Source organism: Eschscholzia californica, unplaced genomic scaffold (assembly GCF_041429995.1).
Source record: "Eschscholzia californica isolate CP2 unplaced genomic scaffold, dmEscCali1.0.p SCAF_4, whole genome shotgun sequence".
NCBI classification, from domain to species: domain Eukaryota; kingdom Viridiplantae; phylum Streptophyta; class Magnoliopsida; order Ranunculales; family Papaveraceae; genus Eschscholzia; species Eschscholzia californica.
Genome location: NW_028238461.1, coordinates 4548564 through 4686093, shown reverse-complemented (window position 1 = coordinate 4686093; position 137530 = coordinate 4548564). Strand labels below are relative to the sequence as shown.

The 137530-nt window shown below is 36.5% G+C and overlaps 19 protein-coding genes, 1 long non-coding RNA gene and 1 pseudogene across 26 annotated transcripts; 10 read left to right on the top strand and 11 right to left on the bottom strand.

Annotated features, from left to right (window-relative positions):
- Positions 1 to 5124: 5124 nt before the first annotated feature.
- Positions 5125 to 9546, bottom strand: LOC147541836 (uncharacterized). Its single transcript, XM_086632500.1, has 3 exons — positions 8466 to 9546; positions 5643 to 7058; positions 5125 to 5525 (listed from the first exon to the last, which is right to left on the bottom strand). The coding sequence occupies exons 1-3, from the start codon at positions 9544 to 9546 to the stop codon at positions 5125 to 5127; spliced, it is 2898 nt and encodes a 965-aa protein (XP_086488626.1).
- Positions 9547 to 21765: 12219 nt separating this feature from the next.
- On the top strand, positions 21766 to 22209 carry LOC147541835 (uncharacterized). The gene has a single exon (XM_086632499.1). The coding sequence runs from the start codon at positions 21766 to 21768 to the stop codon at positions 22207 to 22209; it is 444 nt and encodes a 147-aa protein (XP_086488625.1).
- Positions 22210 to 23362: 1153 nt separating this feature from the next.
- On the bottom strand, positions 23363 to 26599 carry LOC147541834 (uncharacterized). 2 transcript variants are annotated; one of them, XR_015239662.1, is made up of 4 exons: positions 26355 to 26549; positions 25752 to 25853; positions 24126 to 24536; positions 23363 to 24044 (listed from the first exon to the last, which is right to left on the bottom strand). XR_015239662.1 is itself a non-coding variant. In XM_086672952.1 (4 exons), exons 1-4 carry the CDS (start codon positions 26449 to 26451, stop codon positions 23566 to 23568), a joined length of 468 nt encoding a protein of 155 aa, XP_086529078.1. In that variant the 5' UTR covers positions 26452 to 26599; the 3' UTR covers positions 23363 to 23565. The 2 variants fall into 2 exon arrangements, 1 of the variants encoding a protein (XP_086529078.1); XM_086672952.1 differs by having other exon boundaries at positions 23363 to 23673; positions 24376 to 24536; positions 26355 to 26599.
- Positions 26600 to 29290: 2691 nt separating this feature from the next.
- Positions 29291 to 32120, bottom strand: LOC147541833 (uncharacterized). Its single transcript, XR_015239661.1, has 2 exons — positions 32030 to 32120; positions 29291 to 30613 (listed from the first exon to the last, which is right to left on the bottom strand). It is a non-coding gene; the product is annotated as an uncharacterized LOC147541833 (long non-coding RNA).
- LOC147541832 (glycosyltransferase BC10-like) lies at positions 29590 to 33338 on the top strand. Its single transcript, XM_086672947.1, has 3 exons — positions 29590 to 30613; positions 32030 to 32146; positions 32989 to 33338. The coding sequence occupies exons 1-2, from the start codon at positions 29590 to 29592 to the stop codon at positions 32116 to 32118; spliced, it is 1113 nt and encodes a 370-aa protein (XP_086529073.1). The 3' UTR covers positions 32119 to 32146; positions 32989 to 33338.
- Positions 33339 to 38912: 5574 nt separating this feature from the next.
- LOC147541831 (nuclear transcription factor Y subunit A-10-like) lies at positions 38913 to 41875 on the top strand. Of its 2 annotated transcripts, XM_086672949.1 has the most exons (6): positions 38913 to 39003; positions 39525 to 39657; positions 39947 to 40065; positions 40148 to 40216; positions 40407 to 40547; positions 40998 to 41875. In XM_086672949.1, the coding sequence occupies exons 2-6, from the start codon at positions 39537 to 39539 to the stop codon at positions 41292 to 41294; spliced, it is 747 nt and encodes a 248-aa protein (XP_086529075.1). In that variant the 5' UTR covers positions 38913 to 39003; positions 39525 to 39536; the 3' UTR covers positions 41295 to 41875. The 2 variants fall into 2 exon arrangements, with proteins under 2 accessions (XP_086529075.1, XP_086529076.1); XM_086672950.1 differs by lacking the exon at positions 40148 to 40216.
- Positions 41876 to 42361: 486 nt separating this feature from the next.
- LOC147541830 (syntaxin-121-like) lies at positions 42362 to 43853 on the bottom strand. The gene has a single exon (XM_086672948.1). It carries the CDS (start codon positions 43592 to 43594, stop codon positions 42632 to 42634), a length of 963 nt encoding a protein of 320 aa, XP_086529074.1. The 5' UTR covers positions 43595 to 43853; the 3' UTR covers positions 42362 to 42631.
- Positions 43854 to 52522: 8669 nt separating this feature from the next.
- LOC147541829 (uncharacterized) lies at positions 52523 to 53497 on the top strand. The gene has a single exon (XM_086632498.1). It carries the CDS (start codon positions 52523 to 52525, stop codon positions 53495 to 53497), a length of 975 nt encoding a protein of 324 aa, XP_086488624.1.
- Positions 53498 to 58306: 4809 nt separating this feature from the next.
- On the bottom strand, positions 58307 to 59609 carry LOC147541828 (syntaxin-121 pseudogene; annotated as a pseudogene).
- Positions 59610 to 64117: 4508 nt separating this feature from the next.
- On the top strand, positions 64118 to 70681 carry LOC147541827 (leucine-rich repeat receptor protein kinase HPCA1-like). Its single transcript, XM_086672946.1, has 19 exons — positions 64118 to 64745; positions 65280 to 65397; positions 65522 to 65593; positions 66010 to 66084; positions 66186 to 66257; positions 66357 to 66518; positions 66596 to 66670; positions 66757 to 66828; positions 66939 to 67010; positions 67102 to 67170; positions 67285 to 67362; positions 67457 to 67528; positions 67656 to 67790; positions 68316 to 68794; positions 68876 to 69025; positions 69133 to 69272; positions 69355 to 69574; positions 69671 to 69906; positions 69989 to 70681. The coding sequence occupies exons 1-19, from the start codon at positions 64649 to 64651 to the stop codon at positions 70496 to 70498; spliced, it is 2904 nt and encodes a 967-aa protein (XP_086529072.1). The 5' UTR covers positions 64118 to 64648; the 3' UTR covers positions 70499 to 70681.
- Positions 70682 to 71423: 742 nt separating this feature from the next.
- Positions 71424 to 73392, top strand: LOC147541826 (L-ascorbate oxidase homolog). The gene has a single exon (XM_086636259.1). The coding sequence runs from the start codon at positions 71542 to 71544 to the stop codon at positions 73198 to 73200; it is 1659 nt and encodes a 552-aa protein (XP_086492385.1). The 5' UTR covers positions 71424 to 71541; the 3' UTR covers positions 73201 to 73392.
- A 2256-nt stretch (positions 73393 to 75648) lies between these two features.
- LOC147541825 (L-ascorbate oxidase homolog) lies at positions 75649 to 77574 on the bottom strand. The gene has a single exon (XM_086635262.1). It carries the CDS (start codon positions 77500 to 77502, stop codon positions 75835 to 75837), a length of 1668 nt encoding a protein of 555 aa, XP_086491388.1. The 5' UTR covers positions 77503 to 77574; the 3' UTR covers positions 75649 to 75834.
- Positions 77575 to 78161: 587 nt separating this feature from the next.
- On the bottom strand, positions 78162 to 80290 carry LOC147541824 (calcium uniporter protein 1, mitochondrial-like). The gene is made up of 2 exons (XM_086635263.1): positions 79610 to 80290; positions 78162 to 78940 (listed from the first exon to the last, which is right to left on the bottom strand). Exons 1-2 carry the CDS (start codon positions 80015 to 80017, stop codon positions 78458 to 78460), a joined length of 891 nt encoding a protein of 296 aa, XP_086491389.1. The 5' UTR covers positions 80018 to 80290; the 3' UTR covers positions 78162 to 78457.
- A 3473-nt stretch (positions 80291 to 83763) lies between these two features.
- Positions 83764 to 86731, top strand: LOC147541823 (vacuolar protein sorting-associated protein 32 homolog 1-like). Its single transcript, XM_086635261.1, has 5 exons — positions 83764 to 84912; positions 85107 to 85206; positions 85362 to 85447; positions 85553 to 85629; positions 86466 to 86731. Exons 1-4 carry the CDS (start codon positions 84778 to 84780, stop codon positions 85592 to 85594), a joined length of 363 nt encoding a protein of 120 aa, XP_086491387.1. The 5' UTR covers positions 83764 to 84777; the 3' UTR covers positions 85595 to 85629; positions 86466 to 86731.
- A 1508-nt stretch (positions 86732 to 88239) lies between these two features.
- LOC147541822 (uncharacterized) lies at positions 88240 to 97115 on the bottom strand. Of its 2 annotated transcripts, none has more exons than XM_086632825.1 (15): positions 96601 to 97115; positions 95757 to 95884; positions 95445 to 95577; positions 94537 to 94693; positions 94364 to 94442; positions 92815 to 92855; positions 92621 to 92737; positions 92400 to 92480; positions 91604 to 91666; positions 91416 to 91464; positions 90817 to 90891; positions 89935 to 89982; positions 89613 to 89648; positions 89450 to 89524; positions 88240 to 88587 (listed from the first exon to the last, which is right to left on the bottom strand). In XM_086632825.1, exons 1-15 carry the CDS (start codon positions 96758 to 96760, stop codon positions 88519 to 88521), a joined length of 1311 nt encoding a protein of 436 aa, XP_086488951.1. In that variant the 5' UTR covers positions 96761 to 97115; the 3' UTR covers positions 88240 to 88518. The 2 variants fall into 2 exon arrangements, with proteins under 2 accessions (XP_086488951.1, XP_086488952.1); XM_086632826.1 differs by having other exon boundaries at positions 95757 to 95945; positions 96160 to 96991.
- Positions 97116 to 98391: 1276 nt separating this feature from the next.
- On the top strand, positions 98392 to 103989 carry LOC147541821 (ethanolamine-phosphate cytidylyltransferase-like). Its single transcript, XM_086634429.1, has 9 exons — positions 98392 to 99374; positions 99584 to 99819; positions 100109 to 100290; positions 100583 to 100654; positions 101679 to 101746; positions 102176 to 102296; positions 102407 to 102472; positions 102570 to 102689; positions 103254 to 103989. Exons 1-9 carry the CDS (start codon positions 99061 to 99063, stop codon positions 103323 to 103325), a joined length of 1251 nt encoding a protein of 416 aa, XP_086490555.1. The 5' UTR covers positions 98392 to 99060; the 3' UTR covers positions 103326 to 103989.
- Positions 103990 to 109718: 5729 nt separating this feature from the next.
- On the top strand, positions 109719 to 112903 carry LOC147541820 (putative serine/threonine-protein kinase PBL8). The gene is made up of 6 exons (XM_086636514.1): positions 109719 to 110306; positions 110421 to 110755; positions 110863 to 110998; positions 111533 to 111669; positions 111776 to 111899; positions 112269 to 112903. The coding sequence occupies exons 1-6, from the start codon at positions 110255 to 110257 to the stop codon at positions 112718 to 112720; spliced, it is 1236 nt and encodes a 411-aa protein (XP_086492640.1). The 5' UTR covers positions 109719 to 110254; the 3' UTR covers positions 112721 to 112903.
- Positions 112904 to 113621: 718 nt separating this feature from the next.
- Positions 113622 to 118127, bottom strand: LOC147541819 (bifunctional bis(5'-adenosyl)-triphosphatase/adenylylsulfatase FHIT-like). Its single transcript, XM_086636517.1, has 5 exons — positions 117910 to 118127; positions 117684 to 117806; positions 114861 to 115007; positions 114032 to 114130; positions 113622 to 113932 (listed from the first exon to the last, which is right to left on the bottom strand). The coding sequence occupies exons 1-5, from the start codon at positions 118042 to 118044 to the stop codon at positions 113816 to 113818; spliced, it is 621 nt and encodes a 206-aa protein (XP_086492643.1). The 5' UTR covers positions 118045 to 118127; the 3' UTR covers positions 113622 to 113815.
- Positions 118128 to 119555: 1428 nt separating this feature from the next.
- Positions 119556 to 122071, top strand: LOC147541818 (serine/threonine-protein phosphatase PP1-like). The gene is made up of 3 exons (XM_086636515.1): positions 119556 to 119996; positions 120259 to 120818; positions 121725 to 122071. The coding sequence occupies exons 1-3, from the start codon at positions 119822 to 119824 to the stop codon at positions 121899 to 121901; spliced, it is 912 nt and encodes a 303-aa protein (XP_086492641.1). The 5' UTR covers positions 119556 to 119821; the 3' UTR covers positions 121902 to 122071.
- A 1486-nt stretch (positions 122072 to 123557) lies between these two features.
- Positions 123558 to 127830, bottom strand: LOC147541817 (uncharacterized). Of its 3 annotated transcripts, XM_086636512.1 has the most exons (9): positions 127324 to 127599; positions 127007 to 127211; positions 126221 to 126368; positions 125955 to 126105; positions 125691 to 125816; positions 125518 to 125598; positions 124787 to 124979; positions 124430 to 124697; positions 123558 to 124198 (listed from the first exon to the last, which is right to left on the bottom strand). In XM_086636512.1, the coding sequence occupies exons 2-9, from the start codon at positions 127199 to 127201 to the stop codon at positions 123924 to 123926; spliced, it is 1437 nt and encodes a 478-aa protein (XP_086492638.1). In that variant the 5' UTR covers positions 127202 to 127211; positions 127324 to 127599; the 3' UTR covers positions 123558 to 123923. The 3 variants fall into 3 exon arrangements, with proteins under 3 accessions (XP_086492638.1, XP_086492637.1, XP_086492639.1); XM_086636511.1 differs by having other exon boundaries at positions 127007 to 127830; XM_086636513.1 differs by having other exon boundaries at positions 126221 to 126424; positions 126812 to 127769.
- Positions 127831 to 128363: 533 nt separating this feature from the next.
- LOC147541816 (mediator of RNA polymerase II transcription subunit 33A-like) lies at positions 128364 to 136251 on the bottom strand. Of its 2 annotated transcripts, none has more exons than XM_086636509.1 (12): positions 135738 to 136251; positions 135230 to 135340; positions 133870 to 134214; positions 133346 to 133662; positions 133082 to 133173; positions 132592 to 132982; positions 132236 to 132449; positions 132040 to 132154; positions 131775 to 131936; positions 130731 to 131400; positions 129981 to 130187; positions 128364 to 129653 (listed from the first exon to the last, which is right to left on the bottom strand). In XM_086636509.1, exons 1-12 carry the CDS (start codon positions 136007 to 136009, stop codon positions 128569 to 128571), a joined length of 3981 nt encoding a protein of 1326 aa, XP_086492635.1. In that variant the 5' UTR covers positions 136010 to 136251; the 3' UTR covers positions 128364 to 128568. The 2 variants fall into 2 exon arrangements, with proteins under 2 accessions (XP_086492635.1, XP_086492636.1); XM_086636510.1 differs by having other exon boundaries at positions 132607 to 132982.
- Between the last annotated feature and the right edge of the window lie 1279 nt (positions 136252 to 137530).

The following is a 137530-nucleotide window of genomic DNA, read 5'->3' as shown; positions in this document are numbered from 1 at the left end:
CCACCACAAACACATTTTTTTATTCCCAATTTTTTATTATCTCGTCACGTCGACGAAGATCTTCTCTAAGGTCAAAAATCTCTTTCTTAAGTAGTTCGGTTTCGCTTCGTGGCCTCTCTAACTTTGAAGTCTCTTCTCTATCTTCTCCACCTTCTCTACTATAAGGTGTCACTTCCACCTAAAATCATATTGGAAGATGAACATGTTAGTATAAGTAATTATAGGGTTACAAAAAATACGTGAGTTATAAGAGTATTTGAGACAAACATCTTACATTTGGATCTACAAATATTTTTCTTAATGATTCAAAAGTGACAGCTTTGCCTTTGGAATTCCACTTAACGATGGGAGGATCGTCATTCCCTCCGGCTTTTCTGTTTGCGCATTCTGTTGCAACTGTGGGTAGGCATTCGTATGCCCATACCTGCAATCAATTACAACAAAGACAGTTTCGCAAAGCTATTTTTTAAATTTAAAAAGATATTAAATTTGAACTTATTGTGCAAAACTAATAAAAATTAGAAAATAAAATCAAATAACATTACCTGAAATCCAAATGGGCAGCCACTCAAATAATAAGTTATTCCACTTTCCTTCTTCTCTTTCTTTGATTCCATTGCACGAGGCAATGCCTTCTTTAGGCAAGATAAAGTGTGTTGGAAAACCTTAGGACCCCATATTGAATTTCTCTATATTATCCACCAACTCTATATGTCATGTATCTACACTCGTCCTACGAGCATCTTTACCTAACAAAAAATAGTTTAACCACAACAATAAACAAAGTTTAACCTTATCTACATCAACTTCACAGTCTTGAATACATCTCTTTAAGACTTCCTTGTTGATGTTTGACTCTTCTGAAAAGTATTTCTCTCTGAATGATACCTCGTCAAGATCTTCCTCCATGTCTTCTACAAGCGTGTCTTCTTCATCTACTTCCACATATATCAACCCCATAATCTCAGAGAAGTCAACAATTGAAAACTCCAATTCCTTCTTACCTACAAAAAACTTCATCGAACCATCATCCATATCCGATGATTTAGTTTCACGCAGCAACATGTTATGCACAAGTACATAACAAAATTTAAGGTCATTTACCTCTAAAAGATGTCCAAAACAACTTTCTTTGAACATTTACTTTTGTCTATCATTTTTCAAGTTATCTTTAACAAAAATCATATCCTCGATCCTTGAAATGCATGTCACTTTCACACGACGTGTTTCTTTTGTCTTTAATGGTAGGTTACGTGTCATCCTGCATAACAAATAAGAAATCATAATGTCAACCTCCAATTTTAGTACTAAATATAACTTACCCAAAACTAAATTTAAACAAACACCATTTTACAATCAGATATTTATGTGCATTCCAACATAACAGATTCCTATGAAGAAACATGTCTAAGTGAACAATATAATAAACATGTGAAGAAGCATATATAACACAGTTTCATAATTCAGCAATCTTAATGGGAGTTATCCACACTTTTCTTAAGAACAACTATGAACATTATCGACACTTTGCTTAAGATCAGACCATATAGCTTTATATATTTATATGAGTTAGTTAAGACAATACGATAACAACAATATATAATGAATGTTAATAATGAGCTCATATATAGTTACCGAAAGTCTAAGGAAGTAGATCACAAATAAATGAATACAACAAACTCAGTAAAGAAGAAAAATCAAGTACCCATGAATGAATAGAACAATTTAATCATAATTAGCATATTATAGAGAGCAAGAATCCCCCCTTAACAGCTCGTCCGGTGTTTATGAAAGGGATTTCCAACGATACGTTATGTCATCTATTTCCTTTTGCTAATTTTAGCACCTATTTTTGGTAGAATCACACATGTATAGAGTTACATGAATATATTTAACAACTTCAATGATCTCATCTAAATTATATCTAGCTCTACCAAGAAAAAGAATTCTAGCTCCAAACGAAAATGTCAATTTCATTTTTCAAGTCTTATTTGATTATAGAGGGTAACAACAAACTTTTTCTGCATAATTTGGAGGTTTCTACATCAAGGGACCTCAAAGACTTTTAGTAACAAACAATAAAATGAATCTTGTAACCTAATGTTTACTATTTTATTTTCTAACTAATTCAACAATCCAAATAATCAAAACTTCTTGTTTGGTACTACTACTAATATAGTAACATATTTCCCACTAGCTATTATCTTCACTCTGGCATTTCTACAAACAGGTTATGTGTTATATTTATTATGTGGGTATTATTTCCCTAAACCCTAAATATACTACTAATAAAATATGGGTTGTCATGAACTCAAAGCAGTAAGAACCCTAGTTAGCCTCCATTAAAACCCTAATTAGAAGCTTAACCTCCATTAAAATCCTAATTAGAAGCCTTCATTAAAACCCTATTAGAGTTCGCTCCAAAAAAAATCTAGGGATTTAGGATTTCAATTTGGAGGTTAGGGTTCCCAATTTTTAAGAGAGAGATAAGGATACCTGAATCAGAGAGAGTGATCGATTGAGAGTGTGCGTGAGAGATATTGATCGATTCAGAGAGAGTGCCCGAGAATGAGAAAGATGAAAGAGCTGCTTCCCTTTTTCGTTCTACTAGAGAGAGAGAGAGAGTTTACTCTGATATTTTGGCCAAATTAGGTTGTCTAAATTATCTAGACATCCTTTTATAATGAGGGGCAAATATGGAAGTTTATGGCCAAATTAGGGTCATTTGACCAATGGATTTTTGAGTGAAAGGTCCAATTTTTGGGGGGTAAAATCAAAATAAATTCATCCTTGCCAAAAAATGAGTTTTCAGTCCAAATGTCAGGACAACTCATTGTTTCCTGATTTTTTTTTATCCCCCTCTTGCCCTTGGACGGGACATGCTGACGTTTCCTCACAAAAAAAAACTGGATGGTAAATAAAATAATTTCCCGTACACAAAAAAATTCAAATTTTTTTTTAAAATTTGAAATTTTCAAACGAAATTTCAGATTTCCGGTACAAAAGTGTCTAGTACAAAAGAAAATTTCCGGTAAATAAAATAATTTCCTGGTCACAAGAAAATTCCCGGTACAAAAGTGTCTAGTACAGAAGAAAATTTCCAGTAAATAAAATAATTTCCCGGTGCGTCAGACAATTTTTCAAAAAAATTCGTTTCCCGAGAATTTTTCGGTGGCAATTCCGTAAATTTCTGAACAGTACAGATTCTGATGGACGGGTTGTCAGATTCTTTTTCAGAAAAAAAATCGTTTCCCGAGAAAATTTCGATGGCAATTTTGTAATTTTCGATGGCATGGACCGTAAATACTTTATTTTCCAAGGGTCATTTCGTCATTTTTTTCCCAACCCGACTCTTTGGACCTGCCTTTCATTTTTTGGCTACCTAGGATGGAAAACCTATTTCCTCCCTCTTTTTGGATGGTTCACCCAATCCCCCTTTGACCAATATGATGAGTCATGAAATTACCTCATCTGGATCTCTTAATTTGGACTAGTTATTCCATTTCGAGCAGTTACTCTCATGAATTACTTGTTTCTCTTGTCCAGGTGTCTTCTATGGAATTGAGAGCGAAAAACTGTTAAAATCGGGAGAAAGTCACACAAAAGGGCAGTTTGGTCATTTGAGAATTCTGGTAATTTGGCCAATATTGATGCTCGAATGAAAAGAAGAGTCCAAGACGAACCCAACGACGAAAACGGGAGTCCAATCGGAGTTCGGATGAGAGAATTATGGCTAGTCAAAGTTTGGGTCAATATCTATTAACAATATTCTAGAGGACACGTGGCAATGTTCCAGTTCGATGATATTGTTCAATCTGACGGTACGAGAAATATTCGGTATAACGTCGGGTAATGAAGGACGGTACTTTAGGTTTTCCTGGAAACATGATTTGGTGCATTACTTTTCTACCTTCGGTACTCCCCACGGAAATCCAACGGAGGTCGAAATGTAGCGTTCAGATCGGACGACTGTTTTATCTGGTCTCGATACCCCAACTGCGCAGCAAATTTTGTCCTCTAACAACTGTCAATAAAATCACGGGACCTCTTGACTTTTGATCCCGTGTGTTGCTTTGCAAGATGGCTCGGTGGTCCCACAAATCCAATGACCAATACACTAGGCCGCAAGTTATCTAGTAGCTCGCGAAGTATGTGATTATTTCTATTGCCAATCTAGGATTCACGTGTGGACCCGTGACCAAGTTTTAGCTGTCTTTCCTTTGGGTGCTTCTAAAGGCACCGGGGCAAAAGGCTGTTAGCATCCAGATATTTTGTTAACTCGAGTCAATGATCTTTGACCTGAGTTCTCTATAAGCACCCGTTTTTAATATGGGTGACGTTCGCCTACATTTGCTTCTTCCATCTTCTTATTCCAAAACAAAAGTAATTCCATTTCATCTTCTTGTTAAACTAGAGGAATTAATTATTGGTAAAGTTCATAATCGATGAAAGGTACAAAACTTGGTTCAACAAGATAAATAATTCAATGAAATTTGAGGAACAAGCCAATACAAAATCCAAGCCCTGATCAAAGTAAAAACGAAATGCTCCTTGCATTTAACCATACTAAATGATCAAAATCTAAAATTGATTGAAAGTTTTGATTATGATCCCAGCTAAACCAGTTGGTGATATCTCTCTCTCTCTCTCTCTCTCTCTCTCTCTATATATATATATATATATATATATATATATATAGAGAGAGAGAGAGAGAGAGATGAACCTGGGACTGAGTCCAAGCATTGGAGATAGATTGAGATCGAACTTACCGTATAAAAATGATCTTATATGTTTAATTTGGAGGGGAAGATGAAGAAGCAGACTGGCTGTTATGAAGTTGAGTTAACAGAGGGAGATAGAGAAAGAGAGAAGTCGAGATAGAGAGAGGAAGAGATGAATGAGAATAAGTATTCTCTGTATATTTCATAAGTGTTAGGTACATGAGTATATATAGGTTTGCTAACAAGATAAATAACAACAAAGATTACATGAAATCATATCTAGGAGAATCTAAACTATCATTTGACCGAGTCTACCATGATGTGTTGCTCTCGGTTGTGGGTCATCCGTGGGTATGAGACGCGGGTCAGGTCGTGATCCATGCTTGATCCGTGATACTCCCCCTCAAGTTGGAGCAGGAGGAGAAAAAATGCCCAACTTGCTAAGAATTCGTTGAAAAGCATCAGCTCCTAATGGCTTTGTAAATATGTCGGCAAGCTGTTGTGTGGTTGGTGTGAAGTGAGGAGCAATTAGTTTGGACTTTATCTTTTCACGAACCAAATGACAATCGATCTCGATGTGTTTTGTTCGTTCATGGAAAACAGGATTTTCAGCAATATGTAAAGCAGCTCGATTGTCACAATATACGGACATGGGAGTGGAGTGGTTAATTCCAAGATCTTTGAGAAGGTATTTGAGCCATTGAAGCTCACAAGTGAGTGAAGCCAAGGCTCGATATTCAGCTTCAGCTGAAGATCTGGCAATCGTAGATTGTTTCTTAGATTTCCAGGATAGAGGACTGGATCCTAACATTGTTATATAACCGGTTGTGGATCGACGTGAGGAGGGGCATCCAGCCTAGTCAGAGTCACTGTAGCCGGAAATATGTAGTGGACTAGAGGAAGACAAAAAAATTCCATTACCAATGGAGCCTTTGAGATATCGAAGTACTCGATGAGCAGCATCGAGATGTGTCGATCGAGGAGATTGCATGAACTGACTGAGATTGTTAACAGCGTATGTAATGTCAGGTCTAGTGACCGTAAGGTAGATGAGACGGCCGATTAGGCGACGAAAAATGGACGGATCAGGAAGAAGAGTTCCATCCTCATTATTAAGGCGCAGTTTTTGGTCCATCGGAAACGAAGAAGGACGAGAAGCCGTGAGGCCAGAATCTTCAAGAATGTTTAATGTGTAGCGGCGTTGACATAGAAAGATTCCATTAGAAGAGCGAGACACCTCGATTCCAAGAAAATATTGGAGTCGGCCAAGGTCTTTGAGAGAAAACGTTGTATCAAGGAATTGTTTTAACTTGGAGATGGCAATATCGTTTGTGCCAGTGATGATTATGTCATCGACATAAACTAGGACATAGATAGAAAGGGAATCTTTATTGTAGGAAAATAGAGAATAGTCTGAAAGTGACTGAACAAAACCCCGAGATATTAAGACAGAAGAGAATTTGGAGAACCATTGACGAGAGGCTTGTTTGAGACCGTAGATAGATTTGTGAAGTTTACAAACTCGAGTCTCCCCCTTAGTGAAAATTCCAGGTGGTGGTTTCATATATACCTCTTCATCAAGGTCTCCTTGAAGAAAAGCATTGTTCACATCGAGTTGATGGAGGGACCATCCTTTAATAGCAGCAATAGAGAGAAGCATGCGAACTGTAACAAGTTTGGCAACCGGAGCAAAAGTGTCAGTATAATCCAAACCTTGAATTTGAGTGTAGCCTTTGGCTACCAGGCGGGCTTTATATCGCTCAATTGAACCGTCAGATCGATGTTTAATCTTGTAAACCCATTTACAACCAATTGGGTGTTTGCCTGGAGGTAAGTCAACAAGTGACCAAGTATGATTTGATTCTAGCGCGGAAATTTCTTTAGTCATGGCATCTTGCCAATGAGTAGAAGTGACAGCCTCATTATAATTTCGAGGTTCAACATTGGATAAAACCGAGGCCAAAAATATGCGATGGGAAGGCGAAAATGAGTCGAAAGAGATGTAATTGGTGAGAGGATAAGAAATGTTTTTATCAAGTGAAAGAGTGGACTGTTGTAAAGCCGAACATATATAATCACCCAAATGTGTTGGTGGTCGATGTGGTCGTTGAGAACGACGAACAGGAGGAGGTGAAGGATTGGCGTCAATGGGAGAACTCAATAAGTCCCCTGTGGGTGCCGATAGAGAAGATTCGGAAGTGGGCTGAACAGAATCTATAAGAGACGGGTCAGGTGTGTCTATAACGTTGGGAGTGCCTCGATCCATTTCTTGATGGGCGGAAGGAGAAGCCAGATGGGGGGTGCCTGTAGAGGAACGGACAGGAGTGTCAATGAAGTCTGACCGTGGCATAGTGAATGAGCCATTATCAGGAATAGTGATAAATGGTGAAGGAGTTGGAGGAGTTATGGAAGTTTTAGTGTTTGTATGCATTGGAAACGTGGATTCATGAAAAACAACGTCACGTGAGATAATTATTTTCTTTGTGTGAAGACAAAAGATTTTATATCCTTTCTGGCCGTGAGGGTATCCTATAAATATACCCGGAATGGCTCGAGGGTCAAGTTTAGTTTTTGGGTGTGGATTGCAAGCAAAACACAAACAACCAAAAACTCGGAAATGTGAAAAGGAAGGAGGCGAACCAAGAAGCTTCTCATGAGGAGATTTTCCATCTAGCAATGGAGTTGGTAATTTATTGATAATATAAACGGCGGTGAGAACGCACTCACCCCAAAATGAAAGCGGTAGATTCGCTTGAAGTCGGAGAGAACGAGCAACCTCCAAAATATGGCGGTGTTTTCTCTCTGCCACCCCATTCTGTTGTGGGGTGTATGGACAAGATCGTTGGTGGACAATACCGTTGTCTTTCAACCAAGCTTGAACATCATGGTTCATAAATTCGGAACCATTGTCCGAACGAAAGGTTTGTAATTGTGGAAAAAGAATATCACCTTTTCCGGATTGTAATGTGGATAAGTTAGTACGAAATTGTGTTTTAACATAATTATAAAAATTTGATAAGAATGTTTTAGTGTCCGATTTGCAACTAAGTAGAAAGACCCATGTACATCGAGAGTAGTCATCGACTAGGGTTAGGAAATATCTACAACCGGAAGTAGATAGGGTAGAGAAGGGACCCCATATATCCGCGTGAAGTAATTCGAAAGGGCGAGAAGTAGATGACGTACTAATAGGGAATTTTAAACGTGTTTGTTTAGATAACGGACAAACTTCGCACGATGTTTTATTAATAGAATTAAAAGAAATACATGGAAATTGACTAGCTAAAAACTTCAAACGGGAAATACTTGGATGACCTAATCGAAAATGCCACAAATCGGAAATTAAATTACATCTAGAAGAAATTGAAAAAATTCTAGGATCCGTGCGAAGGAAATATAAGTCTTCGTTAAGGTCACCATGTCCAATCTTCTTTCCCGTCGCTCGGTCCTGAAAGACACACGAAGAAGAATTGAATGAGATATCACAATTAAGGGATTTAGAAGTTTGAGAGACGGATAATAAATGGAATTTGAAAGATGGGATATGGAGAACTTCATGTAAATAGAGAGAGTTAGAAAAAATAATCGATCCAATATGTAAAACTCGAACTCTTGAATCGTCCGGTAAACGTACAAAGTAATTGGGAGGTGCTGGAAAATAATTAGTGAACAACGAAAGTGAAGAACAAATATTTTTAGAAGCCCCTGAATCAATGATCCAGGGGGTGCCTGCAGAAAACGTACCTGTTAGGTTTACTGTTGGTTCAGCCGAGGAAGGATTGGTAGATTGCACGTAGGTGCCTCCAGAAACCGAAGAAGCTGCTGGGCGTTGATGGGCCAGGTAATTACAAATGTTTGTGTACTGTTCAGGTGTCATCGATGTTGCTAAGGGCGCCACAGAAGATGATGGTTGAACCGAGGCAGTCAATGGGGCACTTTGACGACGAGCCGGGTAACCATGAAGCTTAAAACAGGTTGATTGAAGATGACCATGGGAACGACAGTAGTCACAAAAGGGCCTAGGCCGTTTGGGTCGTGGATTATCTGTTCGATCATATTTGTCGGGTCGTGAAGAATGGTTGGAACCCGAACGAGGAACGGCTAGGACAGCAGCTTCGGGACCTATTGGTGAGTCAGCCATGAGGTTCTGTTGAACCTCTTCTTGCTTCACCAAGCTATGAATCCGAAGAATAGACGGAAGCGGGTCCATTAGCAAAATCTGGCTACGAATAGCCGAGAACCGATCGTGGAGGCCTTGAAGGAACTCCATCGCACGATCTTGGTTATAACGATCTAAAACGGACTTACCATGGCCACAAATACATGGTTCAATCGAAGTGAGGGATTGGAGCTCATCCTGAATAGATTTGAGAAGAGTAAAGTAGGCGGAAACATCCAAGCCCTCTTGTTTCAACAAGGATATGGCTCGCTTCAATTGAAAAATCTTGGGAGCGTTAGTTTGATAAAAACGCTCATGAAGGTTTTTCCAAATAGCTGCAGCACTTTCGTCATATAATATGGATTGACGAATATCCGGATCAACCGAGTTAAGTAACCAACTCGTTACAAGATCGTTACAACGATCCCAAGAGTGTAACTCAAATGGGTCGGTTGGTCGAGGAATGGAACCATCGACGAAAGCAAACTTATCTTTGGCTCTAAGAGCCATTTTCATTGCACGAGACCATGCGGGGTAGTTGTCACCTGATAAGAGAGGTGTGATGAGGATCGTGGTTGGAGAGTCGGAATGGTGGACGTCAAACAATGGAGATGATTGAGAACCAATAGCAGGGTTAGAACTCGAGAGGTCAGTTGAAGAAGCCATTGAAAAAAAATTCAAATATGCTCTAATACCATATGAAGTTGAGTTAACAGAGGGAGATAGAGAAAGAGAGAAGTCGAGATAGAGAGAGGAAGAGATGAATGAGAATAAGTATTCTCTGTATATTTCATAAGTGTTAGGTACATGAGTATATATAGGTTTGCTAACAAGATAAATAACAACAAAGATTACATGAAATCATATCTAGGAGAATCTAAACTATCATTTGACCGAGTCTACCATGATGTGTTGCTCTCGGTTGTGGGTCATCCGTGGGTATGAGACGCGGGTCAGGTCGTGATCCATGCTTGATCCGTGATAGCTGTGTTATTGAAGAAGCAATCTAAATGGAGGAATGTGAGATTGACATTTAAGACTTTGACATCTCTGTTTTCTGTGGATTGAAATACTCACGGATTAATCAATCCGTGAGTATGTGAAGAGAAACGGATTAACCAATCCGTGAGTACGTGAAGAGTAATGGATTGGCTAATCCGTCATCATCATCTTCAAAGACAGGTTTGAATTTTTTTTAATCGAACATCAAACGCTTCAATTTCATTGTTTTCATTTCTCTCTCTCTCTTTCTCTCTCTAGTTTTTGCCTTCTGCTAGTTTAAAGATTTCATAAATTAGGGATTTAGGTTCAAGTAACTGAATTCAACTTCATTCTGATGATGATGATGATGATGATGAATCTCTTCATCATTCTGGAAATTCATCACCTTTACATAATCAACAAGAAATTGAAACCCAAACTGGTAGATTTATGTCAATGAAGAATCAAACAACCCAATCTGTAGTTTATCAGCAACGTCCAATGAGTCCAGATATAAGATATTGTACATATGACTCAAGCTTCTTCTTCATCTACTTATTATCCTTATGCTTACCCTAACCAGGAAACCCTACTCCTTATTCTTACTATGACAATAATAGTAGTAGTAATTATCCTCCATTTTATTCCAATTATGGGTCCGTGCCGCTGGCTTATGGGTCCTCTCCTCCCTTGGCCGTGCAAGCTGGGTCGTCTTCAAAACCCCCTCCGCCACCGCCCTCTCCACCTAGGGAATCACCTTAAGGTTCTAAACCCTCTTGAGACAGTTGAGAAGTATTATCTACCTGCTACACCTAATCGTAATTTGAAGGACGTGAGGGAAGAAGATGGGATACCTAATTTGGAAGATGAGTATTACCTTGATGATGAGGTAGTGAAGGAAGTTCATGGTCATCAGAAATTCAGTGATGGAGGTGGTCATAATCACTCTAAAATGGTGGGTGACGAAATAAAGAAAAAAAAACTTGGGGGAGGCGTTTTAGGTGCCTACATAGTTTGGTTGGTGCTAATAGAGAAAAGAACGGTTGAGCCTGGTGCTAACAGAGATGGATGCTAACAGCCATTTGGTCCGGTGCTTTTAGAAGCACCCCTTTCCTTTTCTTTCTCTTATCCCCTCAAATTAGTTTGGAAAGTATTAACCAGGTTAATACTAATAAGAGGGAATGGGCTAACAGTCCAAAATGGGCTATTAAATGTGAGCCCAATCCTAGGAAGGCTGAAAATGGAATGCAGGTCCACATAGTCAGACATGGGCTAAAAAGGACGGAAACCCCCTTGGGAAGGTAAAGTATTCACTGCTCATGCCATTGAAATAGGAGCGGGAAATCGCGAAAAAATCTGAAAATTTTGGCAATTTCTGACGTGAGTGAAAGCTGGGAAATGACTGTTGAACAAGATGTCCCATCTGCAATTAATTTCTCTACCACGCCTTCTTACAAAGCCAGGTTAGTTTATCTTCTCAAGAACAGTTCTCTCTCCCAAATTGAATTTACTCATCAAAACCAACTGCCATTATGAAGAAGGCAAAAAATCATCTGATTTCACCTACAAAACACCGGATTTCACATTAAAATCACCGGAAGCATCGTTATCCATTAAAGCAGGCAGTTCGACAAAGAAGAAAAGTAAGAAATCTCCAGATTGAAGGATTTTTGTTAATCAAAAGGTAGGTTTACTCTCTCTCTCTCTGTATATATATATATCCTCAACATAACCTAAATCACCATAACTTTCTGTTTTTGAAAACCCTAAAAATGGTAAAATAACTTTTGTTATTGAAAAACCCTAATATTCCTGGTATTTTTTCCTTTAAAAAACCCTAAATTGTTGAGGTATGTAATTAAGTATTTTTCAGCCTAAATTCCTGTAAAATAACTTTTGTTATTGGAAAACCCTAAGGTAGATTTACTCTCTCTATCCTAAACATAACCAAAATCACCATAACTTTCTGTTTTTGAAAATCTCTAAAATGGTAAAAATAACTTTTGTTATTGAAAAACCCTAATGTTCTTGGTATTTTTTCCTTTAAAAAATCCTAAATTGTTGAGGTATGTAACTTAATATTTTTCAGTCTAAATTCCTGGTAAAATAACTTTTGTTATTGAAAACCCCTAAGGTATGTTTACTCTCTCTCTCTCTCTATTAAGAACCCTAAGCCCAAGAAAGAAGAAGATATATATGCAATTTAATATTATTTCTTTTGAAGTAAATGTTTTTAGAATGGTACATAATCTTCTGTCCAGTAAATTGCTTGATTCCTAGTAAAAAATCGAGTGTAAGAACCCTAAAGGGGTTTGTACTGATTTTGTACAATAAATTGTTTTGTTCCTGGTAAATAATTTTGTTTACTGTAAAATGTTTTGTTCCTGGTAAATATAAATTTTTCCTGAATTTTTTTTTCCTGGTAAAGATGACCATGCACTTAAAGTATTTGTTGTAATGTGTGACACAACTAAATTCCTGGTTGGTAAATTTTTTACTAGTCGAACCTGCTGAGAGCAGTGAAGTAAAAGATCATGCAAAGGAGAAGAGAAAAGCTCCAGTAGAAAGAGAAAGAGGAGAAAGAGAAAGAGGAGAAAGATGAGGGGGAGGAAAAGGAGGATGATCAGACTAATAAGGATGAGGAAAAAGACAGTGAGTCTGAAGAAAATAAATTGTTGTTGGTCCACAAGCATCAGACGAGGTAAAATTGAAAAAAAACAACAACAACGTCATTAGGTACTGGACATTTTGGTATTGGAAACTTTCTTGTATCCAGGAAATTGTTCTGTTTCCAAGAAATTGTTCTGTTTACTAGCCATTTTTGTACTGAAAATTTTCTTGTTTTCTGGAAATTGTTCTGTGTACTGGCTATTAGGTTAATCTACTAGACATATGTGTATAGGGAACATCTTTGTGTACAGGGAATAAAGTTGTGTACATGGAATATACTAAACACCATTAAATCTACAGTTTTACTCTATCGTATCCGATCGGAATGAATCCTTCTTGTTTTTTTTTTATGAAAGATGAATCCTTCTTGTTGTTGGTCCACAAGCATCAGACGAGGTAAAATTGAAAAAAACAACGACAACGTTATTAGATACTGGACATTTTGGTACCGGAAACTTTCTTGTTTCCAGGAAATTACTCAGTTTCCTGGAAATTGTTCTGTTTACTAGCCAATTTTGTAATATAAATTGTCTTGTTTCCCGAAAATTGTTCTGTGTACTGGTCATTAGGTTAATATACTAGACATTTGTGTACAAGAAACTTCTTTGTGTACAGGGAATAAAGTTGTGTACATGGAAGATACTAAACACCATTAAAGCTACAGTTTTACTCTATCGAATCCGATCGGAATGAATCCTTCTTGTTTTTCATTTTTTACTGATGAAAGATGAATCCTTCTTGTTGTTGGTCCACAAGCATCAGACGAGGTAAAATTGAAAAAAAAACAACGACAACGTCATTAGGTACTGGACATTTTGGTATTGGAAACTTTCTTGTTTCCAGGAAATTGTTCTGTTTCCTGGAAATTTTTCTCTTTACTAGCCATTTTTGTATTGGAAATTTTTTTTGTTTCCTGGAAATTGTTCTGTGTACTGTCCATTAGGACAATGTACTAGACATTTGTATACAGGGAATAAAGTTGTGTACATGGAATATACTAAACACCATTAAAGCTACAGTTTTACTCTATCGATTCCGATCGGAATGAATCCTTCTTGTTTTTTTTTATGAAAGATGAATTCTTCTTGTTGCTAGTCCACAAGCATCAGACGAGGTAAAATTGAAAAAAACAACGACTACGTCATTATGTACTAGACATTTTTGTATTGGAAATTTTCTTGTTTCTAGGAAATTGTTCTGTTTCCTCGAAATTATTCTGTTTACCAACCATTTTTGTACTGGAAATTTTCTTGTTTCAAGGAAATTGTTATGTTTACTGGCCATTAGGTTAATGTACTAGACATTTTTGTACTGGAAATTTTCTTGTGTACCAGAAATTGTTTTGTGTACTAGCCATTTGGTTATGTAATACACACTTTTGGACTGGGAATTGTTTTATGTACTGCCCATTTCGTTATGTAATAGACACTTTACGAATTTCTCTATAGATTTTTTCTATTTCCGCTCTCTCTAAATTTTATTCCTTTTTCATATTTTTCCTCAAGATTTTTCTCTCTCCAATCTTACTACTTTCTTTTTCTCAAACATTCTTGCCTTAGATGTTGGTAGATTTTTCAAAAGATTTCCATATTTCCTATTTTTATTCTTTTTATTTTAGAAGTCGATAATCTTTCAAAAAAAAAATCCAGTACAAGAATATAATCGATTTCGGAATAATTTACAGAAAATTGGAAAATGTTCAGTACAACATTCTATGCACTCAACATTAGAATATTCTCAAAACAAATATGTGAAGTGAAATAAGCAAAAATAGTCCAATTCTGTAACACATGTTAAGCTCTGTTTCCGAAGACAATATTCAGAAAATTGATTTGTGTACAGGAAATAAATTTGTGTATAAGAAACATATTTGTGTACAAGGACCAAAGTTGTGTACATTGAAGAAAGTTGAGTACATGAAAGAATGTTGGGTACAGGAAAGAAAGTTGTGTACAAGAAACATGTTTGCGGTCGGAGAGATAGAGAGGGAAATTTTACCCAAAATTTATAGAGAGAAAGAGAGAGTTTTCTGCTTCATCAATCTTTTAGGGACAGAGAGAGAGAAATTGTGGGAGAGAGAAGAAGATGATAATCAAAGGAAATTTTACCCTAAACCCTCTGATTTCACCCTAAACCCCTAAACCCTAAACCCTTAAACTCTAAACCCTAAACACCGAAACTCATTTGGACCTAGATCTTATTTTAGGGACAAGTTGGAGTGGGTTTCTTTTTGGAAAGATTTCGCTGGAGATTTTGATTTAAAGAGAGATTGATTGAGTTTTTCAGAGATTGAGTGAAATTATATTTCTTTCTCTTTTAACCAGAGAATGAAGATGGTGATTAAAAGAAAGAGATGATTGGGTTATTATAAACAAAGAGAGAGGAACTGGCTGGCTTTGATTTTCTTCCTTTCTGATTTAGAAAGTACGGTTGGAAATTTCTCTTATTCTAAAAGATGATGGAAGGTGCTAATTAAAGAAAGATTACAGATTATAGACAGAGAGGGACAACTGCAACTAAGGGATGCTCTTACATATATATTGAAGAACAGAGAAAAGGGATTTTTATCTCGGTTTTGGGGGATCTCCTTTAGCTGGACAGTGAGGTCTCTAGGATTAATTTGGGGAGTTGTTCTTCGTCTTCTCTGGGCATCAATGAAATTATTTTAGAGAGAGAAGGGAAGAACAACAAGAATTCTAACATAGTGTTTAGAGAGAGAGAGAGTTCAGAGGGAGGAAAGCTTGATATCTTTTCATCTTCTTAATCATCTCTGTTCTTTTGTTTTGGTAAGAGAAACAGGGAGTGAGAGTTTGAATGAAAACCAGAGAGTGATTCTTGTATTGAGAGAAAGAGAGAAAACAGAAACCTTGAGTCCATTCATTTTGGCTTGTTTTTAATCAAGATTGATTTATATTCATATCATCTTCTTTCTGTTATTATAGTAGTGAGAGAGATAAAACAGAGCAAGAAGAAGAGAGATATTAAAACAATAGAAAGAGAAAGAGGAGTTTTGGAGAAGATGAAAAATGTGTTGGAAAATAATTTTCCCAGAGAGAAAGTATTTCCGAGAAGATGAGAAAATTATTTTCCTGAAGGGTGCGTTTGGCTGCCAGTAGAAAATCAGCGAGAAAAGTTAAATTCTTTTTCCTCTTTTATCTTAATTCTTCATACTTATTTTAATTTCATGAATAGTTAACTCTCGCTACCTAGGGTTGATGATGAAACCATGTTCAATATTTTAATCGGGGTTTTAACATTTTCCGGAATTCGGGTAGTTCATTACCTTGAATTTTGAGTTATAAAAAGAGATTTAAATCATTTAATTATTGGTTCTTAAACTAATTGTATATGGTGAATTCAGAAATCCTAGGTCTCTCCCCCATTTGAGTTCATCTCTTTTATTCGTTTTAATGTTTTAGTATTTTACTATTTTATTTCAAAAACTCAATTTTAAAAAGAAAAACCGTGATACTTCCAAGACTTAGAATAGGTTTAACTAGTCTCTGAGGAACGAACCGGTCTTACCGGAATTTATTACAACTTGACACCCGTGCACTTGCGGGTGTAGACCTATTTAGGGTAACCTTTCTAGGCCCATCACAATACTTGGAAATAAGGGTCATTCCAACAAAGTCCACCCAGTCAAAGGTCAATCTGCCCAAATTCCCGACTAAGGGCAAAGCCAACGTGCATGGGTTGGGGCTCCCAATTTGAATTTTGGGAGCCCCAGCCCGTTGGCTACCCAACCCGGGAGCCCGGGCTGGGGGGCTCCCAGCCCCAAAACTTTACCGTTGGGAATCCCCAACGGCTGTATTGGGGTGGATCCCCTGTTAAAGGGGATCCACCCTAGGGGTGGGAATCGGACCGGACGAGCAGTCCGCGGACAACTACTCTTACGGTCCGGGCGGAACGGACACATGCTATGATGTGACATGAAAATGTCACATTTGGAGAGCCTAACTTAGACTAATTATTCCTTTTCGAGTGTTATCAATAATATTTTATGTGTTTTTCATGTTAGGTACCATATTTGGAATAAAGAACTTAATTCGGAATAAAGGGAGCGAATTATCACTATCATTTCATGTACCCAAAATGAGAGAAAAAGACTTCAAACAAATCAAATGAGAAGAAGAGTCAAAGACGAGTCCAACGGTGAAAACGGAAGTCCATTCTGAGTTCGGACGGAGAAGTTGTGAAAGAAAGAAGTCAAGGTTCGGTCTTAAAACAAAGATTCTATGAAGGCACCCCCCTTGATTTCCAAGTGTAGATTAAAGCCTAAGTCTAAAACCCAAGAGCCTAGATATGAAGGAATAAAACCCAAGCCCAAAGAAGATGAAAGAAGGAAGAGATTTTGGAGGCACCCAATGGACCCAAGTTTGAGTCAAAGTCAAGGTTGACTAAGTCTAGGGTTGGAGTCAAGTACACTATTCATCTTCTTCCTCATTCATCATTCAACAACCAAGAAAGGAGAGAGAGAAAGAGGCAAGAGGCTAGGGTTTGGTGTTCTTCAAGTGCAAGAGTTTGGTTAAAGAGAGCAAGAGAGAAGAAGAGGGAGCCGGCCAAGCTTGGCCGGCCATCACCTAGGCCGGCCTAAGCTTGGCCGGAACAAGAGTAGCACGGGAGCTGCTACACGGGAGCTGCTACACGGGACAGAGCTGCTGCTCGGGAAGCTTCCCGAGCTCGGGAGGAAGCTTCCAGCAGCAGCAGCACGCGCGGACAGCAAGGAAGCAGCTGCAAATCGCGATGCTCGGGCTGCAACTCGGACTTTACTCACGGACGCGGCTGCAGCTCGGACAAGCTCGGAACAGCAGCTACCGGCTCGGGTATAGCACGGGACGGCCTAGGGACAGTAGCTATTGGCCCGGATCTAAGTGTGTTGGCCGGATTTCATGGTTTTTGGCCGAATTTCATGTCTTTCTTTGGCCGGATTTTCATGGTGTTCCGGCAACTTTCTTGGCCGGAAACCTTGGGGCTTTTACTCCCCATGTCCTTGGCTAACTTCCCATGTGATTTGATTTGATTTTGGGTAAGAAATCTTTAGAGAGAGAAAGCTTGATGAAGCTTTAATGGAGTTTGTGTTCTAAATGGAGAAGATGATGGTGGGTGCTATGGGGAATCTGATTTTTACTCGGGGACACCCAAAGTTCACTATTAAAGGGAAATACAGAAAATTGCTACGGGGAGATCGACTACACTTAGAGACTCATTTTTCTCGACGAACCTAGCCTCGAGCCACATCGAAAAAGGGGGATTTCTCATCATCTTCTTTTCATTTATTATTCATTCAATATGTTTAGCTAAATCAAGTGTGTCGAATATATGGGATGAAATGTGATGAATTCGTGATTATGTTTAATATGATTTCATTTTCGATTATGAATTGATGTTCATTTGATTCGATTATCGTTTTGATCGTATTTCATGTGTCTTGTCAAGCACTTCGCATAGTTAGGCGACTAGACGACATTTTCGACGACTCGGGATTAACCGATTTAGGACGTTTGTTTGACTAAGTATGACCTTCGGATATACGTAGTCCTTATAGACACCACCTTAGGAGTCGAACATCGATTGTATTTGACACATTAAATCGGACAATACATAGTTGTAGATTATCATTATAGATTCCCGGACTTCGATACATGAACTCTCGTATTCGGATACTCTTGAAGCATGATTTGAATGTGATGATTGACTTATTATTTGTTTACATGTGAGTTTAATTGTCTTCGTCTAGTTTTATAAACTAGAAGCCTTGATCGTAATCGTCTATTGACACGAACTTTGATAATGCGTACTTAGTTTGATATCGATGCTTAGTGACGTTTGATCGATTATACTTAGTTTGACGTATTATGCTTATTAGTGTCATACTTGTTCATTCTCAATTCATTAGATGGTGTGTGTAAGTTTGATAGTCGATGCTTAGTGACGTTTGATCGGTTATGCTTAGTTAGACACATGATGCTTAGGATTGTCAATGTGGGTGAAGTTAATTACACTTTCATGTGAATAGATACATAGTATTTGTCACTGTCGATCTTGTGGATCGAAGTAACCGTCTCAATTAACTTTTACCCGAATCAACTCTTACCGTCTCCCGACTCTTGTTCCTCCGAACTCTTCTCTCGAATCTCTCTCGCCCGTTTACTTTTATCGTTTAATTAGTTTATTTCTTCTCTTATTACTTATTCAATCTAAAACCCCCATTTATCTTTGTTTCCTTTCCTTTTTAGTTTAAGTTAGCTTTTAATATCTAGACCGAGGGATAAGACCCTTCGATATCCAAATTGCCTTCCTATCCTTGGATCGATCCCGGCTTTGCCGGATTACTACTTGATACCTCCGCTTGGGTGTGTAACCTTTTCGGGTGCATCATGCTACCATTGACCACTCGGACAATCGGACTAAACGGTCGGACTAAACGGAAATTACTTGGTGAAAAAGCCCGTCCATGACCGTTTTTTTTGCCGGACTTGCCGGACATCGGTCGGACGGAACCGGGCATAAAGCCCAAAAAATAACAAAAATTGATTAATGTATTAAAAATTCTTCTTCACTTTAAAGTTTAAACTATAATAATGAAGTCATGAAGATCCAAATCTGAAGTTGGATCTCCATTTTACAAAAACAAAAGATTACACAATGTCATTGATACAGTTTAATATCCATAATTCTACACAAGAAAACATCATCAAGTAGCAACATTGAGTAGCAACAGCAAGGAGCAACACTGCAACTACACATAGGCAAGAATTCGAAGAAGAAGATGAAAAAAACAAAAATTATAATAAAAGAAAAGTAATAGACTAAGAAGAACAAGAAGATACTTACACAGATTTCAAGTTCAAGGGGTCGAATCCTCGCACAGAAAAAGATAATCAAAAGTACTAGGGATAGAGAACAAAAACTAGGGTTTAGGAAATAGTTATTTAGTCGAGATTCGAGAACAAGAACAGATGGATTCGCCGATTAGAATGAAAATAATAAAAGAAAGTAATAGACTAAGAAGAATATGAATATACTTACAGAGATTCAAAGATGAAAGGGGTCGAAATCTCGAAGAGATCAAGTCCGTGAAGATCTTCGACTAAGAGATTCGATCAGTCGACTAGAATGAGATGTTTAGGCTTTAGGAACTAAAGATCTTCGACTGAAGAAGAAGAAGAAGAGTTGAGGAAGAAACGAAAAGAGGCAACAGAGAGAGAGAGGGGGTTCGGCTGATTAGAATGTGTTGGTTAGGGTTACATGTTTATATATGACCCTAGGTATTAATCTAACCATTCATATTAAACCCTAGTTAATCTAAGGGATGAAATCTATTCGGACTAACGGGCGGTCTCTCGGTCGGGCGGACGCGGGCGGACTGCCGGATAAGGGTTGTTGCCCGCGTCCGTCCACTTTACCCTTCCCGGACGGTCGGGCTTTGTCCGAGCCGGTTACCGGGAGTCCACGGACTCGGGCGTCCGTGGGCGGATCCGGGCCACGGGCCAAAATCCCACCCCAATACAAAATCTCACCTCTCTCTCATTTTTTCTTCTTTCTCTCTCATTTTTTCATCTTTCTCTCTCAATTTCTTCCAAGTTAAACTCCAAATTTTCATCTTTCTCTCTCAATTTCTTCAATGGATAGTCCAAATCCCGATTTCAATAATTTTGGCTATGTAGAAATGTTAAACTCCGATTTTAATTATGATGAAGTTAATTTATCTAATGATGTGGTCGAAGAAAATTTTGATTGTAATGAAACGCCAACGTCGTCAGTAAAGCGTTATACTCAAGTGGATGATAGTGTGTTCGTTAATGCTTATTTACATATTGCCACCGATGCGATTATTGGCAATTATCAAAGAGCGGGTACTTTTTGGAACAAGATTACCAAACACTTCAACGAGCGTACAAATCAAAATCGTGTAGCAAAGGGTCTTAAATGTCGTTGGAGCGAAATTAACAAGCAATGCGCGAAGTTTTGTGGGTATTTGTCATTGTTCCAAAGGAACCCAAAAAGCGGAGAAAATGATGATGATCGGGTAATTACTATTATTACATTTTGACAACATTAAGATTTTTTTTTACACAAATTTGAAATTAAAATTTTTATTTTTGCAGTTAAACTCTGCAAAACTATTGTTTAAACAAAACAATGGGAACAAAGATTTTAAGTTCGAACATTGTTATAAAATTTTGAAAGACCATCCCAAATGGTCATCAAACTTATCTCAAGCTTCGTCAAACAAAAGAAAAACTTTTTTGGACCAAGACGAAGGATCTCTCTCCACAATCCAACAAAGACCACTTGGAAGAAAAGCAAGCAAGGAGACTAGAGATAAATCCAGAAGTACTGAAACTTCTACAACGATTGAGTTTTGGAAAGAGAGAAATGCGAATCAGGAGAGTAGAGATAAACTTCTCAATGACGCCATTAATTCGGAAAAAGAAAGTCGACTACTTCAAAACAAATAATTAGAAATGAAAGAAAAAAAATTAGTCATGGAAGAAAAAAAATTAAACACTAAAGTGATGCAAATGGGGATAGACTTGGTGGGCAAAGATACTTCGAACATGACTCCCGAACAACTTGCTCTTCATAGGATATTGATCTCAAATTGGAAAAAGGAGAATGGGGGTGCATTTTAGTTATTCTAATTAGATCCTTTTAATTATGTATGAATTTTAATTATTTATTAAATTTTAATGATTTTAATTATAATAATGTAATGGGTGAAAATTAAAACACAAATCCCACGCACGTACACCACACATGCACATTTTTTGGATTTGGGAGCCCCCACGTTAGAATTGAGACAAAGCCCCGGGGCTCCCAAAATTCAGGGGTTCCCAAAATTGGGAGCCCGAGCCCCACACTGGCTTTGCCCTAATGCAGATCGTTTTCACTAATAATAATAATTATTATTATTATTATTATTATTATTATAATGTTCACTTAATTATATATTCTTATCTATTTATATATTCATTTTGCAGTCTCTCTCATTGTCATGAAACTGACTAACCATCTAACAAATGGCTCTTAATAAATCCTTCTGATTTCTAAAGAGAAAAAGGAAAAGGAACAAATCATTAGAAGATCATAAAAAATTCCATTAATATTGGTTCTGTTTTTGGATTTTTCTTTCTCCAGTTATAATCTTTGAGTTTGAACCGATTCAAATACCCAATTAATTTCCTCTTTTTCTATACATATCTTCCTTGTTTAGTTTCATATTCAATTATGACTCAAAAAACAGAAAATCTATCTTCAAATTCAGATAAAAATCAGTCACTAATTCCGAAACAATCTCCAAGAAAAACCCAAAAGATCAAATTCGGGGAAATAGCAGGAGGAACAACAGCAGAATGTGCAGCAATTTGGTGTTGTTGTCCATGGGGAATCATGAACTTGTTAATTCTAATCATGTATAGATTACCATGTGGGATTTTCAGAAAAGCTTTGAAGATCAGAAAAAAGAGAAAGAATAAGATGAAGAAGATAAAGAATTTAGGGTGTGATAATAATTGCTATGGAGATGATATAGATTTACAAAATAATGTTTGTTCTATACTTAGTGATGAAGATTGGTCAAGTACTAAAGAAGCACTTGATTTGGAAGAAGAAATGTTGTATAAATTGCTTGGTGATGGATTTTGGAGAACAAGTCCTTCTCAAGTTCCATAGACTTAAAATTTAGGGAATATTTTTTTTTCAAATTTAGATAAGAAACCTTCCTCGAGATCTGAATCCGTGTAAGTCAGACTTTCACTATATTTGTTTTTGTCTGATTTGTGTAGTTGACTCACGAGAATGAGTGACTCAAGTTAATTGTGAATCTCCTCAACAACAAAAAAAAGTTAATTGTGAATCTATTTTAGTCAGATATAAATAAAGTCTGAATTGGAACAACATTTTAATAACTTGAAATGACAAAATAATGCTAATAATGTTTTATCTATTGTCAGTTAACATACTTTCTCCTCGACTTATCTTCGACATCCAGATTAAATAGATGGTGAAACTGAGGAGAACCGTAAAGACCTAAATGAAATTTTATTTTAGTTAACTTTGGTAATTTGTTTTTTCCCCTTAAATACGACTATCCATCCAAAATTGCCATCCAATAATGACGAGCTTTCCAGGATAGCGGAGAGTCTGGGCCAAAAGCCCCTTTTAGATCCAGAAATCAGTTAGACATCCTATCTCGGCAAAAAATAGGCAAGAGATTAACGGACTGGAGATGACGATTTCTCCGTCCACTTTTCATATGTGATGCACATGAAAATAGTGTACATCATATATCGGCAAAAAATAGGCAAGAGGTCCACGCTAAATGACGTTTTCTCCACCATCTTCTGTATGTGACGGACATGAATGACGTATTGAAAATAGCATACATCCTGTCTCGGCAAAAAATAGGCAAAAGGTCGGCAGACTGGAAATGTTTCTCCCTCCACCTTTTCTATGTGACTCGAATGAAAATGACGAATTAGAAAATAGCGTACTATGAAAATACTTAGGCAATATAGTAGTTCATAATGTCTGATGAGAATTCGAGAAATACAGAATTTCTAAAGAGAAAGAACCCTGAAAAAGAACTGACCATCCTTGTTCATAACGTATTATGAACACCTATATTGTATTGTAATTGTTGATAGCGAATTAGTTGTGGTCATGACGTTCTATACGAGGAAACAAGAAATAGTTTAGGAAAAAAAATGATTTTGTATTCAAGTTGAAGAACATATTTGAATAACGTATTATGGACAACAAACCTTGGAGCTTACAATATCCAAAATGAAGAGAAACACAACAGTGAGAGAGAGAGAGAGAGCTCTGAACCAAAATAAATTAACTTGATAGCACAATTCAACTGATAGTTTCACCAACACATTAATAAAAAGCTGCAGATTCAATACTTTCTTAGAAGAAAGAGTTACACAATTAAAACCCTAACAAGAGTCTTTATTGTATTCTTTTTCATTTACATGCCGATTTCACTTGATATACGTATGATGGAAGAACTTGTCTTATAGGCATTCAAATTTCAGCTACTGATGATCCCCTCTTTATTTGGAAATCAAAGCCAATGCATGTCAATTGCTGGTTGTTTTTGCCAAATAACTTCATCTTCAAACTGTATTTTCCCTGCATCATATTAATACATTTCTAGTCATCATGATTAGCAAAAGTATAATCTCTGAGAAGATTGTTAGGTTTAACACAAACAAATTTACACATGAATCTACCGTTTAAAGAACATCTTTAGTTAAGAACTACACAGTTTGATCTTTCTAGACAGAAACAAAGATATATTCAAACCTCGTCGCTGACAGCAACGTGCTTTGTGAACAGTTTTCGAAGATAGATTATCAAGAGAACTCGTCCTGATCGGGATTAGGACGTTCATTGGTAAATTTGACAAGGCTGAGAATTTCAAAGCCCGGTGCAGAACACTGTATGAGGTTTTTTTAACAATAATGTAAAACGTAACAACATTTTTTTACATCGTACCGTTCCTTGAAATAATTCAGAACTTCAAGGGTTTATGTAGAGCCCCCCGACTGTTCGAAGGGTCCTACGTCAGAGTCCAGATGCACCCCAGCGAGGCTGCACGTATCGCACCCCCTCAAACGCGTTTAACGCTTTATTGATGAACCAGACACAAAACAAATGGTATATCATGAAAAGTTATCACAACAGAACATGGGTAGCTTATAATCTTATTTGTGTGCCGAGTAGTCAAAATGGTCTGTTAGTTCTTTCTACGAATGCATTACAAAATCTGCAAATTTAATAAGCGAGACACTTAAAATAAATCAAAAGAATCAAGAAGGAATGATGACTTACTGCTGGAGTGAATCCAGGTAAGGCCTGGGAGTGGGAGATCACAAAGTTCCCTTTCGAGGTAGGACAAGTTGTCTCACTGCAAAGATCATGGGTCTCAGTATGAATGTGCAATCCGAAGTACGAAACCTCTATGACCAATTGCCCTTCTTCGAGCGCTTGTGCTGCAAGAAAAAACAATGTGATTCATAGCCAAAAACTCAAGATAAACAAGCCATGCCGATAGTCAGCATTCACATTTCCCTATCCTCGTTCCAGCATAAATTATCTGGGAATTTGTTGATGAATTGAGATGTTTAGGGATGTAATACACTATTTAGTCCTCAAATACATCATAAGTACCCAATGATAAACTAGCCTTTACGGAGAACTTTTGGGTAAATCCAGGAAGATTTTGACTCTCTTTATCTTGTTCATGCATGCCTTGAAGCTGAACTATTTGTGTGAGTACAAAAGGAAAGGAGTATTCACGCGTGGGGAGCATTTTTTTAAGTGTTTCTCGGAATATTCGCAACCTCATTAAGAAAAGTTGTGAGGTGAACTGAACATTCATAGCCCTCATTATGTAAGATAAAAAATACGAACGGATACAAATCAAATTTACAGCAACAGCAATAAGTTTCAAAAATGTCAAATTTCTTAAGTGTTTAACCGACAGAAGATGAAACTTTGAAGTTTTCCAATCTATGCTTTAAAAAGCGGCGCCTAGGCGCCGCTTACACACTAATCGGCTAGCTGCCGATCGACTAGCACCCGGTCAGCTAATCGATTTCAGCAGCCGAGTTAGCCGGCGCCCAGGAGCCGACTAGAGCCGACTACCCGGCTGGCTAGGCGCCGACTAACTCGGCTCGGGCAGCAGCTTTTTTTCTTTTTTTTTCAAAACCCCAACTTAAAGTTAGGGTTTTAATGTTCTTTCCTTATGCAACCGTCCCCCTCTCTCTCTCTACTACTTCTTGCCCTAATAGGCTATAGCAGCAACCATTGAAGATAAAAGAAGAAACGTTAGAGAGAGAATTAGAGGAGAAGAGTAAGAAGTTCAGCAACAGTCTCCGTCACCTTCGATTTCCTTCTCAATCCTTTCATCTCTTTTCTTCCTTATACACTGATTTGTTTCTCTCTCTATCTTTCTCTCATGTTTAGTGTTTACTACCTGCCTCATCTTTCTCTCTCTATGTCTGTCAAAAGTAGGTGAAAAGATACCACGTGATTATCTCTCCCTTCTTTCTCTCTCTTGGCTGCTGTCACTATATGAAAGAAGTTCTTCCTTCAATCTTTTCTTTTAGCTAGGCCCGGGTCTGCCGACTAGTCCCGATTTCCGATTTTTCGAAAACAGAATGCTGAAAATCCTCAAATTTGACATTGGAAGTTAGAAGTATTACCAGTAGATGCAGAAATGCTAAAGGTGGCTTCTTTGCCCCTGATAACTGGATCTGGAGATATCTTCACACCAGAGACCTTAACATCATAATTTCCTTTGTTATCTGCCACATTTAATTGAAATTATACATTTAGCTGGCCGACTAGTTCTCAGTAGTCAACAAATAAGCCAAAGAAAACCCTAGATTCAGGAAATTTTGTTTAGGGTTATCCCCTTCTTCATGAACCACCAACCCTAATATCAGGAAATTCTCACATTCACTAAAATCAGACAAATTTATATGCAAAAGATCCATCCAACCACCATCAACTACGGAAAAGGATCTTAATTGTCAAACTAAAGTCATCAAGTCACGGAATAAAAAACCTAATTTTCTAAAAGACCAAAATATGAAGTTAATGATTTAAGTCCAATATCAGAAATATAATCGAACAAATATCAAGCATAAGGAACTTAAATCATCAGTTTCCACCAAATTAGTAGTCAATAAAAGCATCTAACCTCTAATTTTCCCTAATCAAACTATAAGGTACCAATTTAAGTACAAATATTCAACTATCGGATCTCAACACAAACAAAAGTAGAAATTAGATGAATAAATTACCGCAGTAATGAACAGATGTGGCTTCAATTGAAGGTACTATTAGAAGAGCAATAACGACAACGATCGGAAGAAGAAGCTTGAACGAAACTGTCGCCATAAATTCAGAAGATTAATTAGTATAGAAGATGAGAAATTAGGTTTTAGATTTTGGATATTTGAAGGAACCGCTCCAACGGAGAATCTTTTTTTGGTGTTGTTTGACCTTATCTGTTTATTTCCCTTAAGAGAGAGGGTTAGGTGGAACCAGAATAAAAATAACAAACAAGGGCTGAAAATACCGTTATTTCGCGATAAGTCCCTAAAGTGTGACCAATTTCTGCTTAGCCCTCTCTCTAGGTTAGGAGAAATACTGAAATGATCTCTTTTGTGTTTTTGGTATATTGACTAAACTTTTGTTAACTTCAAATATTTGTCTTCGCTCTCTATCTTTATGAGGTCCTCTAATAGATATTTATGGGTCTACAAATATGTTTCTACAGTGGGGGATTTGAAAAATTTTGAGGTCTCTCAACGTTTAAGATTTCTAAACATACGGGTGATGGAGGTAACTTACTCAGTTAAAGAGCATCCTAATCTGTTATTTTCATTGTTACCAATTGTTGCACCATCAGAGTCTACGGGAGTTCCTTCCGTTTCTTCATGCTTTAAATCAGATCAGGAAGCAATGGTGCTTTGCGACCTTCTTTCTCTGCAGATGAGGCTACTTTTCAGTAGTTTTCCTATGTTTTTTTCTTTTTCTCCCTCTTCTTCTTTGTTGTTTCTATCGGAGCTTCTCTATGACTTCCAAACCTCTAGAGAAATCGGGGCATCGGGTTAGCTGGAGGGAGTGTCTATAGGCGCCTCCCTAAATATCTCTTCGGCCATCCGTCTGTAGGCACCCCTATATGGATTCAAAACGCGCCCTAATCGCACCCTTTGACTCTTCTTGTTTACGCTGCACTAAAACTAACTGATCAAAATTGCTCCCTTACTTTTCTTCCCTCTGATTTTTGTTTCAAAATCCATTTTCGTTCTAAGCTTCTTATCTTATCTTTTCTTAGGTTTCCTTCTCTTCTTAGTTTCCTTGTGACAAAGGTAGTGAAAGAAGAAACCATTGCTTGCAGTGACGCCATCTATTTTGAGGTAAGATCTTACAATGTTTTTGTTGATTTATTATTTTAATGTGGTCAGAAATAGGTCGAGTTATTTTTCTAAGTCAAACTATTAATCACCCTCTAAAGAATACAATCTTTTCTTTATTTAAATACTTTAACAAATTTATCTGAATTTTATTTTATTAAGAAAAACATGATTTATAGAAAATGATATGAAATGTCAAACATGAAAAGAAGATCTAGATCTACATTGAAGTTGTGTCTGTATTTATGTGGTGAAGCTATCCAAATCGATAGACCTGTCAAGGCCTCTCAAATGGGCAGCATGTGCTTTTTGCAAAAGTATGTATGAAGAAGGGTTAGGATAGTATAAAACAGCTTAAATTTTATTTTGGCCCTCTAAATTTTTTTAAGTTGGGTTCTCTTTGTGTCTTCCGGACAACTGATTTTAATAGTTAACTGTTGTGTTTTACTTTTTTTGTTTTTTCTCTGATGTTTTGCAGAGAACTCGTTAGCAGATAGCGGGCTGGTTGACCCACTAGCAACCCTTGTGTTTCTACATTGTAGACAAAGAGAGAAAAAAGAGTGTAGATAGCTCTATTAAGAAAGAGAGAGATGAAGGAAAAAGAATAGTAAGACGAAAAAAGCTGATGGTGACAGAGAAGATGTGGTAGTCGCCGACGGGATTTCAAGGAAGGAGGAGGAGAAAAAAAAGAGAAAAAAGTAAGTATCGCGGGCGGTAAGTCGACAGGCCAATCGTCTGACCTCAAACAAAAAAGAAGGAAAAAATTACTGTAAATGAGAAAGTCAAACTCTTAAAGTCGACATGCGAAAAAAAATACAAAAAAATATAAAAATTGGTCATCTTTAGGGAATCATTTCACTGAATTAGTAATGTTTAGAAAGCCAAAATATATTTGCCAATGGGGGCTGGAAATAGACATTCTAGAAGTGAATTTTTTGGTACAATTTGCATATTATGATAACATTATGAGAAACTAATTTACTACCAGAACTTTTAACTCCCACTTCATGGCCAACAAATAAAGAATAGACAGATGGGGGGCTATATCTAAATAAGCAAGTACATAAGAGTAAGCAAGCAACTACATTTATTAATACTCAAATGAGCAAAAGGATAAATAAATTTATAAACTTCACATAAGGATTCCCCTTCACCCAAAACAAGATGAAAAATAACCCTCCTACTTTTTTTTTTTTTTGTTGAAATAATAACCATCCTACTTCCATCAATAAAAGCCTTTTCAAACTTGATATGACATAAGAAACAAAATTGGTGAAATTCTTGCTCTTAAAATTCTAATTTTTTTTTGTTGAAGAATTAAAAGAAAGAGGGGACACACAAAAGAAGAATATAGATTTATCATTTAGTCCTAGTTAGATGGGAATTAACATTGTTAATTTGTCGTCACAATATATTAAATTGACTTGTAGTCTTATTGACGTATACTTTTAAACAGTCAAATAAGTCGAACATTATAAGAGAAATTTCAAATGGGCTCTTAATTTTTATTAAAAGAGTCATTCCTTGTGAATTTGGTACAAGTCAACCACATCCACAAAAGAAATATTCGTTACGAGCCCTTTGAATTCGCAAGAGACCTATTTGGTATAAACCCACTGAAATTCGCTATAGTACCATATTTTTGTGAATTTCGTGGATTCATACCGAATTCAGAAGAGGGACCCCTTTAACAAGAATGGAGACCCTATAAAACTTACCCCAATTTTAAGTTAGAATATGGACCAAAACCAAAAATCTCCCAAATATTTGGAGTTCAACTCGGAATGAAGAAAATCTAGAAAGTCGAAGCAGATTAATTATCTAACACTTGAGAATACAGAATCATATTAGTCATTTTTTCGTTTACCATCTTCTTCTTTCCTTTCTTCTTCACCCCAACAACTTTCACTTTCCTCTCTCTCTAGATTCCTCTCATCAGATAAATTCCTTTCTTGTTGTTAAAAACCCTAATTTAGTTTTCTAATTAAACTTATCTCCTGATCTAACAAAAAGAAACCCGCGATACCCTTTTCTAATCTCAATCAAAAAACCTGTAAAAAAAAAAAAAAACATATCTCAATCTCGTTTATCTCTCTAAAAACTCCCATCTTCAGTCATGTTTTCGACGCCATTTGTGTTATCATTTGCTCTATTATTATCATTACCTCTGTTATTTCTTCTCGCTCCTCGAATCCTTCCACCAAAACATCTCCCAATTTCTCTCCCTGATGAACTCGACGATCTTGCCCTTTTTCGAAGAGCTTCTTTAGCAGATCTTCATCAATCATCATCATCATCAAGATCTTCAATTTCTCATCTTGGAACAACAAATCCACCACCAAAGATTGCTTTTCTATTCTTAACAAATTCTGACCTAATTTTTGCCCCACTTTGGGAAAAATTCTTCATAGGAAATGAACGTTTTTATAATATCTATATTCACGCAGATCCAACTGTTAAATTGAATCCTCCTGGTGGTGTTTTTAATGGTAGATTCATCGCCGGTAAGAAAACTCAACGATCTTCTCCAACCCTAATTTCTGCTGCTAGAAGACTTCTAGCTACCGCTCTCCTTGATGATCAATCTAATACATTTTTCTCTCTCATCTCTCAACATTGTATTCCTCTTCATTCGTTTCGATTCGTTTATCATTCATTATTAGCATCTCCTAATACCGATTCATCTTCTTCATCATCTTGGACTGAGTCATTAACTCGGTGGAATCGACATAAACAAGTCAAATACAGAAGCTTCATCGAAATGAGAACAAATGAAGATTTTTTAATCGATCGGTATAATGCTAGAGGTGAAAATGTTATGATGCCTGAAGTTCCGTTTGAAAAATTCAAAATTGGATCTCAATTTTTCATATTGAATCGTCGTCATTCGTTATTGGTGATTCGAGATCGAAAGCTATGGAGGAAATTTAAATTACCTTGTTTGAAAAAATACAAACAATCTTGTTATCCTGAAGAACATTATTTTCCTACTTTATTATCAATGGAAGATCCAAATGGTTGTACTCAATTTACCCTAACTAGAGTGAATTGGACAGATAGTGTTGATGGGCATCCTCATACATATCAAGCCCTAGAAGTGAATCCTGAACTTATTTATAGGCTTAGGGTTTCCAATTCAACTTAGGTGCTGTTTGTTTTTTTTTTGTGCATCTGAATCTGAATTGGCTGAATCTGAATTGGTTGAGCTGAATTGGTTGAATCTGAATTGGGTGAATTATTTTAGAACTAAGATGTTTGTTTCCAACATCTGAAACATTAGGTCTGAATTGCTCTTTTTACATTTATGCCCTCATTGATATTTGTAAGGGAAAATAGAAGAAAACCCTAGCTTTTAACTTTTTTACTTTCTCTCTTTCTCCTTCTCTCTCCTGCCCTCTTTTTCTCCAAACGGCCGGTGGCTGGTTTTCCTCTTTTTTAGGGTATGAGTTTACCTATGTTCTTCCTCTGTCCATGCTATTCCCTTTCGCCTCTCTTGATCCAACCTTGATGATGACTTCCCTCTTTGATTAGAATCGCCCTGAAAATCTTCATCCTTTTTATTACTATCTCCAGCTTCAGTTCCATGATCAGCAGCTGAACTCTCTGGAGAAGAAAAATAACTAGGTATAGGGATGAATCCAGAATCAATCCCATTAATATCTTCAACTAATATTTCATAATGGTTTTTTATATCTTCTGAAGTTTTTCCTGGTACTTGTGATGCAATTTTCTCCCACCTATCAATAGATTCATCAGGATGGAGAGCTAGGGCATTCTCAAAAGCTTTATCTTGTTCTCTCTTTTTCACTCTTTTCAGCCATGTCCATTTACCCCTCTTATCAAATTGTTTCAATACCTTTTGATTGATTGATTGATTGATTTCAAGAGTACCCAAAAGGGGAAGGGGGGAACCAAAAAAGATAGTGAAAAGAGAAACCTTGAGAATTCTAGTAATGGCTATTGAATTGAGATCTGGTTTAGGGTTTTACTGGAATGAGAGAAGATAAAAATAGGACAGACTTTGAAAGACAAACTCAAGATCAGAAAGAAATTACTTGATTTGGAGAAGAAACAGATAAATGATTTGGAAGTGGTTATACCTGTACTCGTGGTGGTGGTGTACTGTTGCTGTAGTGGTGGTGGTGGTGTAATGTTTGTGATTTGTGGTGGTGGTGGTGGTGGTGATGGCGGGGCTTGACTTGTGGTGGTTGTGGCGTGACTTGTGGTGGCGGTGTACTGGTTTGTGGTGGGCGGTGTACTGGTTTGTGGTGGGCGGTGTACTGGTTTGTGGTGGGCGGTAGTGGTAAAATGCCTAGAATCGGACAGAAGATTTTCTTAGGGGGTATAAACGTCATTTCATAGCAATTCAGAAGTTGGATATTTTTTCAGACTTGTTTTGAAGTCTGAAATTAGTGGGCTATTTTTCAGCCCATTCAGACAAAGTTCCAGTTCAGCTCAATTTTCAGATTTTCTTAAATTTAAAAACAAACATCTGAAATCTGAATTGGATTCCAATTCAGATTTCAGATCTGAAAAAATGAAAAAACAAACAGCACCTTATTCTTACGTTTTCGCAAGGAAATTCTCTCCTGATTGTTTGAATCCGTTAATGGAAATCGCCGATACTGTCATTTTCCGGGACTGAATTTTCATCATCATCATCATCATCTCAGGTAATTCTCACTCTCTCTCTTTAGTACTAATTTCTTCATTTCTCAGTTTGGGGGCAAAAAGCAGGAGCTTCTGAGTTAACTCAGTGATTCCGAGTTTACTAATTTATTTATTAGGGTTAGAAATAGAAACCGTTAAAAACGAACTTTTTGTTAAATTTGGTCTCTCTGAATGTTTATCGCCGTTAAGCTCGTGTTCAATTGGTTAACTAATTTTCCTGACCTAGTAACTTGTTGAACCGGTAATTTGCTTACAGCTGTTTAGTTGATTGTTGTTGTACTTTCAGTCATTATGACTGACAATGACTAGTTTCTGATTTTTTGTGTACGTGAATTTCCAAAATAAATAATTGGACTTTCCATTAGTCATCGTTTTCTAGACTGTGGAGCCACATTGATTAGGTACAAGTGTACAACTTCATTCCAAGTTGGGTACGTCTGGAGGCACCCTTGCCAGTTATCTCTTTTCGCCCCCTCACCGACTACGTAAAGTTCGTGGACACTTGGACTGGGTCTAATCCGTGAGCTAGACTGAAGTCAGTTCAAGACCCACGATAAGTCTCAGTAGTGAAGGCATGAGTAAAAAAGGAGGGGCGCCTCTAGAGGCATCCTCTTTCAACTTTTCAACCCCGGAGTCTTCGTAATGGGCGGTAGGGGGATAACAGTAAACCTAGTTGACCATCATGGGCCAAAAAAATCTACTGTAAATGAGATGCGGCTTAGATTGGACATGTTAGGTCGAGCTCATTAGTTTGAGATGTTTTAGTGATCTTGTGAAATTGTGTTGGGGTATGCATTATGTGAAATTGGTTGCAAGTTACTAAAGAAGACTTACTTTTGTGCAGGTTGGTGAAATTGGGTTGTTTCTATAATTATGTAGAGTGAGTCGACTCGATGAATGAGTAAACAAGTTAGAGGCGGTAATAAGTGATAAAGGGTAATGCCGAATCAGAAAATTAAGCTTTCAAAGGAAAGTATCATTTTTCAGTCGAAGGAAGGAAAGAAGATGATAATGGGAATGTAAAGTAAGATCCGAAGCCCAAGTCCACTACAAAGTTAAGGAGCAACCCAACTTGGCTCGAGAAAGTTCCCAACTTATTCCAAGTGTTTACTCTAAGCTAAGGTTTGCGTCTAGCTTCTTTGTGTAAATATATGATAAAAGTTATGAATGAAAATGGTGGTTAATTACTTGGAAGTTGGTTGGTTAGTTCGAAATGTACTTCCAAATGCTCTAAGAATCTTTGTCGCCAGAAGAGGGTGACACAATCTGTCTTTCGTTATTTTTATGCGCTCTTTGAATTAGTTGTGGTGCGGTCGATGGGTCAAAAGTGACCATGGTCTTAAAGAAGAATTACAAATGTACTTATCCTTTTTGTTGTGTTTAATAAGGTCCATGAAAGAAAGGAAATGTGAATGGTGGGAAGGGTAGGGGAGAGAAAGAAGTTTTAAGAAAGAAATTGTGCTTATTCTTTGGAGTGGCCTTTTGTGGAAAAACAAATACCCGGAAAGTCTTGGATTCTTATGAATCAAATCTTTCTATCTCTTGCTCTTTTTTTTTGTATTGACTAAATTGCAGACACACCTTTTGCTTTTCTTCTTTTTCTTGCACTTGATCTTATTGAGATATTTCTTTCGGCTCTATAGTTTTCTTTTGGCCAGCGCTTTGGGGAAAGCTAAAAAGTTTCCGGGGTGTGAAGACTTGGTCAAAAATTGGTCAAATTTGTTTGACAATTTTATTTAGGGGAAAGCCCTCACCTCTCTCTCTCTCCACCTCACTTCTCTCTCTCCACCTCACCTCTATCTTCTCCGATTAGGTCGCCGGCCGGAAATTTTCCCGCCGGCGACCATTAAAAAAAAAAAAAAAAAGATTTTTTTTCACTCTCTCTCTCTAGAAACTCCGGCGAAGGGGTTTCCCTTCGCCGGAGTTCCGGTCTGTTGAAGAACAGACCGGAACGGGTCTGTTCTTCAACAGACCAGATCTGGCTTGTTGAAGAACAGACCAGATCGGTCTGTTCTTCAACAGACCGGACTGGTCTGTTCTTCAACAGACCCGATCTGGTCTGTTCTTCAACAGACCAGATCTGGTCTGTTCTTCAACAGACCAGATCTGGTCTGTTCTTCAACAGACCAGATCTGGTCTGTTGACTCCGGCGAAGGGAAACCCCTTCGCCGGAGTTTAGAGAGAGAGAGAGAGTGAAATTTTTTTTTTTTTTTTAATGGTCGCCGGCCGGAAAATTTTCCGGCCGGCGACCAAATCGGAGAAGACAAAGAGGTGAGGTGGAGAGAGAGTGAGGTGAGGTGAGGTGGAGAGAGAGTGAGGTGAGGTGGAGATAGAGTGAGGTGAGGTGGAGATAGATTGAGGTGAGGTGGAGTGTTTTTTTTTTATTTCCCCTTAAAATTTATTTCCCCGGAAAATCTCTAAAATTATACATATTCCCTTTAAAATTTTACACCCCGGAAACTATTTAGCTTTCCCCAAAGCGCTGGCCTTTCTTTTTGGGACTATTTAAGGTTCTTCTCATTAGGCATATTTCTTTTGATGTGTTTATAATTCTGTGGGAAATCGTATATTCCCATACTATGGATTTACTTTGTAACTGCTCTACTTGTTCCAACCAATGCCCAACCTAGTTGGTAAGCAAGTCTAGGAGTATTGGTAAAGATTGAGGGACTTGTTATCATCTTCTAAGAGCATCTCCAATAGGACACTCTACCAAACACTCTAAAAGTCCTAGTTGTCAAGTGTCAATAGAAATTCTCTTTCTTAAATGTCAATATAGAAACACTCTAAGTTTTGTTGGTCTCCAATGGAGATCTGTAAAGTCTCTATACTTTATTGCACATGCCCCTCTTCAATCCAATAGATAAAAAGTAGTTGAAAAACAAAGTTTTTTATTGGTTGGAATTAAAAAGTAACACTTAGAGACTCTCAAGTAGACACTCTCATTTTAGAGCATCTCCAATGGGACACTCAATTTCTAACACTTAGAGTGCCACATAGATTTTTTGGAGTTTTTGTTAAAAAATCATCTTCAATGGAACACTTTATTAGACACTCTAATATGAGGTGGACACATTTATTATAGAGTGTCTAGAGAGAGAAACTCTAAAATGAGAGTGTCTACTTGAGACTCTCTAAGTGTTAGAGCATCTCCAATGCAAAACTCAAAAAAATCTCTATTCATCCTATGTGTCAAGTTTCAATTGAGATTCTCACTCCTAGGTGGCGTTAATAGAGATTCTTAATTTTTTTTATGTCTCCAATGCAAAACTCTAAACTTATCTTATTTACTTATGTGGCATAGTTATTTTTGTAAATAAATAACTAGTTATTTTAGAAAATATAGAAGACTCGATTTCTATTGGTTGAAAATCAAATAATGGTGAGTTGGACAATTAGAGATATCTCAAGAGGGCACTCTAGAAATAGAGTGTCCTCTTGAGATATCTCTATTCCACCCTCGACACGTCATCTTAGAGATCCAAATAGAGTGTTGCACTGGAGAGGATTTTTAATCAAAAACTCAAAAAATCCTAGGTGGCACTCGGAGTTTCTAAGATTGAGTGTTGCATTGGAGATGCTCTTACTTTTAAATTTCAACTAATAGAAAATCTTGCTTCTCAACAACTAATTATCTATTGAATTGAAAAAAAACATGTGTATTAAGCATAGACACTTTAGAGATCTCCATTGGAGACCAACAAAAATTAGAGTGTCTCTATATTGACATTTAGGAAAGAGAATCTCTAGTGGCCCTTGACAACTAGGACTTTTAGAGTGTTTGTTAGAGTGTCCCATTGGAGATGCTAATGAGAGATATAGTTAGGATCATCTGTAATACAAAATTGTGATTTGAGTCGCGGTTAGTTTTTTTTACAAGATTATACGAGTACAGTAGGCAATCATACATTATATGTTGTTTGACTAAGATACATGAATAAAGATGAAACATACTCGTAATCGCCATAATTTGTCTTGAAGACCCCCATACACCCTACTCTATCGAGGATCGGTCTTGTGAATTTCAAGTTTTTGAGTGGATACATTACCGTGGGGCAAGATCCCAAGTCCAACAAATCGTTAGTTAACTGTCGTTTTAGTCGATAGAGTTAGACTGCAACCTTGTTGTGATAAGTCCCACTTAAGTAGTGTTGAAGTTGGACTATATGTAAATTATTATTAATTTTTCGAGCCTAAAACTAGCCCGAGAATTTTAGTTTTCTTAGTATTTTAGAGTCTAAAATGCCAGACCTGACCCCACCCTTGAAGGGTGTAGAACATAGTTTGTGTAATGGAATATAAAGATTTGTATCCGATTTATATGAAACCAACTAATACCCAAAGGATAACTCATATTTGATAAGCTTATTAGATATTCGATAAACTAATTAAAGACTATAAATTGATATTTTTCTTTTAGATTTCGATAACAAAACCAGTGAAATTAATCTAACATTTTGACGGCTAACTGGAAATTTGGCAAAAACTCCCTAAAAAATTTGGACTTTGGTTAAAAAGGATCAGTCAAGTTTTTTCAGTTTTCAACTCCTTGAGTATTTTTTTTTAATTTGCAACACCTTGCTACAGCTTTGCAGTTCTTTGCGACTGCTTTGCAGCGTCTTGCGACAACTTTGCGACGCCTTGCGACAACTTTACAACTGCTTTGCAGCAGTTGGAGCACGTTGCAACACCTTGCAACAACTTTACAACGCTTGGAACACCTCACAACAACTTTACAACGCTTGGAACACCTCACAACAACTTTGTAACGCCTTGTAACATCTTGTGGCACTGTTGTAAGAGATATTAGGTTTTTAACCAAATACCACTAATATTTAGATTTTTAACAAATAAAAATACAAAATCCGAATTTTAACAAAAAAAAATGGCCAGCGCTTTGGGGAAAGCTAAATAGTTTCCGGGGTGTGAAATTTTAAAGGGAATATGTAGAATTTTGAAAATTTTCCGGAAAAACTAATTTTATGGGGAATATTTTCTAACACCTCATGTATTAGCCACCTCATCGTCTTCACCGGTGAAGGTCGCCGGCCGGCCAATTTCCGGCCGGCGACCTTCAACCATAATTTTTTTTTTTCCTTCTCCTCTCTCTTTAGATCTGATCTAGAGAGAGGAGACCTCCATTGGAGGTCCGCGCAGACCTTCAATGGGTCTGTTCGGACCTCAATGGAGGTCTGGAACAGACCCTTTGAAGGTCTTTTCGGACCTCCATTGAAGGTCTGTTCGGACCTCCATTGAAGGTCTGTTCGGACCTCCATTGAAGGTCTGTTCGGACCTCCAATGGGTCTGTTCCAGACCTCCATTGGAGGTCCGAACAGACCCATTGAAGGTCTGCTCGGACCTCCAATGGAGGTCTCCTCTCTCTCTAGATCAGATCTAGAGAGAGAGGAGAAGGAAAAAAAATAATAATTTATGGTTGAAGGTCGCCGGCCGGAAATTGGCCAGCCGGCGACCTTCACCGGTGAAGACGATGAGGTGGCTAATACATGAGGTGGCAGAGAGAGAGAAGTGAGGTGGAGAGAGAGAGATCTAGAGAGAGAGGAGAAGGAAAAAAAAATAATAATTTATGGTTGAAGGTCGCCGGCCGGAAATTGGCCAGCCGGCGACCTTCACCGGTGAAGACGATGAGGTGGCTAATACATGAGGTGGCAGAGAGAGAGAAGTGAGGTGGAGAGAGAGAGAGCTGAGGTGGAGAAACTATTTTGCTTTCCCCCTAAATAAAATTGTCAAACAAAATTGACCAATTTTTGACCAAGTCTTCACACCCCGGAAACTATTTTGCTTTCCCCAAAGCGCTGGCCAAAAAAATGGGTAGGGTTATTTCCTAAATAGCCCCCAACTTTGTGACCAACTTCCTGCCTAGCCCCCTACTTTAAAAATATCCAGATGGCCCCCTTTTTCAGTTACCGTTATAACACCGTTAATTAGTCATCACCTCTCTCTCCTCCATCTCACCATCTCTCTCTGCCACCTCATCTTCTCGCCACCTCATCATCTTCACCGGCGAAGGTCGTCGACCGACAACCTTCAAACATTAAAAAAAAAAAATCCTCTCTCATCTCCTCTTTCTCAAAATATTTTTTTCTCTCCTTACTCTCTCTCTCTAAACCCTCCGGCGAAGGGGTTTCCCTTCGCCGGATGTGGCCTGTTCTTAAACAGCTTCAACGAACAGAAAAGACCTTCAAACGAAGGTCTGTTCGTTGAACAGATCGAACCTCCGGCAAAGGGGAAACCCCTCCGCCGGACGGTTTAGAGAGAGAGAGAGAGTAAGGAGAGCAATTTTTTTTTAGATAGAGAGGAGAAAGGATTTTTTATGTGTGAAGGTCGCCGACCGGAAAATTAGTCGGTCGACGACATTCGTCGGTGAAGATGATGAGGTGGCGAGAAGATGAGGTGGTGAGATGGAAGAGAGAGGGTGATGACAAATTAACGATGTTATAACAGTAACTGAAAAAAAAGGTCATCTGGGTATTTTTGATAAAGTAAGGGGCCTTATAAAACTTTCCCCCACCACTTTATTGGCATGAGAGCTCCCTCTTAGAAAAAAAAAATCATTTTCAGTTGGGAAACATGTTCAACAAAAAAAAAAAAGTTGGGAAACATGGACCTTGATGAATTTAAACACCTCTTAAGAAATGCAATTTCTTTCAACAAAAAAAAAGAAAAAAAATAGAAATGCAATTTCATTCACTATACAAAAGTGGCATACCATTCCTTTCTATCTCTCCAATGAAATGTGGAGCCTCCTAGTTCCCCTCCTCCTATTAGATCTCTTGAATCAAACATTCCTTTGGTTTGAGTATCTGGGTTTCATTTCTTTTACCTAGCTAGTGGAAGGAAGGTATGCTTTGGTTCTTAAAGTTATAAAATGAAGTAGGGTTTTAGAACACAATTTGGTTAGATTTTTTTTTTCTTAATTGTGGTGGGTTTGTATTATATAGAGGGAATTGAAGTGGGTTTTTTGTGTTGGCATAAATAAGTTGATCTAGGGTTTGTACTGTCTCTTCTTTCTTTCTTTGTGACCTCATCATGTGAAATACAACTAAGCTTCCACAAAATCAACTAGAGTTGATCTTCCACTTCTTGCAAGAGATGATTTAGATTTTCTTAAATTATTTTTTAATTTAATAAAGAAAATGAAAAAGTCATTTCTTTCTAAAACCTAATAAATTTATCTTAGTTTATGTTTTTATTATGTCTCTAATCATCCATTATTGATCACTAAACTTACATCATTGATGCTTAAATGCAATAAGATCATTTAATTTAGTATTCAAAAATATCCCCTTACTTTTCCTTATAATTGGGGGTTCAAGTCAATTTTCAAATTTGAAGTTAGACTTAAATTTGGATATTCTTCAGAGGGTACTTATAATGCAAAGAGTTTGCTTCAATGAACATGGAGAGAATGTTAATAACCCCATCACACCGTCTTCATCACTTCCTTGTCGGTGGGCTATGCTTCGGTCTCAACAAGTTTATAATGAATCAAGTGGTAAAATGGAGTCTTATTCTATTTTTCTTAGTAATTTTAATACCTTATTTTGCGATATTTCCGTCTTTTCCTTTTATCCGTTTAAGGTTTGTTTGTCACCATGGTTATTTTGTGATAATTCTTCTCGTAATTTATGCTTTTCCTTCTCAAGTTTTCATGTCAGTGTTTTAACCACTAGATGTATGAAGAAGACAAATATTGGTGTATAGCGAGATTTCATTTGTTGGTTCGAACATTAAGGCCATCGACTCCTTGATTTTAATCAACTGCAGAAATTTCATTCGTTCAGGTATCACCAAGGGTTCTAGGAAGGAGCAGAGTTTCGACCGACTTTCCCCCACCATGTCTCTAGAATCACCTTCCTCGCAATTACGTCCTCGTTTCGAACTAGGACATGGTCAACCTATGGTAGATTTGCTCTTTATATGATTTGACCGTTCCATTTATCTTTTTTTTTTCTGCTCAAATGCAACTATGAGTCTATGACTAGGTTTTTGCAAACTACCCCTATATGGATCATAACTACGGCCTAGGTGCAAGTTATGGAGTTCCTGCCACGGTTGGTTTTCCTACGATGCTTGAATTCCTTTTGTGAATTCAAGATTCATTTCATATTTCTTTCCTACGCTTATACATGTTACTAGAGTGGACATTCATATGTACATCTCCCCAACTTTTGTTTTTTCGCCGTCTAGATTTTAAATGGTTACCCTAATTTTGACCTGATGTAATTCTTCACACTGGAACAGGGTTGGGTAATGCTGCCATTTGATGCCCAGAAAAAAGATGGTGCTATATATGTAAATGCTAAGCAGTACAATGGAATCATGCGGCGTCGTCAATCTCGTGCGAGAGCAGAACTCGAGAATAAAACCAGCAAAGTCAGGAAGGTATGTTCTGTTTTGAAGAATTTAAAAAGAATTACGGGTCTTCATCAGGTTGAAACCATCGAGTCTGTTCCTAGTACCAACCGGCCAAAGATAGGGTTGACCGCTAAAAATCCCATCCTAATCCAATTCGATGTATCAAAAAGTTGCTTTCATCGATCACCTCCAAACCTTCAAAATGTGACTGCATTCATCAGTTTGAATGGGTATCAAACTTAATTGGGCCTGTTAATTTTATGAACACCTCTAATTCTCGAGGAAAGAACTCGAAATTTGTAGTGGGGACTGATTGTCTGATCCTATTTGAATCGACAGACTGACCCACACATAAGCCGTAAAATTTGAACCTGCTCCTATAAAAGAAACGTTATTAGGCTAGCCTAGTGCACTGCCCTGGTTATGTAGTTATATAGTTCACGTGAATAAATCTAGTTATATGATATCTTTGCACAGCCATATCTGCATGAATCGCGACATCTCCACGCAAAGCAACGAGCGAGAGGATGCGGAGGCCGTTTCTTGGCAAAGAGCTCGTATAACAGAAAAGGCGGAACTCATACAAACAAGGCACCAGATATACATCTTTCTCATCCGATTCAGTCTCCAAGTTTAGAAGTTCTGCAATCAGTAACTAGACATACAAACTCATCAGAGTTCACTAGCATGTACGCTAATGGACATTATAATCACTTTCAGACTGATCATCTTCATTCCGTCGCCTTTTCTCAGTCTCTCAAACATGGCAGCTAATGGGCAGAATGTTGGTAAACAGCGAATCGCGTGGGTTATAGCAGCTGATGGCTGCTTTAAGAACCTCCTAAAGGTCTAACTCAAAAGGATAAAAATGGGGTTCTTGGAAGCTAGAAGCATAGTATTATAAAGATTCTTCAAAGATTTACTCTGAGAAGTTTAGAAATCCCTTTGCTATTAACAACCCCATTCTAGTTCAACAAAAAAAAAACCCATTCTTGCTGTGACTGAATTGTTCTTCGTCGAAGGCAAATCATCCTTGGCTTGTTCACATTAAGGTATTTACAGAATCTGAAAACAGTTCCGGGTTTGGAAGTTTCAGGTATAAATAGCTCAGAGATCTATTTGGGTGTTGTTAAAAATCAAAACAGTTCATGGGTTTTTTTCTTTTTTAAGAAATCTTGTTAATAGTGTAAACTTCTAAAAGTTGGATTGAATTTGGTATATGTTTTATGAGCTTGAAATTGTTTGTTAAATAGATGTAATTTGGGTTCTTGTTGAAAGTTTGATCATGTTTGTTGGATTTCAACTATGTAATTTGTGAGTTGTGAAACTAGTTGGATTTTATGTCATTTGAAAAATACCTTACTTGTTAGCAACTTATCTTCATAAACTTGGGTGGATAACCACTCTTACTTGTATAATATAATTAAGAGATGATTAGCTTCTTGTGGTAGGTTCTCCAGTTGGTCAATATGTGCCATTAGAGATAAAATGAGGAAGAAGTTAGTCATCTTGAATATCATCCTCACTGAAAATCTACACTACCGAAAAAAAAAAACATTTAACTAATGTCCGAAATGGAATAAAACATGTTCATATATGTTAGAGTTATTATTACCCTTAATCGCACAAATCAATAAATGATGTATTTTCACCCCACTAGAAATCGATCTAATGATCTCTGGGTTTTTGGAAGGGTTCAACCATTGCTCGAGCACGACCTCAAGTGTAGTTTTCATATTGATATGTAAGAAAATATTACATTCAGGCGCACTTCTATAACAACTATGCTAATTACCTGTGTCATTTACATAGTCGATGAAGGTCTAATAAATCAATACACATAAGCAAATGTGGAAATTGAAATTCATAATCATTCATAACAAAATAAAACAAAAAACAAGAAATACACAAGGAAAAAAATAGCAAATCAAGAACCAAAACACAAAAATCGAAATTATCTTCAACCAGAACATGAATATTAAATCTACTTTACCGACTATTATTTTTCAAGAGGGCCAATAACCAAATATGATTTCTCTAGTAACAAGACGACTTACAGATATGTTTCTTTTTTAGAACGAAGATATGTTACCATTCAATCAAAGTGAATTTCATTGTTTTCCGCCGTTGTTGTTGTTATTGTTGTTGTTAGTGTTCTTGAGGACAATGGGAAGAACAATTACCAAAACGATAACAAGAAGAATAATAATAGCAATACAAGTCCATTTCCTACTATTCCTTTGAAGTTTCTTAGCCGTTCCCAATTGTTCAGTACCACCACGCACGAACGAATTCGCACGTGCCACTTGACTTTCAATATCATTCAATTGTTCACCTTGAACTGTTACTAAAACAGCCATATCCATAAATATTTGATTCAAATCCATCAATCCTTTTTCCATCTCTTTAACAGCATCGTGTCTTTCTTGAATCTCACTGATCGTATCCAAAACCCTACCTCTTCCTTGTTCTTGTATCGCTTTCTGTAAGAAATTTTCACTCTCACCTGTTGAAATTAGGGTTTCTAATGTATGATCATCTGGATTTTCACCTGTTACTGTATAATACCTTCTTTGAATAGTTTCTTTGTATTCAGATGAGATTTGTTGACGAAGAATTGAGAAATTTTCCATTAAATCTTTGAGTTTTTTACGAAGTCCATTAACAACTGATGTTCTTGTTCGATCTGATGAACTACCTGGTCCACAACCTGAAATACTTCGATTAGCTGCGTTTGATCGATCTAATGCTTCTAATCTAACTTTAATAACTTTAGCCTTTTTTAGGGCTTGAGTTATATCTGAATCCATTTTAGATCTAAGTGATTTGATTGATTTTGCATTGTGAATTGTTTTGCTTTCTTCATGTGAATTTTGTAGATTTGTATGTAATCTTTCTACTTCTTTCAATTCTTCTTTAACACTTTCAACATCTTCAAAGAATTTGTCTAGGTTTACACCAACTCCTGTTGTTGTTCCCATTTGAACATTTCCACCACCACCACCAATACCTCCTTGATTATCTTGTTCGTAACCTCTGAATCTAGAGAACGATCCTGCTAATAGATCGTTCATCTTCTTGATCAAAATTACTACTTGTTTCAAATCGATCTAGATCGATCTAGAGAGAGAGAGAGAGAAAAAGAAGAGGAGAGAAGAATGACCCTTTGAAGTTGGTGCTAGGTCAACTAGAGAGAGAAAGTGGTGAGAAGAAGCAGGCAATGAATTTCCTTTATGGATTGCAGTTGTATAGAGAGAGAGAGAGAGAAGTTGACAGGGGAAAACGCGGGATGGATGGCGCCGGCTGCCTAAACTAGTCAAAGGTCAAGCTGAGTCTTCCTTCTTAGAGCAAGTCCAATGGGGAGCGGTCCCAGGGCCCTTAATTCACCTTTTCATTCAAATTTAAGGGTCCGGGTTCAGACCCTCAAAATCAGCTCCAATGGGGAGCGGTCCCGAGCCCTTAAATTTGAAATTTCTTTAAATTTTTTTATTTAAGTTTTTTAAGTTTAAGTTTTTTTATTCAAGTTTTTTAAGTTTAAGTTTTTTTGTTTAAATTTTTTTATTTAAGTTTTTTATGTTTTTAAATTAATGAGTTATTTTATTTATTTTTATTTTGTTTTTACAAAAAAAAAGAAAAATAAATAAATAATCCCACCGTTGGATGTAATCCAACGGTGGGATTTGCTCCCCAATGTGACCGTTGGGGAGCCCCAACGGTCCCTTGGGGAGCTAGGGGCCGGCCCCTAATAAGGGGCCGCCCCTTATTTGGCTCAGCCCTCCGCCCGGGACCGGTTGGAGTCCAATGGGGAGGATGGGGTGTCTCGGGCCCTAAATTTGAATTAAGGGCCCGGACCCCTCCCCATTGGATTTGCTCTTACTACTTCTTACCTTTTTTTTTCTCTTCTCCTGCCCTAATCTTCAATTTTAATTCACCTAATTTTCTAAGATTTCATGGTTAAGATTTTATTTTTTGTTAAAGTGTATATAAATTAGAAGTAAATCAATTTATGAAAATTGAGTCATGTGAAATGAAGTAAATCAATTTATGAAAATTGAGTCATGTGAAATGCCAAACCATTGAACACTCTAACAGATATTTGTGTTAGTTGGAGTGACTTTTCATAAAAACACAAGACCTTTACTAATTTTCACTTTCCAAGTCAACCAATCAAACAAGAACTAGTTGGATATAATTTCTCTTGATGTAAAAGGGTGAAATCTGTATCACACAAAAAGGCCAGCTCTTTGGGGAAAGCTAAATAGTTTCCGAGGTGTGAAGACTTGGTCAAAAATTGGTCAATTTTGTTTGACAATTTTATTTAGGGGGAAAGCAAAATACTTCTCCACCTCAGCTCTCTCTCTCCACCTCACCTCACTCTCTCTCCACCTCACCTCTATCTTCTCCGACTAGGTCGTCGGCCGGAAAATTAAATTGGTCAATTTTGTTTGACAATTTTATTTAGGGGGAAAGCAAAATACTTCTCCACCTCAGCTCTCTCTCTCCACCTCACCTCACTCTCTCTCCACCTCACCTCTATCTTCTCCGATTAGGTCGCCGGCCGGAAAATTAAATTGGTCAATTTTGTTTGACAATTTTATTTAGGGGGAAAGCAAAATACTTCTCCACCTCAGCTCTCTCTCTCCACCTCACCTCACTCTCTCTCCACCTCACCTCTATCTTCTCCGATTAGGTCGCTGACCGGAAAATTTTCCGGCCGGCGACCATTAAAAAAAATATATATATATTTCACTCTCTTAATCTCTCTCTCTAGAAACTCCGGCGAAGGAAAACCCCTTCGCCGGAGTTTCTAGAGAGAGAGAGTGAAAATTTTTTTTTTTCTTCATGGTCGCCGGCCGGAAAATTTTCCGGCCGGCGACCAAATCGGAGAAGACAAAGAGGTGAGGTGGAGAGAGAGTGAGTGAGGTGGAGATAGAGTGAGGTGGAGATAGATTGAGGTGAGGTGGAATGTTTTTTTGTTATTTCCCCTTAAAATTTATTTCCCCGGAAAATCTCTAAAATTCTACATATTCCCTTTAAAATTTCACACCCTGGAAACTATTTAGCTTTCCCCAAAGCGCTGGCCCACAAAAAAGAGGGAAGTTAGTCTTACTCTTGATGATTTTTTTTTGTTGAAAAGTCTTACTCTTGAGTTGTGACCTAGTATTTATTTTGGTGAAATTGATTCGTTAGGTGGAAACTCCGTCTGAGCATGTATTGAACCGGAACTAGAGAAAGAAAGTGAATCGACCATATACTTTGGTCTGGGTCGGTTACAATAGTGGTCAAACAGAGCAAAATAGCTGAAAATAATATTCTATGCGAGGCCAGGTTGGGATTTTGGATTCTGGTAGAGAAAACGTGGAGGAAAACAAGTAACATCGATTCGATCTTTAAGAAGGGCAAAAGGGAAGTTTCCTACCCATAAATGGCCACGATTTAGAGAAAAAAAAGATTATTTGACAATCTAACTCTGGACTCTCTACGTCATAACTATTGATACAATGTTAACAAGACAAGAGGTCAGACTACTGTTTTTGCAAATTTTACAGTTTTGTTTACTTAAAAATATAATAATTTAGTAATTATTCTTGAAATTTCACACCATTTACAAAGAAATCAAACAATGATAAATACATTTAACAAAAGAAAGACAATGGGTCGGGATTTTAGGTTTTGAGAAGAAAGGGTTTCAATTCGTTTTTGGTTTTAGAGAGAAAAAGAAGGAATCAAAAATTAATTTGTTTCGGTCGGAAGGTTATTTTAGTTATTTTAGTCACCTTAAGGAGCGGACCAGACAGACAAACATTAAAGAATCCTTTCTAACAAAATAAATTTTTCTTAGGGAGTTTTACACAAATTCCCAATTTAAAATTAGGGCCTCATCTCTCTCTTCATTTTCTCTCAATCTCTACTCTTTTCTCATCCCTCGCTTTCCTTTCTCTATTCCTCTTCTTCTCTCACACCACCATCACCACAAAGAATCAACACCACCACCACTACTAAAGGGAATTAAGTTTGTATTATTCTCCTGTTTTAACCGATTAAATCGACTAGAATTTCTCACATCATCGTTGCTTTCATCTATTTTTTTCCATTATATAATATAATCTCGACCCATTCTTGGTCTGAACTTAATCTAAAAAAAGTTTTAAATCAATAACTCTAAATTTTGAAGTTCTTAAAAAAAGATCTGAACCAATAATGCAAAACTTTAAAGTTTTAAATAAAAGTCTGAACGAATAACACAAAACTTCGAAGTTCTTAAAAAAAGTCGAAACTAATAATGCTAAACTTCAAAGGTCTTAAGAACTTTGAAGATTTGATAAAAGTTTTGAACGAATAACCCCCACCAAAATCTCTTAAAAGTCGATGAAATTGAGAGAGAAAAAATATATCCTAATGGGAAATGGATCAAAAGTCATAATTAGAATTAAATTTAAGATTTCATGGTCAAGATTTTTTTTTTTGTTGAAAGAAGATTTAATTTTTGTGAAGTTTATATAAATTAAAAGTAAATGAATTTATTATAATTGAGCCATGTAAAACACCAAACCGTTGAAAACTCTAAAGATATTTGTTTTAGTTGAAGTGACTTTTCTTAAAACTAGAATATGTTTACTAATTTTCACTTTGAAAGTCAAGCAATCAAACAAGAACTAGTTAGGAGTTCTTTCTAAAAAGTCAGGACAAATTTTCACTATGACGTAGTTGACCCATATATGGGCCACTTCATTCTTCCGTTCCTAGCTCCGATTGGACCAAATTATCAAAGATGAACCTATTGGGAAGTTATACAGGCACCAAGAGCTTTACAATGGTTGGTTATATATGTTTTTGCTAAAAGCACTTCCTCTCATTATGAACCCTGTTGTTTCGAGGATTGTTGTTATATAAAAGCTGGTCGTGCCCCAATAACCTTTTCTTTGCAAGAAGTAAAGGTCAAATAAACGGAGTATTGTTGGAGGATAGTAGGAAACCAGACCTAATTTGGAATAATAATTGAAAAGAAATTCATTTCTATACAACTTTATTCCCGAAGTTAACGTGAATAACATTTTTGAAATTTCTGAACATATCTTAGTTTGCTCTTCAAAATTATGTAAATTTCTTAACAAAATTGTTTTTGCTCAAAAATTGTGTTTGCAAAAATGTTGTGTCTTTTGCATTTGGCAAGCACAGACTAGCACTAACATTTTGACTCAAACATTTTTCAATTTGTCTTGTGAAGAAAGAAACGATTTTCACATTTTTTTTATTTGTTTTCTGCATAAACATTTAGACTAATGCATATTAGTTTTTGTATTTGACAAGATCATTAGCAGATAATAATATTTTGGTTAATGTATTATATACGTTATTAACAACATAATTATATTTGTTGTCAACATTTTATAATAAGTCAGGACAATTATATATGTGGTCAACACTTTATGACAAGTCACGACCTTATTACGTATGTTGCTAACAGTTTATAATAACACAATATATACGTGGGAAGTTTTATAAGGCCTCCCCAATTTTGTTAAAAGGCCTCCCCATGAACCATTTTACTTGCTAAATTATCACTGAGGGGAGGCCTTTTAACAAAAATGAGGGGGCCCTATAAAATCTCCCTATATACGTTTTCAATGGAAAAGGATAAAAATTGATTATAAAAAATAAGACTGTGTTGTTAACAACATAATTATATATATGTTATCAACAAGTCTACACAACCCGCCTCTAGGGACTCCCACTTGAACCGCATGTGAGTTTCTCTCTCATCTCACATGTTTAGTCACGTAGACACACGCGGTTCAAGTGGGAGTCCCTAGAGGCGGGTTGAGTATACTTTTTGATATGCTTTCAAATTTTTTTTTTTTTGGAAACCGATTACATTGTCGTACAATTGCCATTGAATACATCAAAAATGTGATAAGCTTGCTACCCACCCACTCAAACTCTAACATGACCTGACTTATAGCCCAACTAGATAATGGCCTAAAGCCCAACTACACTACCTTACTTATACCCTTATAATCCCAATTCAAATAACCAAAGATTCCACCTTCTCTGGGATTCGAACCTGGGACCTCCTGCGATTTCTGGAGTTTTCAAAACTATTTTAAAAATGAATTTTCTTACATTAATTTTTTCGAGTAGTTTTTTTGCTATTTGGACGCATATTTGAGCTTTTCATACATTAAGTTATTATATGATTGATAAGGAGCAACTTACTATAATTTTATATGTTCAATAGGTTGACCAAGAAATGTCGAACCATTTCCTATTGAATATGGTTTAAAGCTAATGAACTGAATTTCTTTACAAAATTGATGTTCTTGAGATAATATACATTAAGTACAAAACGCCTTTGTACCAGGTCGCCAGATTTGTGATAATATTATAGTGGCGCAGGAAATATTTCATTCTATTGCTCATAGTTCAGCCAAAGATGGGTCATTCGCACTTAAAGTTGACATGGCAAAAGCCTATGATAGGGTAGACTGGCATTTTCTTAGTGAGGTACTTAAGAGGTATGGGATTATTGCGAATACACACTTGCTTATTATGAACTGTGTGTCTACGGCATCTTTCTCGCTATTATTAAACGGGCGTCCGAAAGGCTACTTTTTCAGTAAAAGGGGACTCAGACAAGGTTGCCCACTTAGTCCGTACTTGTTCATTTTGTGTTCAGAAACTCTTACAAAACTTGTTGTCCAGGCAGAGCGTAGTGGGCTTTACAATGGTCTTAAAATAAATCGGTATGCACCAAGTGTGAGTCATCTTATGTTTGCAGATGATCTATTTTTCTTCGGGAAAGCCTCGGATTTCAATGTGGCTCAACTGAAAGTTATATTGGATACATATGAGAAGTGTTCAGGACAACTAATTAACTTTCAAAAATCATCTATCCAATTTAGCACAAATTGTGACTCGACTTGAAGAAACAAAATTCTAAGCATCTTAGGAGTCAAGGAGATGAAAAAAGATGATGTCTACTTGGGAAATTACTTATTAAAGCCGAAGCATAAAATAACCTCTTATGATTTTATTGTGAACAAAATAGAGAAGAAATTAATGGGATGGAAGCGTAGTTCATTATCTCATGCCGGTCGAACAGTGTTACTCAAAAGTGAACTAGCATCGATACCTATATATTTTCTATCAACAAATATTGTGCCTAAGGGCGTTATTGAAAAAATTGAGCAATGTCAGAGAAACTTTTGGTGGGGACATAGTATGGAAAAATCAAAGATGCATTATTTGAGTTGGAAGAGGATGCAAGCAAGTAAGAAAGAAGGTGGTTTGGGTATAAGAGATATGGGCGTGGTCAATCAATCAATGATAGGAAAATTGGCGTGGCGGTTTCTACAAGAACCAAATTCACTGTGGGTTCAGTTGTTGAAGGCAAAATATCTCAAAAGTGGAAACTTTTGGACCCATAAAGCTAAACCAACTAGCACCTGCACTTGGAGAAGCATATTAGATATGAAGAAATTCTTAGAAGGTGGAGTTTGCTACTCGGTTGGGGATGGTTCTGCAATTCGTATTTGGGATGACCCGTGGGTGCCGAATCTAAGAGGGTTCAAGCCGAGTAAAAGAGTGGTAGATCAAGAGATACCGAACCTATTTCTTGTACACGACCTTATTGATCTTGAAGGAGAGTGGAATAAAAGACTCATTGAAGATATTTTCGATGAACTATCGGCTAGAGCAATCCTACAAATACCATTAAATAAACAAGGGATGGTTGATAAACTGATTTGGGTACACACAACAAAAGGAAAGTTTACTTCAAAGTCTCTTTATAAATCTATCATTCAGGAAAAACCGACATCTTCTTATACAAGTGATGAGACATGAAAATGTCCCATCTGAATCTCTTAACTCGGGTTAGTTAGTGCAGTTCGAGCGGTTACTGTGATGATTTGTTTGATTTTCTTTCTCAGGTCTCATTTACGGAGTTCGATGCGAAAACATCGTGATAAAGACATTCTTGAGGGGCAATTTGGTCATTTTAATGAAAAGAGTATTCTAGTCAATATTAGTGCTCAGGTGAAAGTGGAGTTCATGACGAGTCCGTAGGTGAAAACGGAAGTGAAATCGAAACTCGAATGAGGAAACTAGAGCGGGTCAAAGTTTGAATCAAATTAGTTGACTAAAAGTCAACATATATTGTGTGACATGTGGACGCACAAATCAGCAAGTATTAGATGGTCTCCAATACTCTTTTTGATGCACCTAGCTACAACAAAGTTTTGCCACATTAAAGGATTAGCACCCACCAATCCTGTAGCCAGCTCACCACACGTGATTGATTCCCAAATTTTGGGTTGTTTCATTCCATCCCTATAAGGTATTTGGCTGTTTAGTATTAAAAGGTTGGGAATATATTCTTTCCTTTTTTTCATCTCATCTACAACCCACACCCATGATATCTTCTCTCTATAATTTTAAACCGAACCTTAAACAAAGAAAAAAGAAAACTGTGTGAATGAAACAGAGAAGGAAATAGGGATTCGATGAAGAAGGAAATTTGATTGAATCTTTGACAGAGATGTGATTAAGGAGATAAAATCTTTGATAGAGAAGATTGAAGAGGGGTAGCTGGATATTTCATGTTTGAGAGAGAGCTTAATGGAAAGAAAGATAACAGAGAGCTCTTGGCTGGATATTTTTAGAGAGAGAGATGATTTCAAAATATTTTTTCTAAGAGAGAAATCAATAGAAATCAGAGGAGCTTGATTTGAAACTTTCAATATAAAAACAGGGAGACAACAGAGCAGAAAATCATCTCGGCTGGGACTAAAAATCATCTCGGTTTGGGGTCGAAAACAATCACCATCTCGACTGGAGAGTCTTCCTCTGGTAGCTCAACCAAAACCGACTATATTAGAGAGAGAGAGAGTGATGTAAAGAGCATCTCGGCTGGGATCATCTCGGTTGGGGGGATCAACCTCTCGAGCTCAACTAAACAAGAATTACAGAGAGAGATAGAGAGAGAGAGAGAAATCATCATCATCTCTAGCTTGTTTCGATTATTTGTTTTCTTTTCAATTTTTCTTGTATTCTTTTTATTTCTGTTTCTTAGTGAGAGAGAAAGAGATTACAAAGAACAGAGAGAGATTGATGTTACAAAGTTAGAGAGAGAGAGATGTAAAGATTTAGTTTTGAAATAAAAACAGAGAGTATCTTCATTCTTTCATACTTTTGATTTTTGTATCTCTTTTAAGTGAGAAAGAGAGAGATTAACAGAGATTATAGTGAGAGAAAGAGGTTAAGAGAAAAGAAACAGAAAGCTAGAGAGAGAAAGAGAGTTGGAGAAGGTGAGAAAATAATTTTCCCACAGGGAATCCGTTTCCGGGAAGACGAGAAAATCGTTTTCCCTAAGGGTCTGTTTGGCAGAAAACAAGAAAAACAGAAGGAAATCACTTCCTAAGGCTCTGTTTGGCTACAAAATCAGTAAGAAATCCAACTTTTCTACTTTTCTTTCCTTTTTCCATATATTTAAGCTTCCATCCTTTATCATGAAGAACTAATTTTCTATCTAGGGTTTAGATGAAGTCGTAATAATCATTTTCTCGTTAATTTATTAAAGTTTTTACCATTTTAACGATAAAATCTTCCGGGTTTTTAGACCGTTCATGGACTAAAAACCTGAGTTATATAAAGAACTATCTAATCAGACCAAAATTAATTTGTCGTTAGAATTGTTAGGAAGACGGATTCAGAAAACCCTAGGCTCTCCCCCATTTGAGTTCCTTGTATCATTTGTAATTATTTTCTTTTCGTAAATTTATTTTTAATATTTTATTCATTTCAAAACCAAAACCAAATCATTTTAAAATCCTATTACTTCCTAGTTTTAGAATAGATTCAACTAGTCTCTGAGGAACGAACCGGTCTTACCGGAAATTATTACAACTTGACACCCGTGCACTTGCGGGTGTAGACCTATTTAGGGTAACCTTCTAGGCCCATCAACAAGGGAGTTACCTTACAAGCTATCTTGGAATGTAATGTGGAATAAAATCCATTTGGCTCCAAGGGTTAAAATGTTTGTATGGAGGGTTTTGCATGATGCATTACCAACCAAGACGAGGGCTCTGAAGTTTAATCAACAAGCATTGAAAACTTGTGAGATGTGTAAAGAAGAAGATGAGGACTTGGATCACTTATTTAGAAAATGTAGAGTGGCTAGAGAGACTTGGTTATGCTCTCCGTTGAATTTGAGAGTAGAAGGTGACGAAAGTTTCCCGAACTTAGTATGTCGATGGATAACAAGTGATGAAGATGAGGAGGTCGTAGCTCTTAGAATATATGTAGCTTGGTTCTTATGGAAAGCTCGCAACAAGTGTGTGTTCGAAAGCATAAACCCAAACCCTTATAGAATTATTCAAGAGGCTCAAACAATGTCTACTGACTTTAGATGTTCAATACCACCTCTAGAAGCACATGGTGAAACGAGTTCCAACGAACATGCACCATGTTGGGTACCACCAGATCAAGAAAGGATCAAAATTAATTTCGACGCAGCCTTTATGGATGGAAGAGCAGCGTTGGCTGCAGTCTGCAGGAATGGAGAAGGAATTTTTGTAATGGCAACTACCGCACTTACGTCAGCATCGTCGGCAATGGAAGCAGAGGCTAAGGCGGCTAAGTTGGCAATAACATTGGCATTGAATATTCCTGAATATGGAAGTATTATTGAGGGTGATGCATTGACAGTCATAAATGCGTGCTCGGACGATATAGAAGAGGTGCCATGGAGAATCAGACCTATAATTATGGAGATCAAAAGTGAATACTCTAAGCTTCAAAATTGTTCATTTTCTTATAGCCCTCGCAAGGCAAACTATGTTGCTCACTTACTAGCGCAATATGCTTTAAATTTGAATTTATATCAAACTACGGAGATCTTCCAGACTCCTAGTTGCATTGTAAGTCAGTTGGCGACAGATATAACCAACATTTCTTTGAGCTCAAGTAGCTAATAAATCGTGGCATTTGCCACCTTTCATCAAAAAAAAAAATACACCCCATACGTTTAGACAATAATTTTTGAGTCTATAGACCAAAAATAGGGTCCTAATAGGAGATTTAATCCTCTATAATCCTAAAAAGGATTTAAAAACCAAATTAATCATCATAAAAGAGATCTAGTCCATTTGTATTCATCTCGAGAGAAATATCAAATCTCTATAATATTTAATCCTTATTAATACCTATTATAACCTTTCCATATATTTTGTAACCGTTTTTGCCAAAATAATCATGTATATATCATTTCCTTAATTGTCTCCATCTTTCTCTCTCCAATCAGAATTATAATGAAAGAAATATTAACAAATCTAATATGTAACCGTAATATAGTATATCTCATTTTCAAGAACATTAACCTAGTTGTTTAACTACTATTAACATCAGAACTCTACATTCATCTCCATTAAACTTATCGAAGATCAATTCTTGAAGGTAATTATTTTTGCTAAAATCATAATGAGAACATTCATTTGTAAGATTTCGTTTTTGTTTTCATGTATTTGATATTACTGTTTTGTATTTAGATTCATTTTTAAGATCTAATAATTAATTTTTTAAACCGTATCAAATTGTTATGTATTATTTCTGAAAAAACGATTCAATTGTAGATCTTTCTCATAATATATATTTCCATCTTTGATAGATCTGAAATGGAAGTCTAAACTTCTCTCTCTCTCTCTAAAATTTTAATATCAATAATGAAATTTTTGATCTTTATATCATATTTAATGTTTTATTGAATCTAGGTATGTTCTATATCTTTCAATTTTCGTGGTATGTATCTTAAGATTTTCGTTTAATCATTACTGAAGTTTTTTTCAGATCAGATTCATCTTCACTGACGGACTCAGATTTGCGGTATATTCAGATTCATTGTTTTCTCTGGATATAAAGTACATGTACTTTACGCGTACTTTTTTCACAAAACAGTTGCCGTTTATAGTACAATAAATGTTCCAAAAATTATATGTAATTTATTGCACATTATACATATTTTTTCACATAACAGTGACCTTGTGATTCGAACTAACGTTATGTTTGTCTTCTAACACATTATGAAGTTTAACAAACAGTATGCATAATTTATTCCATTATACATGTCGTTTCTAGTAAATTGTTTGTTTTGTTAACAAATGTATATGTTTTCTTTTTGCAGTTTTGTTGTTACTTATGGAATTTTCTACTGAAGTTGGTCATTTGTTTCCTGGTGGTGCAAAATCATTTGGATATGCTCTTCGACAATATAGTGTAAATGTTGTTTGTCCTGCTCAAGACTACATATGCTCTTCGACAATATAGTGTAAACGATTTTTTGGTAACAGAATGTAAACGATGTGTAATGGAAAAGAAATTATGTGTTATGTAATAGAAAGTATGTGTAATTTACTGAACAAGACCCAAATACATTTGATAAATTACGTTGTATACTTGACTAATGATGGTTTATTCGTCATAAATAATACATAATTTACGTATTTGTTTCATAATTTGTATTCGATTTGTATTTATGTATGAGTAAAAACGAAAACAAATGCTGTTTTAATGTTCCCAGAAAAATATATTATTTCCAAAACTGAAAGTTAAGTGAGAGAAAGTGATATATATGTTTTGTATATTAACCCCCAAATCACGCTAAATTGATCCTAGATTGATTCAGATAATAGGAAAGAGAAAATTTGATTTCCAAATCTGTTTAGAGGAGAGAGAAATTATGATTTGTTTCTATCTTTTTTTTTCTAATAAATCTCCATATTTTTGGCTAATAAATCTCCATATTAAATCTGTAAAGAAGAGAGAGAAAATTGATTTGGGAAAGTTTAGATTTTGTTTCTAAACAGATTATAGAAGAGAGAAATTTTCGTGAGAATCTAACCGTTTTTTCCTAAATTTATCCTAAAATCAAGGTACATTAAACCGATTGAAATCCCAAATGAAGTAGGTTTAGAGAGAGAAAGTGTCTTTATGAAGATTGGTATCCAATCTGTTTCGGCTGAATAAAGATCCCCCACAAATCACGCCCACGGGTTTTGAGAAAGTTTCCTAAAACCCTCGTAAATTCAAAAAACCCGGGGTTTTTTTATTTGGGATACATTTGGTATTACCCAATAAATTAGCCATACTTTATACCCTTCTTGTAAAAGGACCAAAAATCCATAATCTAAGAAGAATGGTCTATAGACCTATTATCAAATTAATTTTGGTCTATATACCCATGGACTGTTTAGACAAATACATGTAAGATGAAATTTCTTGTGTGATAAATTTTTTTCTAGAGTTCCTTAATATTTTTATGTGTTGTCCATGTCTATGTGTTTGATTCTTTATATTTTAACCAAAAACTATTTTATTTAGAAAACAATATGAACTCCTTATTCTTTTAAGGTATTTACAGAATCCGAAAACAATTCCGGGTAGTTGAAGTTTCAGGTATTAATAGTTCTGAGGATCTATTTAGGTGTTGTTAAAAATCAAAACAGTTCATGTTTTTTTTTTTCCTTATAAGAATTCTTGTTAATAGTAAACTTTTAAAAGTTGGATTGGATTTGTGTTTTATGAGCTTGAAACTAGTTGGATTTTGTGTCATTTAAAAATTACCTTAGTTGTTGGCAACTTATCTTCATAAACTTGGGTGGATAACCACTATGAGAGCATCTCCAATGCAAAACTCAAAAAAATTTCGATTCATCTTATGTGTCAAGTTCCATTTGAGATTCTCATTCTTCGGGTGACGTTAATAGAGATCCTCAATTTTTTTGTCTCCAATGCAAAACTCTAAACTTTCTTATTTACTTATGTGGCATAGTTATTTTTGTAAATAAATAATAAGTTATTTTAGAAAATATAGAAGACTCGATTTCTATTGATTGAAAATCAAATATTGATGAGTTGGACAATTAGAGATATCTCAAGAGGACACTCTAGAAAAAACTATTAATTCTAAGAGTTAATTCCTATATGGGCCCCTACTTTGTGACCAGCTTCCTTTATGGCCCCTTTTTTTTCGTAAATTCAAATATGACCCCCTATTTTCAGACAAATGTCATAACTACCCCTCTTATTAATGTATTTTCAAAATAAAATAAAAAACAAAACCTAAATTCCACCTCACTTCCTTCTCCACCACTCATCTCTCTCCACGTCACCTCTTTCTCTCTACATCTCACCTCTCTCTCTCTCCAACAACTCATATCTCTCTCTAACTCACCTCTCTCTCCCTCTCCAAGTCACTCCTTCTCCGACGAAGGTCGTCGGACGGAAAATTTTCCGGCCGGCGACCTTAAAAAAAAAAAATTACCCTCATCTCTCTCTCTCTCTCTAGAAACTCCGGCGGAGGGGTTTCCCCTTCGCCGGAGAACAGACCTTCGTGGTCTGCTCACGAACAGATCTTCATGGCCTGTTCACGAACAGACCTACCAGATCTGTTCACGAACAGACCTTCTCCGGCGAAGGAGAAACCTCTTCGCCGGAGTTTCTAGAGAGAAGAGGTAAAAAATTTTTTCTTTTGTAAGGTCGCCGGCCTTCGTCGGAGAAGGAGTGACTTGGAGAGAGAGGTGAGTTAGAGAGAGATGAGTTGGAGAGAGAGAGGTGAGTTGGAGAGAGAGGCGAGTTGGAGAGAGAGGTGAGAGAGAGAGAGAGAGGTGAGAGAGAGAGAGAGAGGTGAGAGAGAGAGAGAGAGATGATGTAGAGAGATATGTGTGGGGGAGTAGGAAGTGAGGTGGAATTCAAGTTGTTTTTTTTTATGTTGAAAAAATATTAATAAGAAGGGTAATTAGGACATTTACCTCAAAAAAGGGGGTCATATTTGAATTTACGAAAAAAAAGGGAGCCATAAAGGAAGCTGGTCACAAAGTAGGGGGCCATATAGGAATTAACTCAAATTCTAAGTGGCACTCGTAATTTCTAAGATTGAGTGTTGCATTGGAGATGCTCTTACTTCTATACTATAGAGAGATGATTAGCTTCTTGTGGTAGGTTCTCTGGTTGGTCAATATGTGGCCATTAGAGATAAAATGAGGAAGAAGTTTACCATCCTCACTCAAAATCTACACTATCCCAAAAACACATTTAACCAATGTTTGAATAGCCGTAAAATGGGATAAAACATGTTCATATATGTATGGCGCTGTTATTATTACCCTTAATCACACAAATCAATAAATGATGTATTTTCACCCCACTAGACATCTATCTCAAGTGTTCAACCACCACTTGAGCACGACCTCAAGTATAGTTTTCATAATGATTTGTAAGAAATTATAACACTTAGACGAACTTCCAACAATAACACCTATGTTAATTACTCTGGCATTTACACACATGGTGAAGGTCTAATAAAAAAATAAATAGACACATAAATATATGTAAAAATTGAAATTCATAATCATTCATAACAAATAAAACAAAAAACAAGAAATACACCAAAAACATAGCAAATCAAGAATCAAACCCAAATGTCCAAAATTATCTTCCACCACAACATCAATCGTTAAATCTACTTGCCAACTTTATTTTTCAAGGGGGCCAATATCTGAAGGTACCATATTTGAATCTGATTTTATCTTGTTTTTCTAGTAGCATGACAACGTACATATTTTTTTTGTTTTTTGAGAAATCGACTAAGTACAATAACCGCCTAAGTTAAACCATGAAAGAGGCCTAAAGCCTAACAAGATGAAAGAGGTCTAAAACCTACTAACCAACTGGTCTACCAGTTGTTGGTTATATGTATACGTATTATCATTCAACCAAAGTGAATTTCACTATTTTCCGCTGTTGTTCTTGAGGACAATGGAAAGAACAATTACCAAAATGATAATAAGAAGTATAATAATAGCAATACAAGTCCATTTCCTACTACTTGCAACAACAACAACAAAATAAGAAAGACCATTTCCTACTATTCCTTTGATGTTTCGTAGCCGTTTCCAGTTGTTCAGTACCACCAAGCACGAACGACTTTGCACGTCCCACTTGACTTTCAATATCATGTAAATGTTCACCTTGAACTGTTACTAAGAGCATCTCCAATGCAAAACTTAAAAAAAACTCTATTTGGCTTATGTGTTGAGTCTCAATTGAGATTCTCTTTCCTATGTGGCTAACTTGAGTGTCTCTAATTCAAGTCCTTCTCCAATGCAACACTCTAAAAAACTCTAATAGATACACATGTCACATACATTTAATAGGAAAAAGTGGTTGAGAAAGAAAGATTTTCTATTGGTCCAAAAATTAAATTTGATGACTAGGACACTTAAGACTCTCAAAAGAGATCTCAAAAATAGAGTTTCTAGTTGAAACATCTTAAAACTTAATGCTTCCACATCATCTTAAGATCTCAATTGAGTTTTGCATTGGAGAGGTTTTTTCTCAAAAAAAACTCTAAAGTCCTAGGTGGCATTTAAGATTTTAAGATTGAGTCTTGCATTGGAGATGCTCTAAAACAGCCATATCCATAAATATTTGATTCAAATCCATTAACCCTTTTTCCATTTCTTTAACAGCATCGTGTCTTTCTTGAATCTCACTAATCGTATCTAAAACCCTACCTCTTCCTTGTTCTTGAATCGCTTTTTGTAAAAATTCTTCACTTTCACCTCTTGAAATTAGGTTTTCGATTGTTTGGTCATCTGAATTTTCACCTGTTATTGTATAATACCTTCTTTGAATAGTTTCTTTGTATTCAGTTGAGATTTGTTGACGAAGAATTGAGAAATTTTCCATTAAATCTTTGAGTTTTTTACGAAGTCCATCAACGACTGATGTTCTTGTTCGATCTGATGAACTACCTGGTCCACAACCTGAAATACTTAGATTAGCTGCGTTTGATCGATCTAATGCTTCTAATCTAACTTTAATAACTTTAGCCTTTTTTAGGGCTTGAGATATCTCTGAATCCATTTTAGATCTAAGTGATTTGATTGATTTTGCATTGTGAATTGGTTTGCTTTCTTCACGTGAATTTTGTAGATTTGTATGTAATCTTTCAATTTCTTTCAATTCTTCTTTAACACTTTCGACATCTTCAAAGAATTTGTCTAGGTTTACACCTACTGTTGTTCCCATTTGATTACCTCACTTAATTTAATTTAATTGAAAATAAACTACAAAGAATTGCAATTTATAGACCAAAATTTAATTGACTAACGGTATAGTCAGGGTGGGGCATTCTCTTGCTGCAGCCAAGGGTAAATTTTTGTATTTATAGATTATAGTCTTTTCTTTTTTTTGGAATTTGACTTCGAAGTTCGATAATCATTTCAATGGCGATGATACATTAAATATGTGATAAGCTAAGTGATTAAACAAGAACATGCCTAAAGTCCAACTAAACTATGACCTAACGTCCAACTAATTATGGCCTAAAACCCATCTACATTATTTATGCTCTAATAATCTCAAATTCAATAATCCAGAAATTCCACCTCCTCTGGAGGATAGGACCCGGGACCTCCAGGGACCTTTGGAGTATATGTCTAACACTTTAACCGCTTCGGCAACCAAGTGTTAACTATAGATTATAGTTGGAATGTTAAGGTATTGGCGTTCTGTTTTCGAATGCCACATTCGGTCATTTGTGACTTTTTCATCTTTAAATTTTCAGTTAATTGCGTATTAGCTCCTTGGATTACGTATACTTTCACTTTTGGTCTCAATTTTTGGATTAAATTCATTCTTACCCTTTTTTTTACCGTTTTTCGTTAAGTCAGGTTTTACGCTTTTTGTCGGGTTCGATGCAGACTATGTTCTTGTTATTTCTTTACCCCCGAATTACCAATGATCACATACATTATAAACTCTTAATGCTAAGTTTTAACTTCTTGATATTTGAACTATTAACTAAATGTTTACGTAAATCTTATTTATTCTAGTTGGAAGTTCTACAATCACTTGTTTTGAATTGAAAAGTTGAGATATATACGACAATAATGATCTAAAATATCATATTTGACAAAAACTTACTTCTACAACGAAGGGTATCTAGACAATATCCATAACTAAAAAAGGATCTGCACAAATCCCTTATGTTTTATTATGTAGATGATCATTATAGGATTGATAAGGGTCAATTTACTATAATTTAATAAAGAGCTTTAATAAATTCAACAGGTTGACCTAGAAATGTCAACCATTTCCTTTTGGATATGGTTGAGAGCTAATGAATTGAATTTCTTCTTTACAAAATTGATCTACTTTTTTTTTTTTGTTAAGATACAAAATTGATCTACTTCTTGAGATAATTATATAGGAATTTGATGATGATGATGACCCATTTGATTTAATGATAAATTAAATCCACCGCATACGTTTAGATCAAAGACAATGGAGTGGAAAAAGTAAGATGAACTTTCTCCTTTTATAAAAATAAGGGTCCGTGGGTATATAGCCCAAAATAATGTTCAAAAAGAATTTAGGGTCCAATCTTCCCAAAAAATGGATTTTTAGTCCTTTTGCTCTTGGGACTAAAAACCCTTAATATATATTACATAATTCCTTCCATGTCCCAGTCGTTTTTCGGGGGATTTTAATATGTGGGGCCGGACAAAAATTTCAAACGGTTTAATGTACCTTGATTTTAGGATAAATTTAGGAAAAAACGGATAGATTCTCACGAAATTTTCTCTCTCTTCTATAATCTGTTTAGAAACAAAATCCAAACTTTTGCAAATCAATTTTCTCTCTCTTCTTACAGATTTAATATGAAGATTTATTAGCCAAAAATATGAAGATTTATTAGAAACAAATGGATAGAAACAAATCATAATTTCTCTCTCCTCTAAACAGATTTGGAAATCAAATTTTCTCTTTCCTATTATCCGAATTAATCAGAAACCAAAATCCTAACCAAAACCAAAACGCCATCACCACGGATATTTCCAAATCAATTTTCTCTCTCTTCTTTACAGATTTGGAAACCAAATCAATTTTCTCTATCTTACTATGTAAATTTTTCTTCGATTCAAAACAATTTTCTCTCACTTACCTTTCAGATTTGGAAATAGTATATAATCTAGGATCAATTTAGCGTGATTTGGGGGCTAATATACAAAACATATATGTCACTTTTTCTCACTTAACTTTTAGTTTTGGAAATAGTATATTTTTCTGGGAACATTAAAGCAGCATTTGTTTTCGTTTTTACTCATACATAAATACTCATCGAATACAAATTATGAAATAAATACGTAAATTATGTATTATTTATGACGAATAAACCATCATTTGTCAAGTATACAACGTGATTTATCAAATGTATTTGGGTCTTGTTCAGTAAATTACACATAATTTCTTTTACATTACACATAATTTCTTTTACATAACACATCGTTTACATTCTGTTACAAAAAAAACGTACAAAATCTTCTCTGGTTCAATAATGGTGTCCATCCATGTTGCCCTATTGCTTGGAATGCTAATGGAGGGGGCCGAATATGAGGCTTTTCCAAGGAATCATGATCAAGATCCATTCAAGTGTGCATTTGTTATGAAATATTTCGAGGAGCCAATCAAAAAGTCAAGTAACAAGAACAAGGGCATTTCAAGTTTGATTTGCTTATTTTGATTTGATGATTCTGCCTGGAACTCTATCTGTGATAACAAATGGAGAGAGATTAATACATATAAATTATATAAAAAAGTATATTATTTACAATAAATTACATGAACATTTACGTAAATTATATGTAATTTATTTCAAAGTACACGGGATTTACATATATAAGCGAAGTTGTTCTAATAATGAAACGAGTACTGTTTTTGAGATTAAAGCATAATTAATGTTCCATATAATATTCGTGATAAAGTATATATAATTTGTCAGAAAATACATATATGATGTTCTCATTTTGAAAAACATTGTACGGGAGATGTTTGCATAATTTACTATAAATTATGGTAATTTATGATAAAGTACATGTACTGTTAATTCTGTTATGAGGAACCCTACGAAAAAACCACGTTTCATAAATCCGTACGGATTGAAAACCAGATCTGAAGAAAAAGTACGAATATCATTAGGTTTAAATTACATATCTAAAGATATCTGATATGATGATTGATTGCAACAATAAGTATACTCAATTTTTAGGAATTAGTAATGAAGGATTATCTCATCAATATCGAAATCATTAAAGAAACTTTTAGAGAGAGAAATACAATAATAACATACTCGATTTGAAACAGAATCATTAAAGAAGAATTTTGTTTACCTGATTAACAATTAAGAAACTGATTTTGAAAAACTCTAATGAATGTGAAACAATTTCTTTGTTTTAATGGAAGATTTTCAGTAGATTAAGATGTAGAGAGAGAGAATCAACTACTATAAACTGAAATAGAATCACAAAAACTTATATTGATTTATGTTTTACCTGATTAACTTGATATGAAGAGACATAAATGGAAATGAAGTTCTGAGCTTGTGTATTGGATTAGAAGACGAATGTTTGAAAAACAATCTAATGAAGATGAAACAAGATTTCTGAGTTTAATGGAGGTTTTGTTATGTGAATCGGATTTAGAGAGAGAATAAAGAGATTTCGGTTACTGAAAATAATGAATCACGTTTCTTTGTTTAGAAACGTGATTGGAGAGGGAATGTGGGAGATAAAAATGGAAGAAGATCTTTATGGATTTTGAAGATAAATCAGTTATAATATATATTTCTTTGTTTAAAAACGTGATTGGAGAGAGAATGTGGGAGATAAAAATGGAAGAAGATCTTTATGGATTTTGAAGATAAATCAGTTATAATATATGAGGAAGGTTAGATTAGGAATTATGATTTATTTGGTATTATAGGGATTTGTATTTTTTCTCTAGATGACACCAAACGGACTAGATATCCATTTATATTATTTTTTTGGTTTTGAAACCCTTTATAGGGTTAGAGAGGACTAAATGTTTTATTAGGGCCCGTTTTTTGGACTATAAACCCAAAAATTCTAAAAATAAAGACCATGGGAATAGAAAGTAGGAACTCTTCTTTCTATCCCCCTTTATACTTTTCAAGAATTCTTTACATTTTATGTGTTTTAGTCCCATCTATTTGTTTTAGATATCTACTTATATGTTAATGAAAACTACATTATTTAGAAAACCCAACATGAACTTATTTTTTTAAATATTTTTTTTAAAAGAATGGTTTGAATGGATCGCTTCTTCATGTAAGTTGTTAGTATTCTATGATTTCTTACTTTTATAAAGTTGATTAACGACAACTTACTATTTCTCAATAGGATTATGATATCGAGATGAAAATATCAACGGCCACCAATTCAAAACGGTTTAAAAGATTCCCATTTGAGCATATTTTAGTCTGCAAATTACTAATATACCGACTGGTTAAGGTCGTCGGGCAATAGGTTTCGTTGAAAGGATCACTACTCATAAAGAAAGTTGCAAGGCTAAATACTCTTTGGTGATCCAAGCTTTAAAAGAACCCTCACTAGATAATGATTTCTTTTACTTGGTAAGCCTAATGTGAAAGCAGCAACCTGGTATGACACCATAACCAACAACCTCATCATATTGTCAAATGTTATGAGATACAGAGATAGCCTCTCTTACCAAATAGCAATTGCAGACATTAAAATACATCTTAAAACATTCAACATATATCGTATGAAAATTCGACTAAGTCTCTCTCTTTTTTCTCAACATGGTACACATATATATATATATATATATATATATATATATATATATATATATATATATCAATTGAATCGGTCGTGGGTGGACCGAATGCAAGTGGTAAACACAACCAAACCAATTTTAAAATGAAAAGAAACAGAGACTGATAAAGAAAAGAATGACAGATTCAACTTCTAAATTCATTTTATTACATGTTTGATTGTCTTCTATCAACAATTTAGAACACGTAAACTTATATTCTTACCTGCCTGTTTCCAACAGGTTCCTGATCATCATCACCAATCAACATTTTTCCCAATCCAGAGAGATAAATTAAGTAGTTATTTTGTTGATGAGGAATGGTGGGTTGATTTGAATTGAAGGAGTTACAGAGTAGTAGTAATAGGAGTTAGAAGAAGAAGAAGCGCGATTGAGTTGAACTGGTGGTTTAATCTCCTAATCATCCATTAATGGAAGTGGTTAAGATGCTACATATAATCTTGTTACTGGTATTCTGTAATTCTCTTGGACTACTTCAAGTAAACTCCACCACAGACAGTGGAGATGGTAAATTGCTCTGTTTATTCATTTGAATAGTACTAGTTAGTTTTATCGAAATATAATCTTTTCAAACATGGGGTCTGAGGCTATCTATTATGATTGATGATGTATTTTTTAAGTTGAAAAGTTTAATCAGAACTGACTCAAATCATTGTAATTTTGTTAATGTTCTTTCTATTAACAACTTCCTTATGTGATTCATTTGAGTTCAAACGATTCAAATGTTCAAAATTACATTGAATTGGAACGGAATCAATCCTCATAACTAGTGAATAGATCAACAAGTCATTGAAACAATAATTATCTCACTTACCCACATAAGAAGATCGTATACTATGAAACTTCTTGGCTTTATATAGGGGTTTTTTCGCCATTTAGTGTCGAAGAAAAAAGCTTCTATTTGAGCTTGTATAACTTGCAAAATCTTCAAGAAATAAGAAAGAACATCAAAATATAGCTATATCTGTTTTTATCAATTAGACGAAACGAAATCATGTAGGATAAAGAGTAAATACAAGTCATATTATGTTGGTGATACAGCTGCAGCGCTTAAATCGTTAAAGAATCAATGGCAGAACACACCACCAAGTTGGAACTTGAATGATCCTTGTGGACAGTGGGACGGAGTCAACTGCACCAACTCTAGGGTTACTTCATTGTGAGATACATTCTCCTTCATGTTCTATATATACAAGTTCACCATAATAAAATCATTTTTGCATGTGTATTATCTTTTCTACCTTCAATAATCTTTTTACGTTCCGTTCATTGGCATTTCTTAGGACATTATCGAGCATGAATATTGGAGGTACACTAAGTGGTGATATCGGGGTACTCTCTGAATTGATATCTTTGTAAGTTCTATCATTTCTTCTTATAGCAAAGTTAAACAAATAAAAGTATAAAAAATCCTAAAGTGTAATGCTAAATGGGGCTCTGTGTCGGAATTATCCCATATCGCTTAGGCACGTCGCACTCCGCATTTGGAAAGTGCAGTGCTAAATACGTCTATCTACAAGCCCAATTGGCGATGACTAGAGACGCCCTATGTATTATTAACCTGGTCACAAGTTCGCTTGTCGTCCATGTTGAACTATTCTCACATGACCTGTGTCATTCTTTGAACCTAGCACACGTCTTTATGTTGGGCACGATTAACTGTCTGACTTATCGTAGAACCTCATTCTGAAATACCGAAAAGATAAATCTCACCATCTTTAGAAACCTCGTTCACTACTTTAACTAATTGCATGAGTAAATATTGCTGCAGGGACCTGTCGTACAACCGTAATCTGAATGGTACTCTCACTGCACGGCTAGGAGATCTGAAAAAGCTAAAAATTCTGTAAGATTCATCATTAAGTATCTCAAAGAGAAGAAAAAGTGCAGTATTCACTTAATACTGCCTTAACTTTTGACGATTTATTCGCTTTTTTCCAATTTCAGGATTTTAGCTGGTTGTGGCTTCACTGGTAGCATACCCAAAGAATTAGGCAATCTAGCAAATATATCCTACTTGTAAGATCCAACTATAAATATAAAACAATCCACCTTTTGATTGTGTTGTTGAATGTGCACGTCTGCACGAATAAAACATCTGATACTTGTCTTTTTTAGTGCTCTCAACTCAAACATGTTTAGCGGTAGTATACCTCCGACCTTGGGTCGCCTTTCCGAAGTTTATTGGCTGGATATATCAGACAATCAGCTCACTGGATCTATCCCCGTGTCAACAAATACGGATCCGGGTTTAGACCTTCTCCTTAAGGCAAAGCACTTGTAAGTACTACAATTCTTCATTAACCTAATTTGTCATATAATATAGTTAATGTATGTACGTAACTACTCATTTGCAGTCATTTCAACAAGAACAAGCTGTCAGGTACGATTCCTTCGAAGCTTTTTAGCTCCGGCATGGTGCTAATACACATGTAAGATATTAACAAGAACTCAAGTTAATTATAAGCTTTTAATCCTCTTGATTTTATGTTTTGAGTGGTTCTTCTTTTTCCGACAGACTATTTGATGGAAACCAGTTCACTGGATCCATTCCAGACACAATTGGACTCATTCGAACTCTTGAGGCTGTGTGAGTACTCATCTATAGTAACACTTGCTAATGTCCTTGTATATCGTAAGAGTCTATTATAATTTCTCTTGTTTGGGTTGGTTCTTATGTAAATTTCTTTTCTTGAAAAGGCGACTTGATAGGAACCTTCTGAGCGGATCTATTCCGTCCAATATTAACAATCTCACGAGCCTCAATGAACTGTGAGCTTCTCCTTTTTAACTCTTCGAAATCGTAAGGATATCACAACAAGTTGAAATTCAATAACAAATATTTTTTGTACATTCTTTCTAGGCATCTGGCGAACAATAATCTAGTAGGTGCTGTACCTGATCTAACTGGAATGAATTCGCTCAACTACGTGTAAGAAGAAACACACAAGAGTTCTGAATTGCCGGCTCGAATTTAGCTTATTTTTCTTGCTATAACTAATGTTAATCCAAACTGACGAAAAGTCTGGTTTGTTTGAATCACAAGGGACTTGAGCAACAACTCATTCACTTTGTCATCCGATGCCCCGAAATGGTTCACAACTATACAAACTCTCAATACCCTGTGAGTTTTCTAAATAACCCACTTGAGATATTACACTCTGAGCATTTCCTTGAACTTGTCCTGATTAACTTCACTTGTTGTTGTGATGGAACAGAGCAATTCAAAGGGGAAGCCTTCAGGGAACTGTACCACAAAAGCTCTTCAGCCTTCCACAGCTACAAACAGTGTAAGTTAAGCCATAGTGGATGAAATGAATTATTTTATAATGATTCCAAAGCTAAGAAGAAAAGGCGAAGAAGATTATTTTCGGTAAAAAATAGAAGTATATTTTAATTTTTGCGTACCTGCATCAGGAATCTGAAGGACAACCGGTTTAATGGTACTCTAGACATGGGCACCGGCATAAGTCAACAACTGCAGCTTGTCAATTTGCAGAACAATAGTATTGGCACTGTGAATTTGGGTTCGGGTTACTCAAACCAGTTAATGTGAGTGTTAACAAACATTTGTTTATTATTGTTGTCTTTCTGGAAAGAGTCCAACGCCGATAAAGGGAAGTCTCGTGATCAACATTATAATATTTGACGGTCTCTTGACTCATTACGATTTGGTTTTGAGTTGAATGCCCACAAACTTAACATAGTAGTAGAACATGACCCACATGTAATAGGCCAAGTGGTCGCATGTACTCCACATCACTCGTCAAAAGACACGTATTAGGCTAAGGCGTCGTGTTAGAATAGGGCCTCTACACTCATTGTCAATAGGTTTTGAGTTGAATGTCTAGAAACATAGCATGATATCAGAGCTAGACCCCAAGGTCACACGTTCTCCACGTCATCCACCAAAAGACACGTGTTAGGCTTAAATAATGTCACACGTGGAGAGCGTGTGAGAATGGGGTCTCTCCACTCATTCCCAATCGGTTTTAAGTTGGATATCGGAAAACGTAACAGACTCCAATGTATTGTTGTTAGCTAACCATTTACTTCTCCTGAATCAATCTACTGCAGACTTGTGGGAAACCCGGTGTGTGATGGTACTCTCGCAAACACCAACTTCTGCAAGGATCAGCAAACGAACAAAAAGCCATATTCGACAAGTCTGGAACAATGTGGGACTAAATCTTGCCCCAGTGATCAAAAGCTCAGCCCTGTTTGCACGTGCGCTTATCCATACGAAGGGACTATATTTTTTAGAGCACCCTTCTTTAGTGATATTAGCAATGCCACTCTGTTTCGCTCACTTGAAACGAGCATGCCAAATTCTCTTGGCTTACCTTTTGGTTCCATTTACCTTGATAACCCTTTCTTCAATATGGATAACTACCTTCAGATTCACTTGAGTATCTTTCCATCTGGTAATAATAAGTATTTTACCAGACTGGAAATTACGTTGATTGGGAATTCTCTGAGTAAAAATACTTTTAAGCCTCCTCCTTTGTTTGGTCCATACTACTTCATTGCATCACAAATACCTTATGTTTTCGCAGGTAAGAATCAAATCTTTACTAGTTAAGAGATTTTGACTTATTTCCCGAAATTGGATTGACGAAAGATCAAAATTTTTTCAGGGGTACCTGGACATGGAATGAAGAAAGGTGTGATTATCGGAATATCGATTGGCTCTGCTATTCTGATCCTTGTACTAGTAGCCGTTGCAGTCTATGCCATACGACAAAAGAAGCGTGCAGAAAAAGCAGTTCTAATGAGTAAACCATTTGGTAATGTGTAACCATTCATAAGAATACGATTGAGATACATCAATTCAAAAGAATTGAAAATTTTTCTACATCAATTGGCTAATTTAACTTTGTTATCTACTTTCCAGCATCTTGGGTTCCAAGTGGAACAGATAGTGGTGGAGCACCACAACTAAAAGGAGCTAGATGGTTTCCTTTCGATGATTTAAAAAAATGTACCAACAACTTCTCGGATAACAACGAACTTGGAGTCGGGGGATATGGGAAAGTGAGCATCTATTTCTTAAAATTTCTCTCAGCTGTTGTTGAAATCTCTATACCTTTATTGAACATCTTCATATTCTCTACAGGTTTATAAAGGAATACTTCAAGATGGGCAAGTAGTAGCAATAAAAAGAGCACAACGAGGATCTATGCAAGGAGCGAATGAGTTCAAGACCGAAATTGAGCTACTTTCGAGAGTTCATCACAAGAATCTTGTTGCTCTCGTCGGTTTTTGTTTTGAACAAGGAGAACAAATGTTGGTCTATGAATTTATGCCGAAAGGAACTCTAAGAGAAGCCTTGACCGGTATGCTCTTCAACCACATATTTTTTAGCTAAACCTCTCCACTTCTGCTTATTTTGTTTTGATGGGATTTTGAATATGTGATCTGAATAATTGTAGGGAGATCCGGCATTTTTCTGGATTGGAAGAAGAGACTTCAAGTTGCACTAGGATCGGCTAGCGGGCTGGCATATCTTCATGAGCTTGCTGACCCACCCATTATACACAGAGATATTAAGTCTGCCAATATTCTATTAGATGAAAAACTGACAGCAAAGGTTGCAGATTTTGGCTTGTCTAAGCTAGTAGACGATACCGAAAAGGGGCATGTCTCTACTCAAGTTAAAGGCACACTTGTGAGTATTTTTCTCATTATGAATACCTATCCAGCACGCCGAGACGAGACATGTCTAAATATGCTCTATCTTGTTGTTACAGGGTTATATGGATCCAGAATATTTCATGACTAACCAATTAACAGAGAAGAGTGATACTTATAGCTTTGGTGTTGTAATGCTTGAACTAATAACAGCTAGACAACCAATAGAGAAGGGCAAGTACATCGTTCGGGAGGTAAAGTTGTTAATGGATGAGAATGACGAATATTACGGCATAATGGAGCTAATGGATCCAAATATCCGAAATGTTGGAAATCTTATTGGTTTTAGAAGGTTTTTAGAGTTGTCGATGAAATGTGTTGAAGAATTAGCGGTGAACCGTCCAACTATGAAAGATATGGTCAAAGAGTTTGAAGCTATACTACAAAATGATGGATTAAACACAAACTCAACTTCACCATCAACATCAGGTACAGATTTCGGAAATGCAAGTGGAGTCTCAGTACATCCATATAAAAATATGTCGAGAAAGGAAATAACATTTAACAGCGATTTCTTCAATTCGAGTGATAGCTATGGATTCTCATCAACCAAAGTGGAACCCAAGTAAAAGAAAACATTCTTCTTCTTATTTACCTTTTCGTGTCATAGATAATTTTTGCGCTTATGATATTGGTTTTCATGTAAGAGAAAAATGTTTGCTATTGTGATTTTTTTTTTTTTTCGAAAAACAGCATAGGAAATGAACTTGTATCAAAATCCTACATGTTTAATTTTGTTGATTTCTCTCTCACTCTCACATGAAGCTAACTCATTTTAATTTGCCCTCTTCTAATTAACTCAGTCGTTCCGTCACCAAGGAATAGACTAAACCTATGTAAGATGAACATTGGTATACATTGACCTAAAGATACAACAACTAAAACAATATCAAAACTATTTTAGGATGGTCCAGACCAACCTTCTGGACTGCTAGTGATATTGTCCGCTTCGGCACTTATGGGCCTCACCGATGTAAAGGCCTCATTAGGGAAGTGTGATTAATCTCTTAAGAGGAGCACCACACTCCGTCTCACCACCGATGTGGATTGATATACAACACACCCTCCCAAGACCAAATCATAGTAGAGTGAATCGTGTTGATAACGTGTTGTAGGATGGTGCAGACCAGCTTTCTAAACTACTAGTGATACTGTCTACTTTGACACTTCTAGACCTCACTGTTTTAAAAAGGTCACACTAGGGAAGGGTGTTTAACCTCTTAAGAGGAGCACCACGCTCCGTCACACCACCTATGTGGGACTGATTTACAGCAAAAACAGGGATATTGTACTATATATATTTGACCACAAACTTACACATGGGTGTTTTTCAAATGTGTGGTTTGTTAGACATAACTTTTGACCACATTTATAATCATAAAAACTATTTGACCTATTCCAACGGGGGGAGAGAGAAACAAGGACAATGACTAGTTTTTAGGCAAACTTACTGTAATAACAAATTTTCATGAAGGTATAAAAGATGATCAAATTACAAACATTCAATTCACAACCTTCAGAGTTATCAATATAACTCTTCAAGGTAGTCTTGTTTACCAAATAAGTATATACATCTAGGAAGGGGGTGAGGAGCCATAGCTAGATATTAATTATGGCTGCAAGAATTTCAATTCTTGCATTGATCTTGTGCCTATTAGGTACTGTTAGGGTTTGGGCTGAAGACCCATACCTGTTTTTCACATGGAATATCACCTATGGTACTATCTCTCCTCTTGGGGTGCCCCAACAAGCCATTCTCATAAACAACCAATTCCCTGGACCTAACATCAACTCCACCACCAACAACAATATCGTCATTAACGTCTTCAACAACCTTGACGAGCCGTTCCTCCTTACCTGGAACGGTATCCAGCACAGGAAGAATTCATGGCAAGATGGTTTGCCAGGCACCAACTGCCCTATTCCACCAGGAAGCAACTTCACCTATCATTTTCAGGTGAAGGATCAAATTGGTAGCTACATTTATTTTCCTAGCATGGGTATGCATAGAGCTGTTGGTGGTTTTGGTGGTCTTAGGGTCAATAGCCGGCTCCTCATCCCCGTTCCTTTCGCTGATCCTGAAGACGATTATACCGTCCTCATTGGTGATTGGTACACTAGTAGCCACACCACTCTCAAGAAGATTTTGGACAGCGGTCGATCTATCAATAGGCCCGATGGTGTTCTCATTAATGGTAAGTCCGGTAATGGTACTGACAAGAATGAACCTCAATTCACCATGAAAGCAGGCAAGACTTACAGGTACAGGATTTGCAATGTTGGAATCAAGACCTCTTTGAATTTTAGGATTCAAGGTCATACCATGAAGTTGGTTGAGATGGATGGTTCTCACACTGTTCAGAATGAGTATAAGTCCCTCGACATTCATGTCGGTCAGTGCTTATCTGTGTTGGTTACAGCTGACCAAGAGCCAAAAGATTATTATATGGTGGCATCAACCAGATTCATCAAGCAAGTCCTTACCGCCACCGGCATTATCCGATACGAAAATGCCAAAGCTCCCCCATCTCCTGAGCTTCCTGAGCCACCCACTGGCATCTTATTCTCACTCAACCAGTTCCGTTCCTTCAGGTGGAACCTTACAGCTAGCGCTGCCCGTCCTAACCCGCAAGGTTCTTATCATTATGGTGGAATCAACATTACCCGCACCATTAAGATCGTAAACTCAGCTTCCACCGTTGATGGGAAGCTCCGTTACGCCATTAATGGTGTCTCGCACACTAACCCAGACACTCCTCTCAAGCTTGCTGAATACTATGAAGCCCCTGATAAGGTATTCAAGTACAATCTCATTTCGGACGATCCCACACCAGAGAGTGCTGATAAGATAACCATTGCACCAAATGTTCTCAACGCAACATTCCGTGACTTCGTGGAGATAATATTCCAAAACAACGAGAAGTCAATCCAATCATGGCATTTGGATGGGTACTCATTCTTTGCCGTAGCCATTGAAGCTGGGAAGTGGACACCGGAGAAGAGAAAGAACTACAACTTGCTTGATGCAGTGAGCAGGCATTCCATTCAGGTCTACCCAGGTTGTTGGGCAGCCATAATGCTTACCTTTGACAACTCTGGAATGTGGAATTTAAGGTCTAACCTTTGGGAAAGGAACTACTTAGGACAACAAATGTACTTCAGTGTACTCTCACCGGCTCGGTCACTCAGAGACGAATACAATGTTCCCGACAACGTCGAACTTTGTGGTGTTGTTAAGAATCTGCCTAAGCCCGCTCCTTACACCATCTAAAAAGAATAAAATCAAAGAGGTGTAAGATTATATTTTGAACTTAAATGGTGAATATAGAGTTTGTATAAGAGAGAAAAATGAGAGACATGCATTAAGAAGGTTGTAAGGGTTGGAGGAAGGAAGAAAATGAGAAAGTTGTACCAATTAAACACATGAAATAAATGTAATAGAAGGACTTGGTAATTTCATAAATGCTTTTTTCTATTAAGATAATTTTTCTCCTTTTAAACCTAATGTTGCTTACTGTTTAGGTCATCTCTGTTGGTAGCTTGCTAGGTTCTTAGCCATAACTGTTGGTGGTGAAGAAGATAATTGAAAGAGATTATATATTTCTATCGATGGATATTGCCGTAAACATGAGATATATTACCAATTAATACAGGTTGTGCCTCACAAAGCAATTCGAGTGGATACATCCTGAAGCCATTACCCAACACAAGGAACCTCGAGCACTCCAGAAGTCCAAGCATATACAGAGGAAGTACCACGTGATTAGATAAATCACATAAAGGAAGGATGTGGAAGTTTGCAAAGTACACACGGATGGAAATGTGACAAATCCGTTGACTTAACCATTACCCTAACGGACCCAATCATGAAAGTCATACCAATGGTATAGGTATAAAGCGCATTGGAGAATGGCTTTAAAGTGTAATTTAAATTCATCAAGAAAGTTTATTCATTTCAATTACTAGCATTTGTTATCAGAAATAAAATTATTTCGGCGTTTCACTTTGGTTCGCAATTGAATGACAGTCCAAAATAATGGATAAGTTCCAAAAAGGATCGTCGAATACGTGATTTGATTAATGAAACTCTATTGAGTGAACTTGGAGTTATACGTTATTCCTTTCCTTAGCCTACGTTATTAATATTGACAATAATGACTTACAAATACTAGCATGTGAGATTGAGTGATGGCGCAGTTTCATGGGCTATATGAGTAGGAGTTTTCAAGTCAAGTAAAAGGGTGTATGATTGGACAATATACACTAGATAATCCTCCATGAGTTATCCAAGAACTGAATGTCATTAGGACTCTCATTGTCAATTTGAGTCGATTCATAAAGAGGTTGGCTATTCCGCCTATCTTATGTAAGGAATGTCACACTTTGGGTCCGTAAAATGTCGCGCTGTAAAAGGAGGCAATAAAGTCGAATACCAGTTACGGCATAAGAGACATGAAGGTAAACTGGAGTACAAGAATAGATTATATCCTGTAATTTAAAAATAGGGTTAATATTTTCAGGCCTCTTGAAAATTAGCGACTGGAAATGGATGGTCATGCTCAAATGGACTAAAGAGTTAATCATTTGTTTTGACAATTGAACTCAAATTCAAGGAAAATCTGGAAGGAAGATGACGATGTATCATCTTGCCTGATTTTTAAGATGAGATACTAAGCGACAAGTGAATCGAGCATTTCACTTGTTTTGGGACAAGTGGGAGATTGAAGGAGGTACAGTAGAAGACCGACTGAATATTGCACAAGGGTCTGGCAAACAAGCAAAGTGTTGGGCCTAAGGGGGCTTGCGTGGCCAAATATTAGTGTTGAGCCAAATATTGGTCAGCCTTGACCAACCGACTGGTTGACTTCGATGACATGTGTCGTATCCCTGAATACGTATGAGTGAGACCTTGACGAAACCAACAGAGAGATGGACCCGAAAGAACTTCGTTATATGAGCTCTAACATGGGAGGTTGGTACATTTCTTAGGCACTTTGAGCTCTTTTATGAATTAAAGACCAGCAAAAGGGTGGATCCGAGTCAACACTGCAACCTTAGTCCTGGAAAAGGAAGGGTGTGCAGAAGTATGCTCGGCACTTGAGCTCCACTGTGTCTGAAAGAAATGCCAGTTAAGTGGGAAGCTAAATAATGTCGAGTATTCGCTGGCCTTATCTCAATGTACGATATATCCGCTATGATAAAATAGACCTCAAAGTGCCCTGCAACTGACCTCCTTTAAACCATTGATTCACCATCGTCGTGCAAGCCTATATAAACAACACAGGTTTACTCTGAAAATTGATCTCACCTTTTACCCTTCGACTATTGACTTACAACCTACAACACTGAACTGACCTGAGCGTCTTTACAGGTACCCCGGCCCACTATCTTCTCACCGATGTGAGGAAAAAACAATATCTTAAAAGTACAAAGACGGTTTCAGAGAAGCCACTTTCCGACATTATCAGAACCAATCTAAGGTTGGCTGCTATTACAACATCTTTTAAGAGTTCTTTGATGTAAGGCACTTGTTCGTGCTCGTTGGTGCAGCCTCCCTTGTCAATATATTACCACTTAAAAAAAAGTGAGCTAATTAAAATTTTCAAGAAGTAATATATATGAGTGAAATCAATATAAAAAAGTAATAAAGTCATGAGCTGATTAAAAAAAGCTAATTAGTTTTGAATGAGGAACAACTGTAACAAATAGAAGCAGTTCCTTAGTGACACAACCCTCCTGTTACATTTCTTCCATGCCTGATTATTACAAGTTTAAGTTCCTTCCCTCCCTCTTACAAATCACAACCCTCTCAATGTCTCTCTTATTCAAACTCTCTCTATTCACCTTAAAATTACAAAATATGAGCATAGAAAAATTACATCATTATAAAAAAACAACCTTTTACTTAGATGGTGTAAGGAGCTGGTTTAGGCAGACCCTTCACAACACCGCAAATTTCGACGTTATCGGGAACGTTATATTCGTCTCTGAGTGACCGAGCCGGTGAGAGTACGCTGAAGTACATTTGTTGCCCTAAGTAGTTCCTTTCCCAAAGGTTAGACCTTAAATTCCACATTCCAGAGTTGTCAAAGGTAAGCATTATGGCTGCCCAACAACCAGGGTAGACCTGAATGGAGTGCCTACTCACTGCATCAAGCAAGTTGTAGTTCTTTCTCTTCTCTGGTGTCCACTTCCCGGCTTCAATGGCTACGGCGAAGAACGAGTACCCATCTAAGTGCCATGACTGGATTGACTTTTCGTCATTTTGGAATATTATCTCCACGAAGTCACGGAATGTTGCGTTCAGTACATTTGGTGCAATGGTTATCTTATCAGCACTCTCTGGTGTGGGATCGTCCGAAATGAGATTGTACTTAAATACCTTTTCGGGGACTTCATAGTATTCAGCAAGTTTGAGAGGGGTGTCGGGGTTAGTGTGTGAGACACCATTGATGGCGTAGCGAAGCTTACCATCGACAGTGGAAGCAGAGTTCACAAGCTTAATGGTGCGGGTAATGTTGATACTACCATAATGGTAAGAGCCTTGTGGGTTAGGACGAGCAGCGCTGGCTGTAAGGTTCCACCGGAAGGAACGGAACTGGTTGAGTGAGAATAAGATGCCAGTGGGTGGCTCAGGAAGCTCAGGAGATGGGGGAGCTTTGGCATTTTCGTATCGGATAATGCCGGTGGCAGTAATGACTTGCTTGATGAATCTGGTAGAGGCCACCATATAATAATCTTTTGGCTCCTGGTCAGCTGTAACCAACACAGATAAACACTGACCTACGTGAATGTCGAGGGACTTGTAGTCGTTCTGAACAGTGTGAGAACCATCCATCTCAACCAACTTCATGGTGTGGCCTTGTATCCTAAAGTTCAAAGATGTCTTTATCCCAACATTGCAAATCCTGTACCTGTAAGTCTTGCCTGCCTTCATGGTGAATTGAGGTTCATTCTTGTCGGTACCATTACCAGACTTACCGTTAATGAGAACACCATCGGGCCTATTGATGGACCGACCGCTATCCAAAGTCTTCTTGAGGGTGGTATGGCTACTAGTGTACCAATCACCAATGAGGACAGTATAATCGTCTTCAGGATCAGCGAAGGGAACGGGGATGAGGAGCCGGCTATTAACCCTAAGACCACCGAAACCACCGACAGCTCTATGCATACCCATGCTGGGAAAATAAATGTAGCTACCAATTTGATCCTTCACCTGAAAATGATAGGTAAAGTTGCTTCCTGGTGGAATAGGGCAGTTGGTGCCTGGCATACCGTCTTGCCATGAATTCTTCCTGTGCTGGATACCGTTCCAGGTAAGGAGGAACGGCTCGTCAAGGTTGTTAAAGACGTTAATGACGATATTGTTGTTGGTGGTGGAGTTGATGTTAGGGCCAGGGAATTGGTTGTTTATGAGAATAGCTTGTTGGGGTACCCCAAGAGGAGAGATGGTACCATATGTGATATTCCATGTGAAAAACAGGTATGGATCTTCAGCCCAAACCCTAACAGTACCTGATAAACAGCATGAGAAGAAGAAAAAGATGAGAAATCTTACAGGGACAGTCATCTCCTTTTCTGTCTCTTCTTGATGGAAGGAATTCTTGTAATGAAGAAACCTCTTGAATTTGACTAACTTTTATATCATGAGAGTTTGTTAAACAAGAAGATCCATTAAAATGCATGAACTTCTCAATGGTTGTCCTTGCTTTTCTCTCCATGTTTCTCTCATTTTGACTCCTTCTCCTCTCTCTTCTGTCTTGTCAATTTTGGGAAAAAGATCAAGAACTATGAACCATAAAGAAACTATGTCATAACTGAAATGTTTAATTGTCACTAACTATGTCATAACTGATTTATTTATTGATGTGATCATAGTTCCTTATTCAATTTATGATCTTTATAAGATACTACACTTAATATTTGTGTATGTATCTGATTTCATCTCAAAAACCTGAAAATATGAAGACAAGTGACTCGAAAAATCCGCAATTTCTAAGGGAATAAGGGTTCGCTAAGTTGGCTATACTCACAGACCTTGGTATATTATTTCACGAGAAATGCTAAAGGGCCCGAAATATTGGGGCTGGTCACGGGCCGAAAGGTGACGTGGCCGGCCCAAGTTGGTCAGACCATGAGGAGAGAGATACAGTCTGTTGATCAAACCTAATAGGCCTATATGCTAATAGGTTGACGGCCTTTTTGTTCAATTTAGATTATAGAAAGATATACAATTTTTTCAATTCATATAAATAAGGAAAACAGTATTCATTACAAAATTGAAGTACAAGAAACTGGACTTCTGTTGATTCAAACTATGAGAAGAAAAAAGAGATCAAACTATCAAGAACTCTGTTAGCATCTTTATCATGAACGTACTTCTTAATTACCTAAAATTCCTTCGAATTTCAGTTCCTGCCTGTCCAAATGATGAACGGTTTATCAAATTAACAGTCTGATGAGAACCCCAATCTGCATTATATAAAATGCTAACCGTTGATGAGAGAGACAGAGGATACCCGTTTTCAACCATAGAGAATGTCTTCAGGTTCTAACTTCAACTTAGCTCGAATTTTGGCAGAGTTGGTGCTTTCAAGAGGTGATTTGCAGTGATTCTGCAACTCCAAGAATCGATTAATGTTGAAATTCTGTTTCTTAAAGAGTTTTCTTTGCCTCGATAAGAAAAGTCTCTTCATGAAATCTTGGTAGGTCGGATCTCTTGATGTGAATAAGAAGTAAGCATAACCGACAACCAGACCAGTAGCGGTGGTGAAAAAGGCAATTGGTTCCATGACATCCCATGAGAACTCCCAAAATGTAAGTCGAAAGAATAGTCCAACTTGTAAAAGAGAGAAACCTAATCCACACCATAGTATTCGTCGGACCTGCTTATGTGCAAGTTCATCTATCTCTTCTTTCTCCTTTTGTAGATTCTTTAGTTCATCCCTCCTTGGATCATCTTCTGGTGCTAGAGCAAGAGGAACTGCCTTCATTACCAAATCCACCACCTTCCACGCAAAAAAAACATATTTAATATTGAAAGACGATTTAATGAGTTCGAGCTCAACTATTACACATTCACGCTCTAGCTAATAGTCGTAGACTCGTAAATCTTCACGTGATAAAGCTAGAAAGTGAGAACATTCAGTATAGCGAAAATCAATGGCAGATTAGCTGCTTGGGCTCAGACTATGAAGTTTGAGCTTGATCTCAATGGCTCTTTTAGTTTAATGAAAATTAACAGAAGTTTGGACTAAAGAAGGTAAAAGTGGTGACAAGAACAGAGAAATTTAACAAACCCATATTCATTCAAATCTTCAAAAAAAAAAAAGTTCCATAAACCCTCAAGTTTCCAATGTTTCCTGGGTTAGTTTGCAATTTACATTAACAAATAAATTTTTGACCTAATTTGAACTAATTTGCATACTCAAAGTTAGAACTACTCCTAAAAGCTCTCAATGATCATTGGTTCCTAGGCTTACCCCCTTTAAAGATCATCATCAAAACCCTAACTTTCAGGCATAAATTTGTAGCTTAGGAGTTCTATCTACTGGGTTCAGAGAGATGGTATCTGATTTAGGTGTGAGCCCTAAACAATCAACAAAGAAAAAAGGGGGAAAATACAGAGATCACCCAAAAATTCCTAATTTAGAGAGAGAAGAGGAAGATGAAAGCACCTTATCAGGATGAAGATAAACTTTATCTCTAAAGAGAAGAATAACACCAGCTTCATCAAGTACTTTAGCAAAAGAAGCAGCTTCATCATAAGATCTAGTAACACCAATAGTTTCACAAGCTTTAAGAAGATCAGAATACCCAATCACTTCTTCTTCTTCCATTCCTAGTTTCTTCTTTAAAGCTTCAACATTAACCAATCTCAGCAATTTCTTTGCTTCTATATATGAAATCGTTTCTCCCATACTTTTTCCAACTCCTCCTCCTTCATTACCCACCACCTCCATGGAAGATGAGGAGGAGGAGAAAAGGGTTACTGAAGCTGGACGAGTACATCTTAACTCCATTGGAAGAACTGAAGTTGATTTTAAGCTTCTCTTTAACAACATCAAACCTGATGATCTCCACATTTTTTTCAAACCAATTTCTTCTTCTTCTTCTTCTTCTTCTTCTTCGATTATACTGACAAATCAAAATCTGTAATACCCACTATACGATTGAAGTTATAGCCCATTTTAGAGAGAGAAAGTGTTTAGTTTCTGATTCTAGTTATTGCTTGGAATTGGAAGGAAAAAGGAAGTTGCTGGTTATCTCGTTTCTATTTCGTGGGTTTTAGTTTTTTTTCTTGAGGAGAGAGAGAGAGAGGTTTATGTTTATTGGTGGTTTCTAATTCCAAGGGAAACTGCCGTTATTTATCTTTAACGGTCACGGAAACGCTACGTTAGATTAGAAGTAATATCCTTCATATAGGAAAATTTTCATTCTTTTTTAATTATTATTATATAGAATCTTGATATTGAGAAAAAAAACTACTAAAATTACCTTTTTAATACATTATAATTAGAGTATATACTAAAACTACCCTTAAGAAGAAATTATTGTTCTTCAAAAAATAGTCCTTATTAAAGCTTTCTTTTTGTTGAAATAATCCTTATTGATGTTTAAAAGTTTTCTTGTACAAATGTTCAATTGCACTTAATGGTAACGTTTAATAATTCGTTATTAAATCATATAATTATTAGGGTTAATTTCATTTTGACTCCATAAGTGTTCGGCAGTTTGATTTGGTCTCGGACTCTAAAGAAATATAAAATATTTTTTTTTTCAAAAGTACTCTTAGTGGCCAAAATAAAATTGATCTAAAAAAATGTTAAAATATTACAATCCATCTAATCTCTTCTCCACTTCGTCTATTCTCCACTTCGTCTATCCTAGTCTCCACCTTCCTCTTCTTCTCTTGTAGAAGGTCGTTGGTCACAAATTGGGAGCCAAAATGAAATTAACTCTAATTATTACTCCAAATTTTAGAGCTAATACACAATTTGATCGTTCATGATTTTTAAAAAAGAGTTTTTTCTAGTTTACACCACTCACTAATCTAAGCCTAGAAACCTCGTCATTACTAATTATAACTAAGTTCCTTACTCCAACTTTTGGTTAGTTCACCATTAATATAATTATTTTGTAACAAAAAATGGTGATTATGTCTTTTCTCAATGCTCTTGGTGATTATGTCTTTTTATATGACAAGAAATTACAAACAAATGAGAAGACTTTCTTCTCTGCCTCTCCAAACAAAAAAAAAATTGGCGTAAAGCCTCTCCAAATTTCACTTTTGTTTTCTTTGTTTTTTTTCTAAACCACGCGGACCATTTTCATTCATAAGTGATTAAATCACGATGTTACATAGATGATAATTTATAATTTCTCTCCTCTGAAAACTTCATGAGAGTTACATACCTTTAAATGCAAAGTACCTCATGAAGGGAAAAAAATTGGACTAGACACAGACACAAAGGATCCTTAAAGATCCGTGAAGAGAGACCCTAAAGGTTTGACAAAAGGATCCTAAAGATCCGTGAAAGGAGACCCTAAAGGTCTGACAAAAAAAGAAAAAACTAAACAAACGAAACACCGCCATTGTCGCCGGAGAACTGCCATTGTTGTCGGAGAACTGCCATTGTCGTCAGAAAACCGCCATTGTCGCCGGATAACCGCCTCCATCACTCCACCATATCCATCATTGTGAAGAAGATAAAGTCGAACGAAACACCGATTATAGCCTTCTCCATTTCCATGAAGCGAATAATCTTATGTTTGAATTGATTATGAGTGTGTCGATCATCTTCATCATTATTTCTTAGACCCCGAAGTCGATTGAGTGTCATCCACCAAAGACCTCTTTAGGGTTCACCTTCTAGTGAAATATCAACATGTGATGGTGATATTCAATGTCCAATGCCACCAATCACCCTCTCTACTTAATATGGACGCCTCACATAACAATCACTGATGTTGAAGATGAAAACGGGATGAACTTTGGCAGACAAATTGGTCGTCGATGGAAAGAATTGTGAGATTAGCTGAGTCGCCTGACATTGTTGATGGTGTTAGAACTTTATTATAAACAAACAAAGGAATCCGGCGAAGGGAAGACCCTTCGCCGGAGAGGCAAAATAACTCCCTGGAAGGTTTTGAAGCAAGTGGTTATAAAACAAGAATTCATCAAATCTTTTCTCAACTTCGTATCCCCCAATAATTTTCATATTCAGTTTGTTTCGGAAGTTGGGGATGTATTTGGAAAGACCTACGTTTCGGGGAAAGCGAAATAGTTTCTGGGGTGTGAAATTTTAAAGGGAATATGTGAAATTTTAGAAATTTTCCGGAGAAATAAATTTTAAAGAAAAATAAAACATTGCTTCTTCCTCTTCTTCATCATCTTCAACTCCGGACACCATTTCCGACCGCCACCACCTCCGATAATACCAATATAGCAAACATGATAACCCTATAAATGAACCAAATATACCTTCACAAGTAGGGCTGGGAAAACGGTCTGAAACCCCGCGATCCGGCCCGCTCGGCCCGAACCGTGAGAGACCGATGACCGAATCCAACCCGAGCCGGGCTTACCCGGCCCGATGGCTCGGGCTTATTGGGCCGGGCTCGGACAGGATCTCAAATCCCGAGTCCCGGCCCATAAAGCCCGTCCGAGTCCGAGCCCGATAGATGTGCCCGATAGGTAGCCCGAAAGAGAGCCCGAACCTGACACCAAGCTATAAATACTCCCTTTTTTTCAGAGTAAACCAAACCCTAAACCTAAACACTACCTCTCTTTCTCTTTCTCTTTCTCTTTCTGCCTCTCTCTCTCTCTCTCTTTCCGCCTCTCTCTCTCTTCCAAAAATACTAACCTAAACCTAAATACTCCATTATCTTCTTATGCTGTAATTTTTTTCTTTTTATGTGGTTGATCTAAATGTTGTTTCAAAAACAACACTATGCTGTAATTTTTTCTTTTAGATGAAGTTGATGGATATGGAGTTGAAGGTTTTCGAGAATGAGCAGCACAAAGGGTAGCAAGAATGGCCATTGTAGCAATAATTCCTGCAGCAACTAACGATAACGAAACTGTTGGATTTATCGAAGAAATAGTAGTTGATGGTATTATTCTTCCCATACTAGAGAAAGAGGTTATATAAGTCTTGGTCTAAGATAAACTCTCTCTCTCTCTTCCCTGATTTGAGATCTGTGAATATTTTTCTAACATGCTTTTGATAGGTATAAAAGGGAAATGAGGTTTAATTTCAAAATGGATTTTGTATATTTTGTTTGTGTAACATCAACTCTCTCCTTCTCTATCTCTGTTTGAAGATCAATGAAAGGTTTTGAAAAGGGGAAATGAGGATTCAATTCAAAATGTTTTTTTGTTTGTTTGTGTTGAATGTTAATAAGAAACACATTGCTTGTTTTGGGGAGAAGAAGGCAGGATTGTATGAAGAATTAGAAATGGTTGGTATTTAATTAATTTTTGTTTTTTTATTAAATAATTTTTTTTAAAATTTTTTTTAATTCTCAAAAACCCGAGCCCGTTGGAACCCGCTCGGGCAGCCGGGCTCGGACGGGCTACGGGCACTTAGATGGTGTGTTTCGTCCGGCCCGATCCGCCCGACTCCCTACCTCGGGCTCGGCTTATCCGAGCCCGATCCGCCCGAGCCCGGCAGTTTGTAGCCCGAGCCCGTCCGCGCCCGCCCGATTCCCACCCCTATAATCACAAGCATCAAAAAATTCCCGAATTGGTGTTGTCATCTTGAAAGAACGATCACCCCCGAAATTGTCTTCCCCATCTGTATAGCTAGCAATACTCAATGAATCATTAGGATCAGAAAATCTTCACAAACACTTTTTCTCTCTAAATCTATTCCAACAGACATGGATGAATAGTTTGCCCTATTTTCATCCAACCCATCATTTAAATCACTAATCTCAACCTCCCCACCATCAAAACCATTCTTAATAACCACCTCCTCCCCAATTTCAGGAAGTTTCTTCATCAAACTTACATCTTGATTAAATCCTGAAACTACCTCAGAATAGCTTCTTCCATTATCATCAACCTTCTCCCCTTTCTCCATCTCCATGTTGGCGGAAACATTACTCTGCGAAAGACTCTTTTGGAGATTTGGCCCTCTACGCTTATAAAATACATAAGGTGAATGAGTAACTGAAAAGGGGAATCAGGTAATGGAGTTGTATAAAGAGACGAAGGTATAACCTTAGGTTTATTTTCTCTCGATGGTTGAGAGAGAAAGATGCAAATGATGATGGTGGTGGTCGATTTTGGTGAAGATGGTAGTGGTCGGGTTTTGGTGAAGATGGTGGTGACCGGATTTGGTGATGATGGTGGCGGTCGTATTCCGACAACCCTTACGGAAATGGAGAAGAAATGGTCAAAAAATTTGCTTTCCCCCTAACAATTACAAAATATATTGGTCAATTAAAGTTGACTATTTTTTTACAAAGTCTTCACACCCCGGAAATTATTTTGATTTCCCCCACGGCGCTGGCCATTTGAAAATCTATGTATTTATATTGATAATAGCTAGAAATAGATTATTGACTTTTTATCAACAGTTATTGACTAACAGAGAAACGTTACACTTTTGTAAAGATCCCACACTATCCTTCTCTCTCTCTCTACCCACTGGGAAAGTTACCATTTTTTCATTTTTTGTTGAAGGAGTTGCCATTTTTTGTTAAGTGAGGAAAAAAAAGAAAGTTCCCGATTTCGTTTTCTTTTTTATAGGCAAGTACTGTAGTTGATTCTCATCGACCCATAGAAGAATTTTCAGTCACCATCTTCATCTTTAGTAGTAATTAGTAGAGAGAGAAAATGTTGAAGTTGAAGAGATGGTTCAGTAGCAGTAGTAATAGTAGTAGTAGTAGTAGTAGTAGTAGTAGTAGTAGAGAGAGAAACAAGGCCAAAATCAGATCTTCATCTCTCCCCATTATAAAAAAGCTCAATGAGGTATTTTCCTTTACTACTGTACTTATTTTTCTAATCAAATCAAAACCCTAATCTTTGAAGACTGAAACTCAGTTTAATCTTTGTCAAGATGTTTTATGTGATTGCTATTAGGAAAAACCCTAGAAAATCTCAAAATTTTCTATCTTTTATTAAGATTTGAAGTTTTAATGACTCTATTTGTTTTGTTTCACTAGACACTGGAGAAATTCGAAGGAAAGGAGCGAATTCTAATGGAGAAAATTTCAATTGAAACTGAAAGAGCAAATAATTTCACAAAGTCTAAGAACAAACAAGGTATGAAGAAAATCCTTCTTAATAAACAATGTATAAATTGATTCTTTCTTATAAATAAGATTTGGGGTTTGATTAGAAGTAACTAGAAGCAGTTTGATTGAATTAGAAAACCCTAATTTCTCCATGATTCAATTTTGAATTGTGCATTATCACAGCTGTAGTACAATGTATGAAGAGAAAAACATATTATGAAGCTCAGTTAGATCAACTTGGAACACTTCAATTACAACTTCATGAACAGGTGAATTTGTTTCTACAAGATTCAGAATTATATTTTTATCATTAAATTCGATTAGTTGGGTATAAATTGTGATTACTCATTTGTTTTTATCACTTAATTCTGTAGATGAGAATGGTGGAAGATGCAGTCGATATGAGCGAACGTTAATGTTAGGGATCAATCATCTGGTGGGGCAATATAAGGTGCAAATACTTTGAAACTTAAACATACCCATCGATAAACTAATGTCTTCTTTCGGGTATATGTGATTTGTTAGAACTTAGAAACAATTAAGACGTATGTAGTGAGAGACTGCATTCAAGTAATTTTCATGTGAAAGAGTGAAGTGATTGAGTATTTGGGTCGATACCTTTAATTCTAAAGTGGATGGCTAAAGATTGAGAGACCTCGAGATATCATGAAACTACACGCATTAACATGGACTATAATGCATACTTCTCGAGAAGAATTAACTAACCCTTTAACTTACTTGTTACTTATAGCAGAATCCCACTACTTACAATTCCTTCCTTTCTAGTACCTCCTTTGAAATAATATGTAGAATACGTTGGAACTGCTCTTAGGGTGGATCCCGTGAATTTGTGCAGTGAGTTTAATGCATCATACTTCTGTATGTCTCTCTTGTTCAATTATTGATCGAAACTCAGAAGTTACATGATTGTTTAAATTCTAATCATTCATCAGAAATTCAACTCTCATGAAAGGGAGTTCAATTTCGGTCCTTAATTCAATACCCGCATACCATTTAAATCTGAAAATGGCAAATTGTAGTACTGTACTGTTAACTTCTGACTGCACGATAAGAACAACTAGTTGTATAGTCATAGAATATCACCACACTCGAAACCTAAGATAATATCTGTTTTCTTGATATTATTTCTGGACAAGAATATACTTCATCTTGTTTATTCCAATTCATGCTAACAATTGCAGACATTTTATTGTTAATTTACATATATGTACTCTGAAAACCGCATTTCGGCTTTGAAGCAGCATCTCATTTATGCCAGTTATGCAGGGAACAAAGCGCATTAGAAAATTATGGATGTCAACTATGAGGCGAGGGCAATTTCGAAGGATCTAGAAGATATACAGAGTCATAGGTCGAAATGTACAAAAGTCGGGCTTTTGCTCGAGTTCTTTTTTTTGGGTATTTTTTAGGTAATCTTTTTGGTAGAGTAACATTATTTTTCTTGTACATATTCTTATATGTACTTTGCTAGTGGCTATAAATAGTTGTTTTTTCCTACATCTTTCTAATAGAGCTTACCGTTGCCAAACAAAGTGTACTTTACCGACATCCCATCTTTCGATCAAAATGACACAAGTATTTCCTTTTCCGTGCCTAACAAAATTTCTACCAGACGCCAAAATATACTCCCTCCGTCCCATTTTGTTTGTAGTTTTGGGGAACCCAACTTATTAAGAAGACCTTATTTATTTTGACAAAAAAAATGCAATTTCCTAAACTACCCTCATTTAATATAGAGTATTTCATTAAATATTTCATTGGTAGAAGTGTAGAACCAATTAGAACCTTTTATTGGTATTCAAAACAAAGGGTAGTTTTGGAAGTCCCGTGATTTTATTATTTGAATGAATGTTATAAAAGGAAAGTTAACAAACATTTTGGGACATCCATAAAAGGAATAACAACCAAACAAAATGGGACGGAGGGAGTAATTACTTTCTCTTATCTAATTGAGGAATTAAATCTCAAAATATTTCAGCGGAAATGGACGGAGTATTTCTATTTTCATGCCAAACGAAGTGCGATGGTTGGTTTTTCACGGGCTAGTTATACCTATGGTTTTTGGGTCAATATCAACAATGCTGTTCATCCAAACAATAAACCTAATCAGATTTGAATTATAGAGCTATGACACAATCAAACCCGAACGAACAAAATGTTGAAATGAATCGTACCACTCTGCACTGGGGGTTATTACTCATTGTGTACTTGTTGTTTTATTTTCCAATTATTTCTTCAATTAAGAGAAAGAAAAAGAACAGTAGGAATTCTCTTATCCATTTGGACGGATCTCATCTTGTTTATCGAGGGTTCGAACCCCTCTCTTTCCGTACCTCCACCTAATTCACGAACGTTATTGACCGCAATGATTCAAATAATTGAATACCACTATTCGAGCAGGTAGACATTTCTTTGATATAGATTCTCTGTTCTTAATTGTTGTGGTATGATATTGGAAAGAGTAGCCAAGCCATTAGAATAGCCCCACCGACCCATTTATGATACATGAAGAGAAAAAAAAAATCCCAATCAAACCCCTTAGCTTAGGTCGATTTACTTTGGCGAAAAAGGGGGGTCACAATTTAAAATTATCTTAATCCTGGCTGAAAGGGGGTCAAAATTCAAAATTATCTTAATCCTTCTTGTTTTAGTTAGGTTCAAATCTGGCAGGAATAATATTCTACCACTACCAACTCATTTATTTGCAAACCGACCCACAAACTATCTATTATTTGATTGACTAATCCTACACAGAAACTGAAATTTCATTCCTTGCCTAACAGTATTTGAGGAAGTCCAACTAAAACAACATTACTCATAAATTCATTTTCAGATATAGCTAGTCAGATTGCACAGCCGACAAAATTGATAAACTTCAATATTGTTAACACCTAACCACCGGTATACCTCACCAGTATATAAATTCTGCAGGGTTTTGCAAAAAACAGAACAAGGGCGAATAAGAAAGGGGAGTTTTAATCATCGAGATTTTTAAAGAACAGTAGATAGAAATACATTTTGAGATTGATGTCACATCAAATTTGAAGTTGTTCCCAAGCGAAAGAAGCATTTTTTTTTTTACGATAAACAAATATCTTGTTCGGAACAAAGTGAGGATACAGTTGTACACTAACTTCCAAGAATAAAAAAAAACTATATGATACAAGCCAAGCGTCGTCACGAAACAGAGTCAAAGAGAAACTAATAAATTATAATACATTTGAATTCGACTCAAACCAATAAAATGATGACTATGAATCTGATTCTGTTTTTTTTTTTTCTGGTTGCTCAGTCAAGATGAATCTTTTAACTTCTCGGTTCATCCTTCAACTTCGTTCCCTGATGATTCTGTAACTGGAGGTATAGAATCCACTTTGTATCGTAGCGTCTGTTGCAGAATCAACACAAAAGATGGTTAGAGCAATTCTTCTCCTTCCAGTTTCCATTACTCTAAATTACATGAGCTCTACTAGCTCCCTAGTTCCTATCTTACATCATTATAAGGTAGATCCTGCTTTTTTGTTCACTCACTAATCTGAATTAGATAGGTCTATAACATGAGGTTTTGTATATGGTTGTATCTCGTCTGTATCTGAATCAACTGACTGAAACGAATCCTAATCACCACAAATCAGTCAATTCAGACAAGTCGGGCATCATGAGCCAGACAAAAAGAAACGTTCTAAAATCTGAATCAAGTCAAGTCAGACCTCGAGTCCAATATCAAAAAATAAAAACACTACCTCAGTAATCAGTTACATCTCAAACAAGCTTAACAGCTATATAATAAGTCAAGGAATCTGAGAAAAAGACTTGGAGCATCTCCAATGCAACACTTAGAAAATCTCTAAAAATCCTAGGTGTCTAGTGTGAAAAGTGGATCTCTAAATTGTCTCTTTCCTATTTGACCATTTAATTTAGAGTGTCCTCTTGACGATCTGTCGATCTCTAAAATAAATGATGCCACATCATTTTAAAATTTCAAGTTGAGTTCTGCATTGGAGATGGTTTTCATGGAAAAACTCTAAAAATTCCTATATGCCACTCTAAGTTTTAGAGTTCCAGCGTTGCATCGGAGATGCTCTTAGCCTTCAGATCTAATTATACTCCGAGATGATATTCATACAGGAAACTCATGCTAAACAAACAATTAGTTATTAATATATTCAGATATTCAAAATCAGGGAAAAGAAAATTGTCGTAAAGATAAGTGTCAGATTTGCAGTCCAAACAACTAGTGCTCGCCATACCTTCTTGAAGAAGGTTGAATACGTATTATCCCATATGAGTTTGTAGCATCCAGCCATCAGCGTGCTAAAGTTCCCCTGTATGAAAGAAAAACGAATTATATTATACTCAGAGAAGGAAAAAAAGACGAATTTGATGACTATCAACAGAAAAACCTCCACCTACTTGATCAGAACTGTAGCGCCGGTAGGGTAAGATCATCTGAACAACCATAATAAACGAGAAAATTAGAAACCAAGATGAAAATTTAATACGAGAAACAAAAATGTACTACTGGTGGACCGGAAGTAGTTGCTACATCCTTCAGATACTGCAGAATCTAAGACCATTTTGACAACAAAAATGATGCTTGACCAAAAAAGCAGCTCGACGGCTGGACATGGGCGGCTAAGCTTTTTCGGGCCAAACATCAGGGTTGTTTCGACAAACCTACCATTTTTTAAAGTGGATGTACTGTATATCACAACTGCACAAGCAGATTACTTACTATTTTTTCTCCTGATGGGCTAATATACTCCACACTGAAGCCAATATCCTGTACAAGAATAGAGCACAAACCAAAAGTTAAAACGTTCAAATATAAAATTAATGAGAATAATGTTACACTACAAATATGAATGGGGAAATGCATGCAAAAATCCGACTTCCTTTTCCTGTCAAATCAGAGAGAGAGTATAAGATATAAGAAGTTCTCTTTCCTAATTTCTCTACTCCTTTCCACTGGTCGTCAAATTCAGAGTGAGAAAATGTGATGTAAAAAAAAACTAGATCCATCTGACCAAAAATTGAGGCAACCAATATTTTATATACTAAAGGTCACTAGAAAGAGATACATTAAGTAGTAATACTTGACTCATCTTCCATAGCAAGTACCAAATTCCTTACAGAGCATCTTAAAGGTGAAGATGCGTTCTACAAGATGTCACCAAATAACTATCCCAGGAAACTAAAGAAACAACATTTAGAGAGATAACTAAGAACAAGTCATGCTTGTGTTGCATCATGCACTTGTACTTTTAGATTTAGTGATCAACTAGAGTTTCTAAACTAAGGAAAAACAAGAACAAATTTGAGTACATGAAACAAGGAGAGTGCACATATTGAACAACGTTTATTACTACGACTTTTTTTCTCTAGAAGTTCATACTGCAAACTAAAATATCCGCATGTAAGAATTAATCTTACTTTATAAACCTATCCCTGTTTATGTTTAATCTCCACTCACATTCTACAAAGCAACTATTTAAATACTTGACTGGTGTTCATTAAACAATTGTGGTCAACCTAAAAGTTGAAGCAATAATGAAAAGTGCCAGGTAAAGAGAAAATATGACAAAATATTAGAAGTGGGAGTTTTATACGAAATTACAATGTTCATTTTGCCTTGTAATAATGAGAAATCCCAAGCGATATATGAGTTCACAGCGTCCACTTCCAAAGATACCTAAAAAGGAAAGACAAAATTGAGAGATGTCACAAAAACAAGATAAGACTCATCAAGGACTACATATGTTGTACAAAAAAATATCATTCAAGTTTCTGTGACATAATAAAAGCCTGGTTTAAGGTTGAGTCAACAGGGATTCAGTAACTTCCAAATAGATGTAATCCTCATATCAACCAATTTTGAAGCTCAAGCTTTTCTCGTATTTTTGGAGACTCTGCTTACTCTATTACAAGCCTTTTGGTGGTAATCACCGAACTACCTAGGGATGGGTTAAGGAGTAGTTGTGGACCCACTAGGATCCGTAAAAGTGAAGGATTCACTGGTTATGTATATGAAGAGCCTTACGGACCTGAATGTTCATGCAAAGATGAACCAATCAATAAAGCTACTGAAATTGGGAAGTAACATGCTCATACGAAAATTTTAAGGATGTGTATCATATCTCCTTAATAGAGTCTGCGAGTAGGAAAATGCACATCATAGTAATCAGAGAAGGCAAGATTTTTGCAAGTAAAACAAACCTCATGAGTTTTTCCTGCGAGAATGACTGTTTCTTTGTAATCGTCAGATCTGTGTATAAATAAGAAGAGATAAAGAGAACAGTGACTAGAAAATATAGTAGTGAATGAGATTTTTATACATGTCTACTTTCTTTATTAACTCAGTCAAGTTAAGAGTGAAACCGTGGAAACAGTGGCATATTACTCACCCTATTTCTGAGGCGCCGACGTCCTTGGCTTTGATAAAAAAAGGAGAGTTTGCAATTAACTCACTGCAAGAAATATTAGTAAAAGGCATCAACACTTGAGAGAAAAACTTCTGGTTTTAGTGCTCTACAACCCATTAAGTAGCGACTGATAGTACACATGCGCACACATAACATATTTGTTTCCTAAGAAAATGGCATCAAATAGACAAAGTCTGGATGGTAAATCCGGAAAGAACAGCAAGGGATTTAAACAAATTCACTTATCAAGCAAAAGATTTGAAAGGGTCCTTTAACAGCAGTATAGAAAGCATTTAAGATGTGAGTCTGCAGCGATCTGCAGATGGTACCAAGAAACTGTATAATCTATTCTAGACCTATGAATAAGTGGAACATGTACCACTATGGTCATATCTTTCAGGGAAGAAATCCAAGGTTTCCACCCAATAAACCTTAAGCTATAATAGCTCGATACAGCATAACAAGCAGGAACTAATATAAATTAGATACTCTCAGAAGGCACTTCAGAAAAAACATATATTTGCTGTCCAAGTCTCCTTGAACGGTATCCCATCAGGTTACACAAAAATTATATCTCAATCAGTAAAAGATTATGCTAGGTACTCCTACAAAAAGTTAACACCATAAAGTAGAACAAGTTCCTAACAGGTGCAATAGTATATGTTCCCACTATGAAATACCAAGCCTGGCAATAAATTATGAACTGTGACGATTATAACTGCAGTAAGATTAATATAATAAAGAAGTTTCTTAAGTAATCAGAGTTTACTAAAATTACCCCATAAACTTGACATATCTGTCCATCTCAGATGTATAAATATGCACTGCTTCTACCAAGACAGAAATTTCATCATTTTGCCTGTGAATGCAAAATAGTTATACGTAAATAAATAAATAAATAAATAGATAGATATTAATAATTAATAATAATAATAACAACTAGTAAACGAGTAAATAACCTCCAACTAATAAATTGAATAAGCAAATAATATAACTCACAATTTTCTGGCATCGTACCGCCCCCAAGAGAGAACAATAAACAGTCGAATAGAAAACACTATGTTCGTCAGGCTGTATAAAGATGGTCCATAACGTTGCCGTTGTTCTTCCATGGGCCTAAGAATAGAGATTATTAGATGCAATTAATTAAGGAACGAAGGAATGTAAATTCTGAAAAGAAGAGAAACACATACCCTTGATCATCATTTATTTGTCTAATAAATTCCAGTAAAACCTGTGACATATCGAGGTAGTAAGAGAAGGTTTAATACAATTCAGATCAATAAAAATCATGCAACACCTAGAGCCACAAGATTATCATTAGGTAGAATCTTAACAGATGTAACTTGGTAACCTCGTTAGCTGCGACTACCAAGACATAAAAAAATCGTTCATGTTCCTATGGATAGATGTACCTCCTTCAAAAGGCTAAAGCTGTGTCAGCTGACCCAACACAGAACAAGCATAATGTACAAAAAAACTGTTATCTCGGACCTCAAAGACGATGAACCTGTATATGATATGGTTTGGACCTTTTCCTCATGGGGGTATTGGTACAGTGTACTAACTATTAAGCAATAAAAAATCCTGTAAAAGCAGTTAAGCATCTCAGCATGTTTGAAATGCCTATCCACAATAATCATGTATGCTTTTTGAAATGCCTATCCACAATAATCATGTATGCTATAACTGCAGTCTGAGAAGAGCAGTGAATGCTTCCAAGACATCTATATTTATGAATAAAAATAAGAAAGGAGATGAATAAGTCCCTCACTGCAACCCTCGGGCTAGTAAGGCAAGCAAAAGATAAAGCAAACACATCAAATTGTGTGGCCTTCCATAGCTTGAAATAATTTACATAATTATCACAAGATACATACTGTTTTCAAAGACAACCAATTGTTTCTCCTCATTAAGATTAAACAAGTCAGGTGAATAGATATTATAGCATATAGGGGTGGGAGGCATTGTGGGCCAAGAGAGGGACCTCATACTAACCCTTCAGGCAATAGAAGAAAAATGTTTCTTTATCTAGAACAGGAAATAATTAGTTTTCTAACATGATTGTACCTCCCAGGACCTATTATACTAATAATTTAGACATTTACTTGAATCTAATGTTAAAGTTGGGCACTTCAGAAGCTGAACACACGCTCCTAAGTCCTAACTAGACAACAATTAATAAAAACATAGAAAATTTGAGGATCAAAATCCAATATCTGTAATATGGTCTCTCACAGAGCAGAAAAGAAAAGGACAGAAAAACTATAAAGCAAAAATGACACTGCATTAATTCCTTTTCAGCCTTCGTCTCTATAAAATTTAACAGCTTCTTTTTTTTTTTTAGTTTTCACCATCTTTTTAGAACTGGCTTATAGATTTATAAGCTTGCTTCAGTGGGAGATAGAACTATTAAGTCAATATAACAGACAAAACTTTCACTTAAAGCAATCCAAGATGCCAACAAGAGATGCTCATAGAAGTACGAGACTGAGTACAGCAATAGGAGATAAAGAAATATAGAGATTCTAAGGATTAACAACAGGAAAAAGATTTACTGTTTGTCAAACATGAGGTCCTTCTCTATAACTTCACTTCGTAATTCTTTTTTCCAATCAAATGATACCTACTACTAGTACTATCACAAATACATAAAATAAACTGAAAAGGAGGGCTAAAGACTGAAAACCATGTAAAACGAAATAACTAAATTGATTAGCGAGAATACGTGAACAGATGTACCTCCGGCACTCCTACTAAGTATGTCACGAGCGTTTTGTAAACACCTGTGGCAGCACCAAGCTCAGCTAGTTGTCTTCTTCTGAATACACCACATACATCAGCAGTTAACACTCCGTACTCTACGCTTACATAAACTGTTGAATAGCTGATCAACTAAATCCAAGAGACTTCACCTTTCCATTTGTTGCCTCCATAGTAAAGCATATCGATCGCGTATACTTCCACCAACATTAACTAAGGCATCAACTTCAGCTTGCTTATTCCTTTCTGAACGCTCTCTTTGTAGTCTTATTAGCTTACCTCTAAAATCTTGAGGCATGTAGGTCATAACTGCATATATATTCAGGATCCACTGATTATTTGTCAAGGAAATATGTGCAAATGGCAAAACCGCAAAAGCACTGACTATTGTTCTTAAGCACCCATCAGATATATATATATATATATATATATATATATATATATATATATATATATATATATATATGTGGGTATGTATGTATGTATACATATGTACATTCGACCTTGAGAAACATCATAAGCAAGTGCTAAGGAACAGCCAAAATGAGAGATACTACTCATCAGATAAAAAGGAACAGTCAAGATGAGAGATACTACATATACACGATAAAAGATCACTATGAAACAAAAAGTTAGGGAAAGAAAAAGACAGCACTCGTACAAGTAACTTCATAAAACCTAAAATACCCATTAAAGTAATTTAACATAATCAATACTCAGATGACGTGCCTCCAAAATCATTGAGACTAGTATGCAGCTTCGGTTTCATATTCCTTAGAGACCGTGTTGCACATTGGGGTTCTTCTTAAACATAAGTTTACTCACTCCAATAACTCAATTAAAACAATTATATTGGAATTAGCAACTCTGATAAGTATGCTGGAGTTAGCTCGATATTAGCTCAACTTAACCGCAAATATCCACAAGAGACTGAATTCAGACGTGAGTTAGTAAATACGATGATCTTAAGTAATCTATAAGTTGCACGTATATGGCAGATTTTACAAAAGGATAAAAGTGTAGAGGATAGAAGAATTAAATTTCAAGAACTAAAACCAACCTGTGTTAAATATATTCTCAGAATTCTTGGATTGGAAATATTCCATTGTTTTCAATGTATTTTGCAATTTGACTTTTAGCTCTCCAAGAACAGCAGCAAATTCGTTATCTTCAGGTGTTGACTGTAGTTGAAGCTGCATAAAATACCATAGATGTGCTACTAGTTTTAAAATTAGCTAATGAACTGCAAGATGTCACATGATTTATGGAAGAAAAAAAAGGTGGGTTTATAAAGTCTGCAAACAAGTACAATTTCTTCGTTTCAAACAAACATAAGTTATCATATTTGCAATTCAAAGAGAAGGATGTTTACCATTTTCGGCCAATTAGACCTTTCCAATAGGAAAATAATTTCTTCGACATGTTCTCTATTCTTCCACATGTTATGATCGATTTTATGTGGAGTTGGAGATTTCGCTTCATTTACTAAGACACTTCCGGCTGTAAGATAAAACATGATTCTTAGTAACTTAGCTAAAGGATGAAACAGTATTTCAATTTGCTCGACCATTGTAAGTTTGTAACCGACTGGGAACTTGAGAAAGGTGATACAACCGAAGGCCCAAAACTGCAAAAGTAAATGGCAAAAGATAGGTTCTAAACAGATGGAGATAAGATGCTACATACAATATTCTAGATATCCGAATATGAAAGAATGTATAAGACTGACCAAATATTAAAAGAAGTACACTTTGCCCAACAGATAAAAGAAGTACACTTTTCTTAATCATAAGTTTGTAGCATCTTGCAAACAAGGAAAAAGTGGAAACTATTTCTGAATTTATAGTGGTGAACTATCTAGTATATGTGATAAGGGCTTCCCAAAGCAAACACATGTTTTCCTCGTAAATGGTAATTGATTAAGCATAAGTTTGGTCATTGAGCTTTCATAAATTTGTAAACACTACTCCCCAATTGGAGAATCAACTGAGAGAACATAAAACTGATTAAGTAAGGAAAAGAAATCAGCATTTCACTTCAATTATTAGTTTGTTACCTATCCCTTTGGACTAATCTACAAAACCTAGAAACCCCATTTTATAATAACTTAAAGCCATCCATTCTTACTTTGTTTCACCCTCATAATTGCCCAACAGATTACTATGAACACTAAAATCAGTTCAAGTAGTAAGAAATTAAACACAGTCAATACTAACCTTCACTGATAGGATTATCCTTAGTCAAATCATTGGACATGGAACGAAGTTTAGATGAGAGAAGAGAAACATCTTCAGATATAGGGGTTAAAGGATACTTATCGTAATACTGGGCTAAAAATGCCCTAGTTATTGGCATCAGTCCTTCCATTGACGCCATTGAAATGAGAAATAAAACCAGATCAATTGAGTCGCTGACTGATTTCTTGTTTTCAGAGAGAGAGAGAGAGAGAGAGAGAGAGAGACGAAGATAAAATTTGGGAGACGAAGAGAAAGTAGAAGTCGACGCTTTTAATGGAGGTAACGGCGCGTCAACGGGATGTGAAATGTCATGTCATCACAACTCCAAACCGCCCCAAATGTTTTTTTTTTATCCCGATTTTATATCTTCAACTTGAAGGATGGAGTTTCAACAATAAAAAAAAAAAAATTGAAGGGTGGGTCGACAAGGAGCCGGTTCTAAAAAAAAGAAAAGGGTCGACAAGGAGCCTCCTATTTGCCCTTGGGCCTCTCTCACTCTCAAACGCCCCACGCATTGGGGAAGTCATTCAGATTAGGCTTAATTCGTATTGTTCAAGTTCAAGCTCAGGTCGATCTGAGTATTTTTCCAATTGTCCCAATCCCAACTGATGGCCACTAGGAGTGCGAAAAAAAAAGTGGTTGAAGAGCTAAATGACCCTTTTAGAGGCATCCTATTTTTAGTTAAGAAAAAGATTGGGACATCAGAGTGCCAAATGGAGTGCAGTTGAGAAAGTACACATGTGTTGACTAGTAGCTGGATAATGAAAATACTAGAGAACGAGAAGAATCAGGTAGATTCGAGACAAAAAATCTATATGACTTGTCGTGATTCGTGTTTTCGATTATTTTGATTCACTAAATACTCAATCACGACAAGCCACATAGAATTTCTGTCTAGAGTTTGCCTAATTTTTCTTATTCTCTAGCATTACTTTTAGATATTTTATGTCATAACTTGGGGAACTTGTGTCCCACTTATACATGCACGCGATATCATTGACGCCTTACAAAATTATAAAGTGCCAAAATATGTCGTCACATGCTAGGTTATTTTTTGAAAAGCAGACTGGTATGTTGCGGTATTGTTGGTGAAATTGGGGAAAGTAATGGACACTCACAACATAAAACTAATCGAACTACAAGACACTATCTTTAAGAGCAAATTTCACTCTCCACAGATAATATCAAGACGTAACCAAATTTTTCTAGTATTTACCTCTAGAACTAAATAATCATCACAACCCCTGTAAAGGTGCACTCTCAAATATAAAACCTTAAGATTTTCTTTGAGAAATACATACTCAAAAAGTGAAGAGATAAAAATTATTTTGTGTTTTTTGTTCAATAGATCTTGTTTTAAAATCTTTTTTATTTATTCGATTAGATTTCAGAAGAAAATAATAGAACTTAAATTTGCGATTAAGTAGATATTTAACCCCTATTAAATTGTATGCATCCATGAGGTACCTCAAATGATAGTTAATCTCATTTGAAATAAGTCATAAGCATATGCATGAATTTCAAAAACGACAAGCATGCGTGCTATGTCATTTATTTTATGTTAAAGTCTACAAAGCGTTGAAGACATTTATATTTCAAAAATAAATCTCTAATTGTATTTTGAAAGTACCTTAATAGGAGTACAACAATCGTCTACGTAATTCAAAATATACAACTCAAAACATTGGCAGAGATCCTTAACAGAAAAAAAAAAAAAAAAAACATTGTCAGAGGAATAAATAAATTAAAGAATCAGCATTGGTGTCTTTCGGACTACAAACCACTAGCATAATCCAAAAATTCGTGGTGTGAGATAGAGGAATAAATATATTTTGAAAGATTTCTAGGTCTTCTCACAATACTGAAAATTTTCTTTTGTTGTTGACCTCATAATATTGAAAATTAAAATTGTTTTGTTGAAAGAAGATCAAACTTCAACCACAAATTTAAAATTTTAAAACTAAAAATAGAACTTTCTGTCAAAATTCCGGTTAAAATGAGTCACCAATTAAGCCAACCTCATCCAAGCGCCTGGCTTTTCTCATCTCTATCCTCGAATTCACAACAGATCATCTCGAGATGATCAAACGGTCCAAAATGTTCGTTTTATCTCAAAACTTCATCAGTAAGTAACACTTTCAGTACGATATCAACCGTCTCCTTTAACGCCTCTCCCTCTCTCTCTATTTTCTTGTTTCATCAAAAGGGTTTCCTTCATTTTCGTGATTCATCAAGAAATTTTCAATCAAGAATTTTCATTTCATTTTTGTTTTCTTGATTCATATGGTTTGATTTGATTCATAGAGCCCTAGGTAACAATAGTTAAAGAATCAATGAGTATACAATTTGGGTTCAACAGAAGAAACTAGAGCTAGAAAAACCAGCTTTGATTTTGATTCTTTCACTTTTTGTTTTGGTTAGGAGGTTAAATTAGAGAAAATGGGATTCGATTTAGGGCACACGGAGAGTTTACAAAGCTCCAGATTTGTTGCGACATGTTTAATAGGTGGGATCGTTCTTGGAGCTTCGTTATTAGGGTTTTACTTAGGTTTTCCATTGCCTCCTGTTGGAGTGGGTAGGAAGAAAAAGAAAATAAGGGTTTATATGGATGGTTGTTTTGATATGATGCATTATGGTCATTGTAATGCCCTTCGTCAAGCTCGTTCTTTAGGTGATGAATTGGTTGTTGGTGTTGTTAGTGATGCTGAAATTATTGCCAATAAAGGTCCTCCTGTTACCCCTCTCCATGAAAGGTTTGCAATCACAAATCTTATGTTTCCTTTATTGATTTGATATAATTTTCAATCTAGTATTCATAAAAATTGATATTCTCTTTGAGGGGAAATGTTTGAAGATACAATTTAAGTATAGAAGATATGCTATGACATTTGATGCAGTTCCTAGATACATGACCTTATGTGTTAGATTTTTCAAACTTTTTTTTTGGTTGAAATTCGAGCAGGCTGATCATGGTAAATGCTGTCAAATGGGTTGATGAGGTTATTCCTGATGCTCCTTATGCAATAACTGAAGAGTTTATGAAAAAACTATTTACTGAGTACAACATAGACTACATCATTCATGGAGATGATCCTTGCCTTCTTCCTGATGGAACTGACGCTTATGCCCTTGCGAAGAAGGCTGGTCGTTATAAGCAGATCAAGCGGACTGAAGGAGTGTCAAGCACTGATATCGTTGGTATGGATTTTGTCATGCTTTTGAACTCCCCTCTTAATTTCCTTTATCATTTCTTAATGGAGGTAGGATTCTTAGGTTTCCATTATAAGACATCTTTTCTGATATAGATTCTGTTTTGTGTTGTAAACAATTTATGAAGAGAGTTCGGTGAATTTTGAAATGTTATTTTTATAACACATAAAAATGGTACTGGCTCTGAAATTTCATGCTTGGCACACCTAGGGGGTTGTCAAAGTTGATAATTGGGATATTCAATTCAATTTAGAAATTTTACCTTTCATGTGAACAGGTCGTATGCTTCTCTGTGTGAGGGAGAGATCAGTTAGTGACAATCATAACCGTTCATCCTTGCAAAGGCAGTTCAGTCATGGGCACAGTCAAAAGTTTGAAGATGGTGGATCTGGCAGTGGAACTCGGATTACTCATTTCCTCCCAACGTCGCGTAGGATTGTGCAATTTTCAAATGGAAAGGTAATTTCACAATGCTTAATACCTTAGCTGCAGGAATTGAATTGATTACATCTTTTCTGTGTTTTGCTTCACTTTCTCTCACCATGTCGTCCCCTACTCACCTTCTATTATGTATATGTACGGATTTCACCCTGCTTTGGCTTTCCCGCAAGTCTCCATACTTGTGTCACATAGGCTGTTAACATTGTCAATCGAGCATAGTCTTAAATATCCTGCCTGATGAGGGAACATGACGAAAAATATTCCTGACAAATTTATCTTGCCTCTAAATGACAAATTTTTTTCCGTGCAGGGGCCAGGGCCAGACGCTCGTGTAGTTTACATACATGGTGCATTTGATCTTTTCCATGCTGGGCATGTAGAGGTATGCCTTCTATTGTGTTGTTCCGTATATAACGTCATGCTCATGAATTTGTGGACACAAAAAATGGCGGACCATTTCTTAAAGAAAAATGATTGACCATTGAGACATTTGCTATGTAGTCCTTTTATTGATTCATCTACTAAGCTCCATACATGTGCTTCATGGCGGACACAAGCCCTTGGGACTTGACACTATTCTAAGTTCATAGCCTTCGCGGTAGCTTCATCGATGTTACCTACCAAATAAAAGGCCTGCTCCGGAAGACCGTATACCAAGTGTGATGTTATCACATTTTTGTAGTCACGTCACGTGTGAGTTATATTCAAAATTAGTCAAGGTGCACTAAGGGACAACCCAGACGTGGAAGGTGAAGTGTGCTCTTCTTAGTGAACCCTAACACCCTAAGGTGGTCCCTTCATTAGCCGAAGCGCCTTTTGCAACTTAATTACTCATGGGCGAGGCACACAATACCAAGAGGGAAAAAAATTCTTAGAACATAATATACACATGGGGTACTTGTAGCAAGTTTCTTAGCACTACAGGAAAGAACAGCAAGAAAATTGGAGATAGAACTTAGAAGAAAGAGCAAGTCTAGACATCTTAACCAGCCAAGTTTGAGTGACATATAGTAACATTGGGCCCTAATATTGCTTTTCTTTATACTCGTACTTCTTGTTTAAATATTTTTAACAAATTTTGTATGTGTTCTGTGCGGTCTTTCAATTTTTCTTGCATCACTCAGTGTGGCCCCCAGTTGCACCTTAGACGTGTGCTTGACGTGTTCCATATTTTACATAGCCATTGCGTAGGGCGATGATGACATGTGCACCTTAAGTGTGACTTGCACCCTTAACCATGATGGAATTGTAATGGATGCAATTTACATTTTCATGGCATCCTGCTTTTTATTTCCATATCGTCTTACTTTTATCTTATCTTCCAATGATGGTTGAGTTTGAATTAACTATTGGCAACAAATTATTTTGCTTATCTTTACAATAGGAAAGGATATGTTTTTTAACAGATATTAAGGATTGCTCGAAGTCTTGGAGATTTTCTACTTGTTGGGATTCATACTGATCAAACAGTCAGGTTTGTACTGATAAGTTAGAACATGTTCGTGTAAAAACTTGTACCGTCAATAGGGAACGAAGCCGGTAAAAAGACTCTCTCTATTAATTAGTTAATAGAGAGCTTTTTCAGTTGGTACTTCAACGTATACGTTGCACTTCCTTTTGATGAACTTCAATTCTTTTTTCTCTGCATGAAATAATATAATTGTAGTCTATAAACACATAAAACTGGAAAAGGTATATGGAAGGTAATTTTGTATGGAAAACATCAGTAAGATAAGACCATTGGGGGAACGAGATAATAATCAATCTCTTCTATATTCAACCTTTTACTGCTTCTCCTTGTCTATCGTTATATTGAGTACATAAAATTCTGACGGTACTTTAGCTTTATTTTCAATTTTACTTTCCCAAATTAAGTAGTATCTCATTTTAATGGTTTCTGCAGTAAGAATAGAGGGGCTCATCGTCCCATTATGAATCTTCATGAGAGAAGCCTGAGTGTATTGGCTTGCCGGTATGTAGATGAGGTTATCATTGGTGCGCCTTTGGAAGTGTCAAAAGACATGGTTAGTTTCATGTTTCGGCCCATTTTATAATTGATGCATCTCATTTTGATTCGTACTTCCCAGAACCGAAATTCTCGATTCTGCATCTTATTCTGTTTTGGTTGCTGCAGATTACAACCTTTAACATATCATTAGTTGTCCATGGAACAATTGCGGAAAATAAGGATATCGGGCAGGTAAATGATAAACTATGGTTTCTTCTTCCTCTTTGATGTAATTATAATTATGTTGTAACACGTGACAAAGTAATTCCGATTTACTCGTGTTTTACAGGGGAACGAATCATACGCTGTTCCAATGAGTATGGGTATCTATCAACTATTAGAAAGCCCTTTGGACATCACAACTAGCACAATAATCAAAAGGATTGTATCAAATCACGAGGCATATCAGGTTCATTTATCTATTCGACTATGACTTCGTTTAATTTCTATATCTGTCACTTATGTGATACCATTTGATCCATTTCATCAGTCTCTTATTTGACACTTCCAATCTAATTTGGGGATTATGCATCTCATCTGCTGCATGCCAGTCACAAATATGATTTAACCGAAGATAATCCGGATTTGTTTTTGAAAATAGAAGATAATCTACAAGAATATCTGGATAGACTGCCATAATATTCCGATACAAAGCCATTCGAGAAAAGAACAGATGATTAGGAATTAGGCAACTAGGAGTAAAAATATAAACATTAAAGATCTCAAGTGGGATACTAGTGTCTATGTCCTACAGAGGAGTGATTGCTTTTGAAGGTATTTTAGAACTTCAAAAGCAATTAGTCCTAAACCCTCAATTGAAGTATTTCATATTTAGATTTTAATATTAAATGGTAGAAAAATGGGAGTTGTAATTTTTTGGAGATTTTGAGTCATAATACTTATGGAACACGTGCCATAATATTTCATTGAGGTGAAACTGTAGCATGGTTTAACTCGTATGTACATTCTGCAGAAACGCAACGAGAAGAAAACAGCAAGTGAGAAGAAGTATTACGAGGGTAAGACGCATGTAACTGAAGACTGACTCAGAGTAGAAGACTCCGGATAGACATTGTTAGTATTTTTGGCGTCAGCAGGTAACCTCAATCGAGTAATCCCGGACATTACTAGTTGATCTTTAATTTTCTTTTCTTTTTCTAATCTTAAGACCCACATCGGTTGAGGAACTTAGAGAAAACCATAGACTATCATTCATCAACAAGCCTTTCACTTTCGACATGAGCTGTGTGAGCTATCTTCTGATTGTAGTTCTCCACTTTTTAACTTTCTATCTATTTTTAGCTTTTATATTGTTCATGTGATTTCTCTGTGGGAGGATCTCTATGTCTTCACCTAAGTAACAGAGTTTGGAGTTGAGGTCGAAGCGGTTAGTGATAAAAACGCGAAGGTGAGAAATATTGTAGGGTTTGGAAGGGTGCCAACAAGATTTCACTCGTATCACGAATTCGGTAATCCTTTTAGGTATTACCATTTCATCTACTACTTCTACTCGGGTGTAGGCACTCTTTCATATTCAAACGTTATATAGGCTTGTTTTTTTTTTTTGTTTCTTTAAACTAAGGAGCATTGACATTGTGTATAATGAGTAAACCTGATTTTGTTTGTCTAAATATGTGACTTTTTTTTTTGATGAAGAATCTAAATATGTGACTTGATGAATGATATTTATATAGGTGTTTTATAGATCATTACGTTTTCACTTATCAATATTGTTATGGAATTGTAATGTGTACCACACCATTTCCCATAAACGGTTGAGATCTAGACGCCAGAAAATGTGAATGAGTTTTCATCTTATTTGGACGTCTCGATCTGGATTGTTCATTATGAATGTTGTAGAAGGTATGGTAACTTTTTGTGGAGAAAGTCGCATACTGTGGGACATTTATGTTCCTTGGAGGTGCTGCATCATCTATGGTTTTGTGTGAAAATTTGGAGTGTACAGATTTGCTCACAAATACAATGTGATCCGTTGGGTTTGTTTCGAATCTGCCCAACAGATGAGGCACGACGGCTGTTAGATGAAGGCTTGGCGTTATCCACCCCATGCCCGACACTAGTGGAGTGCAAGCAGTCGGATTTCGCGATCTTGTCGTTTGTCGTTTTAGTCCTTAACTTAAACAGTTTGTGTTTAAACTTCAGACTTGAATTTCTCATTCACCAGTATCAGATTTGAGTGATTATTGGCTTTAAACTTAAGAGCTCGACGAGACGATCGCAATGGCTTGCTCTTATATTCACTATCAATTCTAATAAAAATTGAAAAAAATCCCTCCATCCTTCGTAAATTCTATTAAAGCTGTTGGATGTAAACCTGAAGTCTTTCCCAATCTACATCCTTTGGTCAATATTTATCTTCTTCTTCACATCACCAGCACTATTGACCACCAACTCACTCTTTTATCCTCTTCATCTCCCTTTCTCCTTCACGGGAACCCGTTTCACTGAAAATTATCTTGGTGGAGAACACATTCACCTATGACTTCTGTGAGGGGTCGCCCAAGACATAAGGCTCGTTCTCCGGTCGAGAGAAAAACATGAGACTCAGTAGAGAGGGGGACCACTCAGTGGAGAGGGAGACGAAAGATATAAAATTTATGGTGTTGTTTAGGAAAAACAAGAAATTTTTTTTTCAGACTTACGCCACCACTTATTTGGGTTTTTTCTGTTAAGGTTGATGTCATCCAACTCAAAACCAATTGGCAATGAGTGGAGAGAGCCTAGACCTTATATTCTTGGTTGCCAGGTACCCATTTTCTCATGTGGAACTATTCTAACACGCCCTCTCACGTGTGGGGTTCTTTGAGCCTAACACGTGTATTTCTTTGGGCGACGTGGATCACGTGTAACTTTTAAGCCTATCACGTGTGGGCCTAGCTCTGATACCATGTTAAGTTTGTGGTCATCCAACTCAAAACCAATTGGCAATGAGTGGAGAGGACCTACACCTTATATTCTTGGTTGCTAGATACCCATTCTCCCAAGTGATACTATTCTAACATTTTCTAAAACTTTTTCTCTTCTCTTTCGACCATCACCGCCTTCATTTTTTTTCTCATTCCTTGTCCCTCTCTTCCTCTGTTTCCTCTTCCCTCTCTCCTCCTCCCTTTCTATCTATTCCAACGAAATCTCCTCCCCTCTGCCGTAATCTCGGTGTGGTTTGGGGGGTTTTCTTCGCAAACTAGTAAACATACCAGTATGTTTACTAGTTTTTGCGAAGGGGATCTTCCCTTTCGCCGGAATAATATGAGAAAGAGGAGGGATAGAGAAGATAAGTGGTGGTGAGAGGAAAAGAAGAAAAAGCAGGAAGGGGAGGAGAGAAATGACGGTGGTGGTTTGATGTTATGGTTGGAGATGAGGAAAAAAAGAAGTTTTTGTTATCTCAAAAAATTTGACAAAATTCACAATTTCTTTTTGAAATTTTATACTCAAAAAAGTTTAATAAATCTCTTCTTACAATTTTCTTGTTTGTCTGAAGCAGACAGCAAAATTTACTTGTAAATCCTTAGGGGGGGGGGGGGATCACTTAACACTGAAGTCAATTGATTAGTTTTTCTGATCATGCTTGCCTTTTCTTTGGTGATATTATTTTGATGGGTAAGGTTCAATTGATTAGTTTTTCTGATCATGCTTGCCTTTTCTTTGGTGATATTATTTTGATGGGTAAGGTATATAAGTTGGCAGCTTTTTTTTTTTTTTTGTAAAGAATCAGACCTACAAATCTCCAAATTAATTTAAGTACTTATTTTTTTTTTTCAAAGTGCCCCAAAAGAAGTGAAAAGTCGACTTTTTAGAAGAAGCAAAGCTGATAAAAGAATTTTACTTTCTCTGCACGCCTTGAAAGAGAAAGATAGATTCGGGGGGTAAACATGGATGGAAAGATGGAGACCAGAATATCAGTTTTCAGTTATCAGTTGAAACCTAAAAAAAAAAAGTAGTTTTTAGTCTTTTTAGGTTTTTGCTTTTTCTTTTTTTTGTTTACCACTAGGATGATGAAAAACACTTTGGGAAAGACATGTTTGAAAACACTTTTTAGTTGGAGTAGTGGAATTAATATAGCTTTCAAATGGGTGCGTCCATAGGTGTCCTCCATTTTACTCTGCACCCGATTTTTCTCTAGGCACTCGTACTTGCTTTCCTTTTTTCTGTCAGAGTCCGAGTGCTCATTTATTTTTTAGTCTTTTTCTTCTTGCATTTCATTTCAGTTTTTTCTTTCAAAATCTTCATCTAAATTTTTAGATTTCTTCGACTTAACTTCATTTTTTATTAGAAATCGGTTCTAAAAATCCTAATATTGTTTTTGTTTTTATCTTATAATTCAGTATTTGAGAAGTGTTTATCATCGATTTTAAGTTGAGTCCGAACGATTTTAAATTTGTGAGTTGTAATTAGTTCCTTCAAATCTAAAAAATTCGAGTGGTTTTAGACTGTCCAGACCAAGTGCCAAAATCAAGCCTCCGACTATCCAGTCTAAGACCCCTCAAATTGGTTCGAGTCCGAGAATATGTTTTCTTTCTCAGATTGTGCGCCTGTAGGTGTTAGTAACACTAGAGGAGCACCAAGAGCGAAAAGGCTTGAGGCACCCGTTTTAAATTTCTGAATAGAAACTATGTAAGAAAAGCCCAAGATTTGGGTCCAAATATGAAAAAGACCCACTCGGAAATAATAATGTAAAAAAACTCAATTTTAAACTGTTGGCAACACTTTTGAAACTGTTACAATATTTTTGAAACTGTGACAACATATATAATTATGTTCTTAATTATGTGTGAACAAAAACAAATTTGTTCATACATTTACAAAATTGTTGAGAGCAAACTGTGTTTTGTTCAGAAATTTTAATAAATGTTTTGTAATTTCAAAATTTAAGTTTTTTTTTTCATTATTATTCCGAGTTAGCCTTCATTTGATAAGAATTTTGGGCCTTATAATTTTCCTCTCTTTGTGAATACCCAGTGACTGACAACCCTTTTAACTAAAAAAAGCAACACTAGTGAGTAGAGGACTTATTTATATTATATTCTTAGATTATGAGAGTGTCATTTGTTCATGTGTCACATGTTCAGAGATCTTTCACATATGATGTTCTTTTTAAGTGTACCACGTATCTTTTTGTTCCTTACCTCTTGAAACAAATCTTTTATCCGATGCAAACAGTTGCAATTTGTAAAACAAGTTTAAATTTGGAGAAAAAAAATGTTTAAGGTCGACATTAGAAGTAAACAAATGCAAGTATTCAAACTATACAAATAAATTACACATTATTTATTTCAGATTACAGATTCATATATGACAAAAATTACACACTATTGATTTCAGCCTCCACAGTTATTTACCACCTCGAAAATGTGGCCATATTTGTCTCGCATTCTTTTTTGGTCTTAAAGACCATGATTCTTCTAGTCAAATTTTGTTGTTAATATTTTTTTTCTTCTTCTCCTTAGTTATAGAAGAGGGGTTGAGTATAAGAAAGAAACAATCTCAATCCTTTGAGATAAGTTGGAGATGTGTAATCTTAACTATCGGAAAGTATGTTCTAAAAAGATATTAGTACATTTCAATGGTGAATGTATAGTGGAGACATTAATGAGTTAAAACAGGTTAAAAACGACACTCATGTTTGTGAGCAAATTAAACTATAGAGTTTTTGTGCAGGTCAGTTCCCAAGAGAATGGTCGTGTTAATTGGTCTCTCTACTTCATAGATAGGAAAGTTTTTAGTCAACAGGGACAAATACTTCGAAGTATTGTTTATTAATTAAGCAAACACACTATTCCCAAAGCCAACGACCCAATTTGTGATGGTGGGATGGATTTGTGAGAGGTTTAGGGTTACTTAGAGGTGCTTTTTTTTGGGAAGTAACATTCTTCATATTTGAATAAGTTTGGTTCTTGGGTGATATTGTGTCTCACGTGTTATATAAAGTGAAATATTTGATTACAACCACTTGGGTATGCATGTGTTTTGAAAATCTAAAGGTCACATTTTGATATTCTATGGAGATAGTCATAGAACATCCACGGTTTATGAATTCTGATTATTTGAGGCATGCGACTTAAATGCGCGGAATCAAGAAAGCGGAGTTTTCGAATTTAGATTGGTAATCTCAAATTAGTCAAAGAAAACCCTCTAACTACTTCAAAGATATTTTTTCAATATAAAAAAGTAAAAATTGGTAACCAACACTTGAGAAAAAGAGAGAGCTTACACCCAAATAGAAGAGAATGATGGGATATTGGGAAGAATTTAGGTATGGCCCCATATGAAATCTCACCCATGAGATATGTGGACTTGTCAATATCAAAATGGTTTGAAACAGAGGAGCTCTTTTGGCCCCACAAATCACTCGTGAGATCGTTCTTGTCTCTCACGTGAATTCCCTTCCAAAATTTAAAAAGAAAAAAGTAACTAGTAGTATATGAACTTCAAATATCACAAGGGGTGCCCTTTTTTAAGGTTTGTGAGAATCATCACAAAAATAAAATCATTATTTTTCTCCAACTCTCTCCACACACACACACACACACATATATATATATCAAAGAAAAGTTAGGAGGTAGAAGAGCACATGGGTTTTCCCTCTCCATTCTTTGGACTCTTTCGAAAATTTAGAAGGTCGCACAACTAATATCTGAAGTTATATTATACTGTTATTTTGTGTGCAGTATCGTACCATGACTTTAAGAATTAGTTATAAATGTTTAATGTAAATCTGGTTGTAGTCTATGTACTCATTTAATTGTTATGGTATATTTCTACTAGATATGTAAAACATATTACATAGTCATGCTTCACCGTGCTCTCTCTAAAAGAAAGAGAAGCTGAAGAACCCTTCTCTATTTTTTTTGACACCCAAACTATCGATTTAGGAATCTATAAAGCTAACTCTTCCATGAAAAACCGTAAATCATTCCTTAACAAAAAAAAAAATTCAAGTTAAATCACAATTTTCAAATTGTGTGTTATTTGGGTGGTAACATGTGTTACTTTCCACATGTCCTTCATCCTAAGCTATAGGGGTAGGCAATTAGGGTTGAATAAGTACTCAATTCACACACAAATCAAGATTAGGGTTTGCTAATTAGTTACCTTTGAGAATGTGAGTGTGACCCAAGACTACGACCAGACCCAATCCCTAACCTTAGCACGTGAAAAATACTAGTATTTGGTCTGAAACAATGACCGATCATAATTCGAAAACTGATGTGGTCAACTCACATCAGTCCAGATGTTTCTCTTTATATGTTCGGATCAGTAAGAGCCGACTACATCGATTTTCAGGCAAAGGTGGACATGCATTATTGAACCAAATAGCATTTATGCCCTTTCAAGGTAAAAAAAAGTCACATTCAGGTAGCATGTGTTATGTTGTGATTTTATCACAAGTATATAACGACCGGATTCCTTAGTTACAGGTATAACTGCCAGGTGGGATTTTACAGTTACAGTTACCGTTAAAGAAGTTAAAAAAAGAAGGGAAAAAAAAGAAGAGGAAGTTAAAGAGAGAAAAAAAAGGGTATTTCTGGGTATTGCTGTCTCTTTTCTGCAGCGAATTTCTTGGGGTCAGAAGAAAAAGGCAAGCTCTAGAGAGAGAAACTACCAACTTCAGACTTCAGACTTCAGACTTCAGAGAGAGAGAGATATAAAGTTGAGTCTTCTCCAATTCTTCTTCTTCTTTATCAAACTGTGAGGTGAGAGGATCAGTGGGTAGGTAGTTATTAGGGTAAAATTCCTAATTGGAATTGAATTCTAGTGAGAGAGAGAGAAAAGAAGAAGATGAGGGATCTGAGCTAAATGAGTTAGTTTTTTTTTTAAGTTTTTAGGGTTAGGGTTTTGTTTAGTTAAGTTCTTTAGGGAAGAAGAAGAAGAAATTGGGGGATGAAATAATAGGTGAAGGAGGGTATTGAAGAATGAAATTCTGTTTTAGGGCACAAGAACAACAAAAACATCAATATGGGTAATTGTGGTACTAGAGAAGAATCAGCTGTAGTTGCTAATGCTCAAGGTAAATTCTCATTTTACTTTCATTAAAATGCTTCTTGATTGATGTTAAATTATTTTCAGAGTATTCAATTGAATTTGGGTTTTTTTTTTTTTTTTAATGAATTGTTTCTCACAGTTCAGCAAATCAGTACTTGTTCTCCATCAATTAAGAGTTCTTCAACTGATAAGAAACATAATCGTTCTTTCTCCGATTTGAGTGATCCTTCAACCCCAAATTACGCTGATGATTTGCGAAAAAATGCTCTATTTGACAATGTTATTGCTTTTACATTGTTCGAACTCGAAACCATTACAAAAAGCTTCCGAAACGACTACATTCTCGGTGAGGGTGGGTTTGGTACAGTTTACAAAGGTTACATTGATGAGAATGTTAGGGTTGGACTTAAATCACTTCCTGTTGCAGTTAAGGTTCTCAACAAACAGGGCCTTCAAGGTCATAGAGAATGGCTTGTAATTTCTCATCTCCTTTTGCTTTTGCTTTTGCTCTTTTACTTTTAATTCAACTTGAGTTGCTTTTCCATTTTAATTTGACTGTTTTTTGTGTTTGATAATATCAGACAGAAGTTAATTTCCTAGGGCAACTTAAACACCCTAATCTGGTGAAGTTGATTGGTTATTGCTGCGAGGATGACCATAGATTACTTGTCTACGAGTTTATGTTCAGAGGCAGCCTTGAGAATCACTTGTTTCGAAGTATGCTTACTTTTCTCCCTTCGATTGTTCGGTAGTTATTGTTTGATTAACTGAATTATGCATTTGTAAGCTTACTTATTCTTGTCGTGAAAAAATAAATCATCGACAATGACTTTCTATTTCGGTGGTAGACGAAAGTTTGTGTTCAAGACTTTGAAATCGCTCAAGCTACAAATCATGTATTTTATGTGGTTTATTATTATGTGTATTCATTGCATAAGAGTAGAATAATCCGATCAGGATTTGGTTGTGTGATGTGAAATTGTGAAAAAACAACAGCCACCACCAATCGTCAACTTATCCATTGTGCTCAATCAGGGCATGATCCTTGAGTTAGAAATATGTTTTTGAAACATAAACCTTTACGACAGAAGACTTAAGACCTAGATCTGAACTTGCATAGGAGCTCTATTCAGTAGAAGTCTAGCTTTCTTCTAATGTTTGATTGGAAGTTTTTTTTCCTTTAAACTTAGTTTTATGTGTACTTATCTAACTTAACTAAGCTAACATGGTTATATTGACTGATGCATTCAGAGACGGCAATTCCATTACCTTGGCCAACAAGAATGATGATTGCTCTTGGAGCTGCTAAAGGACTTGCTTTCCTTCACAACGCGGAAAGACCTGTTATCTACCGGGACTTCAAAACGTCAAACATATTGCTCGACTCTGTAAGTGGTACTCCCAAAAATTTATTCGAAATAATTTCTGCCTTCTACCTATTCTTTTTCGAGATGTTGAATATCTGCTCGAGCTAACTTTTCTATACATCTGCAGGATTATACTGCAAGACTTTCTGATTTTGGCCTTGCAAAAGCTGGACCACAAGGTGATGAGACCCACGTTTCTACTCGTGTGATGGGAACTTATGGCTATGCTGCACCAGAATATGTCATGACTGGTAGGGCTCTCCTCATTAGTTATGTGCTTTTAATTTTTTATTTTCATATCATCTTGTTTAACTGCATGTGTAAAATTCAGCCACATCAAACACCCTAACCGAGTACTAGATCGAGATTCTTTTTAAAATAAATCCCACCCTTCTGTTTATGCTGGTACATAATTACATACAACCAAGAAGCCTCATAAGAATGTTGAATGCTCCATCCGGTTTATCAATGGGTATGATCTTGTATCAACATATTCAAAGAGATGATCTGGTTTTCTGTTTTTGTTTTCGGATCGACAGATCCAGTTAATTGCTATTCTATTTGATATCTCATTCACTTTAAATTTCCTGATAGTTGGTGGCTTAATTATGTATTACCAGGGCATCTCACTGCAAGAAGTGACGTCTATAGTTTTGGAGTAGTCCTTCTAGAGATTCTGACAGGAAGGAAATCTGTGGACAAGACTCGTCCGGGCAGAGAACAGAGTCTGGTCGATTGGGCCCGTCCGAAGCTAAATGACAAGAGAAAATTGCTGCAGATAATCGATCCAAGATTAGAAAATCAATACCCTGTGAAGTCTGCACAGAAAGCCTGCAGCTTGGCCTACTACTGCCTTAGCCAAAATCCAAAGGCAAGGCCCCTCATGAGTGACGTGGTTGAGACACTTGAACCATTGCAAAGAAGTGGAGCGAGTGACGTCCCAACAGAGGGTCTAACTGCACTTCCTGATTACCGATTTCACCATCGAAGATTCACAGGCAGCGCTGTTGGTTGCCGTTCTCCTAACCCTAACTATTCTCCAGGAGGCTCCACAGCTTGTCGTGTAAGATGAAAAATGTCGCTCTCCTCTCAAGTATCGTGTTTATGTACTTATTCAGTGTGTTGCTTCTGTTCTTATCAACAATGTACTATGGGTGCGAAACGATAACATGTATGAACCTAACCTGCTTGGTTACTAAGTGTGTTTGTTACCAATTTAGTTTACATGGTAACGGTGATTTTTGTTAGTTACTAATGTTTCGCGAGCATCTTTTTTCGTTTATTGTCTTTTGTGCTACTTCTACTTTCTACTCGTCTGAATTAGATGGACCCAAAACCAGACTGAACTAGCCAATTTGAGACATAATGAGTCACTTTAGACCTTGAGCCAAATTTCAGCAGATTTGACTTGGAGAAAAAAAAATGTTTACCTTGATCTCCAAGATTTCGGGCTTGGGCAGCTTGAACCATTGCCTGTGAACAGACAGCGTTCGTAGCCGACGAACTGCCCCAGCCCAGGCTCCAGCAAGTCCAGGGGACAGTATATCCCACTGAAGGAGATGGGACTGGAGGAGGCAAAGTTGGTCCCTCCATATCTTGTTTATATCAAATCCAATTGATTTTACATATAAGGAATATTGGGGATTGAATTCTATACTTTTAGGGTAGTGGATTTTTGATATTTCAAAGACAGAGAACATGGTGTGTTTTGACTAAAACCCAATGCCACTTTTTCTTTATTGTTTGGTAAGAAAAGATGTTTCAGAATTGAAAGGATTAAGGTGAAGGTTATATTAGATACTTTTTGAAAGGGAAAATTCTACTTGTAACCCCATCACTTTTGACTTCACCCCTATCTCATCAAATGTTACATCTTGTCCTCCTAGTATATATAAAGCTAGGGCTTGTTTAAAGGGGAGAGACCCATATCCAACATTTGAACAGGCCCAATCCCAAGAGAGAGAGTCCGAGAGTGTTCGATATCCAAAACCTCTTCATACATTTCTTTTCTGTGTTCATGGAGTAACTCACATAAATCTCTATGATATGACTTCCAGATGAAGTTTGCAATTTAAACTGTCTCACCTAACAAAGGTTTCTGCAAGGCTAATTCAATATAATGTCATAACCCAGGTTCGAAATAAAAGAAGAAGATTGGCATTCCCTTCTAAATGAAAAGATTTCGATATTCATCCGCTTCCTGTGCCATTTCTTCAGATGTTCTGTCTTTCCTTTCTTTATCCAGGTCCAGCTTTTGCTTCAATTCCTTCTCCTTTTCATCTAACTGCAAAAGAACATTGACTCACTCAGAAAACATGTGAGACTAACAAAATTCTTCTGAATAGGTAAGAAGAGCGAGGGCAAATGAAAATGTATCACTTACAGCATCATAGATCTCATCGTTATTCTCAAAGTCACGGGCTCTCCTTGGCAGGACATGGATGTGTACATGAGGCACTGTCTGTCCAGCCTCAGGTCCATCCTGAGGTGCCAAAAGACATTAAGTTCCGCAGCCAAATAACTCAATTTCTGTTTGATTCACATGTTCTGCATGAAAATATGTGACTGTGCTAGTGGCACAGCCCAGACTAACCTACTACTGGTTTCGTACTTCCCTTAGAGGATTAACAGGTTGGCCCATGGTTACCCCTACTAGTGGCCCCCTTTAGATGGGCTTATGACATACAGTATTGTAAAGTGTGCACCAATTAACCCGGGCCAATTTATCCACTAAAGTAGCTTATAATGTTTCTGAGAAACTAACCCCACATGTCCATAATGTTGGACAATTGCTCTTCTGCAAATTCAAGATAATTCTGTGTCCAGAATGACTATTCTTCCGTAAAGTAGCTTAGGTAGTGATTTTCAACATGTTTGTTTTTCCCGACTCTGAATGGATGATTTGCGTTTATTTTCAGACGAATTGAGTCAAACGAATCAGATTCGAACAGTGAGAAATAAACACCACCTCAGTCTACAATTATATATACTTGTAACATAGTTTCAGAGACATCATATTTGTAAAATAAGCGTACAAGTTAAGAAATGTTAAGTCAGAAGAAACTGATGGATACAAGGTGAAAACAAAATCAATAAAACACTTTAAGCTCATTAGTACCAGTAGTAGAGGAGGGGTTCAATCCCCATCTCCCACATGCACCTCTTAAAAAAGGACAGAGTAACAAAAAATCATGCGAGTGATTACATCGTACCTGGATTGTTAACGTTAGTGAGGATGCTTTGTGGTGCTGCTCTAGTCGTTTACCTACGTTTTGTGCCGTTAGCCACAAATCACAAGTTTCATCCGAAGTGAGATCTGCAAACCGCTTTACTGCCCGCCTTGGACAGATAAGGACATGTACATATATGTTAAGTTGATCAAGTCGAATGTTGAAATGATAAATTAATTTTGATATTTTAAACTTTTAAGAATAACAACTGATTTTTTTAAGCAAAATAACTATTTTACAAAATTCACCATATGCTCTAGAAAAGGATATGACCTGCAAAAGATAGAATAAATGGAATGGTATTAATAAAGAAGTTCTTGTTACAAACTTGAAATAAAAGAGAGGATATGACCTAATTAACAAAATTAAAGAACTAGAATTCGAAGAATAAAGGAAGATAAATTGACATTTAAAGATTTTTTTTATTGATAGTTGAATAATGTAAAAAACTAAAGGACTTCGGCTAAATAGACCCACACGGTTTCAGAGAAAAAGGAAACACAATTCCAATGTATATCTATAATCTACTTACTATATATATACTAGTTATAAGCAAACTTGGATTTCAAAAAACCCAAAAAATAGAAACACCTAATTAACTTGATTTCTTACTACTAATGTTACTAAAATCGAATTAATGGTCCCAGAGGGCTCCTTTAGATGTAGTAGTATACATGAGTCGCCCCCACCAAGGACGGTTCATACTGGACCGTTTGTAGAAGAGACTCCAACTTGGTGCAACCATCTTGAAGAGGGATACAGAGGAGGTGGACTCCAAAGTATTTGCACGACCATGGTAAGATACATTCGTTTCATATTGCCACAGTCGCCTTAAAATAACATATGACGTGTCCATGTCAGTGACATCACAAGTGACCACATCAGAGTAGTCTACGATGTACCATTTGAGGGTTTGTCGATATCATCAGGTGGAAGTTCAGACGAACTGCGAAAATTAGTCCCACTATAAGACTAACCTCTATATAAGGACTTAAGGAGCGAGAATCTGCTTCAAAACCACGGAGAACACTAATACATTAGGAAAGCGAATGAATCGTCTTCAATTGAATAAGATCCCTAATATCTGCACGAAGACCATCAATGAATTTTTTCTATTTTCATCAAAGCATGATCCAATAAGTTTGACCGAATACTAAAACCAATGGAATTCAACAACATATTCTTTGACTGATTGTCGTCTTTGCCTTCATCGCAAATATTCAATAGAGAGTCGGAATTTGTAGTCAGACTGCAACGTCGGCAAGAAACGTCTATTCATCCCATGTTGTGATAAATGTAGGGCCCATTTGTTCACCTCTTACTTCCATCACGCAAGAGCAGATTTAAAAAAGAAACTGGATATACACTGACTTGGTATGCTTCTCTAACTTGCATAAGGTCAAACAAATTCCCCACTCTAGCAATATAGTCTAGAGTCTAGACATTACTATATGTCAATCATACCATCATAAGTTGGAATTGAAGCGAAAAGAGTTAGAATGACAAGTTTCTTCTAACGCCAACCAATTGCCCTATGCCTTGAGACACAGTGAGATGGAGAGGAGGGGAAGGAGAAGTGTCCCAAGTCCCGAGGAAAATGTTGCAATTTGCAGGGGACACAAAGTATCAAAAGAGAAGTCCCAACGTGGAGGGGAGGTCTCAAGTGAAGACCCAAAAGGAACAAGGAGATGCGATGATTTTGAGCTGAGTTTGGGATTCACCGAAAGGTATCCAGCCGATTGGTGATAAGGGTTGCAATCGGTTAGATATGGAGGTGCCGATCAGTCATGGATTCGGGTGGTAGATGGGAACATGCTATGGGAATCGGTGGGTTGAAAAGTTGGTTGACTACATGGTGAGTGGGGTGAGGGTGGTTGACAATTATTTTGAGGACTTGAGTATGTCGTGAACAAGGTGGACGTGGTCGGTTGGTGGTGGATACTTTCAGTAGGCGTAGGATAAGTTTAGGTGGTTTGGCCACTTCGGTGATGGTGTGTTAGGTGTAAGTGTCTTATATACCATCGAATGATTTATACTTGAAAAGGACCAAAGTCCCAAACAACACTAATATCTCTTGGCAGCCAATAATGTATCGAATGTGAATCTGACTGCATCTCAGTTCCTAAGTTTTGCGAAGATCCATCTATAGTCGGTGAATTCTAATATTTGCCAGTTATTTACTTAATTAGCAACTTCAAAGGAAGTGTCGTTTCCTTTACTATCATGATATATAGTGATAGACTAAACTGAAATCGTAAGCTATCCGCTTACCGAGGGATAAACGAAAGACAAACCATAACACACTTCTCACTTAAATATAGAACTTCCGAATATACTTGAGCCTGGATTTTACACACTTTACAATGAAATTGGTTAGTCTTCAGGAAATGAAGCCTAATTTACTTTGAAATCCAACCAAAATTCTCGGAACCACTAAAAATTCTAATTCACTATCGCCTAAAAGCCTAAAGTAATCATCAAAAACCATCACTGTAACACTTATTGCGACATTTCTTAGACTCTCAGTACCAAACAGAACTTCCTAATCTTAAGGAAAGGGTGAAAACCAATTTACTCAACCTCAAAGGTCTCAGAAACCCTATCAAATGCATAATGGTAATAATGCAAAGGTCTCCCTCCCATTTAGAAAAATTACACTTTTAGTTTGTTTAGTTATGCATCAAGAACTAGTTAGGGTTTGATTTCCATAGTATTATGGGGAAACAAGTAACAATGTCGTCTCACTTTAGTACACAAAAGTCATGAATAATCAATCACAAGAAATCAAAAAAGAGTTAAAGACTAACCAGGAAGGAGAGGTCTAAGATTAACCAGAGCAAAGGAGAGTTGGGTAGTGAAAAATACTTCTTTCTGGTCAATCTTGTATGGACCAAACATATAACACTCATCTGATGATGATGCCATTACCTGCATATGTTAAAAGAAGCTAATCAAATTAGTACTTAATAAGAAAGAGAATGATCAAATCTGGAAAAAACAAGAAATGGGTATGAGACTAGGATTGCTATACTTTTGGGGAATTTGCAGAAGTTGATGATGAACAATACAGTCCGGTGCTTCGAAGATGAAAAGTGGGTTTGGGTTTAATTCCGAGGAGCCCTTTCCAGCAACGAGCCGAAACAAGGGTATGCTTTATCATGGCCATCTTTAATTACTCCTATTTGGTTTTCTCCCAAATTTTTGGTCCAAGCTTATGCCGGAAAGATATGAAAATGTCCCCCTAGTTTGTGACCAGTTTCCTGCAAAGTCCCGTAATCTATTTTCAATACCGAAATGACTTTCTTTTTGTTTTTAATTTCATATAGTACTTTTTTTCTTTTTTTGCATTTTTCATCTTCTCTGGCCTCTACTGCCGTCACCGCATGTAGTCCAATATAGTATATAGCTTCACCTCTACAAGAATTGAAAGACTAATATCCAACTTCTTACACGAGGAAAATGTAGCAAAAAGGAAGCTCCCAAATTCAAATAGATCGTTACATAATGTTGACAAAGTAATGCAAAAGCACCCGATGACTATAGTACTACGCTCAAATTGCATTGATCCAAATCGACTACAAAAACACCTTTGAAAGTGCTAGCAAAAGTATGGAGCAACAACGAATGTGGCCGAAATCCTTTTCTAGAACTAAAATATATCCTTACACTCATTCATTTGATGTTGTATTTTTGTGATATACTAATGTCAGGAAATCAATATCAATATTTTCTCACTGCAATCAATATCAAGAAACACTAAAAAAATTTAGTGAGATTCTAATGACATTCATAAAAATGTATGGGAAGTTCAATTATCAAGTAAAATGGGACATCTATATTTGACTACTAATGATAAATAATAAGTGTAGTAGGCATAACAAAGCATATAGCCTGAGCCAACAACTGCTCGTCCAGTTAGTTGTGCGCCTATTCCGAAAATCTGAATGTCATAAGTTTGATTCAAGGTGAAGGTGAAATCCATCATTTTATCGAATTGTGTTAAGGGTATAAAGAATAACGGTAGGAATGGGCTTTCATGCTCCTAGGATAGACTTAATTCATATATTTATTCATGATTTAACCATATCATATTGAATGTGATGACTCTTAGATTCTGATGATGTTTAAAAGTAGTTTTTTAGATATCTTTCTGATGAATGATCCTTTGGATCGCTATTGAATGTTCTTCCCTTTTTTGGAATGATCTTAGATTTTTTAACTTTTTTGTTCTTTAGTTACTACTAAATCATTTGTGAAGTTGTAAAATGTAAGGTTCTCTAAACTGGTAACTCTGTAAGCTACTAAAGTACTAAACTATTTATTCAAAGTCCAAGAATATCTTTCAAAAAAAAAAATCAAGAATAGACTTTTTTTGCTTTGTTTAGGCATCAAAATGGTCAAGCCATCAAAATTGTCCATAGTTTGTTTTGTCAAGCCATCAAAATTGTCACTGTTGACAAAAAAAAAAATCAAAATTGTCACGGACACGCTCTTTGTCATAGAGAAACTTCAAATGGTGGTTCATTTTGTCCGTTTGTCCGAGCAGACAATTGAGAGTTGCGTCCGTTCCGCCTAAACCGTACTGAGTAAGTGTCCCTTTACCGCATGTCGGTTAATGGGTTCCACGTTTTTAATTGGTAGTTTCAAAGACCTTCTCCTCTTTTTATACTTTTGACTGTCTAGATTCTCAAGTGGTGGGAGAGAGAGAGAGAGAAATTGACTTTGTAAAGTTTATTGTCAACCACAAGTTAATGGACGTCCAATTCAGGATCCCTTCTCATCATTTCCTAATTATAGCTAAATCTCAAAAGAAGCACCACAATCTTCTCTCCAACCCCCCATTTCTCTCTCAATTGTGTTCTGTTCTTTTGGGTTTAGTATTTTGTTGTTGAAGGAATGAATGAATTAATATACTAATCTAGTTTTAATAAGAAAAAAAAGAGATGGATAGGAATGTATTAGATAATCTAATTGCCAGACTATTGGAAGGAAAAAAGAACAAAGGAAAAAGAGTTCAACTTAATGAAGCTGAAATTCGTCAGGTTTGTATTGTCTCTAAAGAAATCTTCTTAAGCCAACCTATTCTCTTGGAATTAGAAGCACCCATGAATGTCTGTGGTAAGTCTCTTTACTACATTATTTATCTTCTTCATCATAACAATTAAGAGTAATGCTAGAGAACCAAAAAAACCGTGATTCGTTGTTTAGTGGATCAGAATCACTGAAAGCACGGATCACAATATTCCACATATGATTTCTGCCTAGAGTCTGTCTGGTTTTCTGACATTCCCTAGCATTTTCCCTCCATTTATGAATTTCTGCCTAGAGTCTGTCTGATCTTTCATTTCTTTATCTTCTTCTATGTCTTGTTGATGAACAGGTGATATACATGGGCAATTTTCGGATCTCCTACGACTCTTCGAATACGGTGGTTTTCCGCCGGAATCAAATTATCTTTTCCTTGGAGACTATGTAGATAGAGGAAAACAAAGTATAGAAACAATATGTTTACTTCTAGCTTATAAAATCAAGTTTCCAGATAACTTCTTTCTTCTTAGAGGAAACCATGAATGTGCTTCAATAAACAGAATATATGGTTTCTATGATGAATGTAAACGTCGATTCAGTGTTCGTCTATGGAAGATTTTTACAGATTGCTTCAATTGTTTACCAGTTGCAGCAGTTATTGATGATAAGATCTTATGTATGCACGGTGGGCTTTCTCCCGAAATGGAAAGCTTGGATCATATTAGAGCTATAGAAAGACCAATAGATGTACCAGATCAAGGTATTTTGTGTGATCTTCTTTGGGCTGATCCTGATAGAGATATTAAAGGATGGGGTGAGAATGATAGAGGTGTTTCTTATACTTTTGGAGCTGATAAGGTTGGCGAGTTCTTGAAGAAACATGATCTTGATCTAATCTGCCGTGCTCACCAGGTACTAATCTTTTTCAATTACTTGTTTCCGTATATTCTTTTGCATGCTCAGGCTCCGATGACCTAGTCTAACCAACCCAACCTGTAAACGGTGACATAGCTCCCATGGTGTGAGTACCAGAACTCGAACACCTTATACTTTCCACGATTACCTGTCGCTGTGTGGCTTGGGGTATTGCTCTTGGCGAGGGCAATCAAAGCTAAGGATGGTAGAAAGTGCGTCCAAGGGACTCCACTTGTGTGTGGCATGTGCACAACACCATGCTAAGTCCCACATTGCTTAGATTAGTGCATAAACCCTGGGATCCATATGCGAGGCTGGTACCTTGGATACCGAAGCATTTTGGGTGGGTTTACGAGAGCTCATGTGAGGAACGAAACTGTGAGCCATTGGGTAGTGCTCGCTTGCAAGAAAAGTAGCATACTTTGAAACTTCAAGGTTCTAGGCATGATCAGGCTTGGGAACCAAATCCAATCCAACCCAAGAATCATGACTTAGTCCCGGGGGTTGGTTTTGGTTTGGTTTCATTCAGTTGGACTGAGTATTCTGAGTAGCCAATTTAACACCTGTCAAGTAGACTCCTATGCAATGTTTGGCGTGCGGCAGTGGAATGTGATTACCAAGAATTACATTTCCGTAATGTGATTCCTGAGAATGTGATTATTTTCGTTTGAGGTTTGGTTTGACCAGGAATAGGAATACGATTCCTAGCATATTCCTAACTTGTTGTAAGAGGTAGACAACTACATCCAATTCCGGTGCGCCAAACATGGTCTCATGGTTTCAGCTGCTAAGGCAACTAAACCATCATTAACTAATAATGAACTATTACTATAAAATGGAAGTTAGATATTACTAATTCACCTATATGGAGATAGAATAATCCTTAAATGAAAATGGTGACAGGTTGTGGAAGATGGCTATGAGTTCTTTGCAGAGAGGCAACTAGTTACTATATTTTCAGCACCAAACTATTGTGGAGAGTTCAACAATGCAGGTGCACTAATGAGTGTCGATGCGAGTTTGCTCTGCTCGTTTCAAATCTTGAAGCCATATAGAGGAAAAACCCTTCAACTCGAATAAGTCCCTAACGGAAAGAATCGTATCGACGCCTACCATAACGAGATACACGTATACAATTTTCTTTATCTCCGATGACAGATGTGTATGTTAACTTCTTTGTTTAGAGACAACATCCTCTTCACTACTCGGCACCGACACCCTTTCTTTGCCTTAACTTTTTTTCTTCTTCTTATCTTTTCTGTTGTTGGTTACAATATAGAAGTGAGTAGGGTGGAAACGGATCGGGCTAGGTACACGCGGGTACTAGCTTCATCGGGCCGGCCACGTAAGGTAGCAAACGGATAGTGTGTGTGATGGAGGGAAGTTCTCTTCTTGCAGCATTTGAAAGAGAAGGAAGAAGGGGGTCTGGATTCATTTCATTTTAAAATATGAATTAAAATTTGCAAAATTAAAATCTTTGAGAAGCACATTATCATAGAATGTACCAAACATTGCCCCAATTTTCCAATAACTCAGGAAAACCCCACACTCATCCATGTACCAGACTTGCTTAGGCGATTTAGCATACATTTTACTTAATTCAGACGAACTCGAAGTTGTCTGACACGACCTGAATGAAGCCCTAAATTTAAATTAGTCCACTAGCAACGTTCAATTGACGATAACGGCAAAAAAGGGGTCATCTAGGTATTTTCGATAAACTAGGAGACTACGAGAGAAGCTGGTCATAAACTACGGGCATTTGGGAAATAACTCAATTTAAATTATAGTCCACTAACAACCCAAACAGTAGATTCGTGAATCGGATACAGATACCTAAGAAAATAAAAGACGAACACGAGTAGTTGTAAAAGAAATTAAAAGGGTTTAACCAGAAGATTGAAACCCATTTTCGAGTTTGAGCAAAGAGGTTATGTTTGTTCAACATCCATTAGTTCGGCCAAATAACATGAACAAGTCTTTGCCTGTTACCCGTTTATATGTCGTTGTAGAATAATTAATGCAGTTACGTCGTTTTTCTTAAACCAACCCTTATTAATTTTCATGTACACCATTTAGAAGTTCTTAGTGTATTACCACGCTTGTTTCAAAAAGCTTTGGCATTTGAACAAACAACAAAGTTCCAGATTAAAGAAAAGGTCATTTTGTTCTTCACACTAATAACAAAGAGAAAGAAAATCAAGTACTCAAATACAAAACTACTACTATAAGAGATTGTTTACCTCATTTAAGCGAGCAATTTCTGTTGTTAGATCTCCGTCTGAAGACATGGTGACGGTTGGGATTTAGGTGACCGAACGAATCGTAACTGAATTTGTGAAAAGGAAGTGGTTAGGTTTGTTGACTTCATGGTTGATGAATGCTTGAAGTTACTGAAGTGACACCCTCTTCGTCTAATGCCGAAGTGAGATTTTTAACTCGATAAATTCTAGACAGAAGATCTGATGTTAATGGACATGAAACTTATTCTTCTTCAAGCTCTGTTTGTTCTAAATTGTGTTGAAAGCTTCCTTTAATCCATTTGTTATTACAAACCAACTAATCTAAAGTATATTTTTTTTAATTTGCTACTTATAGATGTTGTTCAACTGAATAGAGAAAACATTCAGAATAAATAACAACATTTTGGTAAAGAAAAAACAAAGGAAAACAAAAAAGATTGAAAAAAAAATAGCAAAAAACAGCAAAAAAAAATAGCAAAAATAACACCTGATGTTATGATAAAAGCAATGTAATATATATAGCCAAATTTATGGTTTGAGTTAAGCAATTTAACCAAGTTGTATGAATTTCATGGTTTACAAAGTGATAATGAAATACAAGCATGTCTTCATACAAACCTAGAAAATGAGCTTCTACATCAAACAAGACCCTCTACTAAATTATAAACTAAAAAAAACAAATCTAAAAAGCCAACCCGGCGAATAGATAATATCTATGTTACCATCTATAACAGAACCAAGGATGAAGAGAAGAACAACGCGATGTTGCAAAAGGTATTATGAAGGGGGTTTAACCTGAGCCATCTTGAATTCCATTTCCCATCCAAGCGTAGTGTGGGTATATTTGCTTTAACTTCAGTTAGTTCGACCAAACATGAACAAGTCCTTGCCTGTTACCCGTGTATATCTCGTTACGTTCTTCGTCATAGAATAATGCAGTTATGTCTTCTAAGGCTTCTGCTACTGTGTTTCTCGTTTTGGGTGTATATAAAGATCTCTTTTTTAATCTGCCATTAAAACCACTACTTCCACCAGTGCTACTGCTTTCTTCCTCCTCCTTGGTTTTGTCATTCCCTGCACGTATCTTGGCTAAGCATTTTCCTGTCAAGATATTGCTGATATTGATCGAACCAGCTGTAGAGAAAGAAAAGTAACTGTTAGAGACGTAAGAAATTACTTAATCGTTCATATAATTGAAACCCCAAACACATGTAGAGGCAAAATATTCCTATAGCTTAACTTGATCCGAACAATTCATAGTAAAAAGGTATATTTTGTATTTCAGCTAGGTCATGTTCGTCTTTCCAATGCCAGGGTTTTAATTGTGTTGTTTCATAGAAAATCTTTTTTTTTGTAAGAAATTACCACTTCCTTCTAAGCGATCATCTGAATCTGCCTTGCAATACGAAATTATAAGATCTTGATCACTAGTGATGTAGATGTTGTTTGTGTTGCAGTCCGGGTGCCATAATAGGTGATCCTCAAACGAAGTTACAAGCTCCCCACGGAAGTTCCAAACAGCCACAGTCCGATTCCGAAACGTCAAGAACAATTGATTCTCGTATAAGAAAATGAATGCTGACGGAGTCATGAAGTCCATTCTGCTAACTTCTGTAAGCTCGGCATTTCTAACCTGAAAGGATTAGTTTATCAATTAGAACATACAAAATATTACGAGGGATATGGGTGTTTTAGGATAGGAATTAACTAGGAAAATCTTACATCAAGAATCTGCAAATTCTCATCTTCTTGTTTAACAAGGAGCTTCTCGTTAAATTGTTCTATGAAGTCCACCTTCTTATTGCGATGAAGAAGATGGTTAAAGGCTTTGAGAACAGTTCCGTCCTCTATCGATAAAATCTTAAGAGGGACATGACTACCAGTTCTTGTATATATCAGGAGCATGATCCCCGGACTGTTGCAAGTTGACAAAGAAAGATAAAAATAAAAACTACAAGAGAAAGAAAAGTTAAATAGCAATAAATACTAAAGTATCATACAAAATGGCATTGGCATTTGAAGGACAGTTACTTGTCCCCCATAAAAAGTAGCAGGTCATTCTGTTATTTACGGTAACTAAAACAGAGATATTAATACAAAATCCTGTTGCCTGAGATTAATCTCTTGGAACTAACTGATGTCGTAGATTTCATTTTCACTATTGGAGCTCATTTAACCAAGGAAATGCTCATAGTGGCACAATCCAACAAAATGGGAGCATATATTATTCTAAGAGAGTAAGACCACCATAGAATATCAAATACGCAGATCATAAACGGGTATATGTTATTAGTTATAGCAAAATAAAGTTTGTCTTGTAACTCCAGATTCAACAACTATGGATGTTATGAGATGTCAGAACTTTGTGGCACCCGGTGTAGGAAACTTTTTTAATGACATTATAGTATAGGCCTGATTATATGACTCGAGGAGAGAAGGGGATAAAAGGCTACCTGATCTTGATTTCTTGAACACTCGTGTCCGATATAGAATATAACATTGTATAGTTTTTCAGGTCGAATACCTTGTATATACTGAAAAGAAAAATAAAGACGGTAAGCGTTCCACTGAAGGTACAAGGTAGTACTGGAACACAAAAACATAGCAGGACAAGTCAATTGAGTACCTGTCTTGCGCAGAGTAGGTGAGAACTTTACCATTTACATCATCAAACTCAACAAAACCAGGCCACTTCAGTGACTCGGATTCAAACAGTGGAAAACCAGCGTCAGGCTTTCCTCTCCGTATGTACCTACATTACTTGAAATTAGCTTCTTTTTTCTTTATAGAATATGAAGAAAATGCAGACAGATAAATAGTACTCAAGTACAAAATATATGGATACATAAATTATTATTATTGTATACACATATATAGGAATTCCACATACTCAATCCTTGTTGTTCTGCATTTCAACGAGCTGAAATTATCAGATGCATAAACTGAAACTGTAATAAGTGAGTCGTTGTTCTTATTATAGAACAAGCTCCGAATGACTTCATCAGGACTCACATTGAGAAAGCATATTCTTTGGTTTGTCTCTGCATCTCAAAATAGAAACATTAAGTATGTAACAAATCAGTTCAGAATTAGAGGGTTCTTAAGTAAATAATGTTATAAAATCCGATTACACATGGAAGAAAAATGTTCGCTTACCTCTGCTAAATGCTGCACAAACACCAGAATGTGCTAGAGCGAAGACAATATCCCTTGCTGCCACTATCTCAATAATTTTCGATCTCTTCTTCAGAAAAGGGAGTACCATTGGGCAGTGTCCCTTGGGATCATGAGTATCATATTCCTCCTAGAATTGTCATATGAAGTGTCAGTGGAAAATTCAAATGGTGACACAGAGACGTGCTATAAGTTTGGGTTTATATCGTATACACACAAATAAGGATCCAAAACAATGTCGAACTAAGGAGGATTAGAAACAAAAGCTGCATTAAATTCCTGATTGCAGTTGTTTGTTTATAGCAGATCAGAACATCTTTCGACAACTTGTATGATGAAAAAAGTGTGAATCATGACAACAGTCTTGACTCTTGAACAAAATCAATACCATATAATATAGTAATTGTGGCACATACAAGTACTAGACTAATTGAATAAGGATCTTTGAAAGTGCACAAAATGTAGATTAGGTTCTGAGTTCTGACCAAGGTATTCACGAGTTTTGACGGCTAGGGAAATGAAATCAAGGGTACATAAATTTTATGAAGATTCTCCATCAACATTTACGGCAACCTAAATTTCAATCTGAACTAAGATAATGAAGTTGTGCACTAGCCAGCCCTAAAACTACTACAAATTTCATCACAAGTTCTTAAATTTAGACAGGTATTAAAACTTTATATCTACTTTGTTACTAGTAAGGTATACAATTATCGAACTAAATAAACACATACTAAATGAAAAGCAAGATAGTGATAAAACCCTAACCTGCAAGCTGATATTCCTGAAACGTTCTTGAGCATTACTCATACTAAAAGCCCGATCTCTCTTAGAACAAATCTCCCGTCTTTGAAGTTTTTTTACACTATTAACAAATCCCTCAACCCGCTGTCTTTTTTTGTTAGCCAAGATACGACGACCTGAGCAAGGACGAGGGCTAACAGAAATCCTCTTCCCATCCATCTCGGAAACCCTAAAAAACGTCTTATTAGAACATTAACGAGAACTGAACCCAAATTGATGAACGATTTACTACCCCCTCTAAAGAAAAACGTAATCTCAAACCCCCAAATTTTATTATAAACCTTAAAGTCGAAATAGATAGTTACTTCAGAGAAGCAAACCCGTAAATTAATCACTCTAATACTAATAGAAAAGAGGGAACGATCTAGGGCTTTTTTCAGCTGGAAGACCACAAGGAAACCCTAGAAATCAAATTCAATCCGAAAGAAGGAACAAAGACCTAAAATCTCTCTCTCTCTCTACTTTCTCTATGTAGAGATCCGAAGGTGAGTGTCGGCCTGTCGGGGGAGGAGATCCTCCCAAGTCCCCGATCAGGTTTTAAAATCCAAAATTGGATCAATTTGACGGCGATTTTTGACGGCGTTAATATTTTCAAACGGTTTGCTTAAGCATTTTACTATAATGCAACAAAGAAGGTGGAAAATAAAACCTCCACATCAAATTGTTATACTTCCTCATATGCAAAGCTATGGGCCCACAAGTATCCCAACTGACTTCCCACCAAAGTATGTAGTCGAACAAAATTTAGTAACAAAAAGTAAAATTTTTCAGTTCTTCAGATTGTGTCTGGACACATACTTAGCCACGCACGATATATGCCGGATATAGCGACATTTTTCCAGATTGAAAATGAATGCTTGATTATAGAATTAGAAGGTATCATATCAGGATAAAAAAAACCATGAGTCCATGACATATTAGGACCAAAATTATTGCAAAATATGCGTTTCCCAATAAAATTTTGTGTATGAATGCATATTGTTGGGTTAATGGAGTAGCCAATTTTTTGTAACGAGCTAACTTATTGATGAGATGTAATTTGTTAACTCTGCAACGGGATGTAAAAGGCCCAGTCTCAATATCTTCTCGTTTAACAGAAAGCTCGACTATGAAAATTCTTCCCATACCATCTCATAAAAACCCTTTATTTTCGCTTGCTTTTATAGAGTATCTTAAGAAGTTACATAGAATTAGGGGTGTTAACAATTGAGAAACTTAATATATTTAACACGTCAAGGACAATAGTGTTTGACCTTTGGCCGTTTGGTTCTTAGTGGCTACGATCGTATTCTAGTTAATATTTCTACCGATAAAATGGAAAGACAAGAAAATACGTTTAACACTTGTTTAAGTAACACTATACATCATTCCAGTACAGAAAACTTCTCAATTCCAAAATCATTTTCTTGTTACTTAAAATGAGAATTTCTGAAAGTCAAAGTTGATGACAGGCTCAAGTTGGTTTAACCTTGTTTAGTTCCAGAGCCAGCCCACCAAGTTTTAGTGCCTGCTAATATATATTTCCCCTAACTAGAAATAAGTGAAATCTCTGCTACAAATCCCATGGCTTCAGGGCCACCTCTTTCAAGCAAGGAAATAGCCAATTCCCATTCATTCCAACTTCTCAATCCTTTACCTAATTTCCTCAAAGTCTCTGGTTTAACCTCCTGAATCCACGCTGGCGCAAACCTAACCAACAATCCGAGAAAGCATGAAACATATGCCTTCCATGTCACAGGGTCACAACCGAGCGAAATATTACCCTCGAGTGCCGCCGCTAGAAAATCTGTGTGGACCCTGACGATAGTGGCCCATCTAGAGCATGAACCAGATCGAGAAGTGGGTTTGACTCCCCAGATAAACGACCCTGATAGGAATAAAAAATATGCCATCGAATAGCCTTCCAAGATACACGAAAACGAACCTACTTCTCGGTTTTCTCCTTCTTTTGTAGACAGAAGCCGAGTAGGTATTGTTTCCTGAAATAGCAACTGCACCAATGGCACTCCACCTGATACACATAACAAACTCGCCCCAAGCATACCCGCCTCGTTTGCTCTCGAAGCAGCAGAGCCCAATGATGATAGACTTGATTTCAGACGTGGGGATTGTTTGCAGACCTGCTTCATAGCTGGTTCTCGGGCTTTCTCAATGACAAGGTCCAAAATTATGGTGTTCACAAACTGGTTGTTTTGAATCATTCTGCACACTCGTAGATAGAGGAAACCTGGTGCTATATATTTGTGGCTACCATGGGCTGAGATGGTTGTACCCAAAAGCCCGTGGACCCCAACTGGAGAAGCAGCGTCATTTGGGGAATCAAGGAAGGAGGAGAAGCAGCTTCTAAGAAGTTGAGCAACAGCTCCTTGATCCTGTTTGAAGACAGAACGAGAACACGATGAAACGATAAAGTCATGCCACCGACGAACCTTTTGGGCCCACAAAGCTCCAATTGTTGGCATGCTATTCCACGTACAACCTTCTGCACAATTTTCTAAGGCGGGTCCAGCTACCCCATGTATATACTCTAAACTCTTTTCGAGCTTGAATGTTATTGTTAAGCTAACCAGCGCCGCCACTGGCAATGGAAGCATCACAGTTGCAGATGCTCCTGAAGAAAACCATTACGAAAAAACGATGATCAAATTAGAACCTTCTATTATATCTGACACATGTTTGTGTATTTTCCGCTACTGAGAAGCATAATGACATTTATAACGCCAATTTTCTATTTCTAAAATTGGAATAGGTAATAGTGTAATACAAATTGATCAGAATACTACAGATTTTAAGGAACTCAATTCGGGAGATACACTCTATCTTGAGAAACATGGGCATCCCAATTCCCAACAAGTTCTCAGAATCTAAAAGTAAATGCATGAAATAAAATGAGTATGGGAATCAAAAGTGCAAAGAGGACGACGATCCTAAGACGTACCTGGTGACGAAGCGGGTACAGTCACTCCGGCTGCAGCAAGTATTTCCTTAACCTCAGCTTCAATTGAAAGAAGGTTAGCAGCTGGGCTAGGCCAATCTGTTCCATTCATTGAAACAGGCTTCCATATACCACGAGTAATTTCAGCAGAAAAGTAACTAATAATAGCTGCAAGCGAAGCTGGCAAAAAGTCCACGAGATCTCTCAGACCTGCAAAGTGTTCAAGACAAGAGATTCATGATATAGGTCAAGAATGGAAGACGGATAGATAATCTCTCTTGCATATCACGTCACTACCATCTTCTTGAAAAAGTATTACTTCACTGTTATATTCCCGACTAGTTAGTTTTCGAACCAGTATTTTCAAGCATTAAAAATTCAATAGCAAAAGATGCTCGAAAACTAAACGGATGATCTAAATAATTTCATATGATGTTATGATGAATATTTATTCAAGTGGTTCTTGTCGTGTCGGATACTCAGATACTCGTGTTAGATACTTGCTAAGATTTTGTACGTAAATCTTACTTGCACTTGCCTCACTTAGGCATTTTTCCACTTACCATGTCCAATGCCTGATAAGTTAAAAAACATCTAAAAGAGAACATTTTCAAAATTGATATGCAAGTATGCAAGTGCCATTGAAGTAAATATAAAACATTGAATAGTTCAAACTAGAAAGTAAGCAACCAATGGAAACGATATTACCAACCATATTAACAAAAGTTATTATTACTATTGGTAACTACTAACCTGTTACTAAATCCCGTGACGAAAGCCTACCATGAGCACAGGCAGTTACAGTTGCCTCCATAACAAAAGGGACTGCTTCTAAAACTTCCCATGCAGATAGAACAGGTCTTTGATTACCATCTTCTCCACCACTTGCAGGAGATTCACTTATACTGCTGCCTGAAAGTGTTGATTGGTTACTTGAAATACCCCCACCTTTAGTTATTCTCCAGTGAATCATATTTAATATTTTATTAGCAACTTGATGAACAGGGTTTCCACTAGAGAGACCCGAAAGAGTCGAAGCTATACAAGCTTTATTTTGACAATACCAAGCCCTTAACTTTGGAAATGAATCAATATATACTGGTTGAGTAGATTTTTCACGTGGGTTTGAAACAATTGTAGTTTTATCAGTTGGATTAGAATTTTGCAACGGAATGCGGCTATTATGTAAAATCAATAGATATTCAAGAGTTAGCTCAGATCCAGTGTACCCTCCTCGGGCGGTAGTACAGTGTTCATGAGGAGGCCTATAGAACTTCCACAAGCGTAGTAGAAAGAGAAATGCGCAAGAAAATACTGTATAGGCTGAGATATCGTCACTTGTGCTTGATTTGTGACTTGATGCTGGTACGTTTGATCCAAATGCCTCACAAAGTGGCAACAAGGAAGCTGCCACTTCGGGTATCTGTAAAAAACATTCCAAGTCAAATGCAGCGAAAAAACAAATACGCCTTTCAATCAGGCGTTAATGATGAGATGAATCTTCGGCAAACACGACATCATCCATTTACTGACGAATCATGGAGAGGGCAATTAATTTAGCCTCCTAATAGATGGTCATACAGATGTAGAGGTAAGGCCGACCATTAGTATGTTAGCCCGGACTAGCCTCCTACGATTCCTTTGAGGAAGCCAATTTCAGTCTCTTTTGAATGAATACTAATTATCACAGGTCCATCCTAAAACAAGCCTCCTCTTCCCGTGAAGTTCTGGTTCCACTCTTGGATAGATGTGTATCTACATGAACTACAAAGGAAAACAGGAAAGATCTTCTCTTACCACACCATGTAAAGAAAGAATATGAACATTGTCAATAGGAGACATCCCAAAAAGAAGAGAATGCAACATGGACATATATTCAACATAATGATTCCCAGGTCCAGTAAAATTGGGAGGTACAGGAGGAGATAATAGCTTCACTACGAAGTTCACCACATGTTCCTACAGAGAAATGAATTTGACAAAGAGAATGAGGTAAAGATCATTAAGAAAAAGACTTTCAACAGGTCGGTCAAACTTCATGAAACACTAATAACTTCAATACCTGGATGTTCCATCCACGACTGAGAGATGCACCACACAGAATCTTTGCAGCGGCTGCTCTTTCCTCCTCAGACCCATTTAAAGCAATGTGATATAACTTCTCAATCTCCACTAAGCTTAAATCGAGGAGGGTAGGAAGATCAGATAATATAATCACCAGGTAACGAGTGTTAACATCTCAGAAGATACTCCTTTACCTTGAAGCAGGAGTTGCAATGAGAGCATTTTTCAATGGACCAACTACTGGAGCTCCTTCCATAAAGTTGGACCAAGGAGATCCTTGACCCAGTGATGAATCTGATTGTGAGGTTATTGATGGAGCAGATACATAACCTGGCCAAAAATATGCTGATGTGTCGATCAACTTTCTTGCTATGCAAGCCTCGACTATGAGATGCAGCATTGTCCCCCCTGTCAAAAGAGAAAGTATGTGATCGAACAACCTGTACTAAATAGGGGGCTGAGGTGAGAGAGAGAGAGAGAGAGAGAGAGAGAGAGAGAGAGAGAGAGAGAGAGAGGTCATGTAATCAAATATTAACACTATTTAAGTTACCTCCATTTAAGTTACCTCCTTTACCATGTGCTTCGCCACGGATGCTGCTACCAAAACTCTCTCCGCTTTTCTTGAAATTAAAAATGAAGTTTGCTGCTTTTGCAGCCGCATTGTTTGCTGAAACAACTACAGATGATGGAGGGGAAAGAATACCGGAAAACTGGCCAAGAATCCGAAGTGAAGAAATTAGTCCGTTTCTTTTTGAAGCATGACCTTTCCCGTCTTCAGAACCAGGTTCTCTCTTCCTGGATCCACTGCCACCTTGGAGCGAATGTGCAGGCATTTCACCATCATCCTCCATAAGTCGAACAATTGACAATGGTGTAATAGACAAAAGAACACAAAGACGTGAATCTAAATGTGGAAAAGGCCCTTCTAGAGGATCACGCTCCTGCAATGGATCAGAGAGAAAGAGGTTATCCGCCAGTTAACTTCCGAGGAATAAAAAGAAAGATGTGTTTGCACTTTAAAGATATGAATTTGACTTAACTCGTTGCACAAGACGAAGCGCTGCAATCCAGAGTGCTTGAAAGGTCTCTTGCCAGCTCGCTTGGTTAATTACATGGAGTGTTTTGGTTAACTCTGCAGTCATGTCATTCAGCTTACAAAGAATTAAAGTTGTGCTAATCATAATGCAACTTTATAGTGATGTTTCATAGTTGAGATGCTGACAAGCCTTAGAAAGACGTAAGCATGAACACGGGGCCCTATACATACTTAAAAGATTCGAACACAGTTAAGAATGAATATTTACCTGTAAGGGTATCAACAGCTGAATTAGCCGGAAGTTGCTTCGCATCCATTGCACTTTCCATATAAATATCAAAAGGCACCCAACAAGCAGCACGATGAGCTCCAAAATTGCAGCATGAGGTAGAGCTACAAGATCCAATATCAATCAGAGCTCCAGCTAGCTGACGCTTATTCAATTGATTTTGGAAAGTCAGAACTCTCTGGATATTTGCAGACAATCTTGCCAAATGCTGGCTTGCAGACTTTAAATTTGACGATGCCAATTTATGATCTTCCATGAATGCCAGTCTTTGAAGAAGCCCGTTGAACTTTTCAGGCCTATTTCTCAACAGAAAGTCTGTATCAATAACTTCTATATCCTTATGAGCTATAAATATCTTAAATATACAAATACCCACCAAGAGAAGAAAAAAAAAATCATGAAACATCCTATAAATCAGCAAAGCGTGCAAGTATAATAAGGATGCATTCTTTTCAACATTCTGATCCATGCACTTCTAAAATTTAGTGCAGAAGAAAACATACATGTTTAAGTGAACAAGACGAAGTAGAATTGTTGCCTTTCTGTTTTCTGTCAATTTTGACAAGACCTCCATAGCCGTAAATGCATTAGCTCTCCGTAGCTGTTCACGATTTTCATTTATTCTATCATTGTGACTTCCTATGTAGTCTATGTCCATCTCTCCAGCTCCAAAAACGCTACTTAATTTGTCTGTTGATGTTGGTTTCAAACCCCAATCGTCAAATGTGCTATCCATTAAATAGATTATGATACTAAATAGGAACAAAACCAATGCATGACCAATCTCCAATATCTGCATTCCGTAAGTGTGTGAAAGTTGTAGAGCATCATCTACAGACTTCAGTATCCTGCATAAGAAAGGAGTTCAATCAGAAGGATGACTTCTTTTAGCGGCAGAGGTGGGTAGCAGACAATTTTGCAAATCCTCGGCTCCTTCTCTGTATCATCTGAATGTATATTAAGTAATATATGTGAAGTTACTAACTGTATCATCACATTATGAACTTCACATATCATAAAGGCTATTCCTAAGACGCTTGCCATTTTTTAGCGAGTGCTCCATGGCTACACATATGACCTATGGTGTGGTTCTACTTAGTTGCAAGCGCAAAAGAACAAAGTAGAAGACGACAGAATCGAACAGGAGTAACAACTTAGTAAGGAATAATTCACTGAAATCAAGAAGTTCATTTTGTAAAATTACAAAACGTAAGAATCACGACGATATGGGAAAACAGCTTAGTCGAGTTAGTGAATCAGTAAACCTCACAAAACTAGGAAGTAGTTATATATCCAAATATATACGTTAAATATTGAGCACAAAGGTTAACAAAACAATTGATCCTAAACATCAAAGAATTGAAAAAATAAAAACTCAGAGGAGAATTCTAATATGCGCATAGATGATCGCGACAATTTACCAAAATGTAGACTGAAAGAATACTACATGCCAGAGTTCAAAAACAATAAAACATGTTGGCCAAAGACATGTCATTGAATATGATCTTGCTTAAGCCTTACTCCACTGTCAAGTCTAAAACTATTTCAAAGGAAAAGAAAAATTTTGACAGATTGATTGTCCGATCACCAACTCCACAGAACCTGTTAAGATACATGGACTGCTATAGTTAACCTAATAGGCTAATATAGATAAAAGAACGTGAACAATAGTCTGTGCTAGTAAGCATACTACTATGCTTTTATTAATTAAGCAAAAACCTCAAACTCCAACGGAACGGGGATAATTTCTTTCAATAGAACGAGTCAATTCCTCCACATAAATGAAGCTTCATTACTTACACGTTTAATAGCAAAACCAATACCAATTAACCCATAAATGATAAAGGGGATAACAGTCCTTACTTCTTTTTAGAATGATCTGCCTCAGTTGAAGTAAACAGAAAGGCATATCGGCTTACAAGTTCAAGATAGAGTCTATAAGCCTCTGGCTGAGTCCGTCGATGAGGAATGACCCTGAGATTATACAACCAAACGGTAAATAAGAGTTGACCATAAACATTGTTACAAGTTCACAGAGGCATATCTACCTTGATGTTTATTCAACGAGTTCTAAAATGATAACAAATGGTAATAGTTCATCAAACAATCTACCTTGTGAAACCTAGATCAATTCAAATGCTTGACAAGCAATATTAAGTTTCTGGGGGTAAACCTAATGAAGTCAAGCTGAGGATTCTAATTACAATAACTGAAAGTGTGGCTGAGTTGACTCGGTCAAAGATCAATCGACTACCCAATTTTCTAAAAAATTATCTCAAACTACTAACCAACTTCAGATTTCCAGTAAAATCAATTAGGGCAAAAACATAAGTACGTTTGTAGATTAAGTGGGTAAGAAGTAAATACATACCTGGAAGTGAGAAGAGAGAGAATTTGAATAGAAGAAAGAAGACCAGAAGAAATTGCTTGATCAATGAACTTCCAGAGAAGAGGATTATTATTAGTAAAACAAAGATTTGAAACCAAAATTTGCCCTAATTCGGTACTTGGGACTTGTAATCCTGCTTCTTTTACACACTTGGTAACTTCAATACCTAATATCAATGGTGGGTCTTTTCTCCCTTGACACCATTTTACAGTTTCTAATACTCTATCTTCAAAACGAGTCAACTCGTTCGCCATTTTTGTTTTTCTCTCTTTATTTCTCCATGAAAATTTTCCTTCCTCGCGCTGAAAAACGGAAAACGTTGTTACCGTAGAGGAAGAAGAAGAAGAAAAATTAAACCTTGAAAATGACTTTAGCGTACGTTGAGATTATTGACCTAGAGGATCTAGTCTTTTATGGGGTTGTTGATTTATTGACTAGAGTGGCTGCCCATGACTATAAATATGACATTCACAAATTTTGATTTTTCAAATAATCCAATGTCTCAAAAACTTGATGAAAATATATAGTCAAAGAAAAGCTTACCTCACGATTTAAGTCAAGACTTTGAGTAAATAGTAGTTGTTTTTTTAATTATTATTATTATTATTAAAATCTCTAAATTAATTGTTAAAGTTTTAAAATATTTACATGTCTTCTAGAAGATCTCTAAAATAATAATGGGAGTGATATGTAGTTTTATGGTTATCATTCTCTCTTCCTCCAGTGTGGAGCTTACAAACATGGGTGTTAACAATTCAGATCTAGTTCGAAGATCTGACTATCCAAATTTGGAACTTATTAAAAATTACAGTTCCATTTCGTAACAGTTTATGTTCAATCCTATAATACAAGGATCCATAACCATAACATATAAAAAAATGCGGTACATTGGATGTATGGTATTTATCGGTTCTCTTTAAGACATGTTATTTATCGTTTTTACAACTAATTAGGAAGGTTCTATTCGCTAATCGAACTTTTCGTTAATCGGTACGCAAAAATTATCGACTGTAATTTTTGCCTCGTAAATGGATACCCATTGCCACCCAACTTACAAAACTTCCACTACAATAGGGTAATGATTGTAGAGATGGGGCGCCTATAGAACTTTTCGCTAATCCGTAGAGGAATGCTCTTCAAACGAACTTGGCCGCCAATCGCCATAGACGAACGTGGTGTGAGAACATGGGGCAACTTCCCGGGAGTACAGATTCTCATCCAGCTGTAACCCTCCGAATGAAAGGGCTAATTAAGCTTTGGCCCCAACCTGTGGCCAACCATATGTTTATATCCATATGTGTCTCCAATTCCAATTTGAACCCATATGTGTCAAATGTTATTTTTGACTCCCAACTTTTGTTTTATAACTTTTCCCATTTTTTCTTTGGAACCAGTCATCGACAGAGAGTATCTAGATGGTCGATCTTCTGTCGACGACTATCTATTTTGTATTTATTCTCTCCACTACCCCCATTACTACCACCCCTATTTTCATCCACCACTGTGAAAACCATCTCTTTTCTAAACCTCCACGACCCTATACCTTGAAATTTAAATTCCCATCTTCACCCATTACCAGCAAAGATAAATAATCTCTGTAACCCTAAGTCCCCTCCATCATTAACGAGACTTTTTTTTTTTAGAAATCAAACTTCATTTAAATGTCAATAGACTAATGAGAATTACATCATGAAGTTGAACAACAAAGACACAACCAAAGTCGGACAAACAAGAGAAGTTATGCCCACTTGGGGTGCCACTAGAGCTGCCTGATC

What these genes read in the sequence shown, in the direction of transcription:
- LOC147541822 (XM_086632825.1), bottom strand. Translation starts at nt 96,760, where the DNA reads ATGGCGTCAATGGAAGGACTGATGCCAATAACTAGGGCATTTTTAGCC. An exon ending in CAAATAAATGATGATCAAGG is followed by an intron (nt 92,738 to 92,814) that starts GTATGTGTTTCT and finishes CTCTATTCTTAG; the next exon opens with GCCCATGGAAGAACAACGGC. An exon ending in AGATATGTCAAGTTTATGGG is followed by an intron (nt 91,667 to 92,399) that starts GTAATTTTAGTA and finishes TATTTCTTGCAG; the next exon opens with TGAGTTAATTGCAAACTCTC.
- LOC147541816 (XM_086636509.1), bottom strand. Translation starts at nt 136,009, where the DNA reads ATGGCGAACGAGTTGACTCGTTTTGAAGATAGAGTATTAGAAACTGTA. An exon ending in ATTGCAACTCCTGCTTCAAG is followed by an intron (nt 132,155 to 132,235) that starts GTAAAGGAGTAT and finishes CCTCGATTTAAG; the next exon opens with CTTAGTGGAGATTGAGAAGT. An exon ending in TTCTTTCTTTACATGGTGTG is followed by an intron (nt 131,401 to 131,774) that starts GTAAGAGAAGAT and finishes TGTTTTTTACAG; the next exon opens with ATACCCGAAGTGGCAGCTTC.
- LOC147541829 (XM_086632498.1), top strand. Translation starts at nt 52,523, where the DNA reads ATGTGGAATAAAATCCATTTGGCTCCAAGGGTTAAAATGTTTGTATGG.
- LOC147541821 (XM_086634429.1), top strand. Translation starts at nt 99,061, where the DNA reads ATGGGATTCGATTTAGGGCACACGGAGAGTTTACAAAGCTCCAGATTT. An exon ending in TGCAATTTTCAAATGGAAAG is followed by an intron (nt 100,291 to 100,582) that starts GTAATTTCACAA and finishes TTTTCCGTGCAG; the next exon opens with GGGCCAGGGCCAGACGCTCG. An exon ending in TGGAAGTGTCAAAAGACATG is followed by an intron (nt 102,297 to 102,406) that starts GTTAGTTTCATG and finishes TGGTTGCTGCAG; the next exon opens with ATTACAACCTTTAACATATC.
- LOC147541818 (XM_086636515.1), top strand. Translation starts at nt 119,822, where the DNA reads ATGGATAGGAATGTATTAGATAATCTAATTGCCAGACTATTGGAAGGA. An exon ending in AGCACCCATGAATGTCTGTG is followed by an intron (nt 119,997 to 120,258) that starts GTAAGTCTCTTT and finishes GTTGATGAACAG; the next exon opens with GTGATATACATGGGCAATTT. An exon ending in TAATCTGCCGTGCTCACCAG is followed by an intron (nt 120,819 to 121,724) that starts GTACTAATCTTT and finishes AAATGGTGACAG; the next exon opens with GTTGTGGAAGATGGCTATGA.
- LOC147541827 (XM_086672946.1), top strand. Translation starts at nt 64,649, where the DNA reads ATGGAAGTGGTTAAGATGCTACATATAATCTTGTTACTGGTATTCTGT. An exon ending in ATACAAACTCTCAATACCCT is followed by an intron (nt 67,363 to 67,456) that starts GTGAGTTTTCTA and finishes GTGATGGAACAG; the next exon opens with AGCAATTCAAAGGGGAAGCC. An exon ending in TCTAAGAGAAGCCTTGACCG is followed by an intron (nt 69,575 to 69,670) that starts GTATGCTCTTCA and finishes GAATAATTGTAG; the next exon opens with GGAGATCCGGCATTTTTCTG.
- LOC147541830 (XM_086672948.1), bottom strand. Translation starts at nt 43,594, where the DNA reads ATGAACGATCTATTAGCAGGATCGTTCTCTAGATTCAGAGGTTACGAA.
- LOC147541831 (XM_086672949.1), top strand. Translation starts at nt 39,537, where the DNA reads ATGCAAAGAGTTTGCTTCAATGAACATGGAGAGAATGTTAATAACCCC. An exon ending in TAGGACATGGTCAACCTATG is followed by an intron (nt 40,066 to 40,147) that starts GTAGATTTGCTC and finishes GTCTATGACTAG; the next exon opens with GTTTTTGCAAACTACCCCTA. An exon ending in GTTATGGAGTTCCTGCCACG is followed by an intron (nt 40,217 to 40,406) that starts GTTGGTTTTCCT and finishes ACACTGGAACAG; the next exon opens with GGTTGGGTAATGCTGCCATT.
- LOC147541832 (XM_086672947.1), top strand. Translation starts at nt 29,590, where the DNA reads ATGTTTTCGACGCCATTTGTGTTATCATTTGCTCTATTATTATCATTA. An exon ending in GCTTAGGGTTTCCAATTCAA is followed by an intron (nt 30,614 to 32,029) that starts CTTAGGTGCTGT and finishes AACAAACAGCAC; the next exon opens with CTTATTCTTACGTTTTCGCA.
- LOC147541835 (XM_086632499.1), top strand. Translation starts at nt 21,766, where the DNA reads ATGACTCAAAAAACAGAAAATCTATCTTCAAATTCAGATAAAAATCAG.
- LOC147541825 (XM_086635262.1), bottom strand. Translation starts at nt 77,502, where the DNA reads ATGACTGTCCCTGTAAGATTTCTCATCTTTTTCTTCTTCTCATGCTGT.
- LOC147541820 (XM_086636514.1), top strand. Translation starts at nt 110,255, where the DNA reads ATGGGTAATTGTGGTACTAGAGAAGAATCAGCTGTAGTTGCTAATGCT. An exon ending in AAGGTCATAGAGAATGGCTT is followed by an intron (nt 110,756 to 110,862) that starts GTAATTTCTCAT and finishes TGATAATATCAG; the next exon opens with ACAGAAGTTAATTTCCTAGG. An exon ending in TGAGAATCACTTGTTTCGAA is followed by an intron (nt 110,999 to 111,532) that starts GTATGCTTACTT and finishes TGATGCATTCAG; the next exon opens with AGACGGCAATTCCATTACCT.
- LOC147541836 (XM_086632500.1), bottom strand. Translation starts at nt 9,546, where the DNA reads ATGGCTTCTTCAACTGACCTCTCGAGTTCTAACCCTGCTATTGGTTCT. An exon ending in ACCAACAGTAAACCTAACAG is followed by an intron (nt 7,059 to 8,465) that starts GTACGTTTTCTG and finishes TGCCACGGTCAG; the next exon opens with ACTTCATTGACACTCCTGTC. An exon ending in ATATCTCAAAGGCTCCATTG is followed by an intron (nt 5,526 to 5,642) that starts GTAATGGAATTT and finishes TAACAATGTTAG; the next exon opens with GATCCAGTCCTCTATCCTGG.
- LOC147541817 (XM_086636511.1), bottom strand. Translation starts at nt 127,201, where the DNA reads ATGGATGGGAAGAGGATTTCTGTTAGCCCTCGTCCTTGCTCAGGTCGT. An exon ending in TTGTGCAGCATTTAGCAGAG is followed by an intron (nt 126,106 to 126,220) that starts GTAAGCGAACAT and finishes TTTGAGATGCAG; the next exon opens with AGACAAACCAAAGAATATGC. An exon ending in ACCTACTCTGCGCAAGACAG is followed by an intron (nt 125,599 to 125,690) that starts GTACTCAATTGA and finishes TTTTCTTTTCAG; the next exon opens with TATATACAAGGTATTCGACC.
- LOC147541819 (XM_086636517.1), bottom strand. Translation starts at nt 118,044, where the DNA reads ATGGCCATGATAAAGCATACCCTTGTTTCGGCTCGTTGCTGGAAAGGG. An exon ending in CTTCTGCAAATTCCCCAAAA is followed by an intron (nt 117,807 to 117,909) that starts GTATAGCAATCC and finishes TAACATATGCAG; the next exon opens with GTAATGGCATCATCATCAGA. An exon ending in TTAGACCTCTCCTTCCTGGT is followed by an intron (nt 115,008 to 117,683) that starts TAGTCTTTAACT and finishes AACATATATGTA; the next exon opens with CATGTCCTTATCTGTCCAAG.
- LOC147541824 (XM_086635263.1), bottom strand. Translation starts at nt 80,017, where the DNA reads ATGTGGAGATCATCAGGTTTGATGTTGTTAAAGAGAAGCTTAAAATCA. An exon ending in TTTATCTTCATCCTGATAAG is followed by an intron (nt 78,941 to 79,609) that starts GTGCTTTCATCT and finishes TTTGCGTGGAAG; the next exon opens with GTGGTGGATTTGGTAATGAA.
- LOC147541823 (XM_086635261.1), top strand. Translation starts at nt 84,778, where the DNA reads ATGTTGAAGTTGAAGAGATGGTTCAGTAGCAGTAGTAATAGTAGTAGT. An exon ending in AAAGTCTAAGAACAAACAAG is followed by an intron (nt 85,207 to 85,361) that starts GTATGAAGAAAA and finishes GCATTATCACAG; the next exon opens with CTGTAGTACAATGTATGAAG. An exon ending in AATTACAACTTCATGAACAG is followed by an intron (nt 85,448 to 85,552) that starts GTGAATTTGTTT and finishes TTAATTCTGTAG; the next exon opens with ATGAGAATGGTGGAAGATGC.
- LOC147541834 (XM_086672952.1), bottom strand. Translation starts at nt 26,451, where the DNA reads ATGGCGACAGTTTCGTTCAAGCTTCTTCTTCCGATCGTTGTCGTTATT. An exon ending in TAGCATTTCTGCATCTACTG is followed by an intron (nt 24,537 to 25,751) that starts GTAATACTTCTA and finishes TTTTTCTTGCAG; the next exon opens with CACAAGCGCTCGAAGAAGGG. An exon ending in TACCTGGATTCACTCCAGCA is followed by an intron (nt 23,674 to 24,375) that starts GTAAGTCATCAT and finishes AATATGATGCAG; the next exon opens with GGAAAATACAGTTTGAAGAT.
- LOC147541826 (XM_086636259.1), top strand. Translation starts at nt 71,542, where the DNA reads ATGGCTGCAAGAATTTCAATTCTTGCATTGATCTTGTGCCTATTAGGT.